This window comes from Trifolium pratense, linkage group LG2, assembly GCF_020283565.1.
Source record: "Trifolium pratense cultivar HEN17-A07 linkage group LG2, ARS_RC_1.1, whole genome shotgun sequence".
NCBI lineage: Eukaryota > Viridiplantae > Streptophyta > Magnoliopsida > Fabales > Fabaceae > Trifolium > Trifolium pratense.
This window is the reverse complement of record NC_060060.1, coordinates 7,415,061-7,559,239: the sequence shown is the minus strand read 5'-3', so window position 1 is coordinate 7,559,239 and position 144,179 is coordinate 7,415,061. Positions and strand designations below refer to the sequence as shown.

Here is a 144,179-nt window from a genome sequence, read left to right as displayed (position 1 = left end):
ATAAAACACTTCCACTAATCTTTCCTCCAGCACATGAAGTTTGAAGATAATCAATAGCATCCTTCAAACACTTCATGCAGTTATCATTAGAGATATGTGGTATGCACTGAGCAAGTCCATTCAAGAATTTATCCTCAAAGAAAATTGATCTCTTGAGAGCTAATTTAGTAGCATTTCGCAGTGAAGCTTTATTTACTCCTGTTACAAGCTTCACCATTAAAGAACTTAGCATTTTGTTGAATCCATCCAATGAACCTTTATAATCTAACGCGTCTTTCACACAAGATGATGGAGATTCTTCCATAGTTTCGAAGAAAGACCAATCAGAATAATGCACCATGCATTCATTTGACCAAATTATAGCTTCTCTTTTGAAAAAACACATTGAGCTAAGTTTTTTGGCAGAGTATTCGACACAATCTCCACAGTGCTGTGTGTTTCCAATGCACATGAAAAGACCATACATTGTGCCTTCTGTTGTACTAATACTAGTATTGTAGTAGCCATTGTTGATTGTATCAGAAGCTTTTGATGATAGTGTTGATAAGAGTGTGTTTAAATTGATTTTGTAGTTGCTAATACTCATTGTTTGACTTCTTCCGCAATTGTAATTGCTGAATCTTGATGCTGTTTCAGTTGGTGAAAAACTTATGCAGATCAGAAGAGTAATTGAGAACAATTTCAGATTGTAAGCCATGATTAGATTAAAAATAATTTGTCTAGATAATTAGAAGGTTAATATTTGAGCTTTTGATTAACTCTTGAAATTAAGCAAAGATATATAGCCATTTGGGGTCATCAATGGCCAGTTAGTTTTTTACCTTTTTTTATCACTGGCCATTCATGTTTGTGTTTAATCAGAATCTTTCCAATTTTTTTACCATGAGGGGTTACTTTTAATTAAATATGACTATGGTCATATTTTTAATTAATATTATCATTTACATGGGTAGCCATTATTGTAGTGATTGTGATATGTACTTCAACTTCGAATACAAAAATGAAGAATCTGAGATTGATTTTTAGTGGAAATAATTCTTGAGCTTCACGGGTTCAACATAAATTAAAAATTGCACGAATACTATAAAATTATCTATATACAATATTTAACGTATTCAGCTTGCACAAGATGTCCTACTCAAGCCGGGACATCTTGTTCACCATGTTGCATTAGCACATTTATCCTTCACATGTTGTTAATTATGGGGCAAGATGTCTTACTCAAACCGAGACATCTTCTCCAACATGTTGCACTCTGTCCTTGACATGTTTTAACTTAATGCAGCCATCCAAATGAACTACAAATATGCATGATTTAACTGTTATAATCCTTTTTATTTTTCGAAAAGAAATTTTGTGGTTTTTTGAATATAAATTTTCTAGTTCGTTGTTGTTTTTTTAATTTTTTTTATACATGTTGTATTAAACAATAATCTCATATATTGTTTGTTGTTTAACTGAATTATCAGAGTATTTTTTCTTTTTTTTTTCTTTTTGGCAATGTCTAAATTTTTGAGTCCCATTGCTAATTTATGTATGGGTCCATCTTTGCTCTAGTGGCTACAACGTTTGTAATTCATATATCTAAAACTGTTACTTATTGTGTGAGTAACTAAAAGTTGGTTGTAACCAACTTGCTTAGTTGGCAAGCAATTGGTTAGTTTTGTTAGTTAGTGAGGCTAACAAACTCAATTAGTTAGTTAGATATGTTTTAGAGTTAGTTGGAGAGTTGTTAGAGTTAGTTTTTAATTTTGTGTATGTGATTGCTTGGTGTGTCAAGCAAGGTTTATAAATGCACTAGATGCATCATTAGTGAATGTAACTCTCTCTTTTGTGACCCAAAGTGGATGAATAAAAACACTCATTTTTCCCTATCTCTCATCTTCTTCAACATACTCCATAACCAATTTCTTCATTCTTTCCATTGTTTTCCGATCAAGACTGCAAAACTGTGAAACTGCTTCTGTGCTCATAGGTGCGCCCTGAGCCTGTGCAATGTGTGTGATCTTGCAAGCTTGTGAGTGTTTTAGTGTGTGCGCAAGTGCTTATTGCTGCGCTAACATCTGACATCAAGAGTCTGGTTTGTGCTATAACCATGGCAACATACAATAATGGCCAATTCCCTGCAAACTTGCCAATCTTGGATGGAAAGAATTATGATAGTTGGAGCAAACAGATGAAAGTCTTGTTCAATTATCAAGATGTGATGGATCATGTGACTAATAGTGTAGATCCACTCACAGAAGGTGCAACAGAGAATCAAAGAACTCAACACAAAGAGTTGAAGAAGAAAGATTTCAAAGCCTTGTTCATCATTCATCAAAGTGTAAGCCCAGACATATTATAAATTACGATATGATAATTGTAATAATATAAGGTACATGAAAACTTTTGAGTAACATTAAACGATAGTTCAACAATAATTTGAAGGTGTGAAAACACAAGAAGGGGGGGGGGGTTGAATTGTGTTTTAGCCAAGTTAAAACTTTTTCAAAGTTCTTAACTTAACTACTTTAGCAGCGGATAAACAACACAAATAATAACAAGATCAGAGAGAGAGAAAACACACAAGCAAATTATACTGGTTCCTCTCACAAAACGAGAGTAGTCCAGTCCCCTTGCACTTCCAAGGGATTTCACTATAATCACACAAGATTACAATTGCTCAAGCACACAAGCAAGATACTTCACCACAATGCTTAAGCACACAAGCTTAAGACTTCTCAAACTTACAAAGTAAATAAAGTCCGTTGATTGAATACAACTGCTCTTAAGAGAACCTTAAAGATCAAATACAATGAGTATATAAAACTACACAGTATTTGGACTAAGAGTTAAAAACACTAGTTCAGAGGTTCAGAGCTTGTATTCGCAAATGTGAAATTGTTGAGCGCGTGTTATGATTGTTCATTTCTTGCAAACTGATTCTTCTAGTATATATAGGACTAAGAAAGAGTCGTTGCAAAGATAACCGTTGTTGAAGATAACCTTTTGTCTTCAAGCAAGTTGTCTTGATGCAGTTTGGTCGTTTCCAAAACAGAGTAAGAGTTTCAGTAACTTTGACCATGTGCAGAGAAGACTTTCCTTATTCAGCTAAGAAGTCTGATAACCCACGTTCTCCATTGTGGACAGACAAAATGTAAGTAGCTGTTCTGATCAAGGTTGAGAGGTCCTTTTCTTCATTGGTAAGAGAGTTGACCTTCAAATTTGAATCTTCACACAATCCAAGATATACATCAGAGTTTGATTCACTTCAGATTTTAGCAAGTTCTGATGTCTTCATCCTCTGACGCATGTAACTTCTGAAGATACTTATCTTCTGAGTTCTTGCGAACTTCTGAGAACTTAACTTCTGAGCTTTCTTCAAAGCTTGTCTGTAACTAAGTTCTGCACACTTAAAATAAATTTTTAGTACTTCCACTTGTATATTAATACTTTGTTATCATCAAAACCTTAATAGATTTAGGGGCAAATATTTTTAAATCAATTTTGTTCCAACAATCTCCCCCTTTTTGATGATGACAAACATAAGTATTAATTGACAATTGTTGTTAAATTAACTTATCGTGTTTCTCTTAGGTTTGTGAGGTTTGCAAGCTCCCCCTAAGATTGATACTCCATAAAGCCTTAGCTTTAAGTTTTATCCATGATATTTTAATTTAGTATAAGATTAAGTAATTTTTCAAATGAAATTAAATTCCATATTTTTCTTCAGGATGAGAGGTTTGCAAGCTCCCCCCCTAAGTCTCATAAGGTTAAGTTAAAATTGCACTCTTAACTTATCCTTACTTATGAAATTTATTTTCAATTAAAAAACTTAGTCTCCGCATAAAATAATTAAGACAACCATTTGTAACAGACTTTAATAACATAACAAACTTTAAGCGTGATTTCAGAATTTTGAAACATATCAATTAATGCGTAACTACTCCCCCTTTTGTCATTATCAAAAAGTAATGGTCAAATGTAAAATTTTTTTTTGAGAAAACCAAGACAGTCAAAGATAGGAATTGGTTGTTACGGAGGTGAAATTAATTTCAAAAGATAAAAACCAAAGCGCCAAAGTGGCTATAAATAGGGTACGATTAAACAACATTCTTCACAAAAAAAAAGAATCAAACTTAGTATTCAAAGAAAAAAATAATGAAAAGATTCAGCGCTCGCATCGCAGAATTTCGAAGAAGAAAAGAAGATGAACGTGAAAGAGAAAACAAGAAAAATCAAGAAGAGGAAGACAAGAAGAAACAGGAGGCAGAGATCATCATCATCTCTTCAGAGTCTGAATCAGAAGAGGATGAAATAGACGCTGACTATGCTGAGTTCTTAGCAGGCTATGTTCCTGAGGAGGAACAAAGCGAAGAAGAAGACCCAGAGCCAATAGAAATATCCTCAGATGAATCTGAGAAGAAATCTGAGATTTCCTCTGAGACTTTATCTGATTAGGATTAGGTTTTATTTTTCTTATGCTAATGTACTCAAGGCATTGTTAGCCAATTTAATGAAAAATTTTAAATAAATTCTGCTTGTGTTTCTTTGTCTCCTTCTTTTGATATTTGTAAAGAAAATTGTAAAAAGAAAAACGAACCAAAGCATGCAAACAATATAAACAAGAACATAATAAATAAAGAACCAAGTGTTCGAAAGTTAACAAGATAAAACATAAAATCTTTAACAAAACAAAAAAATGTGCATAGAAGCCTAGGGTTTTTGGAGGAGGGCGATGATCATATCAAATTTGTTATTCAGAGTATCCACTTTGGAATCCAACTTATCCACCTTGGTTGCAAGAACTTGGTGTTCGGACCTCTGTTCTTCAATAGCTTGCTCCAAGACCCTTAGATGATCCATATTTGCTTCTATGGGGGCTTTTCCTTTATCAGAGGGAGATCCACCATCCTCTGAATAATCAATCATAAGCACTTGTTCCTTTATCACAGGCACTTGTTCTTGATTAAGTAATGCAGCCTCTTGAGCGATCCTCTCAGTCTCAATCCTCTGATCTTCTAAGCTCTTGAACAAATTGGAGTCCACCCAGCAATTCTTGAACACATGAAGGAGCATATCATCAGCAGCTTTCCTTGCAGATACAGCTGCAACCCTAGAGGTCTCAGCTTCTTCATGGTTAAACATGGTTAATCTCTTCAGACTTGCTCTAGCAAAAGCTTCCCTCAGCAGACTAACAACCTCCAAGTCCCTTGTACCAATCTCAGCTTTGATGTCCCCACCAACCAAATCCAGCGTTTCACATATCTTGGCCTTGATAGCAGAAACCTCAGCATCCACATCAGACGGACACACCAAGAACATGTTCTTAAGTTCAGACAACCTTAAAAGATCATCATAAGGAATTGTTTATGGCTTAGGTGATTCAGGAACAGAGTTGGTATTATGAACAACATCTACTTCTAAGGGACAAGGAGCACAAGTGTGAACACGTTCAGGAGATACATGTTCAGCACTTGGGGTTGGGTTAGGTTCAGAATTTTGTTCAGAGGTTGTGAGTTCAGTAGTTGGTTCAGGAGATTTGATAGGAGAGGTTTGCTTAGGTTGTTTGGTGGGAGAGTGTATAGGTTCAGGAGATTTTTCTGGTTGTGGATCAGATGTTTGTTTGGTAGATGTTTCTTGTTGTGGTTGAGTTTGTGGTGATTTTGGTTTGGTAGATGATTTGGGTTTGGTAGTTTCGTGAGAGAATGGATGATTGTTCAGAGTATCAGGGCTCAGATGTTTCTCTAGTTCAGTGATTGGATCTTCAGAGAGAACTTGCTTGTCCTTCCGCTGAGACTTATCAGAGGAGGTAAGTTTTGAAAGATTTTTCTTACTGAAATTCTGGTACACAGTAGACAAGTGTTGTCCACGATGTTCAGACACTTGTCGTAACACTTGTCTTAGCAGTAAGAACAATAAAGCAGAGCATTAAAAACAGATACTGAAAAGCATAAACAACACACATAATTGTTAACCCAGTTCAGCCTAACAGCCTAATCTGGGGGATACCAATCCAGGAGGAAATTCACTATCAGCAGTATTAATTCAGAGCTAAACTCCCCCGTTTACAACTCCTCACTTAATCCCTACCCAATGCAACTTCAACCTAGGAACTCCTAGATATGAGACCCCGTCTCACTCCCCTCAACCTTACAACCAATAAGGATTTCAATACCAACAAAATGGAGACACTCTCCTTGACAAAGATGAAGACACACTTCAATGACATTAACACCTAGCCAACGACTAAGTTCACAATTTGGAGTTGCTTAAAAGCTTCCTCCAACTACAATACTCAACTCATTACCTACAGGTTTCTGAGTGAGGACACGGTGACCATCTCACAACCCGAGTGGTTCACTTTACACCAACTCTCCTAGAGAGTGGCTTAAAGACACGAAACCCTTAAAAGACTACATCTTTGATATTCTATTTTAGCTTCAAGTTTCGGTGAATAAAACAGGGTTAGCAGCACCCTTTAAATAGCAGAGCCTCGTGGGCTTTTCACAATGATCCAGCTCCAAGAAATCTTCTAGATGCAAAATATTTATTTTTACCAAATCTTTCTTTGCATCAAATATTCCTCCCATAAATATATTTGTTGTAAATATATTTTAAAATTAAATCTTCTAATCTTCTTGAAGCACAAAGATTTATTTGAAATAAATCTTTTATATTTTCTGCAGCAATCTTCACAAGATATATTTTTGAAACAAATATTATATTTTCTAAAAGTTATTTTATTCCTTTAGAAAATAGAACTAGGGTTCAGCTGCCTTCTGAAACACATTGATCACGTGCGCCTTGTTGAGTAAGAAACCACGAAACAATTCTTCAATCAAATCTTCGAAAGATTGAGTAGAAAATAAAAATGCTAGCTGACGCGAATAATCAGACATACAAGTGTTGTTACATCTGTCTCAACACTTGGTGTACGCACATATGTCTCAACACTTGGCTAAAAGATGTTTTTGCAAAATGTAGCCAACATACAAAAACCCAACACTTACCTTCTTTGATCAGCTCATCAGTTGAACAACTTTGTTCCTCTGAGTCTGAAATATTAATGGGGTGAGGGTGAATGGATCTAAGAGGTTTTGTGAAACCTAATCCAATTTCAGCTTCATTAAAAGAGATCTTAGGAGTCTTACCTTTAGATACAGGAACTTGTTTCTTCCTAAGCCTATCAGCAAGAGTTTCCTCATCAGAGTGTGTCTCTTCTGAATCAGCTTCATCATCATCCAGCTTGAGTTTCCTCTTAGGAGCTCTAGAGGATTCCTCAGCAACCTTTTCAGCAGGTGCTTCATGCTTCTTCTTTGTCCTTTGTTCAGCAACAGCTTGTTCTAACTTGATCTTCTTCTGAGCCAGAAGATCTGGCTGAACTTGTTCCTCATGAGTTTCAGCCTTTCTATTGGACTTCCTTTTTCTAGGGTTGTACATGCTGAAAGTTGGCTCCTTTGGTACCATATCCCTAGAAACCACATAACCTTCTCCCTTAAGAGCTTTCAAATAGTTCTGAATAACTTCTTCGCAATCCAATTCAGAGACTATTGGATACCCATCCACATAAAATGGATCACCTTTGCGAACTTGAAAGTCTTGTGTAGGTTGAACCACTTTAGTGTTGATGAGATGCATTTTGGTTAAGAAGTTAGCAGAGAGAACTTCTGGTGTAATCTGATTCTCAACAAGTTCTGGATGAAACTTCTTAAGCTGCTTTACTATTCTCCCTTGAAAAAGTAGGTCAGACAACAATCTAGGATGAACAATGGTTGTTCTCCTCTGAGACTTGCTGAAGAAAATAGCTTCACATACCCTTTCAAAGAGGTAATCTCCCAGATTAACCTTTCTTTGAGTCAGAAGAAAATAGATCAGATGACGATGAGGCCAAGAGATTGTATCAGTACCACCTAATCTTGGACAGATAGATGATATGATAATCTTAAACAAAACCCTGCACTCATCACTCATTCCCTTGACTTTACCCTTCAGCTTCAAATCTGTAAACATCTTGTGCAGAAGATCTTCTCTGAATCTTGTCTCCTTTTCAAAATTGTCCAAAATCATACCAGAGTTTGTTAACCCAAGTAGAGCGTTGAAGTGAACCTTTGAGAAAGTGAGATTTATGCCGCAAACATTAGACCTAATCTGAGTACCAGTAAACTCATGAAGACCCATCTCCTTCCTAGATTTTCCTTTCAGACTTGGATTCCTTTCAATAGCTAGAAGTTCTTCTTGCTTTGCTTCGTACTTTGAGAAGACCTTAGCTTTCATCCAGAAATGCTTAAGGAGATCTGGGTAGATTGGACCGTTCAACATCTCGAAGTATCTGTTCCAACCTTGAGAAACAAAGTACGGTTCTACATCAAATCCATTAACTTTCAAGCTATTGAAGTCGACCATCTTCTCAGGCAAAAGAGTGAACAGAGACTCTTGAAATTCCATCTCGTTCCCAACAAATTCCATGTTCTTGAAGATAAATGGAGGAATAGTGATTGGATTTGTTGAAGTTGTGTCGCGGCGCGAAAAATAACCTCGAGTGTGAACACTCGAAAAGAAACAGAGTCGCCACCGAATTTTATTTATCCCAAAAAGGGAAAGGAAAATATCGAGAAAACCTTGGGGGTAGAGAAAAAAGGGTTCGGGAGTTGGTTATGCGAGGGGAAGGTATTAGCACCCCTCACATCCGTTGTACTCAACGGGAACCTTTTAGAGGGAAATGTTTGTTTGCTTTAATGTGTTTTTTAATGTTTGCTTGATTACTCGTTTCTTGCTTCATCAATAGAAAAAGTTTGTTTTTATTATTATTTATGTTATTATGGATGCGGGGAAAAAGGTTTTGTTTTTTATTATGCCCGACAAGATGTTGAATCTCGCTCCTACGTATTCCCAGGTGCAATGGGAAAATCAGGGTTTCGTAGTTCAGGGTAAAAAATGTTTGTGGGTTGGTTGTTTTTAGACGCATGACGTCTAAGTCACATTCTCGTATTTAAACGCTGCTTGTATGCTCGCACTTTGGAGGCTTAAGCGTGGTTTGTGTTACGGAGAAAGGACGAAAACGTCACTCGTTTTATGAAAAGAGTTTTACTTTTACTGCGCGCGTGGGCAGAGAAAAGGTTTGAGTGTGTTGAGATGATTTTAGGAGTTTTAATGAAAACGTCCGAGAATGAGGATAATTCGAGTCACGAGCCATACGTCAGGGTCTCGAACTATCCGGGGAAGAAAACCATACGTCAGACTAGCCCTTTTTCACTCTAATTATGCTTAAGTTCTTTTATTTGATTTAAGAAAATCAAAAGGAAAGATAAAGCGGATGATGAGGTGTTTTAATGTTTTTTAGCGTTGGGGAATGAGAATGATTCAAGTCACGAGCCATACGTCAGGGTCTCGAATCATTCGGGAAGAGAAAGCCATACGTCAGACTAACCCTTTTTCATTCCAATTATGATTTGATTTGATAAGTTTAAGCAAGATAAACAAAAAACAAGCCAAGCAAACATAATATAACAATAGACATATGCATGGACTGAAGCTTTTGTCAACCGGTCAATTTTGCTTAATCGTGATTGTTTAGAAAAAAATAAGAATGAGAATAATTCGAGTCACGAGCCATACGTCAGGGTCTCGAATTATTCAGGGAAGAAAGCCATACGTCAGACTAACCCTTTTTCATTCCATTTATTTTATTTGTGGGGGTTTTTTCAAGTAAAGAAGTGTTTTTGAGAAACAAACTTCAGATGAAAGTATCAAATCAAGTAAATAATCCAAACATTAAATATGAACTTATTAAAATAAGCTTGAGAGGTTTTGATTAATTAATCACTTAACTAATAATCACTTATTTAAGTGTTTAACCATTTAAGCATTTAGTAACTTAAGCACTTTTAATCAAACAACTTAAATGGTTACTCACTTAATCAAGTGTTTAATTAATTGACTAATTAATCAACAACTCAAATAAACATTTCCAAATGATAAGCACTTATTTAAATAAGAACTTATGTGAATAAGCTCTTATTTGAATAAGCACTTATATAAATAAGCACTAAAAAAAAGCAAAAACGTAACTAGGGGTGCAAAAATGGGTTCTGGGGGTGAAGCAATAGCAATCTGCAACACCAGGCCCAGCCCAGCTGATTTTCGTCCAAACAAATAAAATAAACAGGACAGAATCTAATGTGGCATGAGAACAGAGGCGCACGGTGGACTTCATGGATCTGAGCCTTTTGATCGAATCAGGCGGCCAGGATTTTAAAATAATCAAACAGATCTCAGCCTTTCACCAGATCCAACAGACATGTTTTAAACTTGGGAGGGAGCCAATGACGCGCGGACACGTCATTGTCTTCAACCTCCTTCACCTTCTTCACGTTGAAGAATCAACAACAAGAAGCCATGAAAGCTTCAAGTGAAGCTCACGGCCAAACACAACATCATCAATTCTTGACCAAAAATCAAAAGTTTATATACCATTTCGCTCTAAATCATGCGTAGATCATGAATATAAACTTAGATTTTTTTAAAAGGTGTTTTTATCTCAAAAAAGTTCGAAACTTTAAAACCCAAAAAAACTTTTAAAATTCACATTTGAACGAATTAAACAAAATTAAGGGTTGGAAAAGCTTCAGTGAAGGTTCATGAGTAAAAAACGTTTAGAAACTAACTTGTTTTGAAGCTTGCTTAGATGAGTTAGAACTCACTCTTTTCTTTGCAATTTTGGAGTTTGAGTAAGCTTCTCTCAACGGTTTTCCTTCGTTTTTTCTTGTGTGTTTCGCTACTGGTATGTTTTATAAGGGATTAGTGAAAGAAAATTGAAGTTTAGAAGGTGTTTGGTGTGATTTCGAAAAATGAAAAAAGTGATGAAAAAAAATGTGTTTTTTTTTGGTTTTTTTCTTCTCTGAATTTCTCCAAAAATCGCCTCCTTTTTCTGAGTTTCGGTTGCTTTATTTATACCCAAAAATTAGGGTTTATGTTTGATGGAAAAGGGAAAAAGTTGACTTTCAAATTTTTTCTTGTTGGAAGTAATGGTCCGAATGGGAAAGAGGACAATCCTTTGAGTTTGTTGTTCAGTGTTATGCAGGTTGCTCAGGGATGGTTTTAACTTGTTCCTCTTGTCACTGTTGTTGCAGGAAAAAGAAAGAAGGGAAAGGGAGAAATTTCTTCTGGGTTGGAGAAATGAGCTTCTGATCTTGCTGTTTTGGACAAATTGGTTTTTGATTTTTTTTTAATAAAATATGAAAAAAAAAGAGATAAAGAAGAAAAAAAACAAACAGGAAGAAGAAGAGAAAAAGAAAAGGGCGCAGGGTTACACCCTTTTTTGAGAAAAATAAAAATAATAATATTAAATATATGACCCCTTTTTTTTAAAATAAAAATAAAAAAAATGAGGTATTTTAAAATACCTCCCTGCCGAAATTTCGTTCGAAAAGACGAAGACTATCCCGAACAAAAATGTAAATGATGTGGGATCCTAGGTCAAAAATTGGGGTATGACAAAAAAGAAAATAATGGAATGTGAGAATAATGAAGAAAAAATAAAAATGAGATGGAGAGTGTGCATGTGAAATTGGTAGGACAAAATTAGGGTATGACAAGTTGAAGCAGACATGATGAAGGTTTAGGTTAGGGTTGATGCTAACGAGAGAGAAAGAAAGTTTTGTTGAAAGTTTAGAGAGAAGAAAGTGTATGTTGTGAGAGTGATAAGTGTGCAAGTGTATTGTGTAAGTTTATTTAAATGCGTACAGTTAACACAAAAATGGCAAATTTGGGAAGTTACGCTTATTGACAAAAATTTGAATACAAAAAGTCATCATAAACCACCCACTACCTGACACACATAAGCCACGTGTAAAAGATTACTTGGTAACTGCCATCTTAGTGGACAACTGTTCAGCAGCGAATGTTAAACGTTTTCCACTTAGATAGGTAAGAGCCTCTGAGTTGAAAAGATTCTATCAGGGTTAAGTACCTCAGAGCTTTTGCATTCAGATGTTCTGAGGCAGAAGTTCTGATGTACACAACCTCTTACACTTTAGAAGCCAAAATTTTTTTTATTCAAAGATTGAAAACATGTTCAGATGTTTCTTTATAAAATCAAATCTTTCAACAGGTAAGGCTTTAGTAAATATGTCAGCCCATTGATTTTCAGTATCAACGAACTTAATATCTATTATGCCTCTCTGAACATAATCTCTGATGAAATGATGTTTAATTTCAATATGTTTGGCTCTAGAGTGAAGGATAGGATTTTTAGATAAATGAATGGCTGCAGTATTATCACAATATAAAGGAATATTATGACTGCTTACTTGATAATCTTCTAACTGATATTTTAACCAGAGTAGTTGTGTGCAACACTTAGCTGCTGAAATGTATTCTGCTTCTGCTGTAGACAATGCTATAGTAGTTTGTCTTTTACTAGCCCAGCAGATAAGGTTTTCACCAACAAATTGACAATTGCCACTTGTGGATTTTCTTTCAATTTTATCTCCAGCATAGTCAGCATCACATAATCCATTTAGCACATAATCATTGGATTTCTTATAGAGAAGTCCAAGATTAGTTGTTCCTTTCAGATACCTAAAGATTCTCTTTACAACAGTAAGATGAGATTCTCTAGGATCTGACTGAAATCTTGCACATAAGCAAACACTGAATAAAATATCAGGCCTAGAGGCTGTCAGATAGAGTAAAGAACCAATCATACCTCTGTAGACCTTTTGATCTACTTTTCCTTCATCTTCTGTTTTGCTCATGTTGGTTGTTGAATGCATAGGAGTGTTCATTATCTTGCAATCATCTAGACTGAACTTCTTCAGAAGTTCCTTGGTATATTTAGATTGATGAACATAAGTTCCTTCCTTCTTCTGATTAATTTGAATTCCAAGAAAGAACTTCAATTCTCCCATCATGCTCATTTCAAATTCATCCTGCATTATCTTAGAAAAATTCTTGCACAAGGAAGCATTAGTTGAACCAAAGATAATATCATCAACATAAATCTGAATGATTAAAATATCTTCTTTGGTTGTTTTTCTAAAGAGTGTGCAGTCAACCTTCCCTTTCTCAAAACCCTTTTCAAGAAGGAAATTACTGAGTCTATCATACCAAGCTCTTGGAGCTTGTTTCAGACCATACAACGATTTCTTCAATCTAAAAACATGTTCTGGGTTTGAGATATCTTCAAAACCAGGAGGTTGTTTGACATACACTTCTTCAGAAATAAAACCAATTAAGAAGGCACTTTTAACATCCATCTGATACAGAGTTATTCCATGATTAACAGCATAAGATAGAAGTAACCTGATAGCTTCAAGTCTAGCTACTGGTGCAAAAGTTTCAGTATAGTCAATCCCCTCTTGCTGACTATACCCTTGTGCAACCAGTCTAGCCTTGTTTCTTAGCACTTCACCTTGCTCATTCAGCTTGTTTCTGAATACCCATTTTGTTCCAATAATGTTCTTGTGTGAAGGTTTGGGCACCAGAGTCCATACATCATTTCTTTGAAATTGATTCAGCTCTTCTTGCATTGCCACTATCCAAGCATCATCTTGCAGAGGTTCATCAACTTTTGAAGGTTCCATCATTGAGATAAGACCAACCAAGGATTCCTCACTTCTTAGTTGAGATCTTGTTTTTCTTGGACTATCTTTGTTTCCTAAGATCAGTTCCTCTGGATGAGATGATTTGTATTTGAAAGTGTTTCTTGGGGGTTCATCATCTTCAGACTCATCAACAGCAGGTTCAGAAGCTGCTTCATTACTTTGATGTTCAGAGACTGTAGGCACTATCATGTTCAGAGGTTCTTCAGAAATTGGATGTTCTGAGTAGTTTGGAATGTCTGAATACTGATCCTCTGATACCTGAAATTTAGAAAAACCTTCCACAAGCTCTGACACTTGGTCAGGCTCTTTGTCATCAAATTTGACATGCATAGTTTCTTCCACAGTATGTGTTTCAGAAATATACAGTCTGTATGCTTTTGAGCGTTCAGAGTATCCTATAAAGATACCCTTATAACCTCTAGCATCAAATTTCTTTAGATGGACTTTATTGTTTAGAATGTAACAAGTACATCCAAACTGATGAAAATAAGAAATGTCAGGTTTTCTTCCCTTGAACAGTTCATAAGCTGTTTTGTTCAACTTAGATCTGATATAGATTCTATTTTGAACATAACATGCTGTGTTTACAGCTTCTGCCCGTAAAAACTTTGTTACTTTTGTTTCGTGCATCATGGTTCTGGCCATTTCTTGCAGAGTTCTATTCTTCCTTTCAACAACCCCATTTTGTTGAGGAGTTCTAGGAGAAGAGAATTCATGCAATATGCCATAATTTTCACAAAAGGTTTCAAAGGGTTCATTTTCAAATTCCCCACCATGATCACTTCTAACTTTTAAAATGGTGTAGCCTTTTTCATTTTGAATTTGTTTGCAGAAGATGTTAAACTCATCATAAGCTTCATTTTTAGTTCTTAGGAATTTCACCCAAGTCCATCTACTGTAATCATCCACAATTACTAATCCATAATTCTTACCATTGATAGAGGCAGTGTTAACTGGCCCAAACAAATCAATGTGAAGAAGTTCCAAAGGTCTTGAAGTAGAAACAATGTTCTTAGGTTTAAAAAATGATTTAGTAATCTTTCCTTTTTGACATGGACCACAAAGTGTGTTTGAGTGATATTTAATTTTTGGTAAACCTCTGACAAGGTCAAGCTTGCTAAGTTTAAAGATTAACCTCCAGTTAGCATGGCCTAACCTCTTATGCCAGATCCATTTTTCTTCATTCAAGTCAGAAAGATTAATTTTATAAACAATGTTCTTTCTCATTCCTTTGAATACAATGGAGTTGTCAGATTGTTTAGACACAATACATGATTCCTTATTAAAGACAACTACATAACCATTGTCGCAAAATTGACTTATGCTCAATAGGTTATGTTTAAGTCCATCTACTAACCAAACATCATTAATAGATAAGGAAGAATTACCTACTGTACCTGTACCTATGATTTTCCCTTTTTGGTTTCCACCAAAGCCAACAGAGCCTCCCTCTTTAAGAGTTAGCTTTGAAAATAGTCGTTTTTCACCAGTCATATGCCTTGAGCATCCACTGTCCAGATACCATGAATGATTCATGATTCCTCCTTGAGTAATGATCTGTATGATAAACAACTTTAATCATTGCGGTAAAACTCTTCATCACAGTTAATGATAAATTCATCCCAGTACTCTTCTTCTTCATTTCTCAAGTTTTGATTGCAGGCTTGAGAACCTGTAAGCCATTTGTCTAAGACATATGTTTTTCTTCCTCTGCATTGGACTTGTTTCCACATTCTAGGTAGGACATAGCCTTTCCTAGTTGGTAAATCTGAATGATACATGATTTCAGCTTTTGGTACCCATTTGCTTCTGGGTCCATATTTGTTAGTCCTTAAATGCTTGCTATGTTGTTGAATGTTAGAGAAGGACTTTGGTTTGGAATAATAACCTTTTTGAAATTTTTTCTTTGTTTGAGAATTGTTATTATTCCAAGACTTAGATTGTTTATGATTCCAGAATTTATATCTATCACCAATCCATTGTTCTGATTGGTTATATCTTCTAACTCTAGAATCATAAATAATCTGAGTTCTGTGTTGCCTCTGAGGTTTGAAGTTTGACTTTTTTCTTTTAAAAACTTCTGAGCTTTTAGACTGACTTGCTTCAGGTACTGAAGTTCCTTTGGTTCCAGAAGTTGAAGCCACAAATTTTGAAGTATTCAGAACATCTGATTTAATATTCTCAGATTCTGAACAACTTTTATCTTCTGAGCTTTTCTTTCCGGATCCTGAGGAACTTGGTTCCTCTGAGCTGTCAGTTTCCAAGTTTCTCAAATCATCAGCCTCATTCCCCAGAGCACCAAACTTCTTCCCCTCTTCACTTTGGGGTACAACATAATAAACCCAAGATTTTCCAACCTTTTTGGGATAAGTTTTTAGCTTTGAATATGTTCTACCATATTCATAGCCAATTCCTTCTCCTCTATGTCTCATGACATTGTAAACCAAATTTGCAGCCTTGCTCTTCCCAAGGTTGAGATGCACAAACTGTTGAAGAGCCATTTCCTGCTCATCAATGGGTTTGTGACAAACAGCACAACCTTTTTCAAGATCATTCACTCTGTTCAGAGTTTCTTGATACAGACCTTGAAAATGACCTTCCTGTTCACTCAGAGTATTAAGCTTTTCTTGTAAAGCTTTTTGTTTGCTTAACATTCTGAGATGTTTCTCAATCACCTTGTTAAGCGCAGTTATGAGTTGAGTTTTAGAACAGTCAGAAAATACCTCATCTGTAACTTCTGAATCTGACTCTGGCTCATCATCTGAGTCTACATCTGAGTCTGTTGAGGCCATAAGTGCTAGGTTTGCCTCTTCATCCTCTTCAACTTCCTCTTCAGATGATAGCTCCTCAAATGTAGCCATCAGACTCTTTTTCAGCTTGCTTTTGAATTGTTGCTTCTTTGAGTTGTACCTTTTACTCTTGTCTTTTGAAGACATCTCTGGACAATCAGCAATGAAGTGTCCTGGCTTCTTACAGTTGAAGCAGTTCTTTTGATCTTCCTTCTTGCTCACAGAGTTCCTTGAATTGTTACCTCTGAAATTCTTTTTGTTAAACCTGTTCCACTGTTGAAACTTGGTGAATAGGGCAAACTCATCTTCACCTATTTCTTCCTCTTGACCATCTGCAGAAGATTCCTCCTCAATGTCAAGAAGCTGAGTCTTAAGAGCTTTGGAAGAAATCCTAGTTGACTGTAAAGCCATAGACTTGGACTTCTTCTTAGCTTCTGAGTCAGCATCCAGAACCATCTCATGGCTTCTGAGATTGCTTATCAGAGCCTCAAGACTCAGAGTCTTGAGATTTTGAGCTTCCTCAATTGCAGTGACTTTGGGTCTCCATGCAAGAGGCAGACTTCTTAGAATCTTCTGAACATGGTCATAGGTGGAGTAACTTCTCTTCAGAACTTTGAGACCAGATACAAGAGTTTGAAACCTTGTGAACATGGTTTCAATATTTTCATCTTGTTGCATAGTGAAGAGTTCATACTGTCTTATCAAGTGTAACACCCAAACCCATTATTTACTAAATATCTACCATGATAAATCTTTTTCAAAATACGCGGCGGAAAATCAAAGTTTATTATTATAAAAGTCATGGTTCGAGCATTACACTCTTCAATCAAAATAATACTAATGTAGTTAATTAGTAAAAATGCTTGTTTATACAAATCTTTGAATCAAATAATATATTTATGGCTTAACTATACATTTAGTCCCTTACGTTTATTTTAGGTTTCAATTTGGTCCATTACGTTTAAAAAGTATCAATTTTGTCCCTTACGTTTATTTTATGTTTCAAGTTAGTCCTTTCCGTCAATTTTGTCACATGTGGCAGTCAATTTGCATACGTGGACTGACACGTGGCACTTTGACACGCTGACACATGTACTGTTCAAACGGTGTTAGTGAAAAAACTAACGGAAATGACTAACTTGAAACCTAAAATAAACGTAAGGGACCAAATTGATACTTTTTAAACGTAAGGGACCAAATTGAAACCTAAAATAAACGTAAGAGACCAAATGTGTAGTTAAGCCTATATTTATTGATTATACAAAACAACCTAGACAATAGACTTTATATACAATATAAAACCCTTTTTCCCGTGTCACAATCAGAGCGGAGCTTCATCGACGACTCGACATCGAATACCACAAAACCTGTGAATCTGGACCCCCAACGGTCCAGCACATAACACATAAAAGAGAGTTAGACAACATACTCAAAATATACAAGTGTAAGTAAATGGTACTTAAACACTTCTTCATAAAACATGCATAATCATACATTATACACATACATCATCATCTATCATTCAATTATAAGTTCTAGATCATTATAATCAAACATCCCTTCAACGAATAGAAATAAGCACACTTAGCAAAATATGTGTCACTTAACAATTATCACATAAATGCAAACATATGTGTCACATATCAAATATCAAATAATGTACACATATCCTAATGCAATCTAATGCCACAATCTTCATGCTATGTCCCCTAGACATATCTAATGCATGTGGTACCATCGTCTTTATTAGAGTATCTCACCTCTAATATCCTTCTTTATCGGATAAATATAATCCGATATCCTTCTTTATTGGAATATCCAATATCCCTAATATAATTCATGAATGCATGTATGTTTTCATGAATATTCTCACATCAACAATCACATTTAGCATTAAGCTCGTCATTTATAAATGTGGAACACTATCCAACATTTCGTCTTTATTAAGATAACACTATACCTTAATATACGTCTTTATCGAATAACATAATTCGATATCCTTCTTTATTAGAATCACATAATCCTAATATCCTTCTTTATTAAGTTGGTTAACACCTTAATATACTTCTTTGATATTTAAACAAACATCATCAACACAATCAACAACAATTATATTCCACACATATAATCAACAATTATCATCACAATACAATTAATCATGGTTATAAACACCTAATTGTATGTTAGAATACCCTAATCACATGTTACAAGTGTCAAAATGCACTTAAAACAATTATCAAAAAGTTGCTGTCACAGTGCTGTTCGCTGAGCGAGGGCTTAGCGAGCTTCAGCAAACCTGCCCTGTTCGCTGAGCGAAGGCCTAGCGAGCCGTAGCGGACCACACCAGTGGAAGTCATGCTCGTGGCGAGCTGTAGCGAGCCGTAGCGAAGGCCTCCTGTCAGGAATGCTCAAAACATGCGATTTTCACTTCAAATCACCCAAAAATCCCATTTTTCATGTTATAAACCCCAAATGAGTTTGTATTCAAGTGAAACAAACATATCTAAACACAAAAGGACGGTTCATTTCACCGATCTACTGTTTTTACTAAGAAAAAGTAAAGATTTAACACTTTTACTCAAAACTCTCAAGAACACAAAGTTCTTGAGTTTAATCATTCATAAACTACGTTTTTAACCATTAAATTCGTTCATACATCATGATAAGAGCATATTAAACATGTTATGAACCTTAGAATCGATTTCCATTAAGAAAATCCATTCACAACTAAAACGAAAATGGGGTGGAGGAAGTTCGGGTGAGGAGAAATCGAAATTCTCCCCTTCCTCGTATCACCCACGAATATGAAATCTACTCTCTTACCTTAGATCCGACGAAAGCTCGACGATTGCTCCTCGAATCTCTCCTCCAAGCTCTTGCCCTAGCTCCTTGCTCTCCCTTCTCTCTTCACTCTCACAAGAACATGAGAAATGAAATGTTCTCTCTCCCTCTTAGGCCATATGGCGCCCCCTCACAAGTCCTCAAGGCCCATTGGGCCTCAAGCCCAATAGCTTGGCCCAACTCGCGTTAACTCTCACTAACTCGCGCGTTAACTAAAACTCTCGATAAATAACTTAATGTTACTATCTTACTTAAAAACCACGTCATCAAATAATTAAACACTTACATAGTGAATAATAAATTTGGGTCGTTACATCAAGAGACTAGCCTTAGCCTCTTGAACTTTCTCATTGCCATCATAAGTTGCGCACATAGAATCAAAAATAGATTTAGCAGAGGATTTGTTCTCAAATCTGACATAGTCCTCATGCCTTATAGCACCAACAACAATATCCTTTACTCTGTGATGCTTAGTATAGGTTTTTAGGTTAGCTGGTGTGAGTAACTTTCTGTGCTCAATGGACAACCTTCCATGTTCATTCAAGTTTTCGAAAGTTACTCTCAACTCAACCAAATCCCACAACTCATGATCAATAGCAGTGATATTACTATAAAGTCTTTCCTTCCACCATTCAAATAATGAAGCATCACCATTGAATATAGGGGCTTTTCTATTGCCACTATGTTCATATGATTCATTAGTCAAATAGTCATGACCAAAGGCATCTCCTCTACTGCTTTCACCAGTTCTAGTACTTTCGTCTCCTCCAGATATAATGTTTTCACAAGATCTTTACTGTCTCACTGTTAAGTGAAAGTAACAGACCAGAGCTCTGATAACAATTGAAGGTGTGAAAACAGAAGAAGGGGGGGGGGGGGTTGAATTGTGTTTTAGCCAAGTTAAAACTTTTTCAAAGTTCTTAACTTAACTACTTTAGCAGCGGATAAACAACACAAATAATAACAAGATCAGAGAGAGAGAAAGCACACAAGCAAATTATACTGGTTCCTCTCACAAAACGAGAGTAGTCCAGTCCCCTTGCACTTCGAAGGGATTTCACTATAATCACACAAGATTACAATTGCTCAAGCACACAAGCAAGAGACTTCACCACAATGCTTAAGACTTCTCAAACTTACAAATTAAATAAAGTTCGTTGATTGAATACAACTGCACTTAAGAGAACCTTAAAGATCAAATACAATGAGTATATAAAACTACACAGTATTTGGACTAAGAGTTAAAAACACTAGTTCAGAGGTTCAGAGCTTGTATTCGCAAATGTGAAATTGTTGAGCGCGTGTAATGATTGATCATTTCTTGCAAACTAATTCTTCTAGTATATATAGGACTAAGAAAGAGTCGTTGCAAAGATGACCGTTGTTGAAGATAACCTTTTGTCTTCAAGCAAGTTGTCTTGATGCAGTTTGGTCGTTTCCAAAACAGAGTAAGAGTTTCAGTAACTTTGACCATGTGCAGAGAAGACTTTCCTTATTCAGCTAAGAAGTCTGATAACCCACGTTCTCCATTGTGGACAGACAAAATGTAAGTAGCTGTTCTGATCAAGGTTGAGAGGTCATTTTCTTCATTGGTAAGAGAGTTGACCTTCAAATTTGAATCTTCACACAATCCAAGATATACATCAGAGTTTGATTCACTTCAGACTTTAGCAAGTTCTGATGTCTTCATCCTCTGACGCATGTAACTTCTGAAGATACTTATCTTCTGAGTTCTTGCGAACTTCTGAGAACTTAACTTCTTAGCTTTCTTCAGAGCTTGTCTGTAACTAAGTTCTGCACACTTAAAATAAATTTTTAGTACTTCCAATTGTATATTAATACTTTGTTATCATCAAAACCTTAAAAGATTTAGGGGCAAATATTTTTAAATCAATTTTGTTCCAACATAATTTTGTATAAATATTCATACAAAGGAAGGTATATTACGGAAGACTTCCTGATAAACTACATTCGAAGTCTTAGCCGTATCTTCATCGTCATCGTCGATGATCAATATTTTTAATCATTCTCTAGAAGTAACTCTTGAAATCGCAACATACAGCTGATCATGTGAAAACACCGCTGACAGAAAATATATCCCAACATGCTTTAAAGATTGTCCCTGACTCTTATTAATAGTCATCACAAAAGAAATCATTAAAGAAAATTGTCTCCGTTGAAATTTAAAGGAATTCATACGTCAGATGGTGTCAGAGAAAATCTAGGTATGAAAACCTGATCACCAATATTACTTCCTGAAATAATTTTTCCTTCAAGAGCACGTTTTCTCAATCTTGTAATAATAAGTCTTGTTCCGTTGCATAATCCTAATTTTTTATTCAAATTCCTTAATAGCATAACAAGAACTCCAACTTTAAGTCTCAATTTGTGATTTGGGAGTCCCGACATAGAAATCGTGTTAAAAAATTCGGGAGTATGAACATCATCCACTGTTTGACCATCTACATTATGTACGAGTGGAGTATCATAACTCAAATATGTTTTTTCTTCACCAGGAACATATAATCATTTATTGTGTCGACTATTGAATTTTTAGGAGCTAATATAGCTCTATTTTGGAAACACGTTATATCGTTCATGTTTTGTAAAAGTTGAGGATATGTGCTTTCAACGATAGAAGTAAGAGGATCACCTAAATTTGGAATCAATAAATTTGATGGAATGTCAAGTTCTAAATCATCGTCGTTGTCATCTTCAATTTCTCCATCGCCAATACCCAAAACCTATTCATAAAACAATCTTCTTTGATCCGGAAAGGTTAGGATACATTGTTAGTAAAAGAAACAAATGTGAATCAGTGATTTTTTTCGTAATTAATAATATAGTCACGTTGATATATACCTGGAGTCAATTACTATTTGCATAAATATCACCTTAATATATATTTGCAGTAATACGATCAACCATACTCCTCAACATGAACAAACTTTTAAGTTCAGAAAGACATAAAATGTAACGCCCCAATATTTTATATATGCACTTTATTGATTTATTATTTGATAAATAAATTCTATGGTAATATCAATATTAATTATTTTGTATTCTTTAATTATTTTAGTATTTTAGTATTGAATTGTGAAATAATCAAATCAACTTTGGCTACCTTAAGGTTGAATAGTCCACGCTAGCTAGTCTTAAGATTGAAAGCCTTGCCTTACATAGTATTCAAAATATGTCACACGTAGATCCAATGTATCAGTTATGGAATATTGGCCAACCATGATCATTCATTAGCACCTTAATTACTTTCTTAAGTTGTGAATACTAATTATTACGTCATTAAGCTATAGTAATTTCTCTTAAATTTCTCTTAAACTACCATTCTCCTACTCTCTTGATGAGACCAAATTCATACCTTTTTATTTTCCATTCCTTATATAAGGTCAAGGCAATTAAGCTATAGTAATTTCTCTTAAACTACCATTATTCTATTTAATCTAGACTATTCTATTAGCTCATTACTCTGCCACATATATTGAGGAAGATATCAAGTCTCTCTATTAGAAAACTCACGCCATTCCATCACTCACCTCATATGACTCAACTCCATATATTTTATTCTCCATCGACCTACTTCATCGCTATGTGATGTTTTGAGATTGTGTCTTTGTCTTAAAAGTACTATTATCAACCTCTCCAATTATACTCCAATTTTGTGTAACCATAAAAGAAAGAGCTTTGAAAAAGGAAGAGCTTTGAACCGTTCAAATGTGTGATGACTCTAAAGCGTCAACGACTTTCGTGTCAGAATAGAAAAGCGCTTGAGGTAAGGGCTTTTTCCCCCATACATTCATGTTACATAGTGCTACATAGGAATTTGTTGTGGAATGATAATAAAACCTTTGTCACTTAAAATGAACCAAAGAAATTAACTCTATATATAAAACCATAAATAAATAATTGGAAATATGTTTTTAATCCATACCTATGTTTGGTTAATTTTGTGAACTATAATTTTGTTTACAATGTGATTATCATGTGTACTTGCATGTTCATAATGTATAGAATCAATGTGGAATACTTGATGTCGTGGTGAATACAATAGACTTACATTAAAAGTATAGGCATCACTAAGTAGGTCGCAGGTCAGGTTGATCTTGTTAAGGAAGTGGAGTTTCATTCATCATGTAGGATGTGTATAGCAGTGTTTCTATAGGTAGCCTTTGAGGCTTGATTTACTTTTAGCCCGTGTGGCTGATTTATTTTTAGCCTGTGTGGCTTGAGCCTTTGTGGCTAGTTTTACTTTTAGCCTTTGTAGTTGGTTACTTTTAGTCTGTGTGGCTGGTTTTCTCATTGGTATGAGATTTACTATCCGGATCATTAGTATTTCATACAGGGTTGTCTTAGTCGCATTGCATTCCATATGATAAGAGAAAAATGTTTTTATAGTAAACTAATAATTATATTTTTTATAAGGTGAAGTGTTTTGTTATTGTTTCGTAACATTTTCTTGTGGTGAGTATGATTCAATGTGGATAACGAAATTGAACCTTTACAACCAACATTTTAGGTACTCAAGGAGAAAGCCACGATTGAATGTGATGCTTGAAGCGCGTACGAACGGGGAAAAAATGGGTTTTGTAATTTGTGAATTTTATGTAATAAATAGTTCTTTGTTGTATTTTCTTCCGCTGGAAATTTTCAAACAATAATTCATTTTTAATTAAGTTTATATCTCTCTGAATTTCACTTCAAATATCTTTGTAACCATTTTATTTATATATAAAAAAATAGCGGCACATTTTCTAACTAAATAAGATTTTTCACAAATATCTTGGATGAAAATTCGGGATGTTACATAAAAAAAGTATATTTTTCTTAGCATGTTTAGTTTAAAAAAGTAACTTTTAAGTCCAATGATTTTTTTATTTTCGTAAAAAAACTAAGAAAATGGTTAACATGTTTAGTTAATTAGTAAAAAATATTGAATTAGGATAAAAAATGTAAATTTTTTCGAAAAATAAAACACTAAGAAAATGTATGATACGATGATTTGCTAGATTTCTAATTATCGGTTTTTAATTGTTTAAACTGTGCAATGTAATTTGATGGTGTTTAATTGTTGTATGAAATCTTTCCTATGAAAATCGGTGGTGCTTATCAATTATTGCACATAATTTTAATTACAATTAGTATACTTGCCGTAGTGGTTGAAAATATTGTCTTGTATTGAAGGGTCGTGGGTTCGCATCATAGTCAAGACAAAATTGTATTATTTTTTAATAAAAATTGCAAGATAAAAGTGGAGGGAAAAAAAATTAGGTTTAGGGTTTGCTTGTGTATACAAGGTTATAATACAAGAGATATGTATGCTTATGCAATATGACAACCCTAATTTTTTTCTTCTTCTCGTCTCTGTGCGTAGTTGTTTGTTTTTGGATTTTTCGTCTTGGTACATTATTTTTTATTTCCCGTCTTTGTACAGTGTTAGTTTTGTTCAGAATTTACAGATTTGCTTCGATCAAAATTCAAAGCAGATTCAGTGACTTTAGAGACATCAACGTTGTAGATCTGGAGACATGACTATTCAGAGCATTTGAATTTTGTCATATAAATTGTAGACTTTGTCCCATTTTTAGACATTAGGCCGTTTTATGCTATTAACTCATATGAGCTTGTTTGCAGATTCGTCGTTTTTAATTTTTAGCAAACTTCAATAAATAATGATTTTGATTGATGTACTCTAATAATATGAATAATATGAATGATGCATATTGTTGTTTTTAGTCGATGTAATTTTTGTATTTCTTTCGTATGCAATTTTCTTTATGTTATAAAGTTTATTGTTTAATGTAATGAATTTATGTTTAATAATATTTATATCATGTGTGATAATAATTTATGTTGCAATATTCTTGTCTGTTAAAATATTGTGCTTTGTTCTATTTTTCTGTCAAATGGTCATCTGCAGGATCTAAATCAATCCAAAATTAAAGAAGTTTTACCCATCCGATACCTTAGTACGGATTTAACCCGTTACCTTAATAACGGACAAAAATATTTTAATAAAATTATAAGACATGCAAGAAAAAGATAGAGACACAAAAGAAAATCTCGTCCACAAATTTACTAAGCCCATTAGAAAAGTTGCTTATAGTTGTCTCAAGTTCACCAATCCCACTAAATCTTGAACCATAGGATAAAAGAGAGAATTATATAGAATTATATTAAACTAATAATTTAGGAAATTAAGTTAGTTTAGTATTATATATTAGTTAGTCTTTTATTTTAATTGTTCTTTAGTTGGACTTATCTTTGGCCTTTAGGCCCATAAAGATTATTATCCATTTTTTTTTTTTAACAAAAGAGACTTGCAATAAGCAAGCCCTCAAAATATATTGATAAAAAGAAAAAACTACAAGAGAAGAGGGGGGGGCAAAGAACCTGACCCTCAAGAAAAGAAAAGCATTAAGAAAACCTAAAGTACGGCATACCAAGACAGTTTCTAATAAAATCACCCTGCAACCTTGTGGGAATATGATTCCACCAAGTGAGACCATGTAAGGATAAACCTATATTTGCTAACTTGTCAGCACAATGATTCCCCTCCCTATAAATATGTGAAACATAGAAATTCATGTTGGAGAGCAAAGTTACACAATTGTCCCAACGATTCCTTAGAGCCCAAGGAACAATTTTTGCAGAAGAGAAGGCAAGCACAACTAACATAGAATCTGATTCTAGCCAAAGATAACTCCATCCTTTGCTTGCTGCAGTTTCAATGGAAATCATTGCCCCTATCAGTTCAGCATTCAAAGAGTTGCTTATACCAATATTGAATGCAAAGGCACCTAAAAAAGATGAATTAGCATCTCTAAATAATCCACCACAAGCAGAGATCCCTGGATTACCCAAAGAGGCACCATCACAGTTACATTTAATCCAGTTCAAAATAGGAGGTTGCCAAATCACTTCTTTAATTTTAGGAGCATTACCGTAATTCATTTTCACCTTGAACTTTTGAAGAAGGACAAACTCAGAAATGTTGGACTTAGCCGTCAAGCAAGAGTTATTACCTGACAAAGACACTGCAGGAATGATAAGGTTGATTAATGATTTCCAATGAATTTTTTTGTCATTGAACCTAGATTGATTCCTAGCCAACCATATGAAGTTCACGCAATTAACAATAGCAGCTACCACAATCAGATTGCAGAGAGGAGACCAGGACGAGTTACATAAAATAAAGGCTTCATTTAAGTCATTGAATTGGCAGTTAACATTTAGACAAGAGCTCAGCCAAGTCCAAATGTTTCGTGAGTATCTGCATGTCAAAAAAAGATGTTGATTGGTTTCCAGATCACTTTCACAGAGGCTGCACATTGAAGGAAGATGACAACCTCTTAAAGCAAGACACTCATCAGTAGGTAGTTTATGCTGCAAACTTCTCCACACAACCATTGATTTAGAAGGAGGTATGTCAATATTCCAAACTTTCTTAGACCAGTTGAGATGCTGCCCATTAGTACAATGAAAAGAGTAAGAATCCTGCATGGTTAGATCCCCATCATTAGAGTGCTTCCAACACAACTTATCATCCTTATCTCTCAAAGGAATTGTGATGTTAGCAATTAAAGAATGCAGGTCTGGATAAGCTAAAAATAGGCAAGCAGGGATGTTCCAGACATGATTATCAATAAAGTGCTTAACTTTAGCTTTAAGAAGCATGTGCAAATGCTGAGGAATATTAAGAGAAATCATCAAAGGCTCTCCACACCAGGAATCAGACCAAAAATTTATCAATTCACCATTGCCAAGTTGCCATGATGAGTTGGAAATAATTTCAGTTAATTTGTGCTTAACACTACTCCAAACTGATGAGAAAATGTGGTAAGATATATGGGTTTCGTTCCATTAAGAACTCTAAATCTCAGGAACTTTGCCCATTGCATGTCAGATTGCATGAACTCCCAACATAATTTCAAGTTAGCAGCCTCATTAACTTTAGACAAAGATCTAATGCCAAGTCCACCTTCATTAAATGGAGTACAAACCTTATGCCAAGCCATAGTTACTAACTTCCTTTGATTGACATCACCACTCCATAAAAAATTTCGTGTGTATATATATATATATATATATATATATATATATATATATATATATATATGGGTCAGGATCAAATGACACCAACTAGTTTGACACTAAATGTTATACCTCTCAATAATATTTTAACCGATATAAATTTTATAAAATCCATTGTTAGATTGAAAGTTTATATCATATAAATCTTGTTTGTTTTAATTGAATACCACAAGATTTATTTAACTTTTGTAAAAGTCTTGATTGAATACCTCAAAATTTTTTTGTCATAAAAAAATCTTTTAAAATCCCATGAAATCTCAATCCAATACACTCATAATAAGTTAGTTTAGTATTATATATTAGTTAGTCTTTTATTTTAATTGTTCTTTAGTTGGACTTATCTTTGGCCTTTAGTCCCATAAAGATTATTATCCATTAATTAGTTTATCCATTAATTAGTATTACTATCACCATATATATATATATATATGTGTGTGTCAGGATCAAATGACATCAATCAGTTTGACACCAAATGTTACACCTCTCAATAATATTTTAACTGATATAAATTTTATAAAATCCACCGTTGGATTGAAAGTTTATATCGTATAGATCATTTATGTAAAACTTCAAACAAATCCAAAATCATTTGATATGTTATTGGGACACATAAATATTAACAACATATAAAAAAAAGACACAAACTGTTAATTTTCAACCAAACTCTAGAAAAAAAAAATAGCGAAAAAAAACGTTGTATGCTACGTAAATAGTGGATGACATTTAAAAAAATGGTAGGGGGACAAAAGAATGTGCAATATATGTAGCACTTAAGCCACTTGCAATCTATCCAAAATCAATGAAAAATGCCTTAATTTATTTAATTTAATGTTTTTCTTTATGCTTTCCTTTATTTTTCCAACATAGTAGTTGTAGCTCTCTAACACAATCTGGTATAAAAATTGTTCAGAGAATTTATTTTCTAGCCCCTTACTTTGCCATAAATGCCTTCCTCGCTTGATAATTAGCGAGCGCTGAAAAAACACATTTCACGAAAAGGAATACCGCGACTAAGAACATCATGACAGGAACAAGAATATGAAAAATTATGAAATGTGGTTGTGCTCCATTTTTGTGTCTTTTTCCTGCAACACAGATTAATTAGTGTTAACCTCAATTTACTTGAAATAAATAAAATCACTATCTTATTATATAGTTAAAAATGTTGAAAATCCAAACCTATAGGTTGTGCAAAATATGGATAAGTATCATATCTAACAATGCAACTTGGATATAAAACACTTCCTCTAATCTTTCCTCTAGCACAAGAAGTTTGAAGATAATCAATACCATCCTTCAAACACTTCATACAGTTATCATTAGAGATATCTGGTATGCACTGAACATGCCCATTGAAGATTTTATCCTCAAACAAAATTGAATTCTTCATAACCAATTTGGTAGCATGTCGCGGTGAAGCCTTATTTACTCGTTTTACAAGATTCACCATTAAATAACTTAGCATTTTGTTGAATCCATCCAATGAACCTTGATAATCCAATGAGTCATTCACACACCATGATGGAGATTCTTCCATAGTGTCGAAGAAAGATCGATCTGAATAATGCACCATGCATTTATCAGACCAAATTATAGCTTCTTTTTTGGAATCACACATTGAGGTAAGTGTTTTGGCAGAGTTTTTAACACAATTTCCACAGTGATGTGTGTATCCAATGCACATGAAAAGACCATAGATTGTGTCTTCTGTTCCACCAATTGTACTAATACTAGTATTGTAGTAGCCATTGTTGATTGTATCAGAAGCTTTTGATGAAAGTGTTGATAAGAGTGTGTTTAGATTTATTTTGTAGTTGCTATTTGGACTAAATGTTTCTATGTTTGTGCAATTGTAATGGCTGAATCTTGATGCTGTTTCAGTTGGTGAAAAGATTATGCAAATCAGAAGAGTAATTGAGAACAATTTCAGATTGTAAGCCATGATTAGATTAAAAATAATCTGTCTACATAATTAGAAGGTTAATATTTGAGCTATTGATTAACTCTTGAAAATAAGCAAGGCTATGTATGTAGCCATTTGGTGTCATCAATGGCCAGTTTATTTTTTTACTTTTAATATTTTCTACCAATTTCTTATCACTGGCCATTCATGTCTGTGTTTAATCAGAATCTTTCCAATTTTTTACCATGAGGGGTTACTTTATGATGATGGTCAATTTTTTAATTAATATTTACAAGGGTAGCATATTATTGTAGTGATTATGATATGTACTTCAACTATAATACAAAAATGATGACAAAATAATTGAGCTCAAGTTGTCAATGAGTTTATTTTAGAATAATTCGTTCGGAGGAATTTGAGTTTGATTTTTAGGAAAAATTATTCATGAGCTTCACATGTCCAACACAAATTAAAAAATGCACAAATAATATAAAATTATTTCTATACAATATTTAACGGAATGGAAATTGGTCAAGTGGTTAGCGTCGTTGTTTTAAAGGCCAGAGATAAGACCAACTAGAGAACAATTTATTTAAATAAAAGGACTAACTAATATAATAATAAACTAACTTAATTTCCTAAATTATTTACTTAATAATAAAAGGGAATTTTATATTATGTTTTACATGAAAATCTTAAATTTGCCGGTTCGTTAAATTTCGTTGATATTATTGTCTTACCATTAATCATTTCTCTTAAACAATATAACATAAGTATAATAAAAATTAATATTTTGAAATGACAATTATCGATTATATTTGAAATAAATTGTAAATAAATAAATAAATGTATTAGTATCCAAAAAAAAAAGAAGTATTAAAAAAACGAACAAATAATAGGTTGATGCAATAATATATTGATGGTGGCTCTGTAAGTGCACAGAATCGCAATCAAGTAATAAAGTGATAAGTTATCGTTTTCCACAACGATTGTGCCAAAATTATCAGTTTCGCTTAGGAATTTGGAAAGTAAATATTTTGCATTCGCTTCGTTTGTTTGAAAGAGTTTTGCATAAAAGTAAATAACAATAATATAAAGGACAATAATAATAAAAGGGTGTGTGTGGTCCACATGGGGTGTGTGTGGTTAAGTGTTTCAAATCTCTCCCTTACTCCTGCTTGCTAAGTGGAGTTATATTATACCTTGTTATCAATTATAAGCTACCAGATTAAATTTTAGTAAAGTAAGCCTAGTATTACTAATCTTACTTCTATTGCAATCTGTTCAGGTCGAACCAATTAAGCTAGTCTAGGTTTTGCCTTCGTTATCTCGTGTCATTACCTTTAACGTGTTCAGCCTCGAAGGGGCGTCCATACCTTTAGAAGTTCAAAATTTAACAAGTTCTTTAAGTTAGCTCGGTTTCCTAACATCAGTGCAGAATTTAACTACGTGTTAATCTTAATCCTACCCCCGTACCATCAGATACTGAATTTAATGGTCTCATATAGGTATGATGAAATGTCTTTTCAGTCTGGCTTATTAAGCTGTTGTCACGGGATCAGTTAATTTCCCTCTAGGCTCATTCAATTAATGTGATCAATACTAAAGAATGAAGAATTAAAACCAAGACAAATATAAAAAGTAACGTAATAAATTTTGAGCATAAACTTTATCTAACCAGGGTTACATGTCTCACGCATTCATAAGGGAGTTCATCTACTCGACCTAACCTAGGAAAAATTAATTACAAAGACAATAAAGAAAAGAACCTTATTGGCCTTCGAGTTCCTTGACCCTCCTTGCCTCCTCCTTAGAGTTCTCCTAACTCTCTCTTGAGTATCACTATTGTTGAGTGATTTCTGAGTGAATAATAGTGAATGAGGAAGGCTCTATTTATAGTTTTTAAGCTGAATTTGGGCTTTTCTGCGCACCCATCGTGGCCACGATGACGTGTAATTTTACCTCATCGTGGCCACGATGGATCATATCGTGGTATGATGGAAGATTTGATCATGGTTTTCTGTTTTCTTTAACCGCCTTTATCGTGCCACGATGACAAGTCATCGTGGTACGATGGAAAAGATTTGTAGATTTTCTTCGATTTAAACCGCATTCTCATCGCGCCACGTTGGATCTCATCGTAGGTACGATGGATTGCACTGTTTATTATGTTTTTACCTTTTTTTTATGTTTTTTCCACTTTTCTTGCTTCTGGGCCAAATAACTTCATTTTTCCATGTATTTGTTTGCTTTTGGGCTTCAATTGCTATTAAAACTACCCTAAATTACTACTAAAAACATCATATAATTGACTGTCATCATATATCATACTAATAAAAAAGATAAATAAATATTAAAATATATGTATCCGGTTTGGTTTTGAAAAATCAATCTAAAATCCGATCTGATCCAGCAGTTTTCATAAAAGGGCATCTAAATATATCTTTTTTTTTTTTTATTTAACGATTTATGATTTTTATTTGAATCGATTTAAATTTAAACACCCTGTCTTAAAGGATTATCTTTAGCACATAATTGTTAGGATGATATGGTTGAAGAAATGGGAATTAGAGTTTTTTTATTCTAGTTTCTTCATTTACTTTTAATTTTATTTTTTTGTGAAGTAATTTAATTAGAAATTCTACTCTTGAGGTTAATAAATAAATACGAGTTCAAACCCCGATTCCTGCATATATAATACATTATCCATATAAATTGAGTTATGTTCACAAAGACCATTTATTTTTTATTTTACTTAAGAGTTAAATCTATATTTGTTTTCACAAATTTCTCACAGATATTTCTTTTATTATAACGAATCAAAAACTAATTTATCTATATTATAAAAATGTCTCAAGATTAATTCGTTTTTTATTTTTTAGTGATTGAATTAACTCGTCAAAAATTGAGAGATTAAAATGAAATTATTATTTATTAATGGTGGTTAAACATCCTTGCAAAAAAAAAAAACTATTTTTTTTTTTTACTTATAATAGTGACGTAGAATTTTAAACAATTTAATATGAAATGATGTTTTTAGTTTACATATAGTGTTTGTTTATAATAGTGGGATATATATATATATATATATATATATATATATATATATATATATATATATATATATACACGCACACACTAGTACAACCATACAAAATAACTGAGTAGTTACTATATGCATCATAATGCTCTGCAGAGAAGTAAAGTGTGGTACCTGAATACATACAACCAAAAGATAACACCTAGTTCATAAAAAATAAATACAAGCAAGTCATGAACTCGGTGTGTACTATAGCCATAGACAAAATAAGGTTAATCCAAGAGTGTGTAAGTATTAAGTACAATCATCCAAATTGTCAGAAACTACGCCTAGTCAAAATACAGGTTATACACGAACACGACCTAACCAAAAGGAGTAACTACGATCAGCGGGTAATAAGTCCTAAGATGAGCAACAACAAGGGTGCTCTCCACAAATCAAACAAGAACTCTCGGAAGAAGCTCGAGCGCGAGACACCACCTCATACTGCTCAGATCTAGAGTCGTCGTCTAACTCGCTCGAGACCTAGTTCACACACATGGAAGGAGTGGTTGAGGGAGGTGGAATCTTGAAACAGCTATTATCCACAGATGATAGGGAGGGAGATACCAAGTGTGGTACCTCTGGTCCGCCTATGGACCCTTCTCCTGCAGCAGCCGCTGCCCTATGAAAACTCTCATCTAACGCATCTTCTGGTACATCTGGTCCTTCGACCTCGAAACCGTCTGGAGTGGGGATACCAAAATCGCCCACTAAAACATCCTCTCCAACTGAGCTGCCCTCCCCAGACATCCCAGCACCCCGAGCTAGGACCCCACAGGAGTAGTCCAAAAGGCCCCAACAACACTGACAAGGGCACGAGGAAAGGAGGCGTCTGTCAGACTACGCATTGGTGAATCCTAAGCGTACCATAACTAGTCGTGATGGCGACTCGCCCATGATAAGAAGCTGTTCTTGAAGTTGGGTCGATACTCGAAGCACCTAGCTGCATCCTATCAATAAAGTCTCAAGTGGTCACTATCGCCCTCATGAGCATCGACATCAGGTAGTCTCCCATCGTCTAAGTAGGAGGCATTGTAAAGGTCACCAACCAGAAACAAAATGTCACCAAGTATGCAAATACCAAATATACAGTACATGAAGAAACAATTAAAGACTTATCATTTTATTCTCAACAAACATAATATTAAATGCACAAGTAACCTATCAATGCAGACTCTATATGTGTGACCAGTGGCGGATCCAAGACCCTGGTTCAGGAGGTGCAAAATGTAAATTTTAATAAATAATTATTAATCGTATCTATAAAAATTCAAAAAACAATAATAACATTGTACCCATAAATACTCATAAAGTTACGTACATAAAATCTATGTGAGTTTAACTCATTTGGTAGGAACATTGCATATATTATACAGAAGTTGAGGTTCGAATATCAGACACTCCAAAATATACAAGAAAAAAAACTCAACTGCTAAGAATAATACTCCAATAATTAATAATTAATAATATAGACATATAGTAGGAATAACCAATGAAGTTTATATTAACAAAAAAAATAACAAGTGAAATGAAATAGCATATAACATGGTATCTTATTACTCTCCTTAGTTTAAGCTTTAAAATCAACAAGTTGTAATAGTCTCACATCGAATGTGTATAAAAAATATAGAAGAAGATTAACTATAAAAGAGGACTGCATAATTAAGGATATTACATCTTTTAGCAGAGGAAATAAAATGGTGTTGTTAGTTGTGCATAGTGTTGTTTCTTCCCCTTAGGTGCTATAAAATAATCCAGGGTGGTCATTATGCACAAAACATAGAGGTATCAGTGCAACTTTGCAAAGTTTAGGGTGTGCAGTTGCGCACCCTCATTGCACTGTAGATCTGCCCCTTGTGTGACACCCAATAACCAGATCGTTACATGCATGAATTTTGGAATTTGACCTCTCCGTAGAGAGTCGTAGGCTTAATGTGAACACCCAATAACCAGATCTTCGCACACATACTAAAATCAATAAAATCACGAAGGATTAGAGTGGACATCCAATAACCAGATTGTCACACCCTGTGGCCCATCACGGTCACCACGTATTGAACTCAATGAAACCCCGCAGGATTGAAGTGGACACCTGGTAACCAGATCGTCACGCCATGTGGCCCATCACGATCATCACGTACTATGAAATGCATCAGCATACGATTCCCCATATATGCTAATGCAACAACTTACATATCAATCATGCATATGTAATCACAATCGCATTTCAATACATATATTAGCAAATCATATGTAAGACAAATAAACATCATGTATATTTAACAAAAACTCGTCTTTGAGAATACATAACAACAATCCAACATGCTTCAAAAAAAAAAAAACAATCCAACACATATGACAACAAACAAGTACATGTGCATAATTAAAAAAAAAAAACAACAAAGAGTTCTACTTCTCGCACCCCCGGCATACATGGGCGCCCCCTGGTATTCCCAACTTACTCCTCGCTACTTAGAAAGTGAGTGTAGAAAATAGAAAAATTAAAAAACCGTTGTTCGCATGCTAGGATGCGAGTGTATAAAATTGCAAACTGAAAAATCACAGTTTGCATTTTTAGGATGCGAACAAGTTCAACATATATATAAAAATAATTTTTTTTTGTTTCCTTATTCATTGTAATTACTAGCTTTAAACGACAATTACGTGGTTGTAGTCAACGTAATTGTAGTCATCAATTTATTTAGATTTTCTTATTCATTGTAATATTCCTTATTCATTGTACCATTTATTTTGATTTTCTTTTTGTATTCACTTTTGATTTACTTAAATGAAGTCATCAATTAATAAGGAAATCAACATAAATTCCTTTTTGTCAACGGACAACAAGCAGCCATGATACTTGCTCACTAGTAATTGATATATTAACGTATTTGGTGAATTGAGTTTTAGCTCACATTCTGTAGTGAGTGAAAATATTTTTACTCAGACACAACGTGTGCGCCCTCCCTTGAATGAAAAATATCATAAAAAAAGAGTTCGCATTCTAGGATGCGAACTCAGTTCGCTTTCTAGAATGCGAACTCCTTTTTTCCATCAAGAGGGACGCATACGCTGAATTTATGTTAAAAATATTGTCACTCGCTACTTAAAGTGCGAATAGTGCTCACATCCTAGAACGCGAAGTTTGATCATTTTAGAGAATGACCGAAGAATTTCATGGGGCGCAAAAAGTACCATTCAAAAACAAAAGTTGCATCATTTTCTAGGATCAACAAGATCATCGCAAGATACAAATACAAACAGCTATGGCCCAATTGGTTCTAGACAAAAAATGTAAAGGAAATTTCTTTTCGCACCTTTACCCTTCTCATACGCCCCTACGTTTCCATTTTTATTCCTGCACATTTTAAGCAATGAGTGTTGTAAAAATATAAAATTTGGAAAAATAATGTTCACTAATTAAAGTGCGAACATAACAAACCTTATAAAAATTCTTCCCTCATTCCCAATGAAAATATTTTGAATGAAACAACATATGAATGAGTGTGATTGAAAAATAAAAAAAATATGTTTCAATTTATAGAATTCTACGGTGCGTGTGATTGGTCGGTGCCATGTCACAACAGCTTCGGTGGCCAATCATAGTGTTTACAACAAGATAGTTTCGTACAATTTAACTAGTGAACCTTATAAAATTGCAAATTCTAGAAAAAATATATGTTGCTACTTAACTTGCGAACATAGTTCGCACCTTAATCAACTAGTGAACCTTATAAAATCGAATCATTTTATAACCTTCACTCTTCATTGAGGTGAGGGGGAAAAATACAATCAAATTTTATAAGGTTTGCTATCTAAGAGGTCGTTTGTTTCACGAATTCATTCCTGAGAATCCAAGGGGGCGTTTGTATCGCTCACTCTTCAAGTTCAAGATCTTTGTTTGTAGATGTGCTTATACCTAGCACTCTTTCCATATTTTCCAAAGCATTTTTTGCTGCTCTATTATGTGCAATTTCTTTCTTAGACCCATAAATGCCTCTTCCAACGACCTTCTCATTTATAAGGACATTTACACTCATAGATTCTCTCCACAAATCAATGAATTGCAACTTCAAACTTTTCTTCTGACAAATTTCATGAAGCTCCGTGACTGGATGCTTTTGAATAGTATACGGATCAATTATAGGTTCAAGTAATTTTCCAAAGACCTGTCCAAGTGATTAAAAAAATAGAATTAATGAATGTAATAATTTGAAATAAAATAAACGGTTACTTCTAAACAGTGCCCTGAGACAATAATTAAGAAAATAAAAACAAAAATTTTAAGTAATACTTTTTTTAAAAAAATAAAATTTGATCGAAGACATTAAGTGCACTACTTTTAAGATTATATTATAATTTTTGTTTCTTTAACCATTATCGTGGGACAATGTCTAACAATATTTTCCCATAAATATCACTGAAAAGGCAAAATTTTCTATATATAATATAAAAATCATGATTAGAATTCTCTATTATGTTTGAGATGTATGAAAAGCTAAAACTGTAATTATGTTTAAAAACATAAAATAATTATGATTTACTTATAGATGGTATAGGTATGATTTAAAAGTGTGCGAGACTCTCATTGTATTACTGCCTAAAGGTGAAAGCCAAACCACTTTCAAAGATTTTCGTCCGATTAGTTTATGTAATGTCACTTATAAGCTGATCTCCAAAATTATTGCGAGTAGATTGCGGTCGTTCCTGGATGGTATTATTAGCCCCCTACAAAATAGTTTCATACCTGGGAGACAATGCTATTGTGCTTCAAGAAGTGATACACTTTATGAGAAAGTCTAAGAAGAAGAGTGGTGACATGGTTTTCAAGCTTGACATGGAAAAAGCATATGACAGAGTTAACTGGAGTTTTCTTAAAGATACGCTAGAAAAATTCAACTTTCCGTCGCAGTTAATTTCTCTCATTATGTTTGGGATCTCCTCATCCTCAAATACTATTCTTTGGAATGGGAGCAAGACAGATGCTTTTAATCCAGTTCGTGGGCTACGACAAGGAGACCCCTTATCCCCATACCTTTTTGTGTTGTGTATGGAAAGACTTGGGGCAATGATTTCTAAACATGTGAGTGACGGGATTTGGAAACCAATGCAGATATCTAAAAATGGTACTAAACTTTCTCATCTTTTCTTTGCGGATGACGTGCTTTTGTTTATGAAGGCTAGTGTATCCCAGGCTAGGATTATTAAAGAGGTGCTAGATCAATTTTGCAATCTTTCTGGCCTAAAAGTTAGCTTTGAAAAGTCGAAGTTCTGTACATCCGCAGGTATGTGTCGGCAGCTCCGAGATCAAATCAGCGTCTCAACCCAGATACAAGCCACCGATCGTTTTGATAAGTACTTAGGCTTCAAAATGTTTTATGGTAAAGTCAGTAAGCAAGATTTCAGTAATATTTATGATAGAGTCTCTACTAAATTGGCATCTTGGAAGAGTAGATTGTTAAACAAACCAGGGAGAGTGGTGTTAGCTAACTATGTTATTTCCTCGTTACTGTCGTACCATATGCAAATTAACTGGCTCCCACAAGGCTTATGTGATGACTTGGACCGAGCTGTCAGACGATTCATTTGGAAAGGTACAAGTGATTCCGGTATGTATTTAGTTGGCTGGAAAAAAATTACGCAGTCACGTCGTTTTGGAGGGTTAGGTGTTCATATTGCTCGGTTTCAGAATGTTTCTCTTCTTGGTAAACTAGTTTGGGAGATCCTCCACTCACCAGACAAGTTATGGGTGAAACTTTTTGAGGAGAGATATCTTAAGGGTCGTCTTCCTTTTAATAATTCAGTAGCTCAGTAGTGTGGAACTCTATGTCAAAAGCATTAACTGTGCTTCAAGATGGTTTTACCTTTAAGATTGGTGATGGTAATGCTAATTTTTGGTATGATTCTTGGGTGTTTAAAGATAAAATCTGCTCGATGGTACCGTTTGTGGCGATTCAAGACACAACAATCAAGATTAATGAAGTGTGGAGAAATGAGAAGTGGAATCTGGAGGAGCTCTATACTAGACTTCCAGATTTTGTGAAAACCGCCATCCTTCAAATCCAACCTCGCATTGTTAATGATCTGCCTGATGTTTGGGTCTGGCAGAGTTCAAGTTCAGGTACTTTCTCTACCAAAGAGGCGTATGAGTGGATCTTAAAGCCCCTCCCTATCAATAATCATGTTAATTGGAAGTGGATATGGCATCTCAAGCTCCCAACAAACATCCAATTTTTTGTTTGGCAGGTGATGCATGGATCCATTCCTACTAGAGACGTGTTACACCACCGTCGTGTGTGTACTTCTAACCTTTGTCCGAGATGTTTAACTGGGTCTGAAACAATTGAGCATTGTTTGTTCCATTGTGTTGAGGCCGTTTGTGTTTGGAAAGCCTATGGTTTGGATTCTACTCTTTCTTTTTTACAGGGTGGTGACCCTTTCTCATGGAGCAGAAGAGTTTATTCTTCTCATGGGAGTATCATCTTTATTATTATGTGGGTTGTGTGGTGTGCGCGGAATGATTTTCTCTTTAACAATCACAGATCCAACGTGCATGAGAGTGTGGTGAAAATTCACTCCTTGTTGTCCTGTTGCACATCTGCCTTTGACACGCAGTTATTGGATTCGATCCCGTCTATTCATCCTCGGCAGGTTTCCTGGTCTCGTCCAGCAGAAGGGACGATTTGTCTTAATGTTGACGGGAGCTTATTGGGCTCGCCGCAAACTGCGGGTTTCGGTGGACTGATTCGTAATAATGCCGGCGCGTTTCTTGAGGGGTTTTATGGTACCGCGAGTCAGTCAAACATTCTTTATGCTGAGATCATGGCAGTGTTACATGGTCTGGAATTATGCTGGAATAAGGGGTTCCGTGATGTTGTATGCTTCTCTGATTCTCTGCTTACTGTCAAGTTGATAAAGGAGGGTGTCTCAAACTGTCATAGTTTGGCAAATGAGGTTCACATAATTCGGCAATTATTAGGAAGAGATTGGAGGGTGGTGATTGACCATACTCTTCGGGAAGACAACAAGTGTGCACACCTTTTGGCTAAATTGGGAGCTTCAGCGAATTCTCCTCTAGTGTTGCTAACAGTTCCCCCTACCGAGTTGCTCAACCTTATTGATGCTGACGCTAGGGGTGTGATTTTTATAAGGGAGTAGTCGCTTTTGTTTTGTTTTTCTCTTTTTTTTCTCTCTTGTAACCAAAAAAAAGATGGTATCCGTAAAAAAGTCTTATAAACATGTTATTGATCTATTTCCTTGCAAAAAATAAAATAAAATCATATAAACATGAAAACTTTCTATTTCATAAAAGTCTATTTTTTATGACATTTTAACTATATTTAAAATAATTACATTAAGTTAAAAAATGAGTGAGTACCTTCCACACAATATCAATGGATAAATCACAATCAATGAAGACTGCACCAATAGTTGACTCAACAATATCGGCAAGATTTTTAGGCACGTCGATCAACCCATTGGAATGTAATGGATACTCTTCAATTGCTTTAGTAAATTCTTGAATCTGTATAAAGTTATACCAAAAGAAGAAAAAACAAAATTGTCATTGTTATATATTCGGAACTGTTGAGCTAGATTATCCTTATTCACGGGAAAAAACTATTATTTTCTTCATAGTACTCAACTATTAATGAATTACAATTTAATAAAGTAATTTAAGATTTCCTTTTGTATGAAAGTTTAACTATATTTTTTAATCGATTAATAGTTAAACTTAGACGTGATGGGCCACAGGGTGTGACTAAATCACGAAGGTAATTTTTAATCGATTAATTTAAGATAATTTTCTTCACTTAGACCGTGATGGGCCACAGGGTGTGACAATCTGGTTATTGGATGTCCACTCTAATCCTTCGTGATTGTTAAGAAACATGGCATCCATGGGAAAATCGAATTGTAAAACCTATAATTTGTAACTGCCTCGAACAAGAAATTGAAACAGGCATAGCCAAAGAATTCCAATCTGAACCCTAGAAATTGGGGAAAGCTAGCACAAAATGATGAACAAGAATGAATCAATCTGCAAACATCACACAGATATGAGCGAAGCAATATCAAGAATGCAATCAAAAACGAAATTGAAGAAGATGATGAATCGGTGAAATAAACGGATAGGGGAAATTGAATCTGTGAAAGAAATTGGGAGAAAGAAAATAAAGAGATATGAGAAAATTGAATTTTCTCGAGAAAATGCAGCGGAAAATTTCTTTAAGGTGGATTCCAAATTTGCTCTGATACCATGTTAAGAAACATGACATCCATGGGAGAAGGAGAGAAAATAGCTCAAAAATGTATAATATTGATGAAGGAAAAATATTACAAATGAGAAAAGTGAAGTAAAAGATTACATCAAAGTCTATATATAGGCATCAACAAACTACTAACTAATCCTCCTAATTACTAACTAACTATATCTTTAACAGTGATTTTATTGATTTTAGTATGTGTGCGAAGATCTGGTTATTGGGCGTCACACAAGGGGCGGATCTACGGTGCAATGTGTTGGAGTAAGCCCTAAAAGCCAATCTATTTTGATAGAATCGTCTTTTGTATGATGACTTTGATTTATATATATATATATATTTAATATATATTAAAAGGCATTTCTTTATTATGTTTGTATGTCCAAAAATGATAAAGTCCCTAGAATAGTTGAATCTATTTAACTATTCTTAGGGCCCGTTTGGTGCGCAGGATAGCATAGTAACAGGATAGGATATAAAACAGGATAAGGATAGGATATGATAACAGCAGGATAACAGTTATACTCAGTTATCATATCCTATGTTTGGTGCACACAAGATAACAAACATGATAACTATTATATTTTGTTTTTAATACATACTTGCTCATAATAATATGATAAGATATATAACATATTTAATTGACAAAATTACTCTTGTAAAACAATTATTATTTTTTAAAAATTATTTTGTAATACTTTGAATTTTATAAATAAAAAATATAAATAAGTAATCAAATAACTTTATATAATTTAAAATAAAAATCATGAGAAAATAATCAAGTTTAATTTTTTATATGAATCATGATTAAATAAATAACTCAATAATATATACATGTTAGATAAGCCAAATAAATATATGATATATCTCATACGTAAATAATAAAACTACTATTGCAAAAGAATTATATTTAATTTTTTATAAAATTTAAATTAATATCCCTATTTGTCAATTTTTTAATAATCATTTTACTTTAAAATATTGTAATTTTAGTAAAATTTTGATTTTTTAGAATATATAAATTACAAAATTATCCCTGTGAGAAAATCACATATATATTTAAAAATTAATTATTTTATTATTTATATTTTATTAATTTTATTTTATGTATTTTAAAATATATTTTATAAAATAAATCAGTAATTTTTTTTTCTTCTTATCCTATCCTGCTGGTAACCCAGCTCAAATTCAGGATAAGAATTATAACTAGAGAGACAGGATAGGATAAGCTTCAGGATTAACTTATCATATCCTGCTGTATCATCAAACACTGGATTGCGGTAGGATATGATACAGTTATCCTATCCTGTCTCTTATCCTCTGCACCAAACGGGCCCTTAAAGTATCCGTTATGAATTGGGATAATAATAAAACATAGAGACTATTATGAAGATAGACTGATGATCACATCTCATAGATCATAGGATAAGGAGTTATCAAGTCTTGACATAGGTATAAATATTAGGAGTAATATTTATACTGGATTGACCCGCTATGAGAGTACTACATATAATGTTATGCAAGATGTCATAAGTTGCTCTCATGGTGATAGTGGTGTATACCACCCTCCGACCTGAAACCACTATGGACCCTAAATGTAGAGTCAAGTACTTTGTTGCTGATCAAACGTTGTCCGTAACAGGATAACCATAAAGACAGTTAATGGGTACTTCACAAAGCATGCTTAGGGACATGAGTGACCTAGATGGAATTTGCCCGTCCTGCATAACAGGATAAATGTCTAAGGGCCCAATATTGAATCGAACAAGGGTGACACAGTGTATGCCTTGTGTTCAATATAGACATAGGGGCAAAAGGGTAATTATACACAAGATATTTATCACGGAAAAGGTTTGTCAGATCACGTGACATTCTTGTGACTTGGGTAGCAGTGATGTGTTGCTAGATACCGCTCACTGTTTATAATATTAAGATTAATATTATTGCCAACGTCATAAGAACCTACAGGGTCACACACATAAGGACAGTTAAGACGGGAGAAATAAGTAAGACTTATTAGAAAGGGTGCGATTAGTAAAAGGCGGTTATTGGGCTTATGAAGACCAAAACCGTGTGACCCAATTGACCACACAAGAAACTCTATAAATAGAAGCTTGTGTAGTTCAATTGTGACACTGCTCCTTCACAAACGAATTTTAGAGAATAACCCTTGATGACAAATCGTCACACTCTCTATTCCATGCCTATTTTAGCAACATTAGATACATTTTAGTAGGTTTTTAGCAATAAATATAAGAGAAATCTAACCATTAGCTTGATTACTTGATTTGCAAGAAAACAGGAAAAACTGCAGGAAATGAAGGATTTTCACTACGCTGGGGGCGTAGCCCATCACGCGCCGCGTGATGGAGCTCACAGGGAGCCAAGATTGTCACTCTGACCACGCGCGGCGTGAAACCTGACCACGCGCGGCGTGAAGCTTGTTCAGGAACTGGGTTGCTCTCTGACTTGACCACGCGCGGCGTGATACCTGACCACGCGCGGCGTGAAGTCTTGATTGAAGAAGAAGATTGCCTCTGACTTGATCACGCGCCGCGTGATTCTGTTACCACGCGCGGCGTAGTTGATGGATTTGCAACCACGCGCGGCGTGATAGATCTGGCGCGCGGCGTGGTTGCATTCTGTATATATATTTTCTGCATAATTCTGTTTTCTGGTTGGAAAATTCTGCAAAATTGGACTACATTCTGGTCTTGGAACTTGAAGATCGTGATTCACACTCCAGTGGAGAGCTCCAAGCGCATCAGATCATGGATTCACAATCCGTGGCGATGAAGCAAGGAAGCAAACGAAGAACGATGAGGAGCTAAACTCCTTGGAGGTAGGATCTAGGATAGTCTAGAATGTAGGGAGATCATGTGTAATCTGTTATATGTGTAAGAATCTACTCTTTTCATAGTGATTAATTTGATGCAATTCAATGTTTAATGCTTTACAATCCTTCATTAGTGTTGTAATGATTTTGAGTTAAGTCACGTGCGAGAGTATTGATTTAATGTCTGAACTGAATTGTATTGAGCGCTCGAGTGTCTCCGGTCGAGAGATTGAGGCATAGAGTGTAGCGAACGATTGACGCGCGTTAAGATCATTCGTTGTAGGTAGCTTCCGCCCGAGAGATCGGGGGAGTATCGACAACGAATAGAGTGGATTTTGACAAGAGATTGCGATTCACTATTTTGTCGATCTAGTTGTTAACACTTGAGTAGATTCCTATGATATAGTAGATTGCATGTGGTTGAACTATAGACTAGGCGATTCCGATGATTCTACCTCGCTTTTCCATTATATCAAGCTTATTTTCTAGCAATTCATTACTCAACATACCCCCAATTTATGTGTAATTTCTGTATAATGTCTATGAACACCATTCGATTAGTTTGATCACACAATCCCTGTGGATCGATATTTTTATTACTACGTGATTTTCGTGCACTTGCGAAATTTATCATCAAGTTTTTGGCGCCGTTGCCGGGGATTGTGATTGATTCAACTAGGCAATAGTGTTCATATTTTCTGTGTTTTCTTGATTTTCTGTTTTATATTTTCTCCCGGAGCGTTCTACTTGTGTGTTTCATTGTGCATGCGGAGAACAGGTCCTCAAGAGCTGCAATTTGATCCGGAGATTGAAAAGACAGCTCGCGCAATTCGAAAGGCAACAAGGGAAGCTCAAGCTTCAAGGGGAACAGTTTTGCTAAGGGATACACCGGACTGTCAAGGAAGGACTGCAGCAACAATGAAGGATGAACAAGTTCCACCGGTTCCTCAACCGCCAAGGCGTACCCTTGGTGATTATGGGAGGAGAGACAATGACGCGTTGGCAAACCAAGGCTTTCAGCCGGCGAATCCTGTTTCATTCGACATCAAGAACACGGTCCTTTCCGCCTTAAAAGAGAATCCTTATTCAGGTTCGGAAGCTCAATGCCCGAATTTACACTTGTCTCACTTCTATGAAGCCTGCGACTATACCGATCCACCGGGGGTGAGCGAATCGGACAAAAGACTGAGGTTATTCAAGCATTCTCTCACCGGCCGTGCTAAAGATTGGTTAGACACGATACCCGCCGGAACGATTGAGACTTGGAGACAGCTGGAGCGGAAGTTCTTAGATCGTTACTTTCCTATTCATAAGTTTCTAGAAAGAAGGGCTGAAATTAGCAACTTCGAACAAGCGGATGGTGAGACGTTGTATGATGCTTGGGAGAGGTTCAAAGTTTGTCTTAAGAGGTGTCCGAATCACGGTTTCGATGGCCACAATCAGATGCAAATGTTTACCCAAGGTTTGAGGGCTCAAACGCGAATGATACTTGACGCATCAGCCGGTGGTTCGTTGAAAAACCGTGACGAAACTGAAGCAAGAGAATTGGTTGAAAGCATGGCTCAAAACGAGTATAGAGCTACTAATGATAGGGGAGCCAAAAAGAAAGGCGGAGTGTTGGAATTGGATACTCAAACAGCTCTATTGGCACAGCAAAAGCTCATGACTAGCCAAATGGAAGCAATGATGAAGTTGCTGTCCAATCCACAAGTTCAATCTTCTCCAATAGGTAAAATTGACAATGTGCGCTGTGATTTTTGTTTGCAGGACCACCCTAATGGCGGATGCTTCCCGGAGGGTTCAGAGGAGGCTCGCTATTTGGCCAATTTTCGGAAGCCGTACAACAATAATAACAACGGTTCCGGGTGGGGGAATGGTATGCAAAGTCAAGGTGCACAGCAACAGCAGCAAAGGCCTCCATCAAGGATGGAAGAGACTTTAAATCAGTTCATGCTCATGACCCAAAGCAACTTTGAAGCGATGAAATCGAGTCAAGCAACCTCTAATAAGAATCATGAAGCTTCTATAAAGAATCTTGAGGTGCAAATGGGTCAGCTGTCAAGACAGTTTTCTATGTTGCAAAACCAAGGAGGTTTCGGTGGAAACACTCATGATAATCCGAAAAATGAAACTTGCAATGGAATCACGTTGAGGAGTAGAGAGATACCGGAAAGGCCAGCTGTGGAGAAGCCCTTGAAGAAGAAGGTCAATGAGGGAGAAGTTGAAAATAAGCAAGAGGCCGTAGTTGAAAATGAGAGATATGAGGGAGAAGTAGAAAAGGAAACTATGACCAAGGAAGTTGAGATCAGTAAGGATGAAAAAGAAGAAGTTGAAAAACAGAGGGAGATAAAAGAAAAAGAGAGTAAGAAGGTTGAGAAAGGTAAGGGAGTTGATGAATCGCCATATGCTAGGATGCCTTTTCCTAGGAGAAAGAAAGTGAAGAATCTTGAGCGGGAGAAGGAGTTCAAGAAATTCATGAAGGTGTTGAACAAGCTTGAGATGGCTATACCGTTAGTGGAGGCTTTGGAGCAAATGTCGAGTTATGCGAAGTTTTTGAAGGAGCTGCTCACAAAGAAAAGAAAACCATTAGATGATGAGATGGTAAGTATGACGGAAGAGTGCAGCGCCCTCATTCAACGGAAGCTACCGCAGAAAAAGAAAGATCCGGGGAGCTTTACCATTCCATGCTCCATTGGGGATCTCACTATTGGAAAGGCTTTGTGTGACTTGGGTGCTAGTGTAAATTTGATGCCGTTGTCAATGATGAAGAAGATACCAGGAGCTGTAGCAAAGCCGACAAAGATGAGTCTCTCTTTGGCGGATAGATCCATCGTGTATCCGGAAGGTATCTTACATGATGTTCTGGTGCGAGTTGGCGGATTTGTTTTTCCAGCTGACTTTGTCGTCTTAGACATGGAAGAAGACAAGAATTGGGAACCCTTGCTGTTAGGAAGACCATTCTTGGCTACCGGACGCGCCCTTATCGATGTGGAATTGGGAGAACTAATGTTCCGGACTGACGGTGAACAAATCCTCTTTAATGTGTTTGAAGCTATGAAACAACACGACGATGACACTCAATGTTTCAGAATTGAAGTGGTTGATGAGGTCATTGAAGACATCTTTAAGGTTTAACACTCCTCCTCCACTCTTGAAAAAGTGTTAGTTAACTCATTGGATAATGTGGAAGAGGAAGGGGAGCGAGAAATTGAGTTGTGTCTTAGCAATTTGAATGCTAGTCGGATAGATGAAAGTCCTAAGTTTGAAAGCCTCCTTGAAGTGAGAAACAAGGATCAAATGAAAGAAGAGAGGAAAGTTCCCGAACTAAAGCAACTCCCTTCACATCTGAAGTATGTGTTCTTAAGTGATGATGCTTCGTTTCCAGCCATCATTAGCAGCAAACTCACTCATTTGGAAGAAGAGAAACTGTTGAGAGTTTTGAAGTCTAACAAAGCCGCAATGGGATGGACTATCTCCGATCTGAAAGGAATAAGTCCCACTTTTTGCATGCATAAAATCAAGTTGGAAGCGGAGTTTAAACCAGTGGTGCAACCGCAACGAAGACTCAATCCTACCATGAAGGAAGTTGTGAAGAAAGAGGTGCTGAAACTATTGGAGGCCGGCATGATATACCCTATCTCCGATAGTGCTTGGGTATCTCCGGTGCATGTGGTGCCGAAAAAGGGGGGAATGACGGTGGTGAAAAACGATAAGAATGAGTTTATTCCATCTCGGACTGTTACGGGATGGCGTATGTGCATTGACTATCGCCGGCTCAACACCGCTACTAGGAAGGATCACTTTCCCTTGCCATTCATGGATCAGATGTTGGAACGGTTAGCGGGGCAAGAGTTCTACTGTTTCCTTGATGGTTACTCAGGTTATAATCAGATCACCGTCGATCCGGAAGATCAAGAGAAAACGGCATTTACTTGTCCCTTTGGGGTGTTTGCATATCGAAGAATGCCTTTTGGATTATGTAATGCCCCAGCAACGTTTCAAAGATGTATGCTTGCCATCTTCTCCGATATGATGGAGGACACAATGGAGGTATTTATGGATGACTTTTCGGTTTTCGGTAAGTCTTTCGATTTTTGCCTTTCTAATTTGAATGATGTGCTGAAAAGGTGTATAAGTACCAATTTGGTTTTAAATTGGGAAAAATGTCACTTTATGGTAAGAGAAGGGATTGTTCTCGGTCATAAAATCTCCTCAAAGGGGATTGAAGTAGACCAAGCCAAAATTGAAGTAATCAAAGAGCTACCTCCACCGTTAAATGTAAAGGGGGTAAGGAGTTTTCTCGGACATGCCGGGTTCTACCGGCGGTTCATTAAGGATTTTTCAAAAATTGCAAAACCCTTATCATCCTTACTAGTAAAGGATACGGTGTTTCTTTTTGATGAGGCTTGTGTGACCGCGTTTAATTGTCTTAAAACCAAGTTGGTTACTGCTCCCGTGATCGTTGCACCACAATGGGACCTCCCATTTGAATTGATGTGCGATGCAAGTGATTACGCGGTTGGTGCAGTCCTAGGCCAACACCATAACAAACTTTTCCATGTGATTTACTACTCTAGCAAGGTCCTTAATGAGAATCAAATTAACTACACCACAACGGAGAAGGAATTGCTAGCGGTGGTATTCGCATTGGAAAAGTTTCGTTCCTATCTAATTGGGTCAAAAGTGATTGTTTTTACAGATCATTCAGCTTTGAAGTATTTGTTGACAAAGGGCGATTCCAAGCCGCGGTTGTTGCGATGGATGTTGCTTTTACAGGAGTTTGATTTGGAAATTCGAGACAAGAAGGGGGTAGAGAATGTGGTGGCTGATCACCTCTCAAGGCTAAGCAATCCAGATATTACTAATAAGGAAGAAGCTATTAAGTGTGAATTCCCGGATGAAAAATTGCTTGCCGTATCTGAGTTTCCTTGGTTCGGTGACATTGCCAATCTCAAAGCTAGTGGATTCATTCCGGAAGAAATGACGGCACAACAAAAGAAGAAGCTCTTCGCGGATTCGAGACATTATTTCTGGGATGATCCATTTTTGTTCAAAATGAGTAATGATGGCATGATTCGTCGATGTGTGGCCGATAGCGAGATCCGAGGTATTATGTGGCATTGTCATAACTCGCCTTGTGGCGGGCATCATAGTGGCCCAAGAACAGCTGCGAAGGTTTTACAATGTGGGTTCTTTTGGCCAACGATATTTCAAGATTGTATGGAGTTTGTAAAGGCTTGTGATGCATGTCAACGATCGGGGGGTGTTTCTAAAAGAGATGAGATGCCACAGCATGGCCTAACTGAAGTCGAACCATTTGATGTATGGGGGATCGATTTCATGGGACCATTTCCTTCGTCCCAATCTAATGTGCACATTTTGGTTTGTGTGGATTATGTTACAAAGTGGGTCGAAGCTACAGCTTGCCAAGCCAATGATTCAGCCACTGTGGTGCGGTTTCTCAAAAAGAACATATTTACAAGATTCGGGGTGCCGAGGATCTTAATCAGCGATGGAGGAAAGCACTTCATTAATCAGCATCTGGAAAATTTGTTGAGGAAGTATAACGTTAAGCACAAGGTTGCTACTCCTTATCACCCTCAAACTTCCGGACAGGTTGAAGTATCCAATCGCCAGTTGAAACAGATTCTTGAGAAGACGGTTTCTTCATCAAGGAAGGATTGGTCACTCAAACTGGACGACGCGTTATGGGCATACCGTACTGCGTTTAAAACTCATCTCGGTTTTTCCCCGTATCAGTTGGTTTATGGAAAAGCATGTCATTTACCCGTGGAACTTGAGCATAAGGCATACTGGGCTGTTAAGCAACTGAACATGGATGCCACACTCGCCGGTAGAGCTCGGTTGTTGAAGCTCAACGAGTTAGAGGAATGGCGCGAAAGGGCATATGAAAATGCAGTGTTGTACAAGGCAAGGACTAAGCGCTATCATGATGCGCAATTAGTTCTGAAAAAGTTTCACGAAGGACAATTGGTGCTTCTATTTAACTCCCGATTCAAATTGTTCCCCGGAAAACTCAAGTCCAAGTGGTCTGGTCCTTTTGTGGTTAAGGAGGTGTTTCCACATGGGGCTGTGGAAATCTTCAAATCAGGGGAGGAGAATCAGAGTTTTAAGGTGAATGGTCAAAGGTTGAAAGTTTATCGTGGTGGAGAGCTCGTTCGGCACAACGTGGCTCTTTTCTTCCAAGACCCTTAGGGGTATGGAACGTCAAGCATCGGGACGTTAAACAAGCGCTGGTTGGGAGGCAACCCAACGGTTTCTAATGATTAATTGTTTTGTTTTGAAAGATGCAGGTAGGTACGCAGCTTTCAGCAGCAAACAGAGCAGAAACAGAGCACTGTTGAAGTAAACTACGCTGGGGGCGTGGTGCAGTCACGCGCGGCGTTGTGTATGAGGAGGAAAGAGGTGCCTCTGGAGCATTGGTCACGCGCCGCGTGATTGCTTCCTACGCGCGGCGTGATGTTGGAAGTGGTTAAGTGAGCTCTCTGACTAGTGATCCCGCGCGGCATGATACCTTTCACGCGCCGCGTAACCAAGGCAGAGATGAGTGTGGTTTTGCTAAGGTTATCACGCGCCGCGTACGTAGAGCTACGCGCGGCGTGACAGAGTCAACTTGACCGTTTAAATTTGGTCAACATGACCGTTGGATTTTTGGGACCAGAGAGAAATTTTGAAATGGACTACGCGCGGCGTGGAGTAAGTCACGCGCGGCGTGCTCAGGTGATTCTGTTCTGATTATTTAAACTCTCAAGTTCTAGCTAAAGACTCACCATTCATCAAGATTCAGATTCATCTGCTTGGTTTTAGGCTTCAGATCTATCAAATTCACTTACGTCCTTAAGTGCGATGTGAAGCCTAAAATCAGTGCAAGTGAATCCAGTAACCTTCATTTCATTAATTCAATCTCATGAGGGTTTTCGCAGGTTGTAAGGTATACAGTCTGGTGCTTGGTTTTAGGCCTCAGATCCACCCATCTATCTCAGTATTTCAAAAAGATGTGAGTCCTAAAATCAATGCACGTGACTACTATTAACCTTCCTTTTCTTCAATTATAGATCGTGCACTGTTGCTGTGATGATGTTCTGATCTGCTGCTGCTGCTACTATTCTACTACTCTATCTCTATCTTTACTTCATTGTCTTTTATTTGTTTGGTTTGTAATAATATTCTGATGTTGCTTGGATATTGGCTGGATATTTTCTTTGTGTACTCTGGATTTGAATCTTCTTTTGTTTAATTGTGGAATGATTTTTACCTCTAGAGTTTGTTTCAACATTTTGGCATGTTCTTTCTAGTCACTTGAGTATCAATTACTTGATTTTCTCCGTGTGTGATATGTGAAACTTGCAGTGCAATAGCTTGTTGCACTCATGTGATCAAGAGGCAAAGGAAGGGAACGCACACTTTTTGACCGGTTCTTTGGTTCGACCCAACCGAGAGGTATTGAGCCAAACACTCCTTTTTCTTCTATGTGTGATATCCACTCATGTATTGTCTCTCGATTTTGCTTGTCGTCTTTATATTTGATTGGTACTTTTGTAGCACACACGAGGCATGTTTCTTGGTACCGTTGAGCCTTTCTATCCACCCTTACATATAATTATCCTTTGCTTAACCAATTTGAGCTGAAAAAGAATATGTTATTTTTGCAAAACCCTAAGAAATTTTTGATGAAAAAAGGAATGACTTTCTTGGAGGTTAGGCACCTAATTAGTGGTTGATGCGCATTGCTCACCACTAAGTTTGGGGTTGCTCTTTGGAATTAGCAACAAATAAAGTTTGGGGTGAGGGTACTAGAGAACTTACAAAAAGTTTTGAGTTGAAAAATTGAGAAAATTGAGAAAAATTTCAAAAATTGCAAGGCAAAGAAGAAGAGAAAAGGAAGAAAACAAAAGATGTATGAATAAAAAAGAAAAAAGAAGAAAAATATAGAAAAGAGGTGATAGCCTTGATTTCAAAGGATTGCAAAACTTTGTTTGATGATTTGAAAAAGTTCTCTAGTCCACTATATTTCAAAAAGGGTTTGGTTTTATGAAAGTGTTCTTTGACTAATAGGGGGATCTAACTCCAAGTTTTTCTACTACTTATCCCAAAATGTCACCATCCACCCTAGCCAAGCCACGTTATAACCCTAAAAGTCCTCTAATGTGTGTGCACAAAGTGAACCGAATGAATTCTTAGACTACTTGCAAAATTATTGTTGACTTGCATTGATGTGTTGATTTGAGTGAAGTACCAAAAACTGAAGAGTGCATGTGAGTAGTGTGATGAAATCATAGAGCTTTGGTCAAAAAGTGTGAACTACTTGAAAATGTCTTGCGGGAACGACTGTGCAATTGAGCATTGTTTGCAGATGGATCATTGATCATCAGGTGAGTCTCACGTATGTATGATTCGAGTGAATTTAAGGAAAATGCCAAGGTCTTGACACAAAAGCTTGAGGTAAAAGTTGTTTCCTTGAGGACAAGGAAAGGTTCAAGTTTGGGGTTGTGATGACAAATCGTCACACTCTCTATTCCATGCCTATTTTAGCAACATTAGATACATTTTAGTAGGTTTTTAGCAATAAATATAAGAGAAATCTAACCATTAGCTTGATTACTTGATTTGCAAGAAAACAGGAAAAACTGCAGGAAATGAAGGATTTTCACTACGCTGGGGGCGTAGCCCATCACGCGCCGCGTGATGGAGCTCACAGGGAGCCAAGATTGTCACTCTGACCACGCGCGGCGTGAAACCTGACCACGCGCGGCGTGAAGCTTGTTCAGGAACTGGGTTGCTCTCTGACTTGACCACGCGCGGCGTGATACCTGACCACGCGCGGCGTGAAGTCTTGATTGAAGAAGAAGATTGCCTCTGACTTGATCACGCGCCGCGTGATTCTGTTACCACGCGCGGCGTAGTTGATGGATTTGCAACCACGCGCGGCGTGATAGATCTGGCGCGCGGCGTGGTTGCATTCTGTATATATATTTTCTGCATAATTCTGTTTTCTGGTTGGAAAATTCTGCAAAATTGGACTACATTCTGGTCTTGGAACTTGAAGATCGTGATTCACACTCCAGTGGAGAGCTCCAAGCGCATCAGATCATGGATTCACAAGCCGTGGCGATGAAGCAAGGAAGCAAACGAAGAACGATGAGGAGCTAAACTCCTTGGAGGTAGGATCTAGGATAGTCTAGAATGTAGGGAGATCATGTGTAATCTGTTATATGTGTAAGAATCTACTCTTTTCATAGTGATTAATTTGATGCAATTCAATGTTTAATGCTTTACAATCCTTCATTAGTGTTGTAATGATTTTGAGTTAAGTCACGTGCGAGAGTATTGATTTAATGTCTGAACTGAATTGTATTGAGCGCTCGAGTGTCTCCGGTCGAGAGATTGAGGCATAGAGTGTAGCGAACGATTGACGCGCGTTAAGATCATTCGTTGTAGGTAGCTTCCGCCCGAGAGATCGGGGGAGTATCGACAACGAATAGAGTGGATTTTGACAAGAGATTGCGATTCACTATTTTGTCGATCTAGTTGTTAACACTTGAGTAGATTCCTATGATATAGTAGATTGCATGTGGTTGAACTATAGACTAGGCGATTCCGATGATTCTACCTCGCTTTTCCATTATATCAAGCTTATTTTCTAGCAATTCATTACTCAACATACCCCCAATTTATGTGTAATTTCTGTATAATGTCTATGAACACCATTCGATTAGTTTGATCACACAATCCCTGTGGATCGATATTTTTATTACTACGTGATTTTCGTGCACTTGCGAAATTTATCATCAACCCTAGTTCTCTGAAACCCTAAACCGCACTCCCAAAAGCCTTCATCTTATAGCAGCTAGCACTGAAGGTTGAAGGAAGCTGTTCGTGTGTACCGGCTAGAGGTGCTGCCATCGTGTGGTGCTTGTGATCGTTAACCAAAGCAAAGAGTTTGCTGTTTCTGTTTCACCAAGGTAACAATTCTATCACTGATTCATTCCAAGTTCGTAATGATCTAAGGAAAGGAAATCCAAAATTTTAAATTCCGCTGCTTTCTATAAATACGATTTCCCTTCAGTGGTATCAGAGCCAATTACGAAACCTTGAATCGGATTGTTTTGTTTACTTATGTTTAAATTGTTTAAACATGTTTATGATTAAATTGCGATTCTGTTTAAACATATTTGAATCAATTAAATAATCAAGTAAATTAAAATTGGCATCGTGTTTGTTTTGTTAATGATGATCCAATTTTGTTGAGCTTCGGAACCGTATCTGGTGAAGCATCACGAATGGGTGATTATCTGTACAAATAGTAACATGATTAATGGGTCCTATATTTATATATACGATATATATAATTCTAATATGATAATATTAAATGTTGCTATGGTAGTAACATGATCAATCGGTCATGAATATATATACATGATATATATAATTGTGATGTGATTATATCAAATGTTGCTATGGTAGTAACCTCAACTCGTGTATAATATATGTGATGTCTCTACCAAATGAGCTAAACTCACAGAGATTTTATGTACGTAACTTTATGAGTATTTATGGGTACAATGTTATTTTTTTTTTTTGAATTTTTACAGATACGATTAATAATTATTTATTAAAATTTACATTTTGCACCCCCGAACCAGGGTCCTGGATCCGCCACTGCCTTCGATGAGTTATAAACAAATAGTACTATATTAAGTATAGATTTTGTGGAGCAAAAATGTCAACTATTCCTAATTTATTTTTTTTCTAAAAAAAAAACTTCCTCAATATGTATGATTCAGTCAAGTTTTTATTTTCAACCATTTATTGTAGAGAGTATGTCATCTGGAAAAAATAATTAATTTTCATGATCAATAATAATTTAAGAAAAACTATGACAAAATCTGAAATCATTATGACACATTAAACAAAAAAGCACATAAACAGAACTTACTTGCTCTCCAAGCATAGGCTTCTTGTGTCTCAAATAACGATATAACCCATGTTTGATAGCCACACGTGCGAGTTTTTCAGCGTTCACATTCGCAGCTCGTAACCGGGTTAAGCGACCCGGTTGCAAATTTGGATACAAGAAAAACTGTTCCTTTGATATCAAGAGGTTAAGAACAGCATCTCCGACGTATTCCAACCGTTCATATGATAAGCTATCATCACTGTAGTAAGTGGGGTGTGTGAAAGCTTTTTCTAATAAGTGCTTATTTTTGAACTTATAGTCCAAAATGGTTTCCACTTCATGAAGTGGAGGTGGAGAATCATTTTCTTTTGTCTCCAATTGTTGTTGTTGTTTAGGAAAGTGTTGCTCTTGGTTAAGGTCTATTTTTTTGAGTGCATGTGTTTGCTTAAGAAGTGCTTCTTCTTGATCTTCGTGTGATTGAGCTTCCATGGTGTTGGTTAGAGAGAGTGGGAGTGGAAAATGGAGATAGAAAATGAGGAGAGGGACAATTTCGATATAGTATAATGTGGGTGATGTGTTTCAATATATATAAAGGAAAACAATAAAATTAGTCATTCATTTTCATCTACTTGCAAGAAAATTTCATTTTTGTACCAAAAAAAACTCATTTATTTGAGTTTAGTTTTAGGGTGCGTTTGTTACGGATTAAAAAAATAGTGATTTTGATCTAAAATAATTTAGAGATTTTAGAGATTTCTAGAAAAGTTGAATTTTCTTTGCGTTTGTTTATTATAATAAAAATCACTTTTTTTAAATAAAATAATCTTTAGTTTGTTTGGATACAACTTATAAAAGTGATTTCTTTAATTACAAACAACTTTCTCCTTCTAACATTTCTTTTCTCTCTCCTCTAAAAAAAATCTATTATTTTATAAGTTACTCTTAGTAGCTTCTCATTTTTAGTTGTTTTCTGATTATTTTTAGCTTCTGATTATTTTAAAAATCTCTAACAAACTGACGCAAAACAATTAAAAGTGATTATTTTTATAAAAAAAGTGATTTTTTTCTAAAATAAGCTATAACAAACGGCCTCTTACTCTTTTTATCTAACTTCATTGTTCATTTATGAGAGATACATATACAAGTTTATTTTTATAAGCATAAAATAACATAAAATATTACAATTTTCACTACTGTGAACTTATAAAATAACATAAAACTTAATTTATATTGTATAAGCTATTTGCATAAGCTCAAAAAAAGGTAGGGCAAACGGACATGAAGTAACTTGTATTTATATTAAATGAACAATAAATAAACGTAGATAAATAAAGCAAAACTAAACTCCAGATTCTCCGGTCAGACTTATTTATTTTCAATGTAGTATATTATTTTATTTTTTTTACTGTATGTAAAATAGTACTTGAGCCCCAAGAAAACTAGAAATCCATTAAATGACATATCTATTTTAAAAGTAAAAACCGGCTTTAGAAAACATGTTTTAATTGATACATATAGCTATCTTAATTTTTAATTAATTTCCCTTGTAGAAAAAAGAAAAAATACACATTTTTTGAGTTGGGGATGACATTAAACAAATTAAGATAGTAAAATCATCGAGCATAAAAGCTCCTTCCTTAATTAATTTATAGTGTCAGTGAACACTTTCCAATTCAAATGTTGGAAAGTGACAATTTCCTTCGTTATAGTATTATCTTGGCACTACATTGAATGTTCTAAACTAAAGTTTCCTTAATGTCATTATTGTCTATCTTTTATTTCCTATATTTTGTTTCTTTTTACAAGTTCTATAGCTGCTGCTTCTTCTTCTTCTTTTCCTTGGTCTATTTATGTGTATATCTTATTTGTCCAACACCTGTCTATCTGTTGTTAACATGGTCAAATATAATGTTGAGAAATATTGAATGAATGATTGTTTGATTTGATTCTAAAATATGAATGTTGTTTTGTGACTTTATTGATCACTTGTTAGTTTTTAGTGTTAAAATAGTAATGCCAAACAAACCAATTAGTTATTTATTGGTAGTACTAGTAGTAGTAAGTACTATATACCATACCATGCAGGTGCATATATGCAACATGCCTGTAGGAAGGGCTGGCTACTGTACCAATTTTGACAGAGGAAAGGATTTGGTGGAGGACTGGATTGACTGCCCTACCTGCAACAAGATTGCTCTCTGTTCTAAAATGGAAACAAAGCTCTTTGTACACTCCTAGGTTGGAATTTGACCTCATACTCAAAATGGGAGATTACTCTTTCACTCACTAGAATATGTTTTTGTGTTTAACTGTTTTGTATTTATTTCATAATATTGGTTTCAAATTTTGTTTTAACAAGGATGTCTCATAATTAGTCACTACTAAACGGTAGTGGATAACTTTATATTTATAATATAATATTATGATAACCCAAAAAATAATCGCTACTTTTAGTTTCCAAAGTAATTTTATAATTACTTTTATTTTCTTTGATTGTATTCTTTAACTAATACTAAAAGGCAAATTCTTAAGTACCCATTCTTAAGAATTGGGTTACTTGACCCATCCTAGTTGTCAAACATAGAAACATTTATGAGTCTTTGTTTGTTAATTGTTATTATTAGATACCACTTTCTTATAATTGCACATTTACCCCAAATACATTAATTGTATTTTTTCATTTCCAATTCAATTTGATTTGTGAATCAACTTTGCTAACTCTTTGTCAGATTCCATAAAGCACTGCTTCGATCCATTTGTATGATGATGATGAACACCCGAGGAGCACGAGCACCACCAAAGACAACACTTATTTATTCAACATTTTCTACACTTTAAATATATTATTGCTTTTTTTTTTAAACATCCGATAATTTCCAGTAACAACAGGTATTTTTTTTATCGAATTAGTGAAATTTAATTTGTTTAAATTTAAGAGAGTAAATATAATTTATTGTGTGATGAATAGTTACATCAAATATTAATAATTTTTTTTTTAGAATAATGAAGTCCAAATTTATAAAATTGGACTTTTCTTACTCAATCCAATTTTTCTCGGTCACAACAGCACACTGAAATGTTCTTTGCGCCGGCCCTAATTCTTCTTCTCTTCAAGTCTCCTCCTCCTTCTTCCTTGAGTGGTGACCTAAAATCACCCCTCCGCATTTTATTTTCCTTCCGTTTAATCTCAATAAGTGATTTTCACATAACCAAATTTTTTAGTTTTTTCTTTTGTTCTGATTTTAGTCGTCTAAATGCGGCAGTGTGTTGGTCGTCGTCCGATTTGTGCGGCGTTTTGGATTATCCGTCGTGTTACGGTGTTTGTTTAGTTCATATTGAAAGATCAACTTAAATCAATTGCAGATTTAATCAATGATTTTGACATCAACATTGCAGATCCGGAAGCATGGACATTCTGGTGACTTTAAATTTATCCTATTACTTGTAGGCATTTTGCCGTTGTATGCTATTAATTTGGATGTTGTGAGTTTGTTCGCAGATTCATCCTTTTTCGTTTTTAGCGAAGTTGAATTTGTATTTATATCTGATGTATTCTATCAATTATTTGAATGAATGAACATCTTATTTAGTCAAAAAAAAAAAACAGCACACTGAAATATATATCAACCATCCATTTTTTAATCGGCAGAGATTATTTTACAATGTAAAATTGAGTTTTAAATCTAAACCGTTCTATTTTTAATTAATGGTCGATATTGACTACAAAGTAAAAATGTGTGATTTTTTTACAATGGACATAAACTTTTGCAACTGCACCGGTTCAGGATTCTTATTTTGTCACATTTTTTTTTTCTAATTGGTCACTTAATTCTGTTTAACTGTCGAATATGATATAGATATGGTAGAATATAGAGTTAAAAATAAAAATATAATGGCATGTAAATTTTTATTAGGGATAAATAAATTTTTACCCCTTGCAAAAATGATAATTTTATAAGTTTAGTCCTTAATTTTTAGGAAAAATTACATCTTTAGTCTTTTACCTTTATTCCATGTAACGATTTATTCCTTTATTTTCTTGCTTCTGGGCCAAGTAACTTCACTTTTTCAGGTATTTGCTTGCTTTTGGGCTTCAATTGCTATTAAAACTACCTAAATTACTACTAAAAACAACAATAATTGACTGTCATAACTGAACGAGGAGAAAATCAATACCAAGATGATTACTACATGGATAATATTTAGATATTTATATTTCGTTTCTGTTGTATTTTTTTTTAAAATTTGTAATATTTAAATATTTTATGCGTTATGAGATTTATCTATATTAGTTGTTTTATTATATTTATGTTTTACTTATTAATTATTTTTATATTAAATTTTAATTTTATTTAATTAATGTAATTTTAAAAACAATAAACCATTTTTTTAAACATATAAATTCCGCTTAAAAAAAATAGAAGCATTTACCGGCGGTTTGAACTGCCAATAAACACTCTGTTTAAAAAAAAATTACTAGCGGATATTTCCGCCACAAACTAGCTAATTGTATAAAGGCCTCCGAAATTTTGAGACCCGATGTCGGGTCTGCCTTTACCCGAATTCGAACTTTAGACCTTATCACGGTTGTTAGAAGTAAATCTGAGACTCGATATATTTTTTATATATATAAATATTTGATATTTATCGTAAGAATCAGAGAGTACTAATTAGTTATTCTGGGAGCATGATTATAAAATTATTTAAATTATATATTGTAATTTTTTTTACAAATTCATCCAAAATCAAATCACTCTATGATGTTATTCTTATTTTGTTTCGAAAATATTTCTATAAATATTTATATAACCTATATTTTTTCCGGTCATAAATATAACATAAAATCAATTTTTCAGATTCATTCAAAATTTAATTTATTTGGTCCATATTATAGGCTAGATACATTAGATTCTTAATGAATGTAAAAATTAAATTTTCTTTTATATTTAAGGTCAGAGAGAGAGTATAATTTAACTGTAAATTAAAAAAAATATTATACAAAGTCATCTCTTATGAAAACAGAAAATTGCTACAATAAATAAATAAAGGCACATATATATATATATATATATACACACACACACACAAAGTCATCTCTTATGAAAAACAGAAAATTGCTACAATATATATATATACTTGTTGTCTCTTGTCTTAGTTATTTTTGGGTGAAAGTTTATGAAAATGGTAGAAATTTTTTTTTGCAAAAATATAAAGACAAAAAATTGTGTCTTTTATATCCCAATTTTGAAAGTTGCAAAACGTGCAGTTCGTTCTTGTAAGCCCAAGGGTCTCATGGGATAATGTGCGCAACAAAATCAAAATGGGGTGGCTTTGCAATTACCAAAAGTGACATTGCTACAATTAAAAACTAATACCACTCAGTATTGTATTTAATGACATTGTAAGTGACATGTTTTTAAACCACTATATTTATGACAAGGGGTAACCAAGTTGTCACCATATTAAAATGAAGATGTATCTTTCCTTAAAGAACAACTCAGATGGCAATTAAAAACTACAAAAACATTTGATTTGTTGGGGAGCAGATTGAATATGCAATTTCCCACTTCTATACGCGCTTAGTCTGTGCGAATTTTATTGCAATGCTGATTAGATTTAAAAGAAATGAAAGTGAAGACCTATTTTAATTCACTCACTACTAAAAAACAAATTTTTAGAGTCTGTTTTTAGCGTCAACTCCTGACACCGACGCTAATAGAGTCGGATTAGAGTCGGGTTTGACCCGCCGCCTGCACTATACAACACCCTTTTTTAGTCCGAGAAAAATAGAAGCAATGTTTTAGTCCCACAAAAAAAAAATACATCCTGACCAACCATTGAAAAGGACAATTAAATTCATAAAAATAATTAAAAAGAGACAAAATGTCAATACTTAAAAGAGAGATAATTTGATCCCTACAACAAACCAGTTCTTTAAATAACTTTGTCTTAACTTAATTGCGCTTTTAATCCCCTTATTTTATCAAAGTCAAGAAAATAGTCTCCCACCATTATAAAAGGTGGGAATTTGACTACCCATTTCATAAAATTGGGTCACCAGCCCATCCTACATGTCATAAATACAATGGTTTAAAAACGTGTCATTGGAAAAATTAATAAAGCATATAATTATGCATATAACTATTTATAATTACAAATTCACCCCATTTTAATTAATGCATATCCTACAAACCGTATCCCTATGTACTCTACTTTGCAACTTTCAAAGCACAAATTGGAAACTAAAAGGTTGCGGCTTTATTGTGTTCATGCTACTACTTTGTTTTTTTATCTTTTACTAAGGAGTGATTATGGTGCATAAGCTTTTTCCTTATGCACCATGCATAAATAATGAAAATTGCTTAACGCACCCCCAAATTGCTTAGCGCCCCCCCATATACTTAGCGCACTCTCAAATTTTCTCGTGCGCCCCCAATTTTTTCTCACGCACCCCCCCCCCCCAATTTTCTCGCGCGCCCCCCAAAACCATTTTTGTTGTGGAATGGTTTCACATTAGATGTACTTATAATGCCAAAATCATTTTTACTGTCGAATGGTTTTAGAGGGTTGTAATTCAAAATCATTCTGCTTGTGGAATGGTTTTGTGTGTTATTTATGTTGGGGGTGGGGGGCTCGCTAAGCAATTTGGGGGCGCGCTAAGTAAACTGGGGGGCGATAAGCAATCTTGGGGGGTGTGCTAAGCAATATGGGGGGCGAATTAAGCAAACTGAAGGGCGCGCTAAGCAATCTGAGGTATTTATGCATGGTGTGCATAAGCAAGACTTATGCACCGTAACTTATGCCCTTTCTGCTCTAAGTATTTTCATAAACCTTCACTCAAAAGGTAAAAGTTATTATATTATTACTCTATTTATTTATTATAAGAGATTAAAAACATTTATCGTAAAAAAAATTGTGCATTAATAATATAAATTTTTTTGATACCCATGAGTTACGAATTGAATCTCTAACCACATGCTTAAAGAAATCGAACCTCCCAACCAATTTTTTTTTTTTTTGCGCTAAAGATATGAAATTTGAATCTTAATTAGTATTTACTATAAAACGAATTAAACCTTTCACTTTTTTTTTTTAACGGAATCAAACCTTTCACTTAACCAACAATAAATTATGCTATTTGTTTTTGTAAATTAAAGGTATCCTCCTATGAGCAACTGCAGAGGCTAATCTCCTATAGGAGACTATGTTATATAGTTTATTTTATTTTTATAATTAAGCATGTGTTTATTACAACATAAATTTTTTTATATATAATGGGGGCTGCTAACTTAGACCCAGTTGGGTCTAAGTTAGCAAGGTGCACCTTTTCAGTTGGACCAAAATACCCATTCTTTTTATTTTTGACAAAGTATAGCAACAGGGACATATATGTAATTTACATGATAAAAACACGCGCTCCCCATATCTCGCGCGCCCCCATACCATTTCACCAACTCAGTTTCACGCGCCCCAAAAGAATCTAATCAACGCGCCCCCAATTCTAAACTCATCGCAGATCCAACGAAACCATCATCATCATCATCATCATCGCAACCACCGTCCACCATCATCATCATCATCGCAACCACCATCGTTCTCTTTAATTTCAGAGAATCAACGATTCAACGAAACCATCATCATCATCATCATCATCGCAACCACCATCAACATCACAATTCAACGATTCAACGAAAACACCATCAACATCATCATCGCAAACACCAGAAACGACCATCACGATTCATTCAATCTCCTCCAGACAACATACGGTATCCCTTCCATCTCTTGTATCTGTAATTCTATTTCATTTTTGTTCTGAATCTAAACTTTAATTGTGCGTTTTTGTTTTTATTTATGAAATTGTGTTTGTGAAAAACTATGAAACCATTTTGCTAATATAATGGTTTCATTCAATTGGGTCTACCTATGGTTTGGATTACGGTTTTGAAGAATTAACAAAAGTCAGGGATGAATAAATACTAGTCACTGATATTTGGATGAAACCATTGTGAATGTAGAATGGTTTCACTAATAAATAATCACAGATATTTGGAGTCCTAATGGCTTTTTGACTAAGTTGTGAATATTTTATACTGATATTTGGATGAAACCATTGTGAATGTAGAATGGTTTCAGAGAGTTGTACTCTGAAACCATTATACCAGCAAAATGGTTTCAGATAGTTTTTCACTTGTGTTTTGCTTCATCAATAGTAAACTAGATGCATATTCAGTTCATATTATTTTATCCTCTTTTACCATTTTTAGTTGTACTCTGAAACCATTATACCAGCAAAATGGTTTCAGATAGTTGATACATTTTATTTGTTCTTTTTTATGCTTTTTTTGTGATGATTTTTGTGATGGTATAATGGTTGAGTTCTTATGAATTTGTTATGTTTTAGGGTGAAAACATTTAAGTACCTAGAGATGCTAGATCCACCAACCTTCAGTCTCGGGTTGACAGCTTCAGATGAGGAGAAAGGGAATGCTTCATCATCTGGTGCTGAGGCAAATGTAAAGCATAAAGGAAAGGGAAAAAAAGATGAGAAGAAAGTAAGTGATAAAGTGAGGAAAGATAACGATGCCGATCCAAGATTGAGGCACAAGCTTAGCATACCTAAGGTGTACGACATTATGCAATTGATAGAAGGAAAAAGAAGGAAAGATCAGATAGTTAAGGAACTTACCGAATGTGGCTTTGGAGGAATGAGGTATATATGTAATTGGACAAAGATTCCTACCTTCTTTGTGGATTGGATAGTAAAAAGCTTTGAAAAAGAGCACATGTGGATTAGACTGACAAAGACAAAGGTACTCCCTTTGAGAGATGATGATGTACATCGAGTGTATGATCTACCAATGGCGGGGAAGGAAATTAACTTGGATCTTTGTTCTGATGGAGCTATAAGGAGACTAAGAAGAGAATTAGGATTGGGTGGGGATAGTTCTCCACATGTGAAGGTGAGTGATTTGGAAAGCAAATTGAAGACGATCGAGCATCCAAAAGCATGGGTTAAAGGGGCAATCTGTTATATCATTCACAATATTTTGTGCCCCACTAATCATAGTGGTGTATCACTACAATATGCACAAATATTGGAGGATCCAGCCGGCGTGTCATCGTACAATTGGTGTTCATATGTTCTTCAATATATGAAAGATGGTTTACAAAATCCGATTGTTGCAAATCCATTAGCCGACTTCCATTTCCTCATGGTAATATTTCTATACCTTACTACTTATATTTTTTTTGGATAACAATTAACAACTTGAACATTTTTGGACCACTATAGTTAGTTTTACACTCAATACTGTGATTAGGAAGATGGTTTTGAATTCAACAAGTGTAAATTGATATGATAGTGATAATGGTAGTCCTAGTCTAGTAATGTAAACACAAATAGGAAAAATGGTTTTGAATTCAACAAAACATTACTCAGATATTATACTCATTCATAAACTTTGTTGATTTTGTAACAAACTCATGAGCTTCTAAATAGTATGATTCAGATGCATTTTTACCAAGTTTATGATGAATTCCTTTGTTTAAAATTGCATGACACTGACTATGAAACCATTTAACTGTGATAATGGTTTCAGTGTACAACGCTATGAAACCATTTAACAAGAAAAATGGTTTCATTAAAAAATAGATTTGTTGTTGTGACTGTTGTGATGTTTTTACACATTTTGACGCTGTAAAAGATCTCGACACAGTTGATTTGAAATCAGACGGTTATGGCACGAAAACTTATTCCCTCAGTTCATAGTAATTTTTTTATAAGTTTACTTATTTTTTATTCACTAGATAGAGAAAATCTAGTGATACATACATTCTTGTTTTGCTTATTTCCGACGACTGTTAATGTCTCTATCTTTTAAACATTAAACTGGCTATGAAACCAATTTACTGTGATAATGGTTTCAGTGTATAACGCTATGAAACCATTTAACTAGAAAAATGGTTTCATTAAATTAATAGTTAAAAGCTAGGATGTAGGATTCCTAATATCTCTTTAAAATCATCCTATAAACAAACATAAAAAGAAAGATATAAGACTAATTTTTTAAATTATGTATGCGATTTATTGTGTATTCCCAAATCAGACTCTTTTTATTGTTGATGTTTTTATCATGCTAATTTATTGTGTAGATTAATTATATGGAAAAGATGGGGAAGAAAAGCCCATTTCTGACCGGGAGATACAAACGACCCTCACTTCGTGATTGGGACGTAAAGACGGCAACCCAAGATATTCAAAAGGTCCACGACGTTATGGGACTCGAGTATGGATTGACAGCCGGTGTAACCACATTGAACAACACTGATGAAGTGCCACTCGTGCTATGCTTTGATGCAGATACTTGTCCATTGTCTGCGGTGAGTGAAAAATAAAGATAGAAATTAAACAATTAAGGAATATTATGTGGAAACCATTAATCTTGCTAAATGGTTTCAATAAGCTATACTCTGAAACCATTATACCAGCAAAATGGTTTCAAATAGTTGATACATTTTATTTGTTCTGTTTTATGCTTTTTTTTCTGATGATTTTTGTGATGGTATAATGGTTGAGTTCTTATGATTTTGTATAATTATTAGTATTGTGAACCCGGTTATGTTAATAATTATTTGTATACAGGCACCGATGCATCTTAATCACTATAGGTCCTGTATAATGATCTACAATAGAGCTGCTGAAATATTGGAAAGAAGGTTAGCTGAGGGTAAAGATGGGGCAGCTGAACAAAAAGTTGGAAATGAGCAGGCAAATATTGATGAGGGAAATGTTAGGAAACAAGGTCTAAGATATAAATCATCAGCTAACAGAAGAAAAGTAATTCCCAATGTAGAAGATGAGGAAGCAGATGATGGACAAGGACAACAACCACCAGTCTCTGGTACACAAGAAACAATACGGCAGTATCCACAATATTTTGATGCAGGGTAAGTAATGACTAGTATTTTGTTTCAGTTTGTTTTTTAAATATAAATAGTTTCAGTAAGTTATATACTGAAACCATTTTTCTTGATAAATGGTAGAATATTAAGGAATATTATAAAATTTATATTTTGTAGAATATCCTTAGATAATATTCTAACATCTTATACCATATCTTTAACACTTGTTTCAGGATGGAGAAGAAGGGTGAGAAAAATGATGAAAAGAAGGATGAGAAGGATGACAAGAAGGATGAGAAAACTGATGAAAAGAAACATGAGAAGAAGGATGATAAGAAGGGTGAGAAAAATGATGACAAGAAGGATGTGAAGGATGACAAGAAGGATGAGAAGGATGACAAGAAGGCTGAGAAAACTGATGAAAAGAAACATGAGAAGAAGGATGTCGGATGTGGAGCTGATGACGGAAATGTTGGTAAAAAAAGTCTAAGGTATAAAGCATCAGTTAAAAGAAGAAACAATACTGCAGATGATGAGGAAGCAGATGATGGGCAAGGACCACAACCACCACTCTCTGTTACACAAGAAACAATACTGCAGTATCCACAATATTTTGATGCATCATCAGAATACTGTAAAGAAGTTGTAGAGTAAGATTTTTTTGAAATGATTTCATTATACTAATAGATTTTTTTGAAACAGATATACACAGGACCAGCTTTTAAACATTAAAATAGCTTTGAAACCATTTAACTATGATAATGGTTTCGGTGTATAACGCTATGAAACCATTTAACTAGAAAAATGGTTTCATTAATTAAATTCTCCACAATTCTGCAAAATAACAGCTATGGCATTTATTTGGCGGGCAACTCCGTTAAGGACGGTGTTGGTTGATGAAATCATTGACTTGAGTCAAGCGGACACCGTTAAGCCAACTAGAGTGAAGAGGAAGAATGAAAAGGAGGATCGCACATATCCTGAACGTAGACGAGCTGTGAAGAAATCAAAGTACCTTACAAGCCCATATGATACTGCTGTCTACGAGTCAACTGCAACTAAATTGCAGAAGGATATATGCACCTATGCATGGATCAGTTCAATTGATGAGTAAGTCAAAATCATTTTAAAATATTGTGATTAGAATATGTGACTACAAATCCTAACTGCTTAATAATTATATAGGGAGGAAATTCTCTACTACTCCAAATCACATGACTTCTCTCTACAACAGAAAGAGTTATGGACTCTAAACAAAGATGAATGGATCAGTTGCTTTGTTGTAAATAGTTGGGTAAATTACTTGAATTGGAGGCAACGAAAAGGACAAATGACAAGGCTTGTTACACGATATATCAATTATGTACGGATTATATTCCATGAATATTAATAGTTTACTTACTTTTAAGTTTTTTTGGAATTGATTTTACTCATTTCATATAAACAGCAATACATGGAAAGACCGGATGCACTGGAAATAGAGCAACCAGCTGCGTTCAATAACTTCATTGCAAGACTGAAATGGTTCAAGTACATGGATTGGAAGAAAATTGACCCTACAAGTCTGGAATACGTAAGTCCTTCCCCGACTATTAGTTGCTTTAATTATGAAAAAGTCTATTAAATGTCAATTGTGTATAATTAACCAAACTAATAGGTTAATTATTGAAGTCATTTAACAACACTAGTGGTTTCGTTGGATATACTAGTGGTTTCATTGGATATGTTATACAATAAAACCATTAATCTTGTTAAATGGTTTCAATAAGTTATACATTGAAACCATTAGTCTTATTAAATGGTTTCAATATCTTACGGTTTAGTCTTATGGTTAATTAAAGGTAATCTTTACCAAGTTCTAATTAATACATTTAAGTAATCAGTTCTGGTTATGTTAAACACTTGCAATTGTAGTACCTTCTAATTAAAATTACAGTTTAGATGTGACAATAAGTAAGTACATAAATCATTGCTAATAAACCTTAGATTTAGGGGCTAGCTGTGAGTCTTCTGATTCAGGGAAAAAAAAGATGTTTATTCTTGTTTCTAGTATGATATATTTTAGTTTACATGTCTTAGATTTTACATGTTATTTGTACTTTGTTAACTCAAACTACGCCACTTTTAGGGTGCAAGACCCAACCTAATATATTAAACCATTAGGTTCAAACTCCCATTTTGTTCCTTTTTTTTAAGTTACTAAAATATATCATACTAGAAACTTCCAGTTTTGTGATTCTTTCAGTGTTTAAAAGGTTCAGGCAAACTTCCAGTTTGAGTTATATGCTCAATTTTGTTCCATTTTTTTAAGCATCCTAATATATTTTGTGTGCTTTTAAACAGATCATGACGCCCGTATTGATTGGCAATCCAGGGAGTCATTATGTGTGCTTTATTGTCAATTTGAAAAGCCACAGATTCCAATTCCTAAACAGCATGTATGGAGATAAGTTGGATTTGGACCCACCAAATATATACAAAAAGATGTTTGATGTATGGTTGAATGAGGTGAATGCATTTCTTATAGGATTGTATACTCATAAAAAAATGCCATTGCCTTTCCACTTTAGCAAATTTAGTTGGGAATCTCCAAGAATGCCAACTCAAATTGATAAGGACAATTGTGGAGTCTTCTGCATGAAGTTCCTTGAAGAATGGCAAGGTGACCATTACACCCAAATGGAGTCTTTCAAAAATTGGAGCCAACTCGGAAAGCGAGACAAAATTGCAAGGGTGATGGACTTAAGAATTGGGATATTGTCCACAATTTTAACCGACTCCAGCAATTCAATAAGACAAAAAGTGGAAAAGAATGCAACTTCTTACTGTGAAGAACTGACTCAAAAGCTAGGATGATGTCTGAATTTCTGAATTTGAATTTCTGGATTATGTATAACTAATGTAGTTGTTTAAAGGTTGTTGGAGGCTGCAATTTGAATTTCTGGATTATGTATAACTAAGTGCACTTTGTTACAACTCTTGATAGTTGCTTGCTTAACAGAATTTACTATTATTTTTTGCCACTTATAATTAGTATTTTCGCTCTTTTTGATATATTCTGAACCTCTTATATCTTCTCTCTTTTCTGTCATTAAAATATATAACTCTTTCTTTTTAACTATGAAGTTAATGAAACCATTTTTCTAGTTAAATGGTTTCATAGCGTTATACACTGAAACCATTATTACAGTTAAATGGTTTCATAGCATTATACATAATTTTAGTATTTATTTTAGCTACAACCATTATTACAGTTAAATGGTTTCATAGCTAGTTTAATGTTTAAAAGCTAGTCATGCTAGTCATGGGTATATCTGTTTCAAGAAAAACGTATTACTTTAATGAAACCATTTTTCTAGTTAAATGGTTTCATAGCGTTATACACTGAAACCATTAACATCATATTCATATTCGGCCAATTAAAAAAATAACACTAGAACATATTATGATACCAATAAAACAAACTTTAAAAAATAACACTAGAACATATTATGATACCAATAAAACAAACTTTAACATCTCATTACATCAATTAAAGAGAACTATAAGACTGGTTAATGAAAAGCAACTTAGTACTTTTATCCAATGATATAGTCAACACTATATCATTGTATTATAGCTACTACTCCCACTACTAAAACCACACCAGAAAACATGAAACACATCTCTGTTGAATTACTATCATCACTTTTATCCATTACATCCTCGAAGCCTTTTTTGACTATTAATTAGATGAATTTCTCCAACCCTTTTTGAACCTAATCATAAGAAAAACAAACAGTCAATATTAGCATTGAAAAGAAACAACAATTCATTATTTTCATTCAAGTAAAACTTACTCATTAGGTGATTCATTAGGCAATATGTCATTATGTTTCCTTTTGTTTGGACAATTCCGTGTGTCATGGCCGGTTGCACCACAATTCGGAAAAAGACAATGGCGAATCTTGGTTGCAGCTTCAACTCCTCCTTTTGGCCTTGATCGTTTTGGTCGACCTTTGCTTTTGGTTCTAACTGGATTTCCAACATCACATTCATCATCATCTGAAACAACTTCAACTACTACTTTTGCCTTTGAACCTTTTGGTCGACCTTCGCTTCTAGTTCTAACTGGAATTCCAACATCACATTCATCATTATTTGGAACAACTTCCAAACCAATTTGATCTTCATGACTTTCGGACATTCCTTTTATCTCTCGGATAAGATCCTCCAACCCTTTAGTAGCAATTTGTTTCCGTTCTTTTGTTTTTAAAGATTCATATTCAAGACATTGAATCAGAGAATGAAACTCAGCAGAGGAGACATCATTGTTGTTTACTATGTGACTAGATTTTGGGATCAATGAACTTTCACGTCTCCATCGAAAAGGAAGATACTTTGAAGGTATGTGAAAATAATTTTTCATTAGAAGCACTCGAATAGCATGCCTGCACAATATTCCAGAAAACTCAAATTCCTTAGAAGAGCAACGAATTGATTCTTAACCTTCTATCCAAGTTACAAGACGACCTCCATCATCTTTGGTGTGATGCTTCACAATAAAAGAGCCACTGTTTGTTTCAGTTGCAGCGTATTTTGTAGATAACTCAATCTCAATTTGAATCAACCCAAAAGCATAAGGTGTGAGTATAGATGCAACATGTTCCTCCATTGGAAAACTTGTTTTAAGTAGATGATTATGATACTTTTGACGCATTCTTGCTTCCTCTCCAACTCGATTCCTAATCTGGACAGCAACACCAACCTACCAAAAATACAACAATAGTTGAGTGAGATCATAACTTAGTAGGATCATAACTTTAACACCAATTCAGTACTTTTATCCAATGATATAGTCAAATACTGAAACAGAGTACTTGAATAAGATCATAACTTGCATAAAAAAAAAAGTTAAGTTCATACCCTAGTAATAAAATCAGTCAAACTTGTTTTGGCATCCAAGAAGTGTTTTATATATGAATTTATCGATTCCGAACGTCCAGTTGTTGTCATCCCAGCAAAAAAAAAGTCCTTCAAATAAGCTAGAGCCCAACGTTGGCGAAGAGAATACAACAATTTAATATGTATATCGTTACTTAGACCAAATTGTGCAACCATGGATTTCCAATATTGTTCAAAACCATCTTCACAATCTAAATGGTACACCTTGAAAAACTCAGATTTAAAGTCATTATATCTTGCACCTAATACAAACGAAAACCAACTTGGCAACTTTGCCAAAATGTGCCATATGCAAAAGGCATGTTTTGTGTTCGGAAATTCATTTGCAATGGCTTCTTTAAGCGATGGATCTTGATCTGTAAGAATTGTTTGTGGATTCTTTCCTTTGACAAAAGCTAGGAAATTCTGAAAATATTGAAATAAGATATTAACAGTCAAAGTTCAGAATTGAATCACAAATCTAATTACTCTTGTACACTGAAACCATTACTCTTGTAAAATGGTTTCAGTAAGTTATACACTGAAACCATTTGTCTTGTTGAATGGTTTCAGTGTACAATTATGATAAAAGGTTCAGACAAACTTCCACTAGTTGAAAGAACAGGCTCTAAATCTCGGTCATTCTATGAAACCTACTTAAAAAATTATTAGTTTAATTAAGAAAAGTCAATTTAATGAAACCACATCCCCATGTGGTTTAATGAAAGCCAGAATTGAATAACAAATCTAATTTAAATAGATATTTACCTTTAAAGCCCATGTGAAGGAAGAAATCTTCTCATTTCGTAATAGAACCCAACCAAAAAAAACTGAATTCCCATGATTGTCAACTCCAAGCCATATTCCAAGTGGCATATCATAACGATTTATTCGATAAGTAGTATCAAAGACAACGACATCCCCGAAAGATTCATATGCACGGATTGAATCACCAAATGCCCAAATAATGTGTTCCAACTTCTTATTCTCATCTATTGTGTAATCATATTGGAAGGCATCATCTAACTCTTTCAACCCTTTACACAATTTCAAGACATCTAAAGCATCATTTTGTTTGACAATACCACTTTGGTTTTGAAGGAAATTCCTAATATCTTTATCCATAAATGGTAGACTACCCACATCTATTCCTTTCTCTAATTCAAGCAATCTCATTGTGACATTAATGGAACAACCAGCTTTATACATCATTAGTATACGGTTTTGGTCAACAACCGGGATGTTACGATAAGCAGGGAGAAATTGAACCTCTTTCTCATCTAACAAATCATGGTTGTGGACATTGTTGAAATATATTACCACCCATTTTTCTTCCGATCCAATTGTCTCTTTAGCAACCACCAATCTAGCACTACAACTACACCTTGAAGCTTTCCGTTTCCTTTGACTTTCCAGTTCATTAACTTTGACTGATTTAGTAACCCCGGATCGATGGCAAACGAACTCTCTTTTGTAAACTGTTTGTGGATTTCCCTCCTCAGTAGTGTTTCTATAAACGTGATGACGTCTAATTGAGAAACCACTTCTTTGTGCAAACGAACAGTAAAAATTATAAGCATCATCATCACTATCAAAAATTTGACCTTGACAAGGAATCCAATCATCAATGTTAATGGCTTGAGGGAAATCAACATTTGTAAGAAGTTCAATTTCATCAATATCAACTTCATCCCGTACTTCAGTCGACATGTCTAATCTTATAGTTTAAATCTGAACATATCAAAGTAATAACATATCAATTCAGAACTCAAAAATCATATGAACTCAAAATCATCACAAAAAAAAACCATAAAACAGATCAAATAAAATGCATCAATTATCTGAAACCATTATACCATCAAAATGGTTTCAGAGTACAACAATCTGAAACCATTCTACCATCACATAATTTCATAAATCAAAATAAACGCACAATTTCATAGTTCATGAAAAAATAAACAGGAGCATAAATCATGCACATATAGCAAACGAAACGCATGTATGATTGTTGCAGAAATCACATAGATGATTGTTCATGAAAAAATAAACAGGAGCATGTATGATTGTTGCAGAAATCACATAGATGGAAACGAAACGCATAAATTTAACTAATCAATATAGCAAACGAAACGCAGTAATGAAGTGTTGAAGATGAAATTGTGATGGTATGCGTTCATGAACTATCTATGTGAATGATGATGTTGAAGATGAAAACAGACGAATATTTGGGATGGTGATGGTGATTGCACGACGATGAACATTGGCGTAGCTTGTTCGGCGATGGTGATGGTGATTGCACGATGATGAAGATGATGATGACGGCGATGGTGAAGAGTTGGGTTGCGATTTGGGGGCGCGTGTGGCGCGTTGATTTGAGATTCTACACTAATTGTGTTCTGTAGAAATGGGGGGCGCGAAAAGAAGAGCTATGGGGGGCGCGCTAAAAAAACAGTTACATTGACATCACTACCCTTCTATACCCTTCTAATTAATTAATAGTTATTGGGGTATTTTTGTCCAACTCAAAAGGTGCACCTTGCTAACTTAGACCTAACTAGGGTCTAAGTTAGAAAACCCCATATATAATATATAAAAATTTACATATTTAACTTATTAATCAATTTTTTACGGTCTAACCAAATATTTTGGTCTGTCACTAGTGTAAAATTATAAATATTACTCTTCACATTTATAAATGAATGCTATTTTATAATACCAGGTTGCTCCTAAAATATCTCTATATTTTGGAATAAATGTCACATTTATAAATGAATGTTATTTTATAATAATAATAATAATAATAATAATAATAATAATATAAAATTGGTCTTATAAAAATTGGCATGCATCTTGCTCAGGCAACTCGTTCTTTTGCTAGTCATCAGGTCTTTGATCATTGTTTCACCTTGTATTGAAACTATTATTAGAATGAAATGCACTAAATTTTGTTTTTGTCAAAAAAAAAAATTGGCATGCATATATACTCCCCAGTTCCAAATAGAGCAGGCTAAATATTTTTTATAAGCCTATTTAACTAAAAAAGTCAGGTCGCGAGCCATTAAAAAAGTCTTTGAGGCCTACTATATCGGCCTATTTAACTTAATATGAATAATATTTTTAATATGATTATTGTTTATATATTAAAATTTGTACTTTGATTAAATTATAGATCTATTAACTTTTTAAGTAGTTTAAATTTATTAATCTACATTAGTTTTTAACATATATATAAATTTATTATTATAAACTGGAATTGAAATATGATGACAAATTCTCTAAAATATCATGTTAAATATCAAAATTGAAATATGAAGGCCACATCAGACTTTCAAAATGTCAGGCTCAGGCCTAAAAATTAAGCTTATGATAGGCCACAGGTTAAGCTCAAGCCTTCGATTTTTTGACAGGCCAAACTCGGGCTTGACAAAGCCTAGCTCGGCCTAGCCTATTCCCACCTCTAGGTGCGGACTAGAGAACTCATCACACTACCAACCGTCCAGTTACATCGTGGCGGAAGAAAAAAGTATATCGCGTGGTGTGGAGATGAAGCAGAGAGGTGCAACGAAGTAGAGTAGGCAGTGGCTGAAGCAGTGTAAGCATAATATCATCTAGACATTTAAAAAACACACATTATTTAATTTTATTTTTAATTAATTGTTTCACTTTTGCGAGAGTGCCTAGATCTTATGTTCAACCTATTGTGACCACACAAGAATTTCTCTGTAGTCACTCTTCATGGTCATCGACAAGGTTTTGTTTTGTCACTTTTTGTTTTTGGGATCGTCTAATATGAACTCGGTCCAAAAATAAATTTTTCTATTTTTAATAAGTTTTAATAAAATATTATATTCATTCTCTATTTCTTTTTATCATTATAAAGTTTAGGGTTAAATAATTGGTCGTTGTAAATATCTCAAATTTCTTTTTTAGTCTCTGTAAAAAATTTCAGCAAATTTTAGTCCCCAAAAACATTTGACGTCAAGACTTTTAGTCCCCGCTTTTAAGAAACTCACATGTACTCTTCATATTTTTAAATCAGTTTTTGAATTTATGTTCATAATATTATAAGAATCTCTCCCATAAAAATTTAGAATATTTTAACAAAAGATAAATTAAATATGATTTTTCAAACAATTTTTTATATTAACTTAATTTAAATAAATTAAAATTCGTTTTACAACAAAACAGTGGATGAGCTTATAGCGAATAACTATTTTATAACACATAAAATAGCTGATTGAATTTGTATTTTTTTGATAAAATTAGTGGTGTTGAATTTGTTTATAAATATTAAATGATATAGAAGATGTATTTTTTTAATATTAAGTTTTCTTAACTAAAATGACAGGGTAAAATTGAGAGCAAAAATTATTAGTTATAAATTAATTGAATTAGTGCTCGTTTAAACTGACTTATTTTTGAACTTATATAAAATAACTGCAAATTAATATTTTTTTTACAATATTATTCACAAGCTTGTCAATGTAGTTTATAAAAAAAAAATTGTAAAGATACAATTTTAGCTAATGGAAACTTATGAATTAACAAAAAAATTAAAAAAATAAGCTAATCCAATCTTTTCTTAAGGCCCGTTTAGATTAACTTATTTTTGAGTTTACGTAAACAACTTATGCTTGTAAACTTACCCTTAGTTTATCAAAATAAACTATAAATTAGTAAAAATAAGTTATATGCTTGTAAACTTATAAGCTACTACTCCCTCTTGACACAAATATAAGCAAACATGCACTTTTGCTTATATTTGTGTCCGGAAGGAGTATAAGTTATAAATTATAAACTCAAAATTATTAAAGAGTCCATTTTTTTATAATTAAATTATATTTTATTAGTTCTAAACACAATAAAAAAATTAATAATTTATTTTAATTACATATAGAAATATAAAAATGAAATTTTAATTAGTTTGTTTTTTAAAGAACAAAAATGGCGGGATTATTATTTTTGGATTTTGGAAGAGGAGCACCGAACACTTAAATGAATAGGAAATGGTGAAAGTTGCAATTAATGTATTTGGGTTGAATATGCAATTATATAAAATAACATGTACTAATCTATCAATAGTGTGGTTCAAATTTATAGTTTGACAACTAGGATGGGCGCGGCAGTAGCATGGGTAGGGATACTAATGGCTAAATAAGAATTTCCCATTATAAAATCAAAACTTTTAGTCTGAGTAATCACAATTATTAGTACAATTTTGCATCTTAAAATGATGATTCATTTCCCTCTATTGTAAATTTAAAAAGAAAATACAACAATTATTACGATAGACAAAAAATCATAGTATAAAAAAATATGGCTTAATTGGGACCATGTAATCATCGATGGACTAAAATGTATGATTTTAAAATAAGTGTTTTCATGAGTGTCATAAAATATATAAGAAGACTTACAAGTGAAAGTAAATCTTCTATCTTTAATAAATCGCCAATTTTCAGTTTTTATCTTCCTATAACCATGCAAAAAAACACCCTTTTTTTGTTGGCGCAGCAGAAGCAAGGATTGCTTGGTTCAGAGGATGCAAAGTTCAGAGGTTATGTTGCCTCTGACTCTGAAGTGCTTCAGAGGATCGATTGCAGGCACAGGCACGCAGGCAAGCTCATAGGCGCGCAGACTTGAGCTTGAGCACACACACAGTTTTGCAAAAACTGTGTTATACAAGATGAAAACCTTTCTTGATGATTTTGATTAAGAACTGAATATGAAACTTAGGGAAAATAGAGAATTTTATTCTTCCTTATTGGGCCACAAAAGATTGATTACAAGTGAATGCACTAATTGCATTTATAGGGAAGCTTGTGTAACAAGCAAGCTTAACCCAAGGCCTAACCAATTCCCTAACTAACCTAGTTAGTTACTAACAAACTTTTTAACTAACAAGTTGGTTGTAACTAACTCTTATTCAAACATCTAACAAACTAATATTCAAGATGAATTATCAAATCTTAACACTCCTTCTTAATTCATGCTTGAATTACACACAACCAGGCCTAAGCTCCTCCTTAAGAACTCAAACCTGTCAAGTTTCACAGCTTTTGTAAAACCATCTGCAAGTTGTACCTCAGTTGGACAGTACTGCACTTCAATCATTCCATTTGTCACTTGTTCTCTAATGAAATGAAATCTGGTAGCAATGTGCTTGCTCCTGCCATGTGAGATTGGATTTTTAGCAAGGCTTATAGCAGACTTGTTATCAATCCTTAGGATTAGAGGCTTCACTGGTTCACACTTGATTTCTATCATCACTGAATTCAACCAAATTGCTTGACATGCTGCAAATGTACCTGCTATATACTCAGCTTCACAAGATGAGAGAGCAGTCACAGCTTGTTTCTTTGTACACCAAGAGATTGCAGCATTATTGAACTTGAAAACATACCCTAATGTGCTCCTCCTATCAGTTATGTCTCCACACCAATCACTATCAGAATACCCTATCAAAGTACTCTCTGCACTGTTTGTACCAATAGGGAATAGCAAACCAACTTCCAAAGTACCTTTAAGATATCTGAGGATTTTCTTAGCAACTATCATGTGTGACTTCCTTGGATCATGCATAAACCTGCTGATGACACTCACAACATAGCATATATCAGGCCTACTGTTGCACACATACCTCAATGAGCCAACTATTTGTCTAAACACAGTTGGATCAACCTTCTCTTCATCTGTGCACTCATCAATTTGTGTGTTTGTCTCTGATGGATTTGACAATGGATTGCAGCTTTCCATTTCAATTTTTTCAAGTAATTCACCAATGTACTTCTGTTGGTGCATCACTATACCATCTTCTCTTCTCATAAATTCCATTCCTAGAAAGAATGAAAGTTCACCAAGATCAGACATTTCAATTTCATTTTTGAGCTTATCTTTCACTTTTGCAATTTCTGCAACTCTACTTCCAGTTATGAGCAAATCCAACTATTGATCAGAGAAACACATACAAAGAAAACAAGAAAAAAGATTGCAAGGCTTTATTCTATATCCAGCAGAATTGTGATGCACATCATTTTGAAAAGATTTCAAAATCAACTAAGTCCAAAGAAGCTTGGGATATACTTGAGGGTTACCATGATGGTGGAACCAAGGTCAAGAAGGTGAAATTGCAGGCCTTTAGGAGGCAATATGAGTCTATGGTGATGGAAGAGGATCAAAAAGTAAGTGATTTCTTCTCAAAACTTCTTGCACTTGTTCATCAAATGCAAAATTGTGGAGAGACTGTCACTGATGAAATGGTAGTAGAGAAAGTGCTCAGATCCTTAACTCCAAACTTTGATAATGTAGTAATAGCTATAGAGTATGTGAAAGATACAGCTAACCAAGCAATCCTTGCTTCTGGTGCGCCAACAATTGTTGATTACGAATGAATGCACTAATTGCATTTATAGGGAAGCTTGTGTAACAAGCAAGCTTAACCCAAGGCCTAACCAATTCCCTAACTAACCTAGTTAGTTACTAACAAACTTTTAACTAACAAGTTGGTTGTAACTAACACTAACAACATCTAACAAACTCATATTCAAGATGAATTAGCACTTCTTAACATTTTTAAGATTGACCAAAATATGGGGAAATCTCACTCCCAACCTAACCACTTGAAACAATATACAACACTCTATTGAGTAACAAAGTAACACATTATTGAGTAACAAAGTAACACATTATTTTGTATCAAAAAAAAAGTAACACATTATTTAAAATATTAAACAATATAACATATACTCACTCCGATCACATTTATAAGCAAAAAAACACTTCAAATTTTGGTCACTATTATAAGCAAAAGTTAATTACTTTTAAACTAAGTAATATCACTATTCCTAATATACCCTTATTTAATTCTTATTTTTTTGGCATTTATTTCACTTTTACACTTTTTAAAGGGGTAATATAGTAAACTTAAACATTAAATCAAAAAAATTAACTACACTTTGCTAATATTTGTGATAGGAGGGAGTATGAAATAGATTTATTACGTGCCACACAATCAAGTAACAATAAGTAACACATTATTGAGTTGGCGGGTCACGAGGGGGCAGCCGGCCGGGGATCATTCATATTGAGCTCAAGAACAACTTCACAAGTGAGTAGGACACCACACTCTTGCCCAAAACCTTAAGGTGTTAGGTTTATGGGTCCTCTCACTTATAAAGTGTTCAACCTTCATTTTTCTAAACAATGTGGGACTTAACCACTCACACTTGCCACAACAATTTCCCCCTCAAGTGTGAGTCCATCCATTCTTGGATATGCTCCCCTCAAGCGGAAGCTCTTACAGCTACACTACACTTGTACCGTCGTTGCCGCTGCTCAACGGGACACGCCGTCTGACCACCTTTGTTAGGAAGACTTTTGATACAAGGAGCCAGTTAAACCCTTCGTCGAATCATCGGCTCTTATACCACTGTTAGGCCACGAAGGGGCAGACGGGGGATCATCCACATTTGGCTCAAGAACAACTTCACAAGTGAGTAGGACACCACACTCTTACCCAAAACCATAAAGTGTTAGGTTTGTGGGTCCTTATAAAGTATTCAATCTTCACTTTTCTAAACAATGTGAGACTTAATCACTCACACTTGCACAACAGTGAAGACATCTAACAAAGGTAAGACGATTGTCCATTGAAGCTCCCGCCTTTGTTAAAATATCGGTACAATAATTAATTTTCTTCTTTAAGTGTATGAGTGAAAGATTTCCAATGCAAATGTTGAAAGTGGTGACAATTTGTGAACCAAAAAAGAATGAGCTTATGGATATGATTGAGGGACTACGATGTAAATATAAATTTATACTAAACCACAAACAATAATAGTAGGTTTGTCCTTCATACATCTAAACAATTTAGTTTTAAACTCTTATTGTGTATGATACACAGTACACAAATTTAACCACACTTGTTTATCCTAAAAGCCACACAATAAAATAAAACAAATCAAACACAAGCATATTTATAATCATCAATCTGCAAGAGCATCCTCAACTGTAGAGGTGCTTATACTTGGCACCTTTCCTATATTCTCCAAGGCATTTTGTGCTGCTCTATGACGTGCAATTTCTTTTTTAGAGCCATAAGTGCCTCTTCCAAAAAATTTCTCATCTATAAAGACATCAATGCTCTTAGATTCTTCCCACAAGTCCACAAATTGTAAATTGAATTTTTTCTTTTGACAATATTCATTAAGCTCGGTGAGGGGGTGCTTTTGAACAGTGTCTGGCTCAATTATAGGTTCAAGTAGTTTCCTAAAAACCTGCCCAAAATAAAATTTAAAAAATGAAATGAAAAAATAGAATTAATAAATATAAAGTACTTTTTATAGCTCCAGATACATATTAAAAATATAAATATTTTACATATACCATTAACCTATATATACCAACATATCTATAATAATTTTACTTTTATCAAATAATATTGCATTTCTTCTACTTTTTTACCATTTAATATATATCTTATATATTGTAGACTTTTTTTTTTTATGTGACAATAATGATTAGAACTCTTGAGATGCATGAAAGACTTTAGGTGTTGGCAGGGTGTACTTCCGATATCCGATACCTCTTTCTATTTTGATTTTTTTCTTATTTTTTTGCTTATTATATATAATATTATTTGCTATTTAAAAAAATGCATGAAAGACTAAAAGAGTGTAACTAAGTCTATATATAATAAAGTATATATTTAAAACAATCATGAATTATCATAGAGGGTATCCATATAAAATAATAAGAACATGTCAAAGTATATGTCAAAATCAATAGAGAGCAAACATATAGAAATGTATAATTTCTATAAAAATATTTTTTGATGAAATTTTAAATATTTAAAATCTATTATATTAAGTGAAAAATTAGTGAGAACGTACCTTCCACACAATATCAAGGGAGTCACAATCAATATAGAGAGCACCAATGGTTGACTCAACAATATCGGCTAGAGCTTTAGGCACGTCGATCAACCCATTGGAATGTACAGGATATTCTTCAATTGCTTCAATAAATGCTTGAATCTTTACCAATTGCCAAAGAAAAAAAAAAGTAAAATGTTATATATATATAGACCTAAAGCATGCCAATAACAATGTTTTATAGAGCCACTAATCGTTAGTTGGTTCAGTGGTGATTGACACTGAACTTGGAAGGAGAAACGCGGTTCGATCCCTCGCAACTGCGATCAGGAGGGGACTGGAACCACTTGATGGCAGAACTGACTCCCGAACCAGATTCAACTGATAGTGGAAAAAAAATGTTTTATAGAGCCATTAGCTAAAGACACTCTTTAAGGAAAAATAGGGTACATATGGACAATACGGTACCACCATGTGAATGAAGGATAATTTAGATAACATAGTGATTTTTTTTAAGATTGCACATATAAATGTAATTTCTTAGAGGATATATTAAATTTAAATTAATTCACTATACCTTAATACATTCCCTAAATATTTTTTTTAAAAAAATTGATACATCCCCCTAAAAAAAACCCTAGCTTAATATGTGTAATTTAGTTTTCATCGAAAAAATAAATGTGTGATTTTATATAAGTATATCATCATATCTATAGAATTTTTTTTTTAGATTAACCGGAAAAGAAAAAGTCTAAAAAGTGAGAAACCTTTGATATTAATAACTAAGTGACTTTGCCCAAATCTACAAATTAAAGACTATATAGAAGAAATCATTTACTTGCTCATGAAGCATAGGTTTTTTGTGCCTCAAATAACGTTCTAACCCGAGTTTAACAGCGACCCGTGCAAGCTTTTCGGTGTCAACATTCTTGGATCGTAATGATGTCAAATCACCTGGTTTCAGATTAGGATAGGAGAAAAACTGTTCCTTTGTTATTACGATGTTAAGGACAGCGTCACCGATATATTCCAACCGCTCATAAGATAAGTTATTTTCAGCTCCGTATGTGATATGAATGAAAGCCTCTTCCAATAAGTGCTTATCCTTAAACTCGTATCCTATAATTGCTTCCACTTTATCCAATGGTAGTGGTGGCGGAGAATCGATGTTGTTGTTGGTCTCTTCTTGTTGTTGGTGCGTCGGAGAGTACGCTTCTTGTTGGTTGTCTTCGATTTTGAGTTCAAATGTTTGGATGAGAAACGCTTTTTCTTGCTCCGGTTGTAGTGTGGTGTCTTCTTTTTGTTGGTGTTTAGGAGAGTGTTCTTCTTGGTTGTGGCCTATTTTGAGTGCATGTGTTTGGATGACAAGTTCATTTTCTTGCTCTTTGTGTGCTTCAGCTTCCATGGAGAGAGAGAGAGAGAGAGAGAGTCTTGGTGAAGGTGTGTGGTTAGTTGTAGAATTTGAGGCTAGGTATGATAAAAAAAAAAGAAAGTTAGTATCTAGGTAGGACAAAAACGAAAATCGATAAAAAAAAAATCAGAGAGAAATTAGATTTTGATTATCACGATTTTTTATACTAATGGTAGATAGAAAAGAAGTAATGACATTGAGAATGAATACTGGTAAGAAGTCGAGAAGTCAACTTAACCCTAAATCAGATTAATTAAACTAATGGTGAAAATCAAGAAACCTTTATATATTTGCATGCTTAAGAAGAAGTAATGACACCTTTATGCACCTTTATATCGATGATAATAATAAAGTGGTTCAAGCGTTACGAGTCTTGTTTATCTTAAATATATGATTAGAGGTTTAATTTATGACATCTTATATATTTTGCAATTACTATGTTCAAATATATTTTGTAATCACTATGTTGAAATATAATTTGCCAAAATCTTTGCTAGAAATATAATTTGTCAAAATCTTTGACAAATTTTATTTAGCATAGTAGTCGCAAAATTTGATTAGACTTTATCTCACACACACATACTATTGATTAGGGAGTTACACTCACCTCCTGTGAGATATTTGTGCAAATGTAACCCACGCCCCATCTATTTTGTAACTCAACACTAACGTCCTCTGTCGTTTGATATCGTCAAACTTACTTCCGTTAACTTTCCTTTTCCAAAAATATAGAGAACTGTCCACACCCTCAAATCAATGATCAATTACTTATTCAATATTTTTATGAAGGACTTCTTCCTATGGATAGAAGCATGGTTGATGCTGCTTCTGGTGGTGCGGTGCCTTGGTGGACAAAACCCCTATGTTTCCTCCTTCTCAAAGACCATTTCATCTCCTCCAAAAAAAACCAACTCATAATAGTTGAAGAACAATCGAATAATAAGGTGTCTTTTTCGTTCTAATTTCTTGTGTTAATTTTATACTCGTCTCTTGGTTCTGGTTATTCGTTAGATTTATTTTTTGATGTTGTCTCTTTGGCTCTTAGCATATTGACAAGTCACTCATGAGACTAATTGCTCATTGATGGTTTTGAGAAGACAGAAACCTCTAACTACATTTTCTAGAATTTTATGGATATTTTATTTGCAATTTTAGGATGATTTGTTGAACATGCCAAGTTTCATTGCCAATTTGGTATTGATTCCATTATTGTATATGTATGATATGGTCTATACACGTTTAATTAATTAATCAACATGGACTAAAATGTTTTGCTGTGTATAATTTTAACACAATAATAAATCATTGCTTACACAACACAATTATCAAAGTTTATCACGTTTTTTTTTTTTTTTAAATGGAGTTGAAGATCAAAGTCAAGACCTCGTGCATACTACCCAAATCCCTTTTCCTTAAACCAAACCTATTGGTTTAAGTTTATCAAGTATTTTTAACATACACAGTTCAAGTAGGATAATATCATATTCTGAACAGTGATCACAAGCTGATACATAAACATTATTACATCATCAAACAAACAAGCTGGAAAGTGAAACATAACTATGCCATCAATCTATAACACACCAATATTTGACTGAAGATGCATCTCACTAAATCAAAAGATGCTTTATTGGAATATCTCAAAGGAAGACTCTGCTGCAATCCAACTTTCAATGTTGAGGCTGCACAGTATAAATGCACAAGTTTCAACCAAGTAGTAAAGAAAACATTCAAAATCCAATCACAAATCTTCAAAAACAACAGTGAGATATTTATAACAACAAATTTAGTACCAGAAAACGGTTCTTGAAAAGTTCAACAATTTCTTGAGGATCCCTTCTTGTTTGTGTATAAGCATCAATCTTGTTCAACTCCTACAAAAGAAACATTTTCATTCACAAATGAATGTTTTTCAAATGCATGAGATTAAGAGTCAAATTTAAATGGAACAATCTGTTATTTATCAATGTTTGCTAAGCTATTGGAGAATTTTTCTGCTGGTTTAGATTGAAGATTATGGTGAATACATACAAATGAAAGTAAACTAGTAAAATTCTCATAATCATGGTAAGAAATGCTACACAAGTGGTTCTTCTAGTGTACCTCGATCCATGTTGCGAGTTTAGGCCTTCCTTCGGTAATGTCATGCTTGAAAACCTCGGCAAGGACGACATGGAATCTTTCGACAAATGGAATATAGGCAACATCCACCTGAAGTTATTTATATTATCAAAGGCATCACGCAGAGCATTAGAAATCGACCAAAATGAAAAGCATTAAATTTAAAATGAAAATGAAATTTCCAAGATTTGAACGAACCAAACTTAATTGACCAAGAAGGAATGGCCCATCATCAAATTTGCCAAGAGCATTCTCCAAGAATTCAAAAGTAGGACCTGATTCAAAATAACCAAGTTAAAGGTCTATTTTATTATATTTGAAAAAAATAAAATTCCTCCACTTATAAACTTAAAACATCTTACTGGATTGTTGCACAGTATCTCCCTTCAATGAGAGGAACAGCTCTTTGGTGAATGTATCAACATGGGATAACAACTGCTCACCAAACTCTTTCTTGGCAGGATCCTACAAACATTTATGCTAAAAATTAGTTTTATTAATAAAAAAGCTTCAATGATGAGCTGGGGTACTGCATAAAGGCTAAGGTTTCTGATGTTTCTAAGATTGCAACTACAACACAATCACAATTGACTGTGGTCTCATCAACCTTAATTGACCTCACAATATCAATTGATCACAAATTTGACTGGAATTTAAAACCTTTTCTTAACACCATTAGCTCATTGCTTGAGAGGTGAGGATTGTCCCGTCTTATCTAGTGCGAGACTTTAAACACACACACCCTCACATCCAAAACTGAACATCTGGAGCATGATCCGAGTGGCCAAATAGCCCAATGGATCTTGAACCTAACTTTGTGTTGGGTCATGACAGGACCCTGAGGATCGTCGCATTGAGCTTAGAACAACCATACATGTGAATTGGACACCACATCTTAACCTAAAACCTTAACGCATTGGGTATATGGGTCGTCTAACTTTCATGTTTCTCAATATCCACTTTTCTATCTAATGTGAAACTCTTACTCACACTTGATATACCACCACTTTGATATCTTAGAATTTAGGTTGAGCATGTACAAAATTAATTTGTAAAGTGAAAATTGCGCCTCATTTTTGGCTCATAAAATGGACAAAAAGAAAATTAATGTGCATTTTTTACTTACATTAGGATAGAGAGGTGTTCCTTCAAAGTTAGCATCAACATATTTGATCAAATCAAGACTTTCTCCCAATACCTTGCCATTGTGCTCCAAAGATGGCACCTGTTAGTTTTAGGAATAGAAAGATTATCTCAGTCAAGTAACTACCATATTTCAACCAAACATTCAATTGAATATCCTAATACTAATCTATAAGTTATAATAACAAACCTTATTTTCAGGATATACTTTTTCCTTATACCAAGCAGGCCTGTTTTGAAGGTCAATAGGAACCAAATGGATCTTGTCTTGTAAACCCTGTAGTTCAAATGCAACAAACATTATTTAAAAAACAGTGACAAAGACTCAGGGTTGTTTGATCTGCAAAATGTAAGTACATGACAGAACAACACAAAGTTTAAGATATTGAGCAAATTTTGTCTTGTACGATGTTTGGTCGACAAAAAAGTTATTTTGATATTTTATACAACTTGTGCAGAGGACAAAAAATTGTCCCGTGGTTCGATGGGCAAAAGAATTTTAGTTTTTGTCCAATCCCTTAACCACAGTTTGTCTAGTCCTAAGAACAATTTTAAAATCAAGGACAGCACAACTGAAATTATCATGCCCGGTTTCTTATCTTTTAGAGAATCAAACTTACAAAATCAAAAGAAATAGTCATTTTATATAATATTCACATAAGTAACTTTAGAAAAAAATTATGGATTGAATTAAAATAGTGCTCGCTCTGGTCTCATAAATAAGCAAAAATTTCATTTTCATATACATGAATTATTGAATAAATCTGAAAAAGGCTTAATTAGTAAAATGGTCCCTTAAAGAAAAATGGTTCGTTCATTTTTTCGAGGACCAAACTGATTAACGGAGATGTCTTTAAGGGACCAAACTGATTAACGGAGATGTCTTTAAGGGACCTATTCAGACTTTTTTTTCTTTAAGGGACCTATTCGGATTTTTTTTTTCTTTAAGGGACCTATGTAAAATCAAAAATGTTACTATTTTATTAATTAAGCCATCCGAAAAATTAATCTATATTTATATATAAGATCACATGGAGTAAGATAAAAGTAGAAGGAAGAAAGAACCTTGTAGTTCCTAGCGATCCATACACGTTGTGCATAGGGGCAACTGTAATTAACATACAACCTAAAATAAAAATAAAAAGTAGTATAAGATTGGGATGTGAAATTGGAATAATAAATTAAAAAAAAAAAGGTGATATTAGAAAAAGGAGAAAGGGACCTGGTGGTTCCATCAAAAAGAGGAGGTGGTTCTGAAGTTGAAGTTAACGGGGGAGGAAGAACTTGTTGCACGCCGCTAATTGATTACAAAGAGATGAAGAAAAGTGTTATTGAGTCAGTGTTGAAACAAAATGGTAAAGTAGAGAATTGAAAAAATACAAAAGTTTTGATTGATTCATACATAGTGGCCATTGATGCTGTAAAATGGTTGGAATTGGTTGGAAATAAGTAGTTGTAAGTATGAGTTGGATTGGATTGTTAATATTGATTGAAGAGAATTAGGCTTCTCTTTTATAGATTTCGTGATTAGCACCGCATAGTAGTAGTAGTAGTGTTGTCAGCGATGACATACTAGTAGAGCTTAATAACGTCAATGGAGACTTTTGACTTTTCACACTGCCAATTGATTACACATCTATATATATAAATCCTAGATAGTTGTCCAATTGACTATCTAAACCCTAATCCACATCACCCACTTAAACCAATGAAAACCTTTCATTTAGCCATATCATCCACTTACATTCATCTAATGTGTGGTACTAAATGTTATTTTATTTTTATTATTATTATTATTATTATTTTGGGTTACTATTCATTTTAATTTTTTTTCTTCATTTTATTATTTTGTGTATTTTATTATTTTTGGTTCATAATAGGTAATGCTTTTGCTAATAATCTTTTGTTCAATCTTTGTGTATATACTTAGTTGGTCGATTGTCAAGACTATTTACGGATGATTTTGGTACGCAAATTCATCGTTACATTCTTTTGGTTGATCCAAGTAAAAATCAATTTGAAGTGTTAATAAAAAGAATAGATAAAATTCTACCAAAAAAAAAAGAATAGATAAAATAAAACTTAGTGATTGTTTGTATGTTGTTCATGATTTTTATCATATTCAATTTTGAGTACGCAGTTAAGTTGGTTTATCTTTGCCTCAATATGCTTCAAATAAATGTAATGAAGTAGTTTATCCAACTCAGAACTCAAATGAAATTTATAATAAAAAAAACTTATTATGTTCCAACATCAATTTTTTTTCAATGGTCAATTATATGTTGGTATTTCTAGAGTTATTTTAAAGAATGAATTAAAAATATTGCTAACCAATGTTAATGAAGAATATACGAAGGTGACTTCAAATATAGTGTATAAATAATTTTTTTTTAAATGTATAAACACGTATTTAATATCCATATCACATTTAGATAACTTCTATTGTTACTATTATTTTGAAAATACTTATTTTTCGATTTTAGATTTACTACCTATACAAATAAATTTTTTATGTTATAGTATAAAACAACGCATAAAACCCGTGCATCGCACGGGTAGTCGTCTAGTTATCTTAGTTACTGGACAAATGATATGAATTGGTATCACAAATATGTCTACGTTCAAGTGAGCCTACCTTTGAATGATAACCATTCGATATATTTATTGTGTCATCAACATTGAATAGTAACGTTTACTTAAAAATAACTCAATATAAGATTAGTTGGTTTAGTAGTGATTGACACTAAATTTGATATTGAGGATCACAGTTCGATTTCCAACAAATGTGATTACGAGACTGAAACTACTTGATGTCACTCCCAAACTAGATTAAACTGGTGTTAAAAGGCAAAATAAATTAAAAAATAACTCCGACAATAAATTGGTTGACAGAGTAGAATCTCTCGTGTGGTCCTATATATTTTTTGACGAAAATTAATCATTATGCGATAAAATTTTTGTCGTTTTCTTTTAGAGCAAATTCATAACGCTATTATAATAACATAAAAAAATTATTAAAAAAAAAAAAAGAAAAACTCACAACGACCTCGTACACGTAGTTCTGCCCGACCCTAGGAGTATTTTTCATCAACTAATTAAAATAGTATGGTGTTAAATAAATTTTTGGTCTTATAAATATTTCGAATTTTCTTTTTAATTTTTATAAAAAATATTCATAATTTTTTGTTCTTAAATATTTTTTGTCACAATTTATATAGTCCCTACTTTTAATTAACTCATGTGTACTTTCAAATTCTTGAATGAATTTTTTTTATTCATGTTTATAATATTATAAAAATCTCTTCCGCAAAAATTAAAAAAATGGGTTTGGACAGTAGTAGTACACTATAAAAAATTAAAATGCATGACCACAGAAAAAAAATTAAAATTTAAAATAATATACACGGACTAACTGAAAAAGACCAAAAATCATGACATAAAATATTTGAGATAAAAATTTAATAATTTTTTTTTTAAAATATGATCTTGTGATTGTGCCATATTTTGGTTTAGTCCCGCTATTTTTAATCCATATCCCTAATGTGACTTTAAAAAAAATTATGAAAAGTAAAGGTGTGCCACATGGCCCACTCACATTACACCACATGGCAGAGTAAAGTCCCACTTCATATGTCATCGGGAGATTTTTTTTTCTTGGTAAACTAAAAGTATCTTCTGCGTGCAACTGCGGAGATTAATTTCCTGAAGGTAACTGAGATTCATTTAATGGGTTGAATTCCCCCAACAAATGTTTCTCCATATGCACCGTCCGGGAATCGAACTCGGGACCAAATGGTTAAGGGACCCAAGTATCTACCACTTGTGTCATATGCTGGTTCATCAGAAGATTTTTTTTAATGAAAAAGTCTCATTTACTTTTACTTTATATTTATATTTGTATTTATATTATTATTATTATTATTATTATTATTATTTAATTCGGAAATAAAACAAAAAGAAAATCAAAATACAAAACTGAAGTAAGTCACTAAGTTTGGTCTATTGGTGATGAATTTAGATAGTATATTAGAGATTTTGGGTTCAATACTCTACTCATCGTAAACCAAAAACAAAAGTGAAGTTGCGTATGAGTTTTGAAGAACATGGAGGAACATTTGTGTTTTGAACAAAGGGTGAAAATGGTTTGCAAAATTCAACCGTTAATCTCTTGTGAAATTGCTCACTAAATCCCTTGCAATATTAAACCCTAATTAATCCCCTTGCAAATTTGCTCCATTTGTGTTTTGAGGACAATGGATGGAGAAACAATTTTGAACAATGATTTTATAGTGTTGAGCCCTCAATGATGAAGATGAAACAATGAAAGGAAGAAACAATGAATGAGGAATTAACAAAGATGAAGATGAAATTGGAGTTGGGTAGTGGTCACCAAGGCACATTGATGGATGAAGAACAACCCATGAGTGGTGAGGTTGAAGATTTGAAGATGAAGGAAGAAGAAAAAATGGTTTATGTGAGGTTAAGATCATCCAACAAGACAACTATTTCAGCCACATGATCATGTCCTTTGTCACGGTGCTCATACTCGTGTTGTCATGATAGAGGCCTTCTTCATGATCGAGATCATGCTCTTCATCGGATAGAGTATTTAGGATAACGATAACTCTTAGATCAAAATTTTGAACGAACATTAGAAAATCAAATTCATTGAGTATGGTGTCACATTTAGTTTTTGAAGTATTTCTAGCTTTGTTCGTTTCCATTTTATATAATCAAATACATTATACATGTTTGTTGTATATTGAATAGAATCCAAGAACCATGAAATCTAATTATTTGATTAGAAATGAAACAATATTAATTGCTTATTTAAAACTAAGTAGCTTAATTCACATATGCATTTAATAATAATCATTACATGTTTTTCAAAAAAAAAATGAGTAGCTTAATTAACACATACATTTAATTATATCGTCACACATTGTAGTATTAATTAATTTTTAAAATACAGTACACAACTATTCATATCTTAAAGTATAATAATTGAATTTTTGTTCAAAACTTTTTGTCCTCGTGCGCATATCGTAAATTTTACGTATCAGTATTATGAACCACAGTATTCTAAAAACCAATGTCTACCTAACCTACTTCAATAAATTTTCAATCTCATGTTCAAAGATAGAACGCTATCAGCATTAGTAACCAAAATAATGAGGTCTGAATAAGTTTATGTTGGTGTAACCAAACAAGCAGTAACAACAAAGTATTTGATTAAGCACCATCCCCAACTTCTCTCCCCATCAGGTGGCTAAATTTTTATAAATCGTCAAGGTCCCCAATTCACACTAAACATAACTAAAAACTATTGTATTAACAATTTGAGCTTGATAACCATTAAGTCATTGTGAACACAGTACTTTGTATCATACCAAGCATTGCTGCAGAAGAGAGTCAGCTACTCATCATCGTCTTGATCAAAATCCTTAACCTTCACATCGGCATCTTCTCCATATTGAATGCAGTTGTCAATTTGAGCCAATACATATTGTATGCTGTAAATGGGAAGAATCCAACAGTAAGTACAAAACAAAAATCGGTTTATTTTGGGGGGTAGGGAAGCACTACAGAAACAGAGGTCATAAAAAGAATGGCAGAACATCCAAAATGCAAAATAGATAAGAGACTAACCATGGGGTTTTAACACGAGCGGTAAAGTGGTTCATTTCGGTAGTTTACCGAAATATCATTTTTGGCTTTTTAAGAGCTGGACTTTATTAATCAAAATTAGTTGAAATTCCTAAGTTTCAAACAAATAAATGAACATAAACCGCTCTACAGCATAGTGAAAATAAATCAAGAACAAGTGCATTCCTCGAAATGAGGAAGCTCCATTCATGGTTGAACAAATAGTTAAGAATGCTACCATCAAAACAATATACCCAAACCGTGTTCATCTAATAAAAACCAAGTCTGTTGCACACTCTTAGAATTTGAACTTACAGCCTAACTCAACCCTACAAAACCAGCTTGTAAGATAGAATTGGCTAAGCCAGTTATAACTTATAAGCGCAACTTAGCTATATCTACAAGCTATGTGGGATCCCAACACACCCCCGCACACTCATCTGAAGCGTATAAAAAAGAAAGTGAGCCTAATAACAAAGATCTTTACAATCCCTCTCATGCTCATGATTGGACATCTAAAGCGCAGGCAAATGCTAGTGGCCCAATAATAGAAAACTTCAAACACTCCACACCCAAGGGTATGAACAAATACAGGTGGCCCATTTACAAATTTAGGTTATGATCTGACATACTCAAGCCATATCGCTAAGCTATGTGGGATCTAAACGGACACTATTGAGGCAACGATGGAGTAACATGTTTTACAAAAAAGCCAAAGTACTAAACTACAAGGAAATGTTATGTAGCTTCGAGAACTATTAATTCAAGAGCACAACATAATATTTAATTTTATATACCAAAATATTTTGAAATAATGGTGACAAAGACAATCAAATAAGTCATACTTTCTTAGGCTTTGAAAACACAACTCATAGTTAATGTATGCCATGTTATTTGAGTTCAACAGTTTATAATTTGAGTTCAACTTAATGTACAAGAACCATAACTTGAATTCAACTTAATGTATGCAATGTTATTTCATGAAAACAATTTACAACAGTTTATAACTTTCAACTTTACTATTTCAACATCATCAACAGTATTTATTCGATATACGATGAACAGTTTACTAGAGAAAGAGCACCATATACTTTATATAACAACAATATAACACCATTTACAAAATGAACAGGAAGAAAGGTAAGCAGTAAAAAGATAGAAGTGTGTACCTTTTTTCTTTCCTCAAGTCTAGTGGTATAAAACTCACCATGCTATAACTACTTACCTGTTGACAAAGGAATGAATGAATAAATTAACTATTAACTAAATAAATAAGCTGATGGGATTGAAAACAATCATTGCATAACTTAATTGATATCTAGGAAGCTTCAGCAGTAAGAGAATAATCAGAAATGTCGTTCCATAATTAGAGTATTATGCAAATGAGTTGAAACGGAACTTTCAATCCTTTCCAAGACTTGGAATGAACAAATGAGGTCCATTCCCCATTTCCACAAAAAATGGGATTAGAAGAGAAAAATAGCAGAAATATAAAACCCGCAAGACAAACTAACGTAATTATAGCAGGAAGATTCTAGGACATGATAATGCAACAAGGTCAGCGTGGTAGAATGGATACATGACTTGCTGTTTCAGTCTAAAAAGGGAAAAACATATTGGCCATCGCAAATTACTCTATTTTATTATTTAAAGAAATTGGCGCAGTACAGCTATGTGAAAATCATGGTTATGGTTAGGTATGCACACAGCCAAAATATCATACCAAAAGACGAAAACTAAACCACACTCGGAATCTTGCCTGGAATGCAATCAACATTCATGCTTACTAGACATCAACCAAGTATTGTATTGCTTTTTCAAAATAAGAATCAATTTAAATACTTAATATAGACCATAATCTATTAAAATCAACTTTAATTAAGTCAAAAATAATTCTAATGAAGTTGTTATCTAAGATTCCTAGTATCTTACATTCTACAAAATCTCAGCACCTGTACGACAAAACTGCTAATTGCTAGTCAATGGTTTGCCAATGAAAACCAAGAAAATGAATGAATACATACTTTACAATATTACTGATGGGGGATACATTCTTAAAATAGTCATAGGTTACCCACCAGTTCAATCAAAGCTTTATTCAACTTTGCATACTGAGGAGCCATCCGTTTGTTCAATTCAGACAGTAAAAAGGTAGGTTCTGGATCCAAGAATCTAAGAGCATAAAAAATACATAAATTAGAATTAGAATTTGAACAAATAAAGCAGCGGAAACAAATAACAAAAAACAAAAACAGCGGAAACAAATTAGTGAAAGAAAATGACAGTAATTACTCTTCAAGATCCTTTTTGTTAGTCACAAGGTCCATTTTTGAGAGGATATTGACATGAGGTAGTTCAAGTTGAACCATTGCAGAAAGGGAAGCCATGCATCCACTGATAAATTTGGTCACATCTACCATGAACTGGAATATTTCAAAATCATTAGCCAATAAAATTAAGAAGAAAACAAATAATGGGAAGTCTAACGGAACGTGAGTGAGTCAAAAGCTTAAAAGAAAGCATGATTTAAGCTAAAATTGCAAAACTATCACTAACCTGTGAATCAAGTAAGTACACAACACAGACATTAAAATTTCTCCTTTTCAAATGTTCAACAAAATTCCGAAACACTGGCACATGTGAATAAAGTTCTATCTGACCTGCAAAACATTACAAGGATGGTTTAATTGATCATATTTTGTCAAACCAATTGCAACCAAAAAAACTTAATAATCAATTTTAATACAATTAACTTTAGGCTACACAAACTGGCCGTGTAAATATCTTGTTTTAAAAGGGCAAATATTAGAATAAGCAGTAGTTGCATTATACTACCAATTCTGTTTCTGTAGCTTGCATGCTATGCAACTGCAATTGATACAACATTATCACCTCACAATCCCACAATTCTCATAATTGTAATATTTTGATACCAGTGCATAAAAATATAAACTACAAATAACTAGAGAAATGGGCATTAATACCAGGGCAATCAAAAACCAAGTACTCGTCATCCAAATAATTGTCCAGCTCCTCATCAAGCCAATCGTTTAGGTTATCTTCAAGGTGTCTAAGTATAATAATTAAGGCGACAAAATCTCAACAGCAAAAGAAAGTACATAATGTTGTCGTTAATTTCATTAAAGACACAGAGCGTACATTTTAAGAGAACAAATGAAAAGGATACTCCATGCAGTATACAAGGCCACCATTAGGACCTAACCCAAGCTCTTCCATAACATCATCCAGGGAAATGAGTTCCCTTACATCTGCAAACATTTAAGCCCAAAATAGTAAAGATCCATATGAAACAAGAAACCCGAAGTCACAAAAGAAGAAGCCACACAACACATTCTGTTTACCCATCGCAACAGGATAGTCAAAATTTTCAGCAGCTGGATCAAGGTTCACAATATGTATTGCCCGTCGTACAGTTTCACAGTGTTTGTACAAACTCGAGCAATATGTAGACTAATCAACAAAGAGAAACACATGTTAATAATTATCTCAACATTTAATCAATGAAAGGGAATAGTATTGCGAATACATCAAGACCCAGTTTGAATAAACATCTTAATTAAGGACTTTTAGCATAAATGCTTATCATATAAGTGCTTATGTATAAACTATTTATTAGGCAAAATAAAAATAAATTCAAATTATTTTCATATAAGCTATAAGGTGTTCTCATAAGCTATCTTGGAGAAGCTTATGGAAATAAGCTGAAAATAGCTTATGGATGAGTTCGAAGTTGGTTCCAATCCATAAGTTCCCACAAACAGATGTTTATGCCATTAAATAAATAAGCTCAAAAATGTTAATTGAAACAGGTCCCGAGTCGATTTGGATCCTCAGCAGCGGCAACCTCTGCTGCGGTGCCTGCTGCTGGATCCTGACCCTTCAATTGATCCACCTTTAAGTTTCATATTAATTCATAAAGCACGATATCAAACCTCTGCTGTTCCTCTTTAACTTCACATGCTTAACAAATCCTCTTTAATTTCCATCTTATCTTTTATATATCCATTTTCTTACCTTCAATTACCTGTTTACATATTTTTCTTAGTGATTACAATATTAAGTGTATGCTTTCTTTCAAACATAAATCAAAATCAGACCCAGAATTAAACCGTAAAAAGAAGAAAAATCATGCAAAAAAATCTACCAGTGCCCATTCATCACCAAGGAGTATAAAAGAGAAAGAACACAATTTCAAAGTTAGTTCTTTGCGGTGAAGGAAGTATTGGCTGTGAGACCAGCATCATTCTCAACAAGTTTCAAATATAAATTAGATGGACAAATTAGTGAGGATTAAAATTTCAAATCGCGCAAAACCAATTATCGTAGCATAAAAGAAATCGGTGCCCAGAGATTGGAACAGAGCATGTTTGTTGCTTTCTCTGTATGCGTTCTATTATCCCAGGAACCAGAAAATAAAGAAAGCGGCGTGAGTAAAACTTTGCGGTGCACATATTCCTGTTTGCTTCCTAATAGGTTTAATTACATACTTTAAATATTAATATGGATTACTATGGAATTTAAAGGTGGATCAATTGAAGGGTCAGGATCCAGCAGCAGGCACCGCAGCAGAGGTTGCCGCTGCTGAGGATCCAAATCGGTCCCAAGTACATAATATTTAGTAGTTTAACAGAGCAAAAACAATGATTTACCTTGCCACTACCAGCAGGACCTATAACAAGTTGTGCATAACCCATTGTAGCTTTGTGAAATTGCAATCAGCTTCCCTCCAAAGTTCAGAAAATGCAAAGATAATTGACGGCCCGAAAAGAAGCTACAACTGCAACAGTGATGTAAGCAGCACACCAAACAACGATGGCGAAAAACAAAGTCACGAAATCAGTGTAGGCCATAAACCACAGGGACCAAGATAGAGAGACAGTACAAGAAAACCTGAATTTATCAAATATCAAACCCAAACAAAAAAAAACCAAAAAAAACAAAAAAAAATATCAAAACCATACTTCTAACTAGTGCTGTCAATTTATACAATCCCACAAAACTAGGTCCACATTATTTTCATTATTTACCAAATAATCAGCATGTAAGTCAGATTGTGGCACAATTTTAACTCAAACAATCACACCCACAAAACAACAAATCATAATTCAAAAACTCACTGTAGAGAAGTAAAGAAAGAGACAGAAAAATGGAAGGCACGGAATATAACTGTCATTATCACATATCACATATACACTAACACCAGTGGCGATTCCAGTAATATTAGAGAGCCTAGGCAAAATTTTGGAGGGAATTTTATCAACCAAATTTCTGGATACAATAATATTTAAACCAGCAAAATATGAGTCAAATAAGGGGATGAAATATAACATACCAATAGTGTACTACATAAAACTAGGAGGCAAATTCCCCTAATGAAAGAAATCCATAACAAAACTTAGTGAGAAAGAAACTGATAACTGATCAACGAGACTACATTTCAAACTGAATACAAATATCACAAGACTATCTTATTCTTATTAATATTGTGTATAAGATCAAACTGATCAAGAATACAAGGTTTGTCATCAGCTTATAAAAGAAAGAAAGTGCTTCATCAACAAAGGTGATTTTGATCCATCAAAGTGAACACAAATGTCCACAATTAAACAAAGTTTTAGTTGCAGTTATGATGACAATAATATCACAAAGTAGAAAATCACCAAGTTAGTTTACAACAAGAGGCATCATGAAATCAAATAGTTTTTAGAACAAAAACCCTTCATTCTCACTATTTTAGAACAAAAACACTATTGCAGAACCAACCAAAACTACTTATTTATATAACCAAAACAGCTTATTTATATAATCACTTAACAATCAAAACAGCTTAATAAATTTAAAATTCAAAACAACACCAAATCATCAAACAAAGATTCTAGATTGAGAAGGTTAGGTTGTTAAAAATTAATTGCAGTATGTTAGTTTGCTTACCTGAAACTGAGAGCGAAAGATTGAACGGCGTTACGGCGTTACGGCGAGGTGAGTGAACGGCGTTACGGCGAGGTGAGTGAGAGAGATTGAGAGCAGTGAGAGAGGGATTGAGAGCGGCGGCCGGCGGGTGAGAGAGGAACTGAGAGCGGCGGCCGGTTTGAGAGAGAGGGATCGAGAAAGAGAAAGCAAATTCTAACTCTTCCTTTTTCTGTTTTTGTTTTCATTTAAAAAATAAATAAAAAGGGCAGCCCAGACGTGCCAGGCATGCCCGGCGGTATACTCGCCACTGACTAACACAAGAAAAATATCCCAAATTATGAAACTAAAAAATACCCCAATTTCGTAATTCACAATATGACAGCACTAAAAAAGACAAAGTTAGGTCATTACAAAAAAGGAACGGAACTTTAGCATTCACATCTTTGAAGTAAGAATAATGGTAAAGGATCATCAAAAGAAGCAAACTCCAACATTTAAACTAAAGCAAATAGATTATTATCATCATCAACAACATCATGAGTTTTGTGTATGATCGCAAATGCAATGAGATAAAACATACCTTGTTCGAGAACGGCGGCGCAAGGAACGTCGGTAGGTAGGGTTTTTGACTTACAACCCCCGACTGGTTTTAAGAAGTCGTTCAACTCCGGCGGAAGCTGAGAGAACGATATAGCAAGTGAGAGACCAAGATACCCTTATAATTTATACTGTAGTTAATATTTATATATAGCTTCTTTTTCATTTTCTTTTATTAGATCTCATCTCAGTTACTTCAAAAGAATTAGTGTTACAGTTAAACTCGAAAAATACCTTTAATTTATAAAAAAAAATATTTAAATCAATTGGTTAGTTCCATATTGTCACTCCCTCGATTCTTTTTGACCGGTATAATTTTTCATGATATTTTCAGCTTGTCTTAGGTATTTATTTCAGAAAAAATACATGTGTAATGAGACAATAAATAATCAAGGGTAGCATATAAAAAAGAAAAATAATTATGGCATAGAAAAAAGAAATTATAAGTACCATGTCACACAAATTCAAAAGTGAAATTAATTTTGTGTGGAAAAGAAAAATTATGAGTAATTTTATAAAATTAATTTTTATTAATGATATGAGAAAGGTAAATTAAATAATGTTCTTTTTTTCTTGTCAAGTAACTTACTGGTTAGAAAATTCACCTTAAAGGTGAATAAGTGGAGTATCTTGGGTTCGAACTCGGACTTCTGTACATATAATGTGATGTCCCTATCAACTGAGCTAAGTTTACAGGGACAATTAAATAATGTTCTTTAATAAATGATTTGACTTCTTATTAAGGCACACAAGAGAGAATAAGTTACATCATAAAGAACATAAACAAAATTAAGATAGTATTATTGGATTTCAAACAAGCATTTCTATCGTTGATCCGAATAACTCTACTAAGATAATATTATTGGATTTCAATTGTTTGTCATCCATAACCTTGACACATAAGATACGGGAAAACGTTATTGTAGATTACATCCACCTATGCCATGTCGGATTCAAATGTGTGGGTCAGGTGCTTCTCCTTCGCCAGTTTCATTCTTTTTATCGTATACGCTGCTTTAAACCCTGGTTGTAGAGGAGGGGCTATATATAAGTAGACTGTTGGCGACTAGGGTTGTGACTTAGAGAATGCATTGTATTTGGTCGAAGTGCATCGTTGTTGTTCTTGATTGTTTGTATAGTTTCATCTGGTGTAGGTTATATATGTTGTTCTTATTTTCCCTCCTAAACAAAGTTACTTTGGTTTTGAATTTTGAATTCTGTAATATTTTTCCTCCTAATAGAAGTTCTTTGTATCCAGCTGTCTATAAATTGAGGATGAAAAATATTTACGATGCAGAAATTGACACCAACAAAATATAGTTTGGCTTTGACATAATGGTTCATAACGAGAAAGCGAAGGTTGATATCAAGTTTGATGACGTTGCTGATATATTGCCTGGTAAAGAAAATATTTGTATTAAGGTGAGGATCATGCGTTTGTGGAAAGTTCCTGTTTTCCTTAATCCATGTGAATCTAGCTTCCTTTAGATGATTTTTGTAACAACCCAAATTTATTGCGAAAACATATAAAACATTGGGGTGTTACAGTTTTAGTTGATAGTTGATGAGAAGGTTAGTGTATATTTTTTTGTTCTGTCTAATTTGTATTGATTGTGTGTTATTGATAAACTGATTAGTTAATTATGTTTTAGGGAAAAATTCATGTCATTGTTACGAAGCAGCTTATTTATATGTTTGATTCCAAGCTTGGAGAGAGCCAAAGATACGAGATGTCGTATTTCTCTGTTTTCCCGCTAAGTGGTTTCTACCGTACGACCCTTTACCCATATAAACTTTGTTCCAAATTAAGACAAAGAGAGTATGTAAGGGATGACAAGATGACTAAAATGGTTATTGTTGAGTTAACTTATCACAAGTAAAAATAGTTTATACGTATAATTTGATATCACCGATTTGTTATATTAGTGATACATTTATTAGTTAATATGGTTTTGGTTGTTTCTTTAACAGTGGTAAATGTGAATGTGGATTGATTGGTGACTATGTTGATGATTTGAACAAGAAAATGGGGAAATCTATGACCGGCTTGCCTATTGTTGTTGTCCAATTTGTCAAAGTGAAATTTTTTAGAGGTAATTTGGTTTCTTTGGTTGAGGTTTTATTATGTACATAGTTTTTTGATCAGATTGTTTTATTTGCAGACAATGCATCCATCCAAAATGTTATTAACACCACAAGGAATTGATTAATCCAGATAATCTGGAAGTTGAATCATTTAAGAATGTGTATAGATTTTCTATTAAGTTGTGGATATAAGTTTTATGTTAGTTTGTGGTTGTTGATATTTTAATGTTATGTATAATTTAATCATTTGTGCTGCTTTATAATCAGTATTGTTGTCCATGGTATTGAGAGTGATACCATTGTTCCATTGATTGGAGAACGTGTTAAACATCCTCTTGATGAAGAATTTCTTCGTATGTATCCCATGAAATTTATTGCTGAGTTGGGTAAACTCTTTGAGGATGGTATGTTTGTTGTGTGTGTTGAGGTTGTTGGAATAGTAGATGCACATGATTGGTTGTATCTGGCTTGCAAATGTCACAAACGTGTTATTCCTGATTCAGATGTCTATTTTTGCAGTACATGTGATTGACATGTTTTTCAAGTTATACCAAGGTTTTTGTTAATTGGATACCACATAAAGTTTTATGTTTTTTCATGCATTGTTATTTGTTATAAATTGTATGAGTTATAGGTGCTAATACTACATGGGTTGTTTACTTTGAAGTTACTGATGGTAAAACCACATGTGTGTTTCTTCTATTTGATTCTGAGATGAGTTACATGATTGAGAAATCTTGTGCTTTTTTCGTTGCTCAGTCCAAGGTAACATTTAGCTTTAATAGTTCTTTCAATGTGTAGTGTAATATTTCTTGGTTTACACTAATTTATTGATGTCATAGGCTAAGAATGCTAGACCTCATCCAATTGAGTTTGATAGTTTAGTCTGAAAGAAGATGGTGTTTGCTGTTGATAAATCAATTAAGTAGGCAGTTGTTTCTGATGGTTCCTATAGGGTCAAAAAAGTTTGTATGAATCCTACCATTATTGAAGCATTTTGTTCTGAAGGTGGATTTTTCACTCCATCAAAGGTTGGTCCCTCATAAATATATATAAACTGACAAACTAACAACATATATAAACTGATGGTTATACAATTTCAAATACTAATAAATAGTAGTGACCAAATTAATTAGCTGATATTTAAAAATCGTAACAATGACATGTCATAAAAGAAGGTATGGTAGCTTTCATATGATTGTGTAGTAGTTGGCAGTTTGCAAAATTGTGTAAAAACTCATATTGCAAAATTTAAAAGTGAAATTTAGTTTCAAACACAAGATTGAAAACTAGTCCCGGCTCCCCACGTATGTACCACTGGTACTATATATTGTTAATCAATACTATACTATGCACGAGACTCTGAAATAAACTAGCACAAAAAAAATACAAATGTTAATAAGTACAAAAATTAAACTAAACTTGATTCAATCCTCGCTAAGCACTTGTTTGACACGCATTTCCGAGGAAACAACGATTATGATATATGGCAACGATTATATATATATTAGATTGCTTCAAACAACGATAATATGTTGACAAAATAATAATCGGTATTTGATGGAATTGAACACAAATCCGTAAAACATATTATGGCAAACAAATCATAAGATTAAAAATCAACTAAATAAAAGATTTTGAATTCACCTTTATAGAAAGAAAAAAAAAAGAATTGAAAATGACATTGAAGATTATAGAAAGAGCAAAATATATTAATAGTTACTAGCACACTGTGCAAACTATACATAAGGGTGAATCCAATGAAAAACCAAAATTTTTGAGTGAAGTTAAATCATATAAAGAACATAAATAAAACTAAAATAAAGAGGGTACAAAAGAAGAAAAACAACATGGTAATTTTTATACCGGTTCACCGCCACCTGTCAGTTAGTCTAGTCCAACCCTTTGAGAGTGATTTTGCCTTCTAACCTTAGAAGGACTTCCTCAATAATCAAACTCGATTACAATCGCTAAGGTAAGACTATATCCTGAATTTCCTTTCTTACAACCTGGAAAGACTTTACCTAGTATCTACCAGGATTTCTTGGCCAATAACCTATAAGAGCTACCCCAACCTTCTAGTTATAGAGAGACTTCATGCCTTGCACAAAATGACTTCTATCCTTAGATAAGGACTGCCTTAAGGAGAAGCACATTCACAGGTCTCAAGCCAATACCGCCAAATCAACCCAAGTAGGTTCAAACTTAGTTGATTTTACATTTATGATCTAAGTAACTCTCAATAGAGAGAGGATATGACTAAAGCTCATAGATCATATGTTCTTGGCTTTTTTGGATTCACCTAGAAAATCAAGAACAGTGTCTTTCACATATCAAAAAGTTGAACGATTGAGATTAATATTAATTCATTCTTTTTGTTACCTTTGATGTTTTTTTAAAGGGCAATTGTTATGTCGTCATCTTAAGATGCAATGTGTATACTTCATACATGTAAAGCTCAAGACATAAACACTATGATGTGTTTCCATTTATACAGAAGATCACAATATTTACTTATTGAGCAGCCATGATTGCACATAATTCTTGATGTAGATGATGAAAACATTTCTTAAATGTTTACGCAATAGACCATTGTATAACCTTGGTGAATTTATTAGTGATTTCCATTCGCTCACTTGGTGTTGACCACACGCCATCATCATTCACATTGGTGATGATGATCACGTACACATCTATAATATGTAATAAGCCAGGATGATTTCTCTTTCTCTCTCATATGCATTCTTCTCTGTGGTTCATTTGACATTTAATACAATTATGAGTTTTAATGCGCATTTTCTCACATTTTGAATTTAAAAAATATTTCCTTAATTTTCACGGAGCAATAAATGTGATATAATTTCGGTAATACATTTATTTCTAATTATGGTAAAAATACGTTTTTCATGGCAATAGAAGAAAAATTCTTATATTATTTGTGAATGAAAACCATACATGATGATGAATGAGATGTTTGAACTAATTTATTATCATACGTTGTGTTTTTGTTGATTTATATGTATATGTTTTTTAATATTTTTACTTTTAATTTATACAATATACTTTTTTATGTGGTTTTGTATTGGTAGATTTTTGTGTTATGGTTCTTATTGCTAATTTGATGAAAATATACATGTTTTGATTTCCAGGGATTCCCATGGAGATTGATTTGTGGAGATAAAGTTGAGATTCATGGAACAAAATATATGCAACATTCATATTATTGAGGTACTATTATTTTGTGCAATTGTTTATTCTTCTATTTTTCCTACAATTATAATTAATCATGCTATGAAGGACTAAACATATACTCATATATATATATATATATATATATATATATATATATATATATATATATATATATATATATATATATATATATATATATATATATATATATATATATATATATATACCAACAATATGTAGATATCACCATTTTATTTATGTGATAGGTATTTCAGGTATAGTAATATTACTCTTTTTTTGTCTTTATTTTTTTTTATTCACTTTCTCATCAAATTTTCCTCACATCAATTTTAATCTTCTTATACTTTTGTTTATCCTATTTTTTTTCTAGCTACAACAATCATAGGTATTCTCTTCTTCTCTTCACCTCTTTTGTGTGACTTATTTGTATGACATTTTTTTTGGTCTAATTTTTTATACATTTCTATCATAATTGAATACCCTGATTCGAGTGTTTGCAACGTGTATAACCTTAATACATGGTTTCTAATTTTGATTATAATTGTTTTTATTGTTTATTGCAGATTCATGATCCAGTAAAAAGATAAGAATGGTATACCATCTATATATGTGATTGATCTGGGGTTTTTATTTATTTATTTGGTCAAGATCTATGGTTTTTATTTTATATTGGTATTTCTAGACATCTATATCTTTTTTTTTTACAATAGACATCTATATCTTACATGTTAAGAAGATGAAATAATTACATGTAGTAGACATCTATATTAATTGACCTCTCTGTTGTTGAGAAGATGAAATATTATATTTATCTTACATGTTTATTGAATCTCTCTATTGTTATGAAATAAAAATTTGGAACTCTCTATTTTTTTAATTCTTTTTATACGTATTTTTTCATCTCTCATTCTTTATTCTTTTGGTTCAATCTACATATATATACATATTTAATCAAAGTTTAAACATTAATAAAGTGTATCATGAAAGTGTACACAAGACACATGACAATTATAAATTATTATACTTTTATTATTAAAGCTTAAGTAAAAAAAATGTAGAAACTTTAAGTAAATTCTAATTTATATAATTCTCTATAAGCAATCATATATAAATCGATTTCATTTTTTCTCTCATATTATATGGCCTGAATAAAAACAACCAACACATCTCCTTTGATTTTGCTTTCAATGAAATCTATCTATATCTATAATCTATAAATCTATAAATATGATAAAACCAGATTTATTTGTCTTTCTCTCTCCTCTTCTCATTCATTCTCATTTCTCATGCATTTGAAATTTAATGTGGTTATTAAAATTAATGACAAAAAAACAATCTGTCCAAAATGATGATAAACAACGAAAATGGTACATGTAGAAAAAATTGTCCAGTCCAGCTCATTTGCGTATTTTATTTCATTAAACCAAATTAATAAAATTGTTGACCACACACCATATGTAAATATGATAATCCCAATTATCACATTAATTACATTCATGATTCTTGCCTTTTTTTTAAAACGCATCATTGATTTATTGATTTAATGAAATAAAAGTCATTCCATTCGTTAGACCAATAGCGTGTTTTTAATAAGGAAAAGTTTTTCTATAACATTAAACTGATATAAATACAAATAATAAAATGACTTAAAAATTTATTTGAATCTTTTTATGACAAGAAAAAAGTTGTCTAAATATAGCAATAGCAATAAGAAATTCCACAATTTTATGCGGAAATTTTTTTTTCCACATAAACTGTTCAATTAATACTTTTATTTTTGGCCAAAATCGTATAAATGGTAATCAATTATGTAATTATGTAATTAAATAATGACATAAAAAAAAAGTTGTACATATGAGAAATATATGCAATTAAGGACTAAGGAATTAATGACTGATGAATATACATAACCGATAAAATAAGAATTATTCTTACTATTAAAACAATTTAAAATAAGAATTATTATTAGTCATTGCAATTGTAATATGATAAAAAAATGAGTGTAAACATGTTTATTAAAAAAAATGTGTGATATCCTCTTTTAATTTATTTTTAAAAATTGAGAAGCTTTATACGATTTTGTTTATAATTCAAAATTACAAATTTAGAAAATGACTACTATTGTACAGATTTATTTGTTAGTATTTATTTACACTTTTAATTTTAAGATATTTCATCCATAAATCATGGAAAATAATTAATGTTATTATTTGATGTCTTTCTATTCTTATTTTTTATTTTTTATTCTCATATCTTATTTTTCTTGCAAATATATGATGTATATTTTTTTATCAGTATTTACTCCCGTTTTTATTTTTATTTTTATAATGATTTTGTCAATATGATGTTTTATATTGAATTTAATCATCTGTTATATTTCATTTGCAGATATGTAGAAAGAATGTGAAAGGACTCAATTAAGACCAAGATGATTGCAATTAAGGAGAAAATTGATTTATTTTTTATTAGGTTAGGATTATTTTCCGTATTATTTTTTATTTATTTAGAGAAGACCACCAAAGAGGAGAAAGGGCGATATAATTTCCTAGACTCCTTTATTCTTTTCTAGTTGGTTAGTTAATCTTTATTGTTAATTTCTTTCAAAACTTGAATGTGTTTATTTGATCCAACTTTTTTCTTTTTTGCAGATGATTCAAGGTTTATCTTTGATACTTTCAATATTATCTTGGCAGTTTCAAGATTCATAAACTATTTATTTTATTGTAATTAAATTTGAATTAATTAGAGTTTTGAAATGTTTACCTGAAATACAATTTTTATTGTTCAAATGAATATGTTATAGAGTCGATTAAAATTTGACTTATCATTTAATTAGTTTTGTTTGTTTGTCTCTTTTGGTTGATCTTATAGTTGTAACATGGAAATTTGGATATTTTGTCCAAAAAGTTTATATAAGGGAAACATGAAGGAAGAAGTGTTTATGTGTCCAAAAAAAATAAAAAAAGTTTATATAAGGAAAACATGAAGAAAAAAAGCGGAAAAAGGTAATTAAACAGAGAAAATTAAAGTTTATGTGTGTAAATTTTTGTTTTGTACGTGTAATATTATTTAGAAGTTTCACTGCCACTTTCGATAAAAAAAAAGTTTCATTGTACTCAATTGCTCAAGTCAAATATAGAAATAATATATAACTAGCGTATTAATCTTACACTAACACAAAATTGGGCACACAAAGAAAAACACATAGTATAGTTTTTTAACAAAAGAAAATAACAAGTTTACAAAAATATATATGCATTCCAACCCAACAAAATAAATTAATATGCATTAATTATGACAGTAAAGAAATCTATAGATTCATACTTATTACGGGATCTATTCTATTTTTGTAATATATATTATAGTCTTAATTTCTACTCATGTTAATATGAAGGACTATTTTTTTGTAATTTCTACGAGAACTTATATATCTATTAATATATATTAATATGAAGACCCATATTTTTTTTTTGTAATTTTTATGAAATCTATATTTTTATTCATATTAATACGATGACAATTTTTTTATATATATATTAAGGAGGCCTAAAAGCCTAAAAGAAAAACAATTACATAGAAATCACTCAAGGGGTAGTATTTCCCAAGAAATCAAAGTGAAATATAACCCTAATTTGAGTTGGACAATCATAAAAAAATTACAACATACATCAATAGGGGCCTATTTTTTTATTGTAATTTCTACGAGAACATATATATATACTTCTGCATATATTAATATAAAGACCTATTTATTTTATAATTTTTACGGAATCTATATTTTTAGTTATATATTAATAGGGAGACTACTTTTTTTATCTATTTCATTTTCTCTCTATTCACCTATTTCTCTCTTCTCATTTTCTTATCACAACCACACACACCCTAAGAAATTCTGAGCAAAGTTTCTGATTAACTTCTATTTAATTGCAAAAATTTACAGCTTCAACCTTCTTTTTTTTCCTTCAAAATTTACAGTGACATCAAAATGATTTTGTTTAATAGCGAAGGACCATTTTCAATGTCACAGGTCTTAAAAGATCAAGTTTATGTGCACAGTTTTTACATTCGTTCTACTATACTATAGTTCCTTTTCTTTCTTTTTTGTTAAAAAAAATAAAAAATTATAAGTGACAAAAAAAGCTGATGTGGCAACTGAGTCATTTAAGTGACTTACCACATCAGCATTGACTTGGTTAAAATTAACCTTTTGCAAAATGGGGTAAACATAGGGGGCCAAAAGTGCTATTTTGAAACATAGAGGGCCAAAATTGCAACTTTCCAAAACTTAGGGGGCCAAAAGTGCAATATAGCCAAAAATTGATTATATTTTTTTTGACAAAAGGTAAAGGATTAATTTTAGACTCAACTAATTAAGTTTTTAAGTTCTCGCTTCTTTGCCACATGATGCGAATAACTCTAGCATGTGTTAAACTTGAAATTCTCATATCCTCCACCTTATGTGGACAAAATGATTCAACTTAACGAATGTTAAAATGATCGTTTATGAAAATTTAGTCAGTGGTCATAAATAAAAACATGAAAATTTGACTTTAAAAGTTCATGATAATTCCACTATTTATCTACAATTTTTTATTATTGACTTTTTACGACTATAAAGACATCTTTTATAATTTATATTAAAAAATTGCAAATTTTATAAAGAGTTAAATAAATTTTTTATTTTTATAAATATCTCAAATTTCGTTTTTACTCTTTATAATTTTTTTTAAAACAAATTTTGGTTCTCAAATATTTTTCGTAATAACTTTTAGTATCTGCTTTTAAGCCAATTCATCTGTCTTATTTTTCGTAACGACTTTTAGTCACTGCTTTTAAGTCAACTCATCTTTTGTTAAAAATTCTAAACTTCAATAGGAGAATTTCGATAAATTTTTTAACAAAAGATGGATTTTTAAATGCCAATTTTTTTTTTTTGACGAATTAAGCATCACAAACTTAAAAATTGATATTTAACTCATCCCATGTTAAAAACAATTAAAATTTTGCAAGATAGATTTCTATATATTTAATAAATATGACTGTGAAAAAAATTCAAAATTTCAATACGAGAGATTCTTATAACAATATAAACATAAACATGAATACAAAACTCTTTCAGAAATATAAAGAGTGCATATGAGTTGACTTAAAAGCAATAACCAAATATTGTGACAAAAAATATTTAAAGAACTAAAATACGCTAAAAAGAATACAGGGACTAAAGCCATCGTTTATATCATTATTATTAGGAAAATGTTTAAGGAACCAAATATAGTAATATCATATTGAAGTTTTTGCAGTCAATGTCTCAAAAGTTTAAAAAATGTTATTTTCAATTTTCAATTTTTTTTTTTGGTTTCCTTAACCAGTGCCCCGGGGCACCGGTTAGCAAGACCCTTATTATTAATGTAAAAATGCTGACTTGTTCAAACATAGAACTAGCAAAAACTCATCACAACAATAAAGAGTTTGAAGCTAACTTTGAAATTTATTTTCCTTTATAATTCATCATGAGCAATAAATTTTGGCCATAAATTTTCATACCAGTAACCAGGTCAACTCAACTCAACCAGATCAATTCAATAAAACTTTTCAAACTTCCCATCTCTTTAGCCACTTTCACATATCAAACACAAACCCAATCATAATCCTCCAAAGATTTTCAATGGAAAAACCCCAACCCAGATTCATCATCTCCTTCATTTCTCTATCCTTCTTTTTCACCTTACTATCTTCAATCCCATCCACAACTGAATCCAAATGTACAAAAGGTTGTCCCCTTGCTTTAGCCTCTTTCTACGCAGCCAAAGGCTCCAACCTCACATATATTTCAAGTAAGCAACAATTCTAATTCTAATAACTCTTTTATATACTCGGCACTTGTTACCACGATCTACTGAGATTCAGCTTTTTTTCGCTTGGATTCGGAAATTTATTATTTAATAATAATTTTTTTACGAAAACTTTTCAGGTATTATGAAATCCTCAATTCTTACAAGACCAGAAGACATAGTCGATTACAACCATGACATAATACCTAGTAAAGACAGCTTTATAGGTGATCAAAGAATCAACCTACCATTTCCATGTGATTGCATAAACAACGATTTTCTCGGTCACACGTTTAGCTACGATGTTCAAAAAGCTGACACATATGAAACTGTTGCTGTAACCAATTACGCTAACCTAACTGATGTTCAATGGTTGCGGAAGTTTAATAGTTACGGACCTAATAATATTCCTGATACTGGAACGTTGAATGTTACTGTTAATTGTTCTTGTGGTGATAGTGATGTTGCGAATTATGGATTGTTTGTTACTTATCCTCTTAGACCTGGTGAGACTTTGGGGTCGGTCGCGAATTCGACTAAACTTGATTCGTCGTTGCTGCAGAGGTATAATCCTGGTGTGAATTTCAACCAAGGGAGTGGTCTTGTTTTTATCCCGGGAAAAGGTTTGTAAGTTTAATGAAGTATTTGGTTGCTGCTAAAAATAGTAACTGAAATTGAAATTCGGTTAAACATGTGGATGTTTGAATTGACTCATTTGAGTTATTGGCATAAACATTTTTTGAGATTGTTTAGGCGAACTTATAGAAACAATTTATGACATGTTTATCAGCTTATGACATGTGTATAAGGTGTTTGTTTTCTACTTGTTTCTATAAGCTCCGTAGGGTAGCTTATGAAAGCAGCTTATAGTTTATATGAAAACAAATTGACTTTATTTTATCTTTTTTGTTGTAGAAATAGGGTTCCGTTTGAATTAACTTATTTTTGAGTTTATGAAAAATAACTTATGTAAATAAATAAGCTTTTATGTTAATTCATAAGTTCCCACTAACCAAAATTGTATCTTCATAAGTTGTTTTTTCATAAACTACCTTGACAAACTTATGAATAATGCATAAAAGCTTATTTATTTGCATAAGCTGTTTTGCATAACTAAAAAATAAGTCAATTCAAATGGGCCCATAGTTTATACATAAGCACTTATATGATAAGCGCTTAAATAAGTTGTTTATCTAAACAGTATCATATCTATTAAATGAATTTAGACAATAGTTACTTGTAGAAGACATGATAAAAGTTATTGGGAATTGCCTGAAATGAACAAGGACAAGTCTTTATTTGCATTATCACACACCCACGAAATTCGATTGGTTCTTGCTTGTGCAAACCGTAGAGCTAGCGATTGTATGTTGCAATGGCAGAGGGGATCTGCCCTCCTATTTATAGTAATGTAACCCTAAGCATCTCAAGTCGCGGGGCTAAAGGTTATGGCCTACACTGTTGTCCACATTGATTAGAATAGGTTTCTAAAGCTCGTACAAATTGATCACAATATCAGCGAGTCTAAGCATAAAAAATGGATCATAACATTAGTCTATTTTTTGTGAACTAAACCAGAATTGGTTGTAGTCGACAAGAATTATTAGGAAAAGCTGTAAGATTGGATTTCTGACAAACATCATGTGTATCTTAAGACATGTCTTTAAGCATTTTCTTATGTATTACCAAATTCAATATAAGCATCTTATTTTGTTCTTTCAATTGTTTTTTCTTCCAGATCAGAATGGTAGCTTTGTGTTTCTGGGTTCCAGGTAAATTTTGTTACTCTACTTTGTATGCAATCTGTGCTTGTATGGTTGTGTTAATTTTTTGATTACTAGTAAATCGACCGAAGTCAATGACTGTGTTTTTTATTCTCTTGTGCAGTTCAGGAGGTATGGCTTTCTCTCTTATGAAAAAATTGGCTTTAATGCGCGTTGTCACCATATACTTAAGGTAGAAGGAGAATGGTACTTTGAACTCATTTTGCATTTATATAAGCAGGTCTTGCTGGTGGGGCTATTGCTGGAATAGCTGTTGGAATAGTGGTGGTTCTGTTATTGGCAGCTGGTATCTATTTTGGATACTTCCGAAAGAAGAAGAAGGAGGAACTTTTATCGCGAGACTCCACTGCACTCTTTTCTCAAGATGGGAAGGGTATGGTTATTTCTACTTATATTCCTTCCAAAACCATCCTTCTCCTACCTTTACTGGAGTTAGTAGTTTTTTTTTTATTCCTATAGTCCTGTTAAATATTAGATCTAACTGAAATAATCTCATATTCACCTTTTCAATTTAGATTACATTATCACAATTCTAATCAAAATCCAAGCAGAAAAAAGTTAACTGTTTTGCTGTGTGACCAGTTTCACTTGGAACATTCTTGCTCTTAATTTATGTTGGCATGAATAGTTGTTAGAATAACTTTGAAACAAATATTGTGATCCTCTTGCTCTTGCACACCTATATAGCAACAACAACTACGCTTAACTCCACCAGATGGGATCAAATATATAGATCGAACGAAACCATTATGGTTTATAAAATATAATTATCTATTTAAGGTTCCTTTAAGGTTTTCTTGATTGTTGTTTACCACTTTCAACCACTTTTCTCACGGAAGCCTCTTGGTTTTTCTCCCCACATGTTCAAATCTTATATGGTAATCTATTTGCCTGTTTGGATTCACAGTGAGAATGTCAAAATGGATTTTTCCTCCTGTTATGTTAAACACAATTTTAGTAAAAATTTAGATGTTCATTCGCTTTGAATCAAAATTGATTTTACTAGAAGTGATAAAAAGTAGTTTTTGTGATAGATTGGAAAATTTACAATAAATTTTATATTAAACTTGCTTTTATCCAAACATAAATCACTTCACTTTGAATTCCATTATAATAATCAAATCAATTTTACAAAATGTCAAAATCAAGTTTGTTCAGAATCACGTGTGTGCACTCACCTAAACACACACAATATCATCTCAATTTGTGCTACTAGATTTTTTTCCAGTGTACATTCGTTCTTATATTATATTTTCTTGTTCCAATCATCAACCGCAAATAATCTCATCACTGCAACTCCTATTGTTTTTTACTCTTGTTGGAACCCTACTAAACATTCAGTAACTCTAGCTTTTACGTCTTCTGAAAAATTAAACTATAGCTCATGATTTGGTGCTTTTCAGATGAAAATTCTCGTCGTTCCGCGAACGGGCCTGGTGTTCCTGGTGTGATGACTGGCATAACAGTCGACAAATCAGTTGAATTCTCATATGATGAACTAGCAGCTGCCTCAGATAACTTTAGCATGGCTAATAAAATTGGTCAAGGAGGTTTTGGCTCTGTCTATTACGCAGAACTGAGGGGAGAGGTCAGTAATGACATTTATTAGAAGTATTTGTTTGGAAAATTTCATTTTGATACTTGGTTTAGGAATTTATCAATGATTCAATATTTATTCATCCAGTTTTAGTATTTGGCGGATCGTTAGTTGAATGAAAACAAGTTGAAATAGAAGATTATAGTATGAATGTATGGATATGATGTGACATTCTATCAGATATAGTTAATAAGCTATTATTATGCAACACAACTGAAAAGTGAATGGGAAAAAAGGAGACACTGAAAACCTTGATGATTGATGATTCATCACAGTTGGGGTCAGTAAATTTTACTTGCCATATTGGGATTGAAAATGAAGATATATACTCTATGATATGTATGAATGGATCTGCTAAAATGATACTGTCCTTCCAAATATCAATATGTTAACATCATTCTTTGGTTGTGACACGCTATTGTGGAAACCAAACTGGAAAGTATTTGTGCGTAAGGATTGAGAGTTGCTTCAAAGTAGTTTCCCAGTGACAAATTAAGATTCTTCAACAACCAAACTAGATAACAGGAAATGATCGATGGCAATATTGAAATTGAAATAGTTCGATTGATAATTTTCCTTTCATTTTACATTTCTTGAAAATTGAGATTGTTGCATAATATTTACCATGGTTTTCTGTTCTTTAAATTACAATAGAATGCATTTTGGTTGTTAAACACACATACATGCCACCATATTGCCGTTTTACATAATTCTACACTGATGAGTCGCTGTTCATATTCTCATTATATAAGCCAATAATTTTTCTGATGCAGAAAGCTGCAATCAAGAAGATGGATATGCAAGCAACAAAGGAATTTCTTGCTGAATTGAAAGTCCTGACACGTGTTCATCATCTTAACTTGGTACTAATCTTTTAAAGCTTGAAGCATTTATTAGTATTAATTTTGTCTACTGTTGAATTGCACCGTGCGGGTAAAATTTAATCCCATAGAACTTTTAATAATTCCATTGATTGGATCTAGCTGGGGTAATTATGGTACAATCCTGCTTTAAGTGATTTGAACACATATGGAGCAGACTTGTAAAAGCTCCGGGAGGGTGGGTAGATTAGACTGAGGGTACTCTCAATTGTTATAGTAGAGAGAGACCAAAAAAAGTTCTAGGGCCAACAAACCATAAACGGGATTTATATTTAAATGATTTGTCATTAGAAATTACTTACAATACAATATTATGACGTCGTTTGATTTATAGAGTTGACTTTACTTAATGGAAAAAGGCTTTAGTTGTTGCATTGATGGGAGCATTAGCTCTGTCATAGACTTGGTGGTTTGAATAGGGCCAACAAATCTTAAGATTTTAGAGTAAAAGAAAGGCGACCTGGTTATATAAAGCTCGTACTACAGTGGGGTTCATGGTAGTCATTGTGGATTTATCGCAATCAGCCCTACCTTCCATTTGCAAGAGTTTGATTTCACTGAAAGGTGCAATCTCTTAGCAACAAACAAACCAATCAAGATATATAAAATAATATGGAAATCATTGTTAATCTAAGTCATCCCGAATTACTTAGAGACCTAAAAATGAGATATTATAAGATATTATCCATATATTTTAACAAACCCCCTCAAGCTAAAGTTTATTGATCGTTAAGCTTGTAACAAATGGTATCATTTGAAAGAGGGTTGATGCCCCCCAGTATTTTGTATTTTCTTTTATTTTCATTTTAATCTATTAGGGTGTTGGAGAGGGTTTCCTCTGCACCCCATTTGCTTTAAAAAAAGTATCATTTGAAAGAGAAAAATATCCGAGTAATGTAATTTGATACTGGACACCAATAGAGCAAAATCATTTTGGAACAAAATTCGAGGCCAAAACACATTTCAGAAAACAGCGGTCCAAAACTCTCCAATACCCAACTCCCAAACATGCCCTTAATGATATCTTAATCTATGTGTCTCTATCTTAAGCATCAAAAGAAAATGAATGGAGGAAGTACATAAATTCTTACACCTTATTTTGTCTAATGTCTTAAACTCTTAATGGCCATGCAGGTGCGGTTGATTGGATATAGTATTGAGGGCTCTCTTTTCCTTGTCTATGAATACATTGAAAATGGAAACTTGAGTCAGCATTTGCGTGGTTCAGGTTAGATCAGCTTATACTTTAGTTTTTATTTTCCTATGATGTATTGTAATTGTCTTGCGGTAACAGTAAAGTGATGATTTTTCCAGGTAGAGATCCATTGCCATGGGCTACACGTGTGCAAATTGCTTTGGATTCTGCCAGAGGTCTTGAATATATCCATGAGCATACAGTGCCTGTATATATTCATCGTGACATAAAGCCAGCAAATATATTGATAGACAAAAACTTCCGGGGAAAGGTTGAATGAGTTTTGAGATTCTATCTCTATTTTTATTATTTGCATTACTATGAAAGCTTATAAAATGTTCATATTTGTAGGTTGCTGATTTTGGATTGACCAAACTGACGGAAGTTGGAAGCTCATCGCTTCCCACTGGTCGTCTTGTTGGTACATTCGGATACATGCCACCAGAGTATGATTTATTGAACATTTACTCTAACTTTTGTTCCCAAGTTCATATGACATCTTTTATTAATGAGATTGAATGCAGCTATTGCAATTAGAAAATACGTTCTTAGCATATTATTCCCGAAGAAAGGAAAATTCCATACCTTTGACTAAGGCCTATTTGAGTAAACCATTTAATTATGGAACAAGAGTTTATCATATTAGTGTTTATGTATAAGCTATAAGTTATCTTGGAGAGCTTATATGGAAAAAAGCTAAAAACAGCTTATGACGTGTCATAAGTTGTTTCCATAAGCTCTCCCCAACATTCTTCTGACAATTGTTTTATTCTGGTAGATAAGCTCAAATAAGTCAATCCAACACAGAACTAAGTTTGCTACACTTTTTTAGAGATGCGGTAGCTGTTCTGAAAACTTTTACTGGACAGTGAACCCATACAATGTTCAAAATTTTATAGTAATATGTTTTTAGCTGCCCTTCCTTTTTGAAATTGATGAATGCATGTCAAGCCACCAACAAGCAGTTTAACATGACCTAGAAGCCCTCTTGTCAGTAGAATTTATTGAAGCTAAATTCATAAAATTGATTTTGTGCATATTGTTTAGCGATTGATCAAATCTCTTTGCCTGATTTGTTAGGGCATAAAATTTTAGGTTCTAGAAAATATTTTCCTTTGAATAAATTGTATGTCTTAGACTTGCCTGCATTGAATTCAGTTAAGTGAGAAGTTCACTTTTTTGTGCATGTGGATTTATTTAGTGATTAAGATGGTTTTATCTGAAGGTATGCTCAATATGGAGACGTTTCTCCCAAAGTAGATGTTTATGCCTTTGGAGTTGTTCTCTATGAACTTATTTCGGCAAAGGAAGCAATCGTCAAGTCGAGCGAATCTATTACTGCAGACTCAAAGGGACTTGTTGGTCTGGTCGGTCTTGATTTCACAACCAAATTTACTATGAAGTCTTTCCTCATCCACCTAAATTGTGGTATTAATTTCTTATCATTTTTAATATGCAATGCAGTTTGAAGGAGTTCTTAGTCAGCCCGATCCTACAGAAGATCTTCGCAAACTAGTGGATCCAAGGCTTGGAGATAACTACCCTGCAGATTCAGTTCGCAAGGTGAGAACGTTTGTTAATATAACCTTCTGTGTTAATGATTTCAAGAATGTTAAACCTATGCTCACTGTTCTGGCTTGCAGATGGCTCAACTAGCCAAAGCGTGTACGCAGGAAAATCCTCAACTGCGTCCGAGCATGAGATCCATTGTAGTTGCTCTTATGACACTTTCTTCATCTACGGACGATTGGGATGTTGGCTCCTTTTACGAAAATCAAAATCTTGTGAATCTCATGTCAGGAAGATAGGATTATACCAATGTATATATTTTGTATTTTACAATGTTTGGAGTCAGTTTCTGATATCACAACAATTGTTAAATCAAAAGATGTTTATAAAATGTATTTAGCAAGTAGGAATTTGTACATTTTACTAGTCTGTATTCATTAGAAAGAGGGGAGGAGGGATTAACAATTTTATCATCATATTCATGCACACATTATATTAGGCATTGAGACATGCACCTGTTTCTACTCAGGTACATTAATCCTTGCATGTTTGTACAATAAATTTTATTTGAGGCCTCTTGGGTTAAATTTGTAATGAATTATAGCTAATTGCATAATTGATTGAAGTTGTATAGAAATATGAACCTTTACTTTTATTGTATAGAAATATGATTATGAACCTTTACTATTATTATAAGAAATCTGAACCTAATTTAACAAACAAATTTGAAGAACAGTTGAATTTAAATATAGCACCTGAGTCTTGGGATTTGAACTGTGCGTGCAGTGTGACTGCATACAATTAGCTACATCTGAACCGTTCAATTAAGATCATATAATTCAAATTTCAATGGATATTTATTAATCTAAATTACCAAACATGAAATCTAATCAAAGTTTGACTTTATACAATCACGAATTTACGGGGAATGGGTTTGTGACTGCACACAACCTATATCAAGTCCTTCTCCTCCCACTAGTAGACTGTAGACGCTAATATGTACCTAAACAAAGAGAGCTAAATCTAAACAGCATCTATCCTTTTTATTATAAAGTTAAGGATTAATCATTCATTTATGCATTTTACTAAGAATGTACTAGTAGAATAAAGCATTTGTGGAATTGGCATTCTTCCATTAACATAGCCCAACTAAGCGACCAAATTAAACATCAACATATTTTGATGTCACACCCAACGTTAATACGCGAACAAGATTTCTTTTTTCCACAAAAAATCTATGACTTTGGTTCCCCCCCGACAATAGCTCTTTCCCAATTACCTATCACATATATAACTACCACTAGCATACACAAACAAACATAGAATATAACCAAATAATTGAGTCATTCTATATTACAGTATTATGTGTGAGAACACAACAACAACAAGCACGAAAATCGTCTCTAGTGATATGCAGGCATACTCAGAGCAAATTTTAAATTCTTAATGCGTTCAGTGCTGAGGTTTGTGTTTTGACACAAAGGAGAATGTGTTTCATCGTCCACCTCCGAAAACGAGGTAAGCCAAGGTGTTGTTGAACACCTCAAACCAACCCTATGTATTCAAAACTGATTCACATGTTGGTTTGCATGTAAGACATCTGAATAATTGAAGATTATGTAGTTAATGAGTTCCGCCTAAGAACAAATCGTTCGAGAGAATCTGAATACAATTTTTTAGAGGAACAATTCGAACTCGGAACTCCAACTTATCATGATTTCTTTCACCTAAGAACCAAAGTGTGTTAACACAAAAAAGAATGTAGAGTATTAACTAACCTCGAAATGACTTAAATTGCATGATTGAATGAGTAAAAAATGAAATAAACTTGAACAATTGAATTTGTCACATTTCATTTCTATATATACAACTTTGCTCTTTCTCAAATATTATTATTATTTTCTTTTGGTGAAATAAAAGCATAATGATATCAAAGGAAATAGAAGATGTGCCAAGGATGACACACCATATTCATATCCATTTTTTATTACTCTCTCTGGTCCTTTTTATAAGGAACACTTTGAAAAAATCACACAGACCAATGAAACACATTTAACATAGTTATTTTCATTTAATACACTTATAAATTTAAATTTATTCCATGTATACCCTTATTTAATTACTCTTTATTCAACTAACTTACTTATTTTTAAATTCTCTCTCATAATAAATAAGGGCATAAGTGAAATTGAACATTTAAAACATTTTAAAATTGGTCAAAGTTTCTTATAAAAAGGACCAAATTTTTTGCCCTAAGTGTTCCTTATAAAAAGGACCGGAGGGAGTATTAGTCTTACTCAAAAAATATATTATTAGTCATATTACATGTAAGTATGTAAATTTGCCGTATCCATATCCATTTTTTATTTTACTATATTATTAAAATTATATTGGGGAATTTAAGTATTTGACTTTAATCAAAACTATTTTTAATCATATATGTGAATAATTGCGATTTGTTGACAGTGTTTTACACGGATAATATATATTGTATCCAAATTAAACTCTAATTATTGTCTTTGCCACTTTAGTTATAAATATGCAGAAAATGTAACCTATTCACATGATTTTTTTAAAAAAACAGAACAAGGAACTTTTTATCAGACAATAGATCAAGGAATTTCTTTTTATTTACAATGGAGCCAATAAGGATGAAACCTAAAATTTCATATAATTTTTTTTTGACGCAGCTACATAGTTTATTTATTTATGGAAGAGAATCTATATATAATATAGGTACATGGGAATAATATTTATAACGAAGAAAGAAATTAACTTAGTTAACGTGGAGAAAGAAGAGGTAATAGTGGCAGTAGGAGTTTGTCGGAGAGGTCAGAATTTTCCCTTTTCATGGAGGCTATGGAAGTGATCAATATCCCGGTTCTAGGGAAGAAATTTACTTGGTTCAATTCTGATGGTTCGGCAATGAGCAGATTGGATCGATTCCTTTTATCTGAAGGTTTTATTCACCAAGGAGGTATATCTAATCAATGGATCGGTGACCGCGATATTTCTGACCATTGCCCTATTTGGTTAGAATGTTCTAATCTTAACTGGGGGCCTAAACCCTTTACATTCATTAATTGATGGGTTGATCATCCAGAATTCCTTGATCTTGTGAAAAACATTTGGGCGCAATCCGATGTAAGAGGCACAAAGACTTTCATTATATCAGAAAAGATGAAGAGATTGAAAGAAGCGTTGAAGAAGTGGAATCGAGATGTTTTTGGTTTTAAGGATCTGTGTATTGACAAAACAGTGAGGGAATTGAACAAGGTAGAGGACTTAATTGCAAATGGGGATGTTGACCCGACTGATTTAAACTCGAAGGAGTTGGTTAGGAATTTTTGGGAGCAAATTCATTCTAAAGAGAGTCTTCTTCGTCAAAATCTAGAACGAAGTGGATTCAAGAAGGAGATTCTAATTCACGTTTTTTCCATTCAAGTATAAAGGGGCGTCGTCGCCGTAATCAGATCGTTATGTTAAAGCAAGGAGAGGCCTGGTTAGAAGGAGTGGCAGCTATTAAAAAAGAAGTGAAGAATCACTTTGTTAAGCATCTTTCGGAAGACTGGAATTCTAGACCTTTTCTTCAAGGTGTTGATTTTAATTCTTTATCAGTCGATGACAATGCTTTTCTTTTAGCTCCTTTCGATGAAGCAGAAGTAAAAGAAACAGTGTGGAGTTGTGACGGTAACAAGAGCCCGGGTCCAGATGGTTTTAATCTTCATTTTTTCAAGGCCTGCTGGCCAATTGTGAAAAAAGATTTGATGAACTTTCTAGCTGAATTTCATGAGAAAGCTGCTTTACCAAAGGTTGTGACTGCTTCTTTTTTGACACTTATTCCGAAGAAGGATCATCCACAGGATCTTTTTGATTACCGCCCTATTTGTTTGATCGGGAGCTTGCATAAAATTCTTTCAAAAATATTGGCGAATCGTTTGAAAAAGGTGTTGGGAAAATTGATCTCCTCTTGTCAATCGGCTGTTCTACCACAACGTCAGATTTTAGATGGGGTGTTGGTTCTTAATGAAGTCATCGATCTCGCCAAACGTAGGAAAGATAATTGTCTGTTGTTCAAAGTTGATTTTGAACGCGCTTACGATACTGTCAACTGGGGTTTTTTGGATCGCATGATGTAACGACCCAATTTTCGTATTATTATTATTTTTATGTGTTAAAATATTTTATTTAACGTGACATTTTAATTAAGTTAATAACTAGGGTTATTTATCGAATACTTTAGTTATTAAGCGAGTAGAGTTAGTTAATGTGTTATTGGGCCAAGCCAATTGGGCTTGAGGCCCAATGGGCCTTGTGTGAGGTGTGTGTGGCGCCATATGGCCATGAGGGGAAGAGAGAATTCATTTCTCATGTTTCTTTTGTGTTCTTGAGAGGAGAAGAGGAGAGCTTGGGAGCTAGAGCAAGGGGAGAGCTAGGGATTCGAGATCTTCGTCGTGTTTTCTTCGAATCCAGGTAAGAGAGTAGATTTCATATTCGTGGGTGATCCGAGGAAGGGGAGAATGTCGATTTCTCCTCACCCGAACTTCCTCCACCCCATTTTCGTTTTAGCTTAGAACGGATTTTCTTGATGGAAATCGTTCCTAAGGTTCTTGATATGTTTAACATGCTTTTAACATGATTAATGAACGAAAATAATGGTTAAAAACGAGTGTTCTAATGGATTAAACTCAAGAACTTTGTGTTCTTGAGAGTTTTGATGAAAAAGTGTCAATCTTTACTTTTTCGATGTTTATGACGTAGATCTGAGAAATGAACTGTCCTTTTGTGTTTAGATATGCTTGTTGCACTTGAATATGAACTTATTTGGGGTTTATAACATGAAAAATGGCTTATGTGAGAGTCTTGAGAGTTTAGAGTTTGAAATGAGAAATGTAGAAAATTGTTATCTATGAGGTCTGAACCTTTACGTGCAATTTTGACCTCTTTTCGTTGCGAACTGGTTTTAGTGGCCAACATAAAAGTTGTAGCCCTGTTTGTTAGCTTTCCAACGAGTATATGTGCGTCTCCATTGGACTTTCGTAGCCCAAGTTATGATCGTTGCAATGAGAGGCTGTCCATAATTTCCGCCTGAAACGGCAGATCAGTGAGCAGCCAGCCTTTCAGTATTTTTTCCGCCTAAAACGTAAATTCTTCCGCCCCAAACGTAAAGTTCCGCCCCAGGCGTAAATATTTCCGCCCCAGGCGTAAATGCTGCAGTTTGCACCAGTTTTTCATCTGCGATCTTCCTTTGCATGTAGTTTCGAACCAGTATCTTATTCTTACATGATTGTTGATGATTGTTGATGATTGTTGATGCATATATTGATTGTTAATCATGTATGAAGTATAAATGAAGAATATTAAGGTGTTAATCAACTTAATAAAGAAGGATATTAGAATTATGTTATTCTAATAAAGACGGATATTAAGGTATTGATTATCTTAATAAAGACGGACGTTGGATAGTGTTCCACGTTATTGTTGACGGGCTATATGCCAAAAAAATTGTTGATGAATATATTCATGAGTTTTGAGTGCATGCATCATGAATATTTAGGGATATTGGCTTGTCCAATAAAGAAGGATATCGAACTATATTGTTTGATAAAGAAGGATATCGGAGGTGAAATACCCTGATAAAGAAGATGGTACCACATGCATTAGAGGTGTCTAGAGGACATAGCATGAATGTGAAGCATTAGATTGCATTAGGGATTATGTGTGCATTTTATAATAAATGATGTTTGACACATACTTGGTAAATGTTGATTGTTAATCCGTATGTGAGGAGCAGAGTCCGTCATGACTATAAAATGAACAGCGCAGAGTCCGTCATGACTATAAAATGAACAACGCAGAGTCCGTCATGACTATAAAATGAACAACGCAGGGTCCGTCATGACCATAATCTGAACAATGTATTTGTGGTGTTAGATTACATTAGGAACTTTATGTATATCCCTATTTGTAATTGAGTTATGAGATATTTGTTGATGTTTTGGTATTGTCCGAGACGACGTGAAACTATATGTTTGGTGTATTTTGTGAATGATTGATTATGTAATAAATGAAGTATATGCATGATATATGAATATGCATGAATGATGGTGATGTATATGTATAATGTATGATTATGCATGTTTTTATGAAGAAGTGTTTAAGTACCATTTACTTACACTTATATTTTGAGTATGTTATCTAACTCTCTTTTATGTGTTATGTGCTGGACCGTTGGGGGTCCAGATTTTACAGGATTTTGTGGTATTCGATGTCGAGTCGTCGGTGAAGCTCCGCTCTGATTGTGACACGGGAAAGGGTTGTATTTAGACTATAGGGTCTTTATGATTTTCGATATTTATTTGTAAAACTATACATTTTGAGAAATGATTATTTTGTATAAACACTGTTTTTACTAATTAATTACATTAGTATTATTTTGATAGAGGAGTGTAATACTCGAACCAATATTCAATAAATTAAATGTGATTTTCCGTTGCGTATTTTGAGAAAGATTTTACTAAAGGTAGAAATATATAAATAATGGGTTTGGGTGTTACAATTGGTATCAGAGCAGGTCGTCTTCGGACTGTGTGGGTTATGTGTCGATCAGAGCAGGTCTGTGCAGTCAGACCAAGTGAGTATTGTGTGTCAGTCGTGTTTGTCTAACAATTTTGTTGTGTTTGTTTTGTGAAATCACTTATGTTGTTCATTTAGGAACTATGAGTGATGTGAATTGAATTAAATTATTCGTTCTTTTTGTGAGTAATGGTGTGAGTGCTATACTCCTATGTTTATAATAGTTGTATATGCGTAGAGTTTAACCTTTTTGTAGTTTAAACTTGATGGATTGATGCTTATTGCTAATTGTTGATGATCCGGCATGATGTAAAACTGTATGTGACGATCCGGCATGATATAAAACTGCATGTGGTAATGATTTGAAATAATTTTAAAAACTAATATTATTTCTTGAAGATTTTGGTGAAAATATAGAGTTATTTTCTTTTGGGTAAGTGGGAATTAATTTTCAAAATGGTGAGAAGAGTAGGATATTAATGTGTCCTGGTATGTGTTTGTTATATGTTTGTTTATAACATGTGCTAGATGATTACTAGGCATTTGAATTGCTATGCGTTTTATGAGTAAAAACATGAAGATCTCATAATTCTATGTTGTAATTGTGATGCATGATTCTAATTGTGCTTTCAAGTTTATAATGATGTTATATGCTTGAAGTTTTGGATTTTGTGGATTAGTGAGTCGAGAAAACGAGAGTTTAGTGAGCGTAAGTTCAAAACCGTAGCAGAGCACCCAGAGTTTTGGATGTGCTCGCTAGGCGAAGAATGAACCTCGCTGAGTCTCGCTAAGTCTTGCTATATCCTGTGAATGCTTTTGACTTGTCTCGCCGGGAACTCGCTAGCTTTTGCTAAGCGAGGGAGCCAGACAAGAATTTTATTTTGTTGACGTCTTGTTCTGAGTTGATTGAATGTGAGTATGAATTATTGTTATGCAATGTTCATTTTTCTTGTGTTGTTTTGAATTCCTAACTTTGAGAAGTGAGGGAAGTATAGGTTGCTTGAATGCTTGCATGAATTTGTGTTAGTGTTTAGGTATCGTGGGTTAGGTTTTGTCCCCTGTATGCGACATGCGTGTAAACGATGTCGATACTAGTTTCTTCTTAGGAAGAATATGTTTAGAGACGATAGAACCGTTAGGTGTGAGCACCAGAAGTTATAGTGGAAGAGTGTAGGTGGGTTTGAGATAAGTGGGGGAGAAGGTTATATCCCTCCGAGATGTTTCGAACGTGAGAAGATTGGATGAGTAGAGATGTTCTTGAAGCGGAATATTCAGGAAGTGGTGACGTTGTTCGAAGTGGAATGGATGGGAACAACAAGTTGTGAGAAACTACTAGAAGAGGAGTTGTCGGACCAAGTGTTTCGCCGTGAGGTGTTAGTGAGATTGGTTAAGTGAGATGAAGAGTATTCGGAATGATTGGAGATCGTGTGTTGCACTAAAAGTATGGAGGCGTGTTTTGTGGACCAAAGTTGAAGTACATGTTTGATCGAAAGGAGTCGAATATGAGGAAGAGGAAGTGATTATGATTCTTGAGAGGTGATGATTTTGAAGTAAGTTGTCATCCAAGTGGATCAGATGTTGTACCGGATTCTTGAGTAAGAAGCTTTACGTGAGTCGTGCATATGGTAGTAGGATGAATTGGTTGAACAATTTGGAGTTCTAAGTCTAGTGTGTGAAGTGACTTTCGGAAGAGATTTGAGAAGCTTAGAGAAAGAGATGTGAAGATTAGTGAACCGTTGGTGTTAATTAATCGATGAAGGGAAGTAGGTTTTAAAGTAAATGAGAATGGAATTGAGAAATATCATAATAGGTTTGGTATGTTTGTTGAATCGTTGGAAGTGAGGATTGTATGAGTAGTCGTGTTTATTCGAAGATGGAAGTAGGATAACAATTCGAAAGATTTTGTGGGAGGCTTGCCGAAGAAAGGGTAATTGGATTTGGATAATGACAGGGCAATTTGTGTCGAAGTTGAATGAGATCCTAGAAGTGGAGATGAAGCTAAAAGAGGGGTATCATTTTTGAATGATGAAGAATAAGAAAGTTAGCCGTTGGAGAACGTGTTGAGAATGAGTAGTAGGAGGTCATGTTGGAAGTGACTTGTGTTAGGTGAGAGTTTGCGAAAAGGATTACCGCACATGTGAGTAGATGTTGTGTTTGAGCACATATAGTAAGGAGTTGAAGGTGATGCCTAAGGTAAGTGTCAGAGAGCATTTGGTAGTGCCCACAAGATAAGAGTGAGTAAGTATTTGCTAAGGAATTTGGATTCATGGAATGGAAGAGTCGGTAGAGACTAGTTTTGTTAGATGCATCGTGGATGTTGATGAGGTATGGTCACAATCGGTGGCAATGAAGTAAAGGATTTTAAATTGTTTCATCATGGATGATGAAACGGTAGTGATTTGGTGAATAAACTTAAAATGTATTTGGACGAGAATTTTGGAAATTTTCTAGAGATGTCATATTGGGATTAGACAAGGAGTCATGAGTAAGAATACTAAGACAAAGGTTGATTAGAATTTAATGGATGGGATTAGATCGTATGACGAGTATTTGGGAGCTTTGTGGATTTAATTCGATGAGTGAATAAACGGAGAAGAGTGTGCTTGTTGCAATACAAGATGATGAGGAACATCGATAGATGGATTATGGGCAAATTGAAGATGTCGTTTGGAATCAACGAGATAGAGGTTATAATTGTTTGGAGAACCAATTTTAGGCGGTAGCCTAATTTTGAAGTAGCAAATTGCTAAGGGATTAAGGAGAAGTGGTATTGGAAAATGTTTGCGTTAAGGAATGCAAATATTGGTTGAGAGATTACTTGGAAACAGAGTAGTCGCATTGAATTCGACTCAATGTGAGAAAAGGAATTTGACGGTTAGAGATGGTAGTTTTTAGCATGTATCAATGAAGTTTGAGAATGTGGTCGTCAAGTGATTGTTGGAATAAGATTCGAATATGAATAAGTGATGTAACACGGTTAAGTGATTCATGAGGGAATCAGAGAATTATGGAGTTGTGGAAGTATTCCACGGGAGTACCTTTTCGGAGTGTGTTCAATTGGTTGTACCTGTTTTGGGGTAGAGTTGTGAGTACCGTAGAATGTGAGTCTGTGGATGTTTCGTGTGAAGTTGACGTTTTAGCGGTTTGATAAGAATGGTTTGTGCCGATATCATGATTGTTGAATATTTATCGACAAATTGAGGAACTGGCCGTCCTTGATCTCTTGTTGATAAATGGACAAAAATTGTGTTGGATGGGATAAACTAATTTTGTCAAACTTGGTAATGTGTAGCGTTTTGAGCGTTTTGTTGGAGGGTCGGATACAGGAGTTATCCGGAGTTGTTTTAGTAGCGTAATTTTCGAGGGCGAAAATCTTCTAAGTGGGGGAGAGTTGTAACGACCCAATTTTCGTATTATTATTATTTTTATGTGTTAAAATATTTTATTTAACGTGGCATTTTAATTAAGTTAATAACTAGGGTTATTTATCGAATACTTTAGTTATTAAGCGAGTAGAGTTAGTTAATGTGTTATTGGGCCAAGCCAATTGGGCTTGAGGCCCAATGGGCCTTGTGTGAGGTGTGTGTGGCGCCATATGGCCATGAGGGGAAGAGAGAATTCATTTCTCATGTTTCTTTTGTGTTCTTGAGAGGAGAAGAGGAGAGCTTGGGAGCTAGAGCAAGGGGAGAGCTAGGGATTCGAGATCTTCGTCGTGTTTTCTTCGAATCCAGGTAAGAGAGTAGATTTCATATTCGTGGGTGATCCGAGGAAGGGGAGAATGTCGATTTCTCCTCACCCGAACTTCCTCCACCCCATTTTCGTTTTAGCTTAGAACGGATTTTCTTGATGGAAATCGTTCCTAAGGTTCTTGATATGTTTAACATGCTTTTAACATGATTAATGAACGAAAATAATGGTTAAAAACGAGTGTTCTAATGGATTAAACTCAAGAACTTTGTGTTCTTGAGAGTTTTGATGAAAAAGTGTCAATCTTTACTTTTTCGATGTTTATGACGTAGATCTGAGAAATGAACTGTCCTTTTGTGTTTAGATATGCTTGTTGCACTTGAATATGAACTTATTTGGGGTTTATAACATGAAAAATGGCTTATGTGAGAGTCTTGAGAGTTTAGAGTTTGAAATGAGAAATGTAGAAAATTGTTATCTATGAGGTCTGAACCTTTACGTGCAATTTTGACCTCTTTTCGTTGCGAACTGGTTTTAGTGGCCAACATAAAAGTTGTAGCCCTGTTTGTTAGCTTTCCAACGAGTATATGTGCGTCTCCATTGGACTTTCGTAGCCCAAGTTATGATCGTTGCAATGAGAGGCTGTCCATAATTTCCGCCTGAAACGGCAGATCAGTGAGCAGCCAGCCTTTCAGTATTTTTTCCGCCTAAAACGTAAATTCTTCCGCCCCAAACGTAAAGTTCCGCCCCAGGCGTAAATATTTCCGCCCCAGGCGTAAATGCTGCAGTTTGCACCAGTTTTTCATCTGCGATCTTCCTTTGCATGTAGTTTCGAACCAGTATCTTATTCTTACATGATTGTTGATGATTGTTGATGATTGTTGATGCATATATTGATTGTTAATCATGTATGAAGTATAAATGAAGAATATTAAGGTGTTAATCAACTTAATAAAGAAGGATATTAGAATTATGTTATTCTAATAAAGACGGATATTAAGGTATTGATTATCTTAATAAAGACGGACGTTGGATAGTGTTCCACGTTATTGTTGACGGGCTATATGCCAAAAAAATTGTTGATGAATATATTCATGAGTTTTGAGTGCATGCATCATGAATATTTAGGGATATTGGCTTGTCCAATAAAGAAGGATATCGAACTATATTGTTTGATAAAGAAGGATATCGGAGGTGAAATACCCTGATAAAGAAGATGGTACCACATGCATTAGAGGTGTCTAGAGGACATAGCATGAATGTGAAGCATTAGATTGCATTAGGGATTATGTGTGCATTTTATAATAAATGATGTTTGACACATACTTGGTAAATGTTGATTGTTAATCCGTATGTGAGGAGCAGAGTCCGTCATGACTATAAAATGAACAGCGCAGAGTCCGTCATGACTATAAAATGAACAACGCAGAGTCCGTCATGACTATAAAATGAACAACGCAGGGTCCGTCATGACCATAATCTGAACAATGTATTTGTGGTGTTAGATTACATTAGGAACTTTATGTATATCCCTATTTGTAATTGAGTTATGAGATATTTGTTGATGTTTTGGTATTGTCCGAGACGACGTGAAACTATATGTTTGGTGTATTTTGTGAATGATTGATTATGTAATAAATGAAGTATATGCATGATATATGAATATGCATGAATGATGGTGATGTATATGTATAATGTATGATTATGCATGTTTTTATGAAGAAGTGTTTAAGTACCATTTACTTACACTTATATTTTGAGTATGTTATCTAACTCTCTTTTATGTGTTATGTGCTGGACCGTTGGGGGTCCAGATTTTACAGGATTTTGTGGTATTCGATGTCGAGTCGTCGGTGAAGCTCCGCTCTGATTGTGACACGGGAAAGGGTTGTATTTAGACTATAGGGTCTTTATGATTTTCGATATTTATTTGTAAAACTATACATTTTGAGAAATGATTATTTTGTATAAACACTGTTTTTACTAATTAATTACATTAGTATTATTTTGATAGAGGAGTGTAATACTCGAACCAATATTCAATAAATTAAATGTGATTTTCCGTTGCGTATTTTGAGAAAGATTTTACTAAAGGTAGAAATATATAAATAATGGGTTTGGGTGTTACACATGATGTCTAAAATGGGTTTCTCGGAAGGTTGATTAAAATGGATGCGAGCATGTATCTTTGAAAGTTCAATGTCCATATTGGTTAACGGCAGTCCTACTGAAGATTTTAAAGTGGGAAGAGGTTTACGTCAGGGTGATCCATCATCTCCGTTCTTATTTCTTATTGTCGCCGAAGGCTTGGCAAGTATGATGAAGAAAGCTGTTGATGTAGGCAGGTTCAAGGGCTTTAAGGTAAATGCCAATCTTCACTTCCAATTATTACAATTCACGGATGATACCATTATAATGGGAGAAGGCAGTTGGGAGAGTTTTTGGACTATTAAGTCTATGCTTAGAGGTTTTGAACTGGTGTCCGGTTTAAAAATTAATTTTGTGAAGAGTAAACTCTACGGTATCAATGTGGGTGCAAGAATTCTTGAAGCTGGGGCCTCTTTTTTAGCTTGTAATACGGCGACAATTCCCTTTAAATTTTTGGGAATATCGGTAGGAGCTAATCCACGAAGGAGAGAGACTTGGAAACCTGTTGTGGAGGCTATGACTAAACGTTTGAATTCTTGGCATAACCGTCATTTGTCCTTCGGTGGTCGCATCACTCTGATCAATTCTGTTTTGGCTAGTATACCTCTTTATTTTTTCTCTTTTTTCAGGGCTCCTTGTTGTGTGCTAAAAAGTATCGAGAAAATTCAGCGGAACTTTTTGTGGGGTGGTGGTGCAGAGGAGAGAAAGGTATGCTGGGTTAAATGGGATCAAATTTGTTTACCTAAGGAGAAAGGTGGTTTAGGGGTAAAAAATCTCGAACTCTTTAATTTGGCTTTGCTTAGCAAGTGGAAGTGGCGTTTTTTGAATCACGATAATGCAATTTGGGCTGACTTGCTTCGTTACCGTTATGGTCACCTACCTTCTCTATTGCTGAGTGGTATTGATATTACGCCTAGTGCACACTCCTCTTTGTGGTGGCGTGATATTATTAGTCTCGGGCGTAGGATGAGTGATAGTTGGTTTAAATCCAATATTAGTTGTTGCGTTGGTAACAGTAATAACATTGGGTTTTGGCAATTTAAATGGTACGGAAACCAGGCTTTTTGTGATCTTTTTCCTGATTTGTATGCTAAAGAAGCAATCAAGAATGTTAAGGTTTCTGAACGTCTGCGAGGAAATGGTTTAGTGCCATTATGGAGGTGGAATTGGTCTGAATCGTTGAGTGTGAACGAGGCTCAGCAGCTTACTGAATTACAAGGTCTGTTCGATGGTTTTTCCCTTCACGACAATAATCACGATCAGTGGCGCTGGATTCCGGATTCGAATGGGTTGTTCACAGTTAAATCCTGTTACACGTATTTATTAAACCTGCGAAAGGTAGAGCTTCAAGATGCTCATGTGCTCGAGGCCATTCAGCGCCTTTGGAAGTCGGATGTTCCTTCGAAAGTAAATGTTTTCGGTTGGAGGTTATTATTAAACAGATTACCAACTAGAGCAGCTCTTCATCACCGTGGCATTTTGACTAATCATCATGAATTATCATGCGTCTTTTGTTTTCAACAAGCTGAGGACGAAAATCATCTTTTCTTTTCATGTCCTTTTAGTAAGGGAGTATGGAACAAAGTTTTATCTTGGTTAGGGACATCGTTACAAACCGGAGTCGAATGTAGAGATCATTTTCTTTTATTTGGTGATTTGTTCAAAATGAAAGACAAAGGTCGTGTCCGGTACTTGGTATGGTTGGCAACCACTTGGAATATTTGGAATCTTTGCAATAAAGTAATTTTTAAGGGTAATATTCCGGATGTTTCGTCGTTATTGGAGACAATCAAACTTCATTCTTGGTTGTGGTTCACTAGTCGATATGGGCGTAGGTCTTGTACTCCTTTTCCTTTTTGGTGTTTAAATCCTATGTCTTGTATTCTGAGCACTTAGATTAGTGCTCTTTGTTGTAAGGGTTTGAGTACCCCTTTGTACTCTCTTATAATAAAATTTTGATTATAAAAAAAAAAAACTTAGTTAACGTGGGTGGTTACATGAAAGAGAAACGTCAATATTAGGCTACAGAAATATGAATTTGAGATTATGGGTATTTAGATGCTGAACATGATTAAACATGCATTATGTTTAGGTTGAAAATACTAATAAATCAACTTTCTCCAACGCACGTACTTTTAATTATCCTTTCTTTGAAGACTTTAACCAAGTTTATTCATTAAATCGCTGAAACTTATTGGAAATTATTGATGCTTTTTTCAACATATCATGGTACTAATTAATGTATAGCTATAACCCACAAGACTTTGATAAATTTAGAGCATCCATAATGGAGCACTCCATTTTTTAGTACTTAAATGGTCCCACATGGACACATCATTAATTTATTATTTTTTTAATAATAGTACCTAATAGGTACTCAACTCCTCCAATTGAGCATTTCTTAAAAAGTTCTAAAATGGGTCCCATCAATAACTTCACATCATTACAATATATTTAATTATCTATTTTATAATATAAATTGATTGAATTAATGATAAAATTACAAAATTAGTATGGACTATTTTTTTTATAATTCGAAAAAATAATTAAAGTTCGAAATTTAATTTAAAATAATATTGCCAAATTTTAAGAATTACATAATTAAAAAATAATTTAAAATAATTAATAAAATAGTAATTTTGAGAGGAGTAGAATCCTTCAATTTGGTTTTGATTTATATGATATGAGTATTTATTTTTTTTCCAACGGTAAAAAGAAACAAACAATGACTACCAACGTCTATATATGGTTGACATTAAATTTTTATGCCAATTTAAAAATTGTGATTTTTTTATTTTTTGAATATATTAAATAAAGTGAGTCCCATAAAAAGAAGAGAGAGAGAGTTCTTATATTAGAATTGATACCTATTAAGTACTAAAATGTGTTGTGCTCCAATGGTAGTACCTAATAAGTACCATGAGTACCTAATAGGTACTACACCATTGGAGATGGTCTTATACTCTAAGCTAGAATCTTATAAAGAAAACGAAAACATTGACTTAGAAGTATTAATAGTTGGGAAGAATTTGAGTTCGATTTTTAGTAAAAATAATTCTCGGTTAGATTTTACTTATTTCGTGGTTGAAAATTGATTTATAAAGAGTACCTATTGTATATGTCCTATTATATATTTTGCTTAAATGGCGGGACAAAAATTCTAAAAGAAAGAAAGTTAGTGACGAAAAATTCAGCTTTTAAAATAGGGGTCGGGACCAAAATTTTATATTTAATTTAAAAAAAAAAATAGGGATCAAAAGTGTGTTTAAGGCTTTAAGCCTTGTTGATTACATTTATTGATATTTAAATTCAATGTGAGACTTCTTTACTCATACTTGACACACCAATAATGATTCGTTCATGTGTGAATTCATCAGATGCGCTCTCCTCAAACAAAAGTTCTTTCATTGACATGCATTTATACCGTTGTTGGCTCACACACATCAACGAGAGACATGCATCATCATCTGGCCACCAAAATATTGAAGAAGATTTTCGATACAAAGAGTCAATCAACATTATTCAACTAAAGTGGTTAGCTCACATGAGAAAAGTCTAAAATATCATGGGATCATCACATTGCTCCCAGTGGCGGATCCATAAATTTTCTTTGATGGGGGCAAGAAAATTGTATATATTTTGATTAAAGAAATATATTACGAACTTTAATAAAATACACAACTATATAGTGACAAAAAGAAAACTCAAAATACATAAAAGTTTATCAAATTTACAATTGCCTTCTATGAGTTTTATATTCTGAAGTAAAAGGAAGAAAAAGAGACAAAAGAAAAAGGTTGGAGAGAAGAAGTTGATGCGCTTCGATGAATTAAGAAGGAAGAAAAGTAAAGTTAAGATAGAAAGTGTGTGGAAATTGAAAAGTTAAAAAATAAGATGATAAATTGTACCCAAAAAAAAAAGATGATAAATTTATAGTGAGTGGGTAATAAACCCAATCATGGGGGTTTAAAAAAATAATACTAGTATTAATCTATATCTATATATAAAGATATATAAAGAGGTTATGCAAAATTTTGGTGTGGACTTTTCATAATACCAACAATACCCTTGATTTTTTTTTAGCAACAAAAATCTTTTATATATTAAGAAATTCACCATAACATAAGACATTTTTTTTAGCAGCAAAAATCTTTTATTAACAAATTCATCATAACATAATGCATGCCCTTTTTATTTTATTTTTACATAAATTTACATAATAGACACAGACAGACACGAAACACGCTCTGTCTAACCGCTAGTGGAAAATAAATAAATTTGGTGGGGGCTCAATTACTAACACATGCATCCGCCCCTGATAGTGGTTTGAATCCTTCTTAGATTTGGATTCTCTACATTAAAAAAATTCTACATTTGGTATAAATAAATTAGGAGAGAGATTTGTTTTCAAAAAAAAAAAATGTTAGGAGAGAGATTGATGAAGAGATGGTATATGATTTATCGTTAGTTGGTTCAGTAGTAATTGACGCTGAACTTAGTATGGAGGACTGCGATTCAATCCCTCACAACTGCGATCGGGAGAAAGCCGAAACCACTTGATGCTAGAACTCACGGTCGGCCATTGGGCCAAGCTAATAAGGCTAGGGCTTTAGGCCCCATAGTTATATTTTTTTTATCAAAGTAAATAAGGCCTAAAAAAAACAAAAATGCCTCCTAATAGTAAGGGTCCGTTTGATTCGCTAAAAATAAGGGACTGGACAGGACAACTGTAGTTGTACTGTGTTTGATTGTAAAACTGTTTTAGGAACTGGACAAACTGGGAAGCAATGGACAGGACAAAAACAGAATTTTTTGTACCTCACTAAACCACAGCACAACTTTTTGTCCGCAGTACAAGTTGTCTAAAATGCCAAAATACCATTTTATTAACAAAATATCGTATAAGACAAAAAAATGTTCAATATCCCAAAAGTTTATTCTGTGCTGTTCTGTCATGTGTTGTGCTGTTCTGTCCAGTACTTACCCTTTAACAAATCAAACACACCCTAAATGTTCTAACGCACGTGAATTTGGTGAAAACGAACAAAAGCCTCTGCTTCCCATATAATAGCTTTGTAACTCACAAATTTTCTCTTCTTCTCCAAAAATAGAATTAAGTTATTAATTCCTGTAATTTGATTCGGCAGAAAGAAGTCTTTAAAAATTAAAATTAATAAAATTTTATTTAAGATCAACAATGTCTCAACAAAGATTAAATGGATTAACTTTATTGTCAATTGAAAAAAAATGTTTACTGAAATTAATTATAATAGTTTAATAAATAAATTTGCATATTAAAAAAAATCAAAAAATAAAATTTAAATAAATATTATAATAATTTAATTTTTTTATTAGAATATAAAAAGCTTCAATTCAAAGTTCGTTTTAGGCCTCATATAGTGTTGGGCCGACCCTGTCAGAACTGACCCCGAATCAAATTCAACTTCTGGTGAAAAACCAAAAATATAAACTAAATATCAGCACCGCTATATAACACGAATGGTAATTTAACGAAAACAACGAGCGTTGCCAATATTCAACTTATTTGTGATTTTACTTGATCACTGCTTCAATTTTTATTTGCCTATTTTTGTCAATTTGTGCCATAACCACTACCACCATTCGGTTGCTGTTTAGTTTACTCCAATTATATCATAATACTTATGTGTTGTGCGGAGCAACTCATCATGTCATTGTGGCTTAACTACATATTTGGTCCCTTACATTTATTTTAGGTTTTAATTTGGTCTCCTACATTTAAAAAGTATCAATTTGATTCGTTACGTTTCCATTAGGTTTCCATTTACTCATTTCCGTTAATTTTGTCGATAACACCGTTTGAACTATACACGTGTTAGTGTGTCCAAGTGTCTATGTGTCTGTCCACATATGCAAACCGGTTGCCACATATGACAAAACTGACGGAAATGACTAACTAATGCAAACGGTAAAAATGAAAGAGACTAAATTTAATACGTTTTAAACATAAGGGACCAAATTGAAAAATAAAATAAACGTAATTGACTGCTTTTATTTTCCAAGACATGTAAAGAAGGAGTATTTGATGCAATGGAACTGTGAAAAAGAAAGAGATAAGATAAAGGCAGAGTGACGTGAGTGATATCTATCTTCTTATAGTTCTATTCCATTTATTTTGCAGTTTTTTTTTTTTACACAAGCTAAGCGGAAAGGAAAAAAAAACCCAAAGAAGGACCCGAGCATACATTGAATGTATTGTTCTTGGTTTTTGTGAAAATATGTTTCGTAGGAATAAGCATTTTCTCACTAAATATAGGTAAATGTATCAATATACATAAAAAATACGACACAAATATTTTCTGTTGATAAATATTTTAAAAAGTATGGGTCAAATATTTTTTACTAATACATAAAAAAACACATGACACATAATTAAGCCAGAAATTTAATCCTTGATGACCATATCTGAAAGTGTCAAATACTTGTCACTGATTAATAAAAAAAATCAAATATTTGTAATTGATACATAAAATAATACGGGACAAATTTCTCCACTATATAAATATAGAAAGAAAAAAACACAGGACACATCTTTGACATTGATACATAAAATATACGAGACAAATATTATTATTATTTTTTTTTGTAGAGAAAGAGGACCAAAGCCAAAAAGAAAGAAAACTATAAAGTTAGACGAATATTTCTAGGCATGCAAGTCCCGAAAATGTCATAAAAAAGAGACTTGAAATATACTATATATATTATTTTAACTAATTAAAATATATAGTATACTTGAAATGTCATAATAGTATATAGTATACTTGGTTATATTATATTATTTTAACTAATTAAATATGTTATTCATTTCATGTTGCTAACATTTAAAATAACAAGCAAATTCATGCTTCACACGGGTATTTACATAGTGTATCAAGAAAACAAAGAACTACCTAAAGGACTTCATATTTTGTTTTCAAAATATGAAGGCAGAGTTAGGGGAGGCTACCCAAAAGGTTTTCAGTGGGGTTATTTCGGTCCTCTCATGACATGAAACAGTTATTTCAAAACCATGCACATATTTTGGGCTCATTGATTTTAAGCTTTCACATAAACGAAGTTATATTTTTCCATAATTAAGTTCAGTATTCAATTTTCCCATTGAATTGAATTAATTGAACATCCCCCACAACCGTCATTCTAGAGGCCCCCTGCCAGTCCCTACCTACACATTTTGTTATCATACCAATCATTGACCATTTCATCCCAAATATTAGAGGAAAAATAGGCCATCACACACAAATTAATACTATTAATTAATTAAGAATATATATATTGAAAAAACACAATTAATATAATTTGAAAATGACTTATATTCTGGACAATTATTTTCACAACATATACTTATAATTTTTATTTAATTATAAATATATTGAAGATGGTTATACGTGAATTAAAGGAAAACGGATAACAAATTGCTAATAATAACTTATTTATTGACTAATAATGACTTGTCGGTATTTTTTTCATACACATTGACAACATATTAAACTAGAGAGCACATTACATCATACGAAGCAAAATTCGAATTTTGACCGAGAAAATCCATCTATATGACACACCTAAAATAAAATTATAGTGGAGGGAGTCTATAAAAAAGGGTAAAAGAGTGTTTACCCTTGCAATGCTAGCGGATTTCGGTTTATCCTCTATAATATTTTGTTTTCAATTACCTTTATGTAATGTCATCAAGATTCTGTCATTTTTAGCCCATCAATGAATATATGATGACTTAAGATTCAACATAAATGACGACGTGACATGTTTTAGTGAGTGAAATAAACTGAAATTTACTAACATTAAAAGAGACAAAAAGATGGAATCTTAAGTCAATATATTCGACTATAGGCTAAAAGGACAAAATTTTCACATTATAGAGGTAATAAAAAAAAAAAAAACTAAACAAACTAGAGACCACATATGTTTAAGGATTTAATTATCTACCAAAAGTAACTGTCACGCTATGCTAGTACACAAGTGCTTTATAAATATCACCACATTTCTGTTACAGAAAAATAAAACATGGACCAATCCATGTCTATATCTATATCTATATCTATCTATCTATATAAAAACAAGCTTTAGCCCACATAAAATTTACATTCCCAACTTTTTGTCCCTTTGAGCCAAAGTGAGCTAGTGGCATTGTTATTACTTATTAAATTATGAAAATGAAGCATTTTCACTTGTTCCTTTTCTTTACTATTCTTCTCTTCCTTACACCTACATCTTATACCATTAGGACCAAATTTTCAAGCCCTTCAACTCAACAAGCTTTTCATCATTCATGGGCCAATTCTCCAATCAGCTGCAGAGGTAATAAAGAGTTTGAGTCTCAGAAACGAAGGGTGCCAACAGGATCCAACCCTTTACACAATAAGAGATAGTATAGTTTATAGTTAGTAGCAGCTATTTAATATTTATCATGTATATGGAAGTATATATACTTTATATGCTAGCATAATTAATGTTGCATTTTAATTTATTTTATATGTTAGAAAGAATTGTTTGTTTTCTTAGCTAGATTATATTGGTAGAGAATTGTTCTTGTTATAGACAAGATGAAGAGAATTTTGTGATCTTATATGAGTTTGAATTTGTAAGTGTTTAGTTTTATACATTTTCTTTGACTTGAATGAAGCTTCCTGTTCCATTGGAACTTGCACTAAATTTTGAGGAAACCAATTATAGTACTCCCTCCATTCTTATTTATAAACAAAATTTCATTCATTGAATAACTCACTACAACATTTTTGCTTTTCAACAACAGTTAAAAATTGTAGCCTAAACTATGAAAAATGTTGCCTATCTCTTTAGGCGACAGTTTTCACCTGTTTTGTAAGCGAGCGTTACCTATAGTCTTAGGTAACAGTTTTTTTGCTTTTTGGGCACATTATTTAAAACTGTCGCCTAAGTTGCGGGGAAAAGGGAACAGTTTTACAACGAATCTAAGGCAACAATTTCTACATGTTGCCATTGATGTTAACAGTCTGGACCCGTTTCCTAAACATTAAACTAAGGGAACAATTTTTGAGTGTAGCCAAAACTTAAATGCAACGGTTTTAATGGTATCAATATAATATAGACAACATTTTTATTTTAGATATTTTTTGTCTGTAAAATTAAATGGCAAAGTTCTAATACTAATTAAACATTTCTTCAGTAATGTTTAATCCATTATTTTACAAATAGAATCATAATCACAATTAAATTTCAAACAATATCTTACAAAGTCTTTACAAGATATAAGTGTCTCACCCAAACAATACATGATCAAAGACTAACATCCTAAATGTGTTACATTCTGACAAAACATTAAGCAACCATATCCTAACTAGGACACACCATTAGAAGGATATTATGGCTGCCTAGCCCTAAGAACCATTTATAAAACCATACATAAGGCATAGAAAGAGACTAAGGCTCCCACAAACTTCCATGAGTCAATATTCGAGAATATCAACTTCACAACATTAGAACTGTTACCACGGCATCATGACAGCAAAATCAGCACCACACCAGAAGAAACTTTCGACTAAATTTTTATGAAAAAATCGAAGTGTCACAAAGGGGTTGGTGGTCTTCCCTCATCATCGAGTAGAATTAGCTTTTGTATATTCTTCTAGTTCTACTGATATTTATGTAGCTCCATCTCCTCATCAAGTAGAGAAGCAACTCTTACCTATTCTCCTAGTTCTACCAAAATTTATGTTGCTCTCTGAAAATCATTTCAAAATCAAATGTTAGCAATTAAATCAACCTCTGACCGAAAAAAAAAAAACATAAACGGGATAGTATTATTCGTTATCATTGAAATCTAAATATATGATAATAAGAGTATGCACATATGTCTTACATATATCTTACAATGTAAGCCATAAAATTCTTTATTCAAAGCTTTTCAAATATGCATTTTAAAGTCCAAGACAAAATGAAATAGAATTGTTAAGGCATACCTCACACTATTGATATGAGTATTGCAAATGAAATTTGTACTCACACGAGTCACACATGTCTTGCTACAACACTAGTCTTCTCATGTTCCTTGTTTTGGGAAAGCCAATTTCCAGAAGAACCACTACTTGAAGAATGCTCTCTTTCCACAATCATTGTCTCTTAAATTACAGGAATTAAAAGCTAAATAAGTTAAAAGCAAAAGGATCAATACTATGTAAAAGATATCACAGCCCCAACAAGAACTAATTCATAAATTAAAATATTAAAAACTGAATACCTATATCAGAACTAAATTATTAAAATTAATGCATAAGAATGTCCTTAAAGTAAAGACTCCAGAAATTAACTACTCTACCTAGATAAAGAGTTAGTTAACTCATCTTTGGCATGTTTATTTTCAATAAAAAATAAAAATATAACCATTCAGTACAGAAGTTCATCATAGAATTATTTTATACCACACCAAACTAGAGGCATATATGAACATCAACTATCTATCAGAGGATGAGGTCCAATAAAGTGTGCTAAGTTTTCAAAAAATCCAATTTGCATATCATTTATCACTATCCATTTTAACACGCATATGAAAGGGTGTCTATGTTGTTTCAACATGAGCAACATCAACTCTCTACCAATATAAAGGCCATCGCCTACACACAAATCATGATACCATTTTCTTTTTACCTACAAAACAAATCATAAAACCTTGTTCTTACTAACATAATAATAAACCTTCAACAAGAATAAGACACATACTACATAAATTTTGATATGTCAATTATTTCTATAACCAGAAACAAAACATCAAAAAAATCAGAGTGGGTAAAGGGAAACTGAACTAACCTTTGAATATAGAAGGGTCAAGTGCGAAACTGAGTTGTTGCATGTGTGGTCTCAAATCTTCGAAGGCAACATGAGTCGAACGGTAAGGATGTCGCAAATTGGAAGCTGCAGTGGGAAGTTCTTGACGGCACTACAATCTCGACGGTGCTCAGAAGGGTTCACGATGGCAGGGGAATCGGAAGCGTTCGCGAAATCAGAACTCGCTGTCGTTCTCTGTCTCGACAAAGATTTCAGTCCCGATGAAGGGTTCTCACCGCGCCGCCTCTCGTGGTTTCATCTCGAAGCTTCTCTCAATGTCAATCTGAAAAGGGGTTAGGGTTTTCCAATTGGCAAAAAAAGGTTTTCTCGTTTTTGTTTTTGAACCGAGAGATATAACATAAAAATAAAAAATAATTCATAAATCAATTTTATTTTAATTAATATTATTATTAAAAATAAAATGGTATGTTTTGGTTCTCTCCGATGATTTAACCAATACATTAAGTTCAAGTGGTGTTAACAAGCTCCCTTAGGATAAACTAATCAAGAGAATCCGAGTTTAATTTTTTGTTTTATATTCACATCTTAATCAAGGTTATTTTTATAATGAAGAACAAATATATTAAATATACAATAAAAATAAAAATTGCAATTTTGCTTTGATTGTTATAATAAACTAGTTTAAAGACTCGTGCATTCACACGGGTCTACTGATTTTTATTAGATATTTGAGTTTATCATTATATTAATGTAGAAAATTTATTTTAAATTAAATATTTAAAATTTGTTATATAATATTGTTAAAATATAAGTGGAATTATTGTATTAATTATTTCTTGTAAACTTATTTATTCAATTTTTAATGTTTTAGTGACAAATAATGGTCCCGTGTATATTTTTAATAAAAAATAATATATTATAGGAATATTTAGAATAATTTAATAAGTTTGATACTAATTAACTTTATGATATTATTATTAATTTTTTTTTTTTCCTTCCTATTTTTATGTATAGATTGTTATGTTTTGTTAATATCTATAATCTATTTTGTTTCTATTTGTAAGGCTATCATCTTTCTATATTTTTTTTAATATTTATTTTAGTGAATGTTTCTATATTTTTTAATATTTATTTTAGTAAAATTACAATAAAGGATATAAAACTTGCAACGTGGTTAAAACTAATAAGGATAAATTAGGAAATTTGGTGGTAATGAATTTTAATATATTATAGTAATAGATTAGTAATAGAAGATACATTATTATTATTATACTTTTTTTTAGCAGGTAATATTATTATTTTTTGGTACAATTATTAATAATATTATTATATTAACGTCATCAAAAAATAAAAACTAAAAACTTGAGAGGGAAACCAATTGAGTCAAAAAAGTGAAAGAGGGAAGCCACCGCAAAACAATTCATGTGTTGAATTTTAATTGTAACAATTGATAAATGTAGCCTTTTATTAAAAGTAGTGTAACTGTTCAAAACTGTTCCTAGAGATGGTTAAGGGAACAGTTATCACCTATTGCCAAAACAATGTCAAAGCGACGCTTGAAAACCGTTTCCAGTAAGATTTTAGGGAACAATTCTCTCATGTTGCGAAAACTTATATGGTAATAGTCATAAATTGTTGCCTATACCATTTTTAGAGTACAGTTTACATGGGTTGCAACAAACAGTGTTGCCAGAAGCAACAAATGTTGTAGTGACTGATGTATCTTGTTTATGATAATCGGTGTATTTGGTCTATATCATCGACCAGATACATCTGTTATTTGATGAATATATCTAAAAAGTTGATTTATGCTTATAATTAAAGATGGAGTAGTATGATTTTTATCATCAATTTGTTCCTCCTGTGGTTCAATAATTCCAAAGATATATATCCTCCATAATTTATACTAAATCAATATATACTTTTCATGGTGGCATGCTTTTGTTTTGATTGTTTAATTTAGTTTCCGAGAAAGCTGAGGAATTAAGAAAAAGTAAAGCAGCAAACTTTTATATATGAGGTTAGTTGCTATCTAAGTTAACTACACAGTTTGCTTTCTTTATTTTAATCAAAATTAGACAAAGGTAAAATGAAATGAACCTATCTTTAGGGTTTTGTTTTCTTTCTGTTCCACCGGTTTCTTGGGGAAATGAGCTTAATTTGTAGCACCGAAAATTCGGATCGAATGTGTGTCAATGCTTCATATGTAATGAGTCGCAAACTCGCAATAGTTCAGAGTTTAATTGGAAGTTAAGTAAAATTTAGTCTGTGGTTGTTTCAGTCAAAGTTTGAACGCAAGTATTTCAAATCAATTTATCTTTCACCGAATCTCATTAACCACTTAAGTCTGACTAAATGGTTAATCTCTCATTGATTGAGTTAAATGTTTAATTAAGTCTACCACCAAATTAACTTTCTTTTGCAATAAAAGTTGTAGTTCATAATAATATATATGAAAATGAAATAACATAAACTTACTCATCAGTTATCACAATGCTCATTTATCATATGGAGTTATAGGGCCCAAAATTTGAATACAGTACGTTAATTAAATACACATTACTTCACACAACAACCATGCAATTTTTAGGAGTGTGGAAATTAATTTCATATTTTTCTATAAATGAAAATATATCATCAAGTTTAAACTATAGTGACATGTGGTGGTAGCTGTGTCAAGTAATGAAAAAACTAATTAGTGTAAGGTACAACTTGGATGAACTTCATCCTTCAAAAAAAAAAAAAAACTTGGATGAACTTCAGTTTAGAAAGATTCTTGTAAACTTATAGATATTCATGAAGAAGTTAAATAAGAGAAATTCTAAAAACATTGGGTTCAAAAACTATTTTCAACATTTTTGAGATGTTTTTTTTTTAAAAAAGTATAGTTGTCAAAATGTATATGTAATATTTAATTTGTTGTAAATACTTGTTGAGAAGATTATTCATGCATGCTTTAAGTGGACAATAAAAGTGATTGCCCACATGGAATAATGCTAAAATTGTTATTGCTTTTGAAGGAACCTTGTTGGTATTCATGAAAAAAAATTGAAAACATGATTTTTTTTTTTTTTTTTTTTTTGTATTGAAGCTATCCATTATATAACATTGAGGTCTTATTTTTCGGAATTGGATTTCCTAACTGTGTGATGCAATTACAGCTCTCAACCGTTTGATCTAAATTGACGGTTGAGATTGTTTTATTGTTAAAGTGATTTAGACCGTCTAATCTCAAATCAACAACCTAGATTATTACTGCGTGAACATTGCACAACAGACAATCCTGATCCCTATTTTTCAATGTAGTTATTGAATGAGTTGTTTTAAAAAATGGTAGGGTAGTTAAAATGAAAAGAAGGTACTAGTGTAGTGAAAGAAACTACCAACTTCATAGCACCAAATATAGGAGTTTTGTTTTGAAAATCATGAAGGTGTGGTCCAATGTGTAGTGTTGAGTAAGTAATAAAGATATTAATTCTGGCTACAGGACCCTCCACAAAGGCACACCCAGTTCAAGCCAGCATAGCTTTTTTGTGTGAGCGTGTTGATTTTTTGAACCTCATATAGTTATGCTAAATAATTATGTAGTTTGAAAGTAAAAGAAAAGTGGCATAACATTGAGTTATATGAGTTGCCACCAACATCAACACCATGGATTGAGTTTTGAATATATATACAAGTAAAACAACAGTTAATGTGAATTCAGCTTTATGTACTATGAAGAATCTATAAGCAACAAAAATAATGGTATATATTGTATTATCATTTACGTATGTGACAGTGACACAGTGTTACTTAATCATTCAAAAAGGTAAATTATATGTTTAATTTGTCAAGATAACATCTAAATTATGTCATAATGATCATGAGCATATATAGAATTCGTTAAAATTAATTAACATGACCATTTTTAGATTTTATGTAAGATTGTGATCTCATTATTGCCAAAAAGAGTTCAATTTTAGTGTTTAGTGGATTCTTAATTGTATATCACCCAATGATCATGTACACAAGATAACAAGCTTTAAGAAAAATTATAACAAAGAATGAAAGTTGGGTCAATGGTGTAAACATTATAAAGATAAATAAATAAGCCATCAAAAGTTAGCATCTTACATTTCACAATATTATTTCTAATACAGAAGGAAGGTCAGTAGATGAAGATGAAGAGTATTTTTTCTTAGGGGGAAGTGGAAAAGATTCATTGTGTATAAAACATCAACAATATTGTCCTTTTTTTTTGTCAAGTTTGTCCATTGAACTGATGTTAAAAAAGTCTGACTTAAATATTCAAAACGATAAATTACATCATATAACCAAAATTAACATGGTCTTTTTTAGTTTTTGTCTAAAATTGGAATTCATTGTTGTCAATGAGAGTCTAATTTTAGCGTTGAATGATGAAATATTCTTTATAGTAAATCACCGAAAGATCATGTACACAACTTGGTAACAAAAGTGGACTAAAAATGTAGTTAATTAGGACAATGGTGTAAAGTAAACATTTTTAAAGAACCTAAAATTGAATTAAAACAAGCACTTACATCTTAAATAAGTCATCTAGAGTTTTACTTGAAAGCAACATATACATTAAACATCAAGTTTTGTAATAATACTTTAAAGCAAAGTCATATATGAAACTTGTTTCACAAGAATCAAAAGTCTTTCTCATTTGGAAATTCAAGACTCACTGCAACCCATTTATCCTCAGCAATAGGTAAAACTGTAATCCCCTTAGGGAATACAATATCTGGATAACTTGTATACACCTTGAGCCTGTCACTAAGTTGGTAACTACTTGTTTTGGACTCAGAAATTTTAGCACAAAGACGTTCTGTAGGTGAAGATGAAGGACACATGTTACTCGTCTTCATTTTTTTGTTAGGGGGAACTGGAAAAGATTCATTTGGCATGTCTTTGTTCATTTTGATATTAGTAGGTAATATCTCCTTATCCACCAAAACTTCATCTGTTTGAAATAAGTAAACATTAGAGTAAAATTGTATGTAATGTAAATCCAGAAAGAGAAAGAAATGTGTTACCCGATGGAGGAGAAGAAAAGTCGAGGAAAGCTTTCATAGCAGCATGGTTATGAGCTTCTTTGGAGGAATTGAAAGTATTAGAAGAAGTAAAGGTAACACCATTGACAGAAACAGAACCCTTAAAGCTTGGATTATGTGGTGGACCGGCTTTCGTGAAAGAGTAGCGAGGCAATCTCCACTGTCTCCGTTGACACAACTCTTGCAACTTCGACTTGTACATTTTCACTTACACTCCTTCAACACTTAGATAATGAGGAATTATGATCATATATTTATATGATAAGTAACTTTTGTTTCTGATCCTGAAATGACATTGAAATGAATGATATTATTAACCATGTGATTGTGAAGAACATTAGTTGTGCATGATATACAGTTGCATTCAGATGCATTAGGCTTGAATGAGAGAAGGGTCATGAAAATGTGAACCGTTTCAAGGAAGATAGTGTGTTGAGTTAGTACTTTTTGTTTGCCACATGGTTTAGTCTTTCTTGAACACTATTTTGGTGTTTTGTGTATTCTTTTGTCTTCTTGTTTAACAGCATTTTAAGAATGTATGGAGTATGATATTTTTTTTTACCTTTTTTAATATCAGATTACTTGATATAATTTTAGTTTTCTCACTCTATTTTTCTTCTAAAATCGATTAAAATTATAAGCAAATTCTAATATTCCTAAATTCTTAAGAAAACAAACAAGCTCTGAAAGGGATTAAGAAGCAAAGATGAACAAGAGGCTCTTGTCCACTCAGAAGACTCTGAAGCAAGAAGCTATCAGAGGCAAGGATGCATCAGAGGCAAGAAGCCATCAGCATATTAAGTTGATAAGTAGCTTTTATGCATAAGTTTCAGAGAACGTTGGGATTAAGCCAAAAGGGTCTTTCTCTGTTTAGGCATAAGGAATCTAAAAAGGACAATCAAACTTATCAACCTTATTCTAAGT

General features: G+C 33.4%; 10 protein-coding genes, 2 long non-coding RNA genes and 1 pseudogene across 18 annotated transcripts in view; 4 read left to right on the top strand and 9 right to left on the bottom strand.

Annotated features, from left to right (window-relative positions):
- The window catches only part of LOC123909951 (cysteine-rich repeat secretory protein 58-like), a 1,201-nt gene extending 460 nt beyond the window's left edge, over positions 1-741 (bottom strand). Inside the window, exon 1 of the mRNA XM_045960901.1 lies at positions 1-741. This exon is cut by the window's left edge and continues 54 nt beyond it. Within this exon, the coding sequence (XP_045816857.1) occupies positions 1-697 (697 nt within the window). The 5' untranslated portion in view covers positions 698-741.
- Positions 742-5,352: 4,611 nt separating this feature from the next.
- LOC123904086 lies at positions 5,353-16,525 on the bottom strand. The gene is made up of 3 exons (XM_045953775.1): positions 16,313-16,525; positions 6,979-8,454; positions 5,353-5,826 (listed from the first exon to the last, which is right to left on the bottom strand). The coding sequence occupies exons 1-3, from the start codon at positions 16,523-16,525 to the stop codon at positions 5,353-5,355; spliced, it is 2,163 nt and encodes a 720-aa protein (XP_045809731.1).
- Positions 16,526-28,121: 11,596 nt separating this feature from the next.
- Positions 28,122-28,684, bottom strand: LOC123909950. Its single transcript, XR_006810054.1, has 2 exons — positions 28,505-28,684; positions 28,122-28,410 (listed from the first exon to the last, which is right to left on the bottom strand). It is a non-coding gene; the product is annotated as an uncharacterized LOC123909950 (long non-coding RNA).
- A 7,198-nt stretch (positions 28,685-35,882) lies between these two features.
- LOC123904085 (ribonuclease 3-like protein 3) lies at positions 35,883-54,823 on the bottom strand (the record flags this gene model as incomplete). Its single annotated transcript, XM_045953774.1, has 3 exons — positions 35,883-36,479; positions 39,689-39,835; positions 54,368-54,823. Coding segments are annotated over 3 exons (897 nt in total), but the record flags the coding sequence as incomplete, so codon positions are not given.
- Positions 54,824-62,757: 7,934 nt separating this feature from the next.
- LOC123904084 lies at positions 62,758-65,887 on the top strand. Its single transcript, XM_045953773.1, has 4 exons — positions 62,758-63,546; positions 64,484-64,711; positions 64,974-65,278; positions 65,467-65,887. The coding sequence occupies exons 1-4, from the start codon at positions 62,758-62,760 to the stop codon at positions 65,885-65,887; spliced, it is 1,743 nt and encodes a 580-aa protein (XP_045809729.1).
- A 196-nt stretch (positions 65,888-66,083) lies between these two features.
- LOC123904083 lies at positions 66,084-68,089 on the top strand. The gene is made up of 4 exons (XM_045953771.1): positions 66,084-66,343; positions 66,419-66,596; positions 66,681-66,806; positions 67,577-68,089. Exons 1-4 carry the CDS (start codon positions 66,084-66,086, stop codon positions 68,087-68,089), a joined length of 1,077 nt encoding a protein of 358 aa, XP_045809727.1.
- A 703-nt stretch (positions 68,090-68,792) lies between these two features.
- On the bottom strand, positions 68,793-72,527 carry LOC123909949 (annotated as a pseudogene).
- Positions 72,528-78,936: 6,409 nt separating this feature from the next.
- Positions 78,937-82,372, bottom strand: LOC123909946 (ribonuclease 3-like protein 3). Of its 3 annotated transcripts, none has more exons than XM_045960896.1 (4): positions 82,044-82,372; positions 80,864-81,492; positions 80,044-80,187; positions 78,937-79,428 (listed from the first exon to the last, which is right to left on the bottom strand). In XM_045960896.1, the coding sequence occupies exons 1-4, from the start codon at positions 82,081-82,083 to the stop codon at positions 79,138-79,140; spliced, it is 1,104 nt and encodes a 367-aa protein (XP_045816852.1). In that variant the 5' UTR covers positions 82,084-82,372; the 3' UTR covers positions 78,937-79,137. The 3 variants fall into 3 exon arrangements, with proteins under 3 accessions (XP_045816852.1, XP_045816853.1, XP_045816854.1); XM_045960897.1 differs by lacking the exon at positions 82,044-82,372 and adding an exon at positions 81,755-82,011; XM_045960898.1 differs by lacking the exon at positions 82,044-82,372 and adding an exon at positions 81,765-82,011.
- Positions 82,373-82,758: 386 nt separating this feature from the next.
- LOC123909947 (glutathione S-transferase L3-like) lies at positions 82,759-86,331 on the bottom strand. Of its 2 annotated transcripts, XM_045960900.1 has the most exons (10): positions 86,103-86,331; positions 85,923-85,997; positions 85,766-85,826; positions 84,891-84,977; positions 84,684-84,782; positions 83,920-84,022; positions 83,756-83,832; positions 83,540-83,647; positions 83,230-83,310; positions 82,759-83,118 (listed from the first exon to the last, which is right to left on the bottom strand). In XM_045960900.1, exons 1-10 carry the CDS (start codon positions 86,111-86,113, stop codon positions 83,107-83,109), a joined length of 714 nt encoding a protein of 237 aa, XP_045816856.1. In that variant the 5' UTR covers positions 86,114-86,331; the 3' UTR covers positions 82,759-83,106. The 2 variants fall into 2 exon arrangements, with proteins under 2 accessions (XP_045816856.1, XP_045816855.1); XM_045960899.1 differs by having other exon boundaries at positions 85,766-85,997.
- Positions 86,332-89,856: 3,525 nt separating this feature from the next.
- On the bottom strand, positions 89,857-96,915 carry LOC123909945 (GPN-loop GTPase 3-like). Of its 3 annotated transcripts, none has more exons than XM_045960895.1 (10): positions 96,858-96,915; positions 95,017-95,257; positions 93,709-93,817; positions 93,534-93,615; positions 93,331-93,416; positions 92,903-93,006; positions 92,639-92,769; positions 92,425-92,518; positions 91,516-91,571; positions 89,857-90,213 (listed from the first exon to the last, which is right to left on the bottom strand). In XM_045960895.1, the coding sequence occupies exons 2-10, from the start codon at positions 95,059-95,061 to the stop codon at positions 90,117-90,119; spliced, it is 804 nt and encodes a 267-aa protein (XP_045816851.1). In that variant the 5' UTR covers positions 95,062-95,257; positions 96,858-96,915; the 3' UTR covers positions 89,857-90,116. The 3 variants fall into 3 exon arrangements, with proteins under 3 accessions (XP_045816851.1, XP_045816849.1, XP_045816850.1); XM_045960893.1 differs by lacking the exon at positions 96,858-96,915 and adding an exon at positions 96,299-96,764 and having other exon boundaries at positions 95,017-95,144; XM_045960894.1 differs by lacking the exon at positions 96,858-96,915 and adding an exon at positions 96,299-96,629.
- Positions 96,916-98,209: 1,294 nt separating this feature from the next.
- LOC123904082 lies at positions 98,210-102,759 on the top strand. Its single transcript, XM_045953770.1, has 8 exons — positions 98,210-98,296; positions 98,527-98,750; positions 98,846-98,967; positions 99,090-99,120; positions 99,227-99,477; positions 99,594-99,724; positions 99,889-99,990; positions 102,736-102,759. The coding sequence occupies exons 1-8, from the start codon at positions 98,210-98,212 to the stop codon at positions 102,757-102,759; spliced, it is 972 nt and encodes a 323-aa protein (XP_045809726.1).
- Positions 102,760-107,662: 4,903 nt separating this feature from the next.
- LOC123908755 (lysM domain receptor-like kinase 3) lies at positions 107,663-115,624 on the top strand. The gene is made up of 13 exons (XM_045959475.1): positions 107,663-108,006; positions 108,144-108,626; positions 109,742-109,775; positions 109,891-109,898; positions 110,008-110,160; positions 111,191-111,375; positions 112,158-112,247; positions 113,400-113,493; positions 113,580-113,731; positions 113,812-113,906; positions 114,686-114,827; positions 114,925-115,023; positions 115,104-115,624. The coding sequence occupies exons 1-13, from the start codon at positions 107,838-107,840 to the stop codon at positions 115,266-115,268; spliced, it is 1,869 nt and encodes a 622-aa protein (XP_045815431.1). The 5' UTR covers positions 107,663-107,837; the 3' UTR covers positions 115,269-115,624.
- A 21,055-nt stretch (positions 115,625-136,679) lies between these two features.
- LOC123909157 lies at positions 136,680-138,564 on the bottom strand. Of its 2 annotated transcripts, none has more exons than XR_006809839.1 (3): positions 138,217-138,564; positions 137,373-137,553; positions 136,680-137,134 (listed from the first exon to the last, which is right to left on the bottom strand). It is a non-coding gene; the product is annotated as an uncharacterized LOC123909157 (long non-coding RNA). The 2 variants fall into 2 exon arrangements; XR_006809840.1 differs by having other exon boundaries at positions 137,373-137,531.
- Between the last annotated feature and the right edge of the window lie 5,615 nt (positions 138,565-144,179).

Bases quoted from the DNA above. Each gene is read 5' to 3' on its own strand.
- LOC123904086 (XM_045953775.1), bottom strand. From the start codon at position 16,525: ATGTCTTCAAAAGACAAGAGTAAAAGGTACAACTCAAAGAAGCAACAA. The intron at 8,455-16,312 runs GTATTTTCTGAC...TTTATCTTCAAG, and splicing joins ATTCAGAAGTTACAGATGAG to AACATGGAATTTGTTGGGAA. The intron at 5,827-6,978 runs GTATGTTGGCTA...ACTGTGTACCAG, and splicing joins AAGGTAAGTGTTGGGTTTTT to AATTTCAGTAAGAAAAATCT.
- LOC123904084 (XM_045953773.1), top strand. From the start codon at position 62,758: ATGCTAGATCCACCAACCTTCAGTCTCGGGTTGACAGCTTCAGATGAG. The intron at 63,547-64,483 runs GTAATATTTCTA...TTTATTGTGTAG, and splicing joins CCGACTTCCATTTCCTCATG to ATTAATTATATGGAAAAGAT. The intron at 65,279-65,466 runs GTAAGTAATGAC...CACTTGTTTCAG, and splicing joins CCACAATATTTTGATGCAGG to GATGGAGAAGAAGGGTGAGA.
- LOC123904083 (XM_045953771.1), top strand. From the start codon at position 66,084: ATGGCATTTATTTGGCGGGCAACTCCGTTAAGGACGGTGTTGGTTGAT. The intron at 66,597-66,680 runs GTACGGATTATA...TCATATAAACAG, and splicing joins TTACACGATATATCAATTAT to CAATACATGGAAAGACCGGA. The intron at 66,807-67,576 runs GTAAGTCCTTCC...GCTTTTAAACAG, and splicing joins ACCCTACAAGTCTGGAATAC to ATCATGACGCCCGTATTGAT.
- LOC123909946 (XM_045960896.1), bottom strand. From the start codon at position 82,083: ATGGGGCGTGGGTTACATTTGCACAAATATCTCACAGGAG. The intron at 81,493-82,043 runs GTGAGTGTAACT...TATCATACCTAG, and splicing joins GCACAAATATCTCACAGGAG to CCTCAAATTCTACAACTAAC. The intron at 80,188-80,863 runs GTAAATGATTTC...CAATTGGTAAAG, and splicing joins AACCTATGCTTCATGAGCAA to ATTCAAGCATTTATTGAAGC.
- LOC123909947 (XM_045960899.1), bottom strand. The intron at 84,783-84,890 runs GTTTGTTATTAT...TAAAACTAACAG, and splicing joins AAGTATATCCTGAAAATAAG to GTGCCATCTTTGGAGCACAA. The intron at 84,023-84,683 runs GTAAGTAAAAAA...AAATGTTTGTAG, and splicing joins GAACACCTCTCTATCCTAAT to GATCCTGCCAAGAAAGAGTT.
- LOC123909945 (XM_045960895.1), bottom strand. From the start codon at position 95,061: ATGGGTTATGCACAACTTGTTATAGGTCCTGCTGGTAGTGGCAAG. The intron at 93,417-93,533 runs GTATCCTTTTCA...TATTATACTTAG, and splicing joins GGCCTTGTATACTGCATGGA to ACACCTTGAAGATAACCTAA. The intron at 93,007-93,330 runs GTATTAATGCCC...AATGTTTTGCAG, and splicing joins CTTGGTTTTTGATTGCCCTG to GTCAGATAGAACTTTATTCA.
- LOC123904082 (XM_045953770.1), top strand. From the start codon at position 98,210: ATGGTTCATAACGAGAAAGCGAAGGTTGATATCAAGTTTGATGACGTT. The intron at 98,968-99,089 runs GTAATTTGGTTT...TGATTAATCCAG, and splicing joins CAAAGTGAAATTTTTTAGAG to ATAATCTGGAAGTTGAATCA. The intron at 99,478-99,593 runs GTACATGTGATT...TATGAGTTATAG, and splicing joins TTCAGATGTCTATTTTTGCA to GTGCTAATACTACATGGGTT.
- LOC123908755 (XM_045959475.1), top strand. From the start codon at position 107,838: ATGGAAAAACCCCAACCCAGATTCATCATCTCCTTCATTTCTCTATCC. The intron at 108,627-109,741 runs GTTTGTAAGTTT...TTTTTCTTCCAG, and splicing joins TGTTTTTATCCCGGGAAAAG to ATCAGAATGGTAGCTTTGTG. The intron at 115,024-115,103 runs GTGAGAACGTTT...TCTGGCTTGCAG, and splicing joins CTGCAGATTCAGTTCGCAAG to ATGGCTCAACTAGCCAAAGC.